At 40.0% G+C, this 144179-nt stretch overlaps 1 protein-coding gene across 1 annotated transcript; it reads left to right on the top strand.

Moving 5' to 3' along the window:
* The first annotated feature begins 4729 nt into the window (after window positions 1-4729).
* Window positions 4730-61896, top strand: GNAI2 (G protein subunit alpha i2). Its single transcript, XM_063426572.1, has 9 exons — window positions 4730-5075; window positions 42318-42360; window positions 42782-42923; window positions 45808-45968; window positions 54673-54801; window positions 56591-56720; window positions 57592-57745; window positions 58533-58730; window positions 60625-61896. The coding sequence occupies exons 1-8, from the start codon at window positions 4958-4960 to the stop codon at window positions 58721-58723; spliced, it is 1068 nt and encodes a 355-aa protein (XP_063282642.1). The 5' UTR covers window positions 4730-4957; the 3' UTR covers window positions 58724-58730; window positions 60625-61896.
* Window positions 61897-144179: the final 82283 nt, after the last annotated feature.

The raw sequence follows: 144179 nt of genomic DNA on the forward strand, positions 1-144179 counted from the left end.
TGTAGTGATTCCCATTCTCTCTCAGTGTAGTGATTCCAATTGAGTGTAGTGATTCCCATTCTCTCTCAGTGTAGTAATTCCCATTGAGTGTAGTGATTCCTATTCTTTCTCTGTGTGGTGATTCCTATTCTCTGTCATTGTAGTGATTCCCATTCTCTCTCAGTGTAGTGATTCCCATTCTCTCTCTGTGTAGTGATTCCCATTCTTACTCAGTTTAATGATTCCCATTCTCTCTCAGTGTAGTGATTCCTATTATTTCTCTGTGTAGTGATTCCTATTCTCTCTCATTGTAGTGATTCCTATTCTCTCTCAGTAAAGTGATTCCCATTCTCTCTCTGTGTAGTGATTCCTATTCTCTCTCATTGTAGTGATTCCTATTCTCTCTCAGTAAAGTGATTCCCATTCTCTCTCTGTGTAGTGATTCCTATTCTCTCTCATTGTAGTCATTCCTATTCTCTCTCAGTGTAATGATTCCCATTCTCTCTCAGTGTAGTGATTCCCACTCTCTCTCAGTGTAGTGATTCCTATTTTCTCTCAGTGTAGTGATTCCTATTCTCTCTCAGTGTAGTGATTCCCATTCCGATTCAGTGTAGTGATTCCCATTCTCTCTCAGTATAGTGATTCCTATTCTCTCTCAGTGTAGTGATTCCCATTCTCTCTCAGTGTAGTGATTCCCATTCTCTCTCAGTGTAGTGATTCCCATTCTCTCTCAGTATAGTGATTCCCATTCTCTCTCAGTGTAGTGATTTCCATTCTCTCTCAGTGTAGTGAAACCGATTATCTCTCATTGTAGTGATTTCCATTCTCTCTCAGTGTAGTGATTCCCATTCTCTCTCAGTGTAGTGATTCCCATTGAGTGTAGTGATTCCCATTCTCTCTCAGTGTAGTGATTTCCATTGAGTGTAGTGATTCCCATTCTCTCTCAGTGTAGTGATTCCCATTGAGTGTAGTGATTCCCATTCTCTCCTGTGTAGTGATTCCCATTGAGTGTACTGATTCCCATTCTCTCTCAGTGTAGTAATTCCCATTGAGTGTAGTGATTCCCATTCTCTCTCAGTGTAGTGATTCCCATTCTCTCTCAGTGTAGTGATTTCCATTTTCTCTCAGTGTAGTGATACCGATTATCTCTCGTTGTAGTGATTTCCATTCTCTCTCAGTGTAGTGATTCCCATTCTCTCTCAGTGTAGTGATTCCCATTGAGTGTAGTGATTCCCATTCTCTCTCAGTGTAGTGATTCCCATTGAGTGTAGTGATTCCCATTCTCTCTCAGTGTAGTGATTCCAATTGAGTGTAGTGATTCCCATTCTCTCTCAGTGTAGTAATTCCCATTGAGTGTAGTGATTCCTATTCTTTCTCTGTGTGGTGATTCCTATTCTCTGTCATTGTAGTGATTCCTATTCTCTCTCAGTAAAGTGATTCTCATTCTCTCTCTGTGTAGTGATTCCTATTCTCTCTCATTGTAGTGATTCCTATTCTCTCTCAGGGTAGTGATTCCCATTCTCTCTCAGTGTAGTGATTCCCATGCTCTCTCTGTGTAGTGATTCCTATTCTCTCTCAGTGTAGTGACTCCTATTCTTTCTCTGTGTAGTGATTCATATTCTCTCTCATTGTAGTGATTCCTATTCTCTATCAGTAAAGTGATTCCCATTCTCTCTCTGTGTAGTGATTCCTATTCTCTCTCATTGTCGTGATTCCTATTCTCTCTCATTGTCGTGATTCCTATTCTCTCTCAGTGTAGTGATTCCCATTCTCTCTCAGTGTAGTGATTCCCATTCTCTCTCTGTGTAGTGATTCCCATTCTTACTCAGTTTAATGATTCTCATTCTCTCTCAGTGTAGTGATTCCTATTATTTCTCTGTGTAGTGATTCCTATTCTCTCTCATTGTAGTGATTCCTATTCTCTCTCAGTAAAGTGATTCCCATTCTCTCTCTGTGTAGTGATTCCTATTCTCTCTCATTGTAGTCATTCCTATTCTCTCTCAGTGTAATGATTCCCATTCTCTCTCAGTGTAGTGATTCCCACTCTCTCTCAGTGTAGTGATTCCTATTCTCTCTCAGTGTAGTGATTCCTATTCTCTCTCAGTGTAGTGATTCCCATTCCGATTCAGTGTAGTGATTCCCATTCTCTCTCAGTATAGTGATTCCTATTCTCTCTCAGTGTAGTGATTCCCATTCTCTCTCAGTGTAGTGATTCCCATTCTCTCTCTGTGTAGTGATTCCCATTCTCTCTCAGTGTAGTGATTTCCATTCTCTCTCAGTGTAGTGAAACCGATTATCTCTCATTGTAGTGATTTCCATTCTCTCTCAGTGTAGTGATTCCCATTCTCTCTCAGTGTAGTGATTCCCATTGAGTGTAGTGATTCCCATTCTCTCTCAGTGTAGTGATTTCCATTGAGTGTAGTGATACCGATTATCTCTCATTGTAGTGATTTCCATTGAGTGTAGTGATTCCCATTCTCTCTCAGTGTAGTGATTCCCATTGAGTGTAGTGATTCCCATTCTCTCTCAGTGTAGTGATTCCCATTCTCTCTCAGTGTAGTGATTTCCATTTTCTCTCAGTGTAGTGATACCGATTATCTCTCATTGTAGTGATTTCCATTCTCTCTCAGTGTAGTGATTCCCATTCTCTCTCAGTGAAGTGATTCCAATTGAGTGTAGTGATTCCCATTCTCTCTCAGTGTAGTGATTCCCATTGAGTGTAGTGATTCCCATTCTCTCTCAGTGTAGTGATTCCAATTGAGTGTAGTGATTCCCATTCTCTCTCAGTGTAGTAATTCCCATTGAGTGTAGTGATTCCCATTCTCTCCTGTGTAGTGATTTCCATTCTTTCCTGTGTAGTGATTCCCATTGAGTGTACTGATTCCCATTCTCTCTCAGTGTAGTAATTCCCATTGAGTGTAGTGATTCCCATTCTCTCTCTCAGTGTAGTGATTCCCATTCTCTCTCAGCGTAGTGATTCCCATTCTCTCTCAGTGTAGTAATTCCCATTGAGTGTAGTGATTCCCATTCTCTCTCAGTGTAGTGATTTCCATTCTCTCCTGTGTAGTGATTTCCATTCTCTCCTGTGTAGTGATTCCCATTGAGTGTAGTGATTCCCATTCTCTCTCTGTGTAGTGATTCCCATTGAGTGTAGTGATTCCCATTCTCTCTCTGTGTAGTGATTTCCATTCTCTCCTGTGTAGTGATTCCCATTGAGTGTAGTGATTTCTATTCTCTCTCTGTGTAGTGATTCCCATTCTCTCTCAGTGTAGTGATTCCCATTGAGTGTAGTGATTCCCATTCTCTGTCTGTGTAGTGATTCCAATTGAGTGTAGTGATTCCCATTCTCTCTCAGTGTAGTAATTCCCATTGAGTGTAGTGATTCCCATTCTCTCCTGTGTAGTGATTTCCATTCTTTCCTGTGTAGTGATTCCCATTGAGTGTACTGATTCCCATTCTCTCTCAGTGTAGTAATTCCCATTGAGTGTAGTGATTCCCATTCTCTCTCTCAGTGTAGTGATTCCCATTCTCTCTCAGCGTAGTGATTCCCATTCTCTCTCAGTGTAGTAATTCCCATTGAGTGTAGTGATTCCCATTCTCTCTCAGTGTAGTGATTTCCATTCTCTCTTGTGTAGTGATTTCCATTCTCTCCTGTGTAGGGATTCCCATTGAGTGTAGTGATTCCCATTCTCTCTCTGTGTAGTGATTCCCATTGAGTGTAGTGATTCCCATTCTCTCTCTGTGTAGTGATTTCCATTCTCTCCTGTGTAGTGATTCCCATTGAGTGTAGTGATTCCCATTCTCTCTCTGTGTAGTGATTCCCATTCTCTCTCAGTGTAGTGATTCCCATTCTCTGTCTGTGTAGTGATTCCCATTCTCTCTCTGTGTAGTGATTCCCATTCTCTCTCAGTGTAGTGATTCCCATTAAGTGTAGTGATTCCCATTCTCTGTCTGTGTAGTGATTCCCATTCTCTCTCAGTGTAGTGATTCCCATTCTCTCTCAGCGTAGTGATTCCCATTCTCTCTCAGTGTAGTAATTCCCATTGAGTGTAGTGATTCCCATTCTCTCTCAGTGTAGTGATTTACATTCTCTCCTGTGTAGTGATTTCCATTCTCTCCTGTGTAGTGATTCCCATTGAGTGTAGTGATTCCCATTCTCTCTCTGTGTAGTGATTTCCATTCTCTCCTGTGTAGTGATTCCCATTGAGTGTAGTGATTCCCATTCTCTCTCTGTGTAGTGATTCCCATTCTCTCTCAGTGTAGTGATTCCCATTGAGTGTAGTGATTCCCATTCTCTGTCTGTGTAGTGATTCCCATTCTCTCTCTGTGTAGTGATTCCCATTCTCTCTCAGTGTAGTGATTCCCATTGAGTGTAGTGATTCCCATTCTCTGTCTGTGTAGTGATTCCCATTCTCTCTCTGTGTAGTGATTCCCATTCTCTCTCTGTGTAGTGATTCCCATTCTCTCTCAGTGTAGTGATTCCCATTGAGTGTAGTGATTCCCATTCTCTGTCTGTGTAGTGATTCCCATTCTCTCTCTGTGTAGTGATTCCCATTCTCTCTCTGTGTAGTGATTCCCATTGAGTGTAGTGATTCCCATTCTCTCTCTGTGTAGTGATTCCCATTGAGTGTAGTGATTCCCATTCTCTCTCTGTGTAGTGATTCCCATTCTCAGCACATCCCTGGTCCCCAGCCCTGTCTCAGTAGGAGGCCCAGAGGAGAGGGAGTGGGCGTGGTCTGTGTCAGTGGGCGTGGTCTGGTCTCAGTGCTCACAGGGCGTCGTTCGGCTGTGTGTCTGTGTGTGCGGTGTACTCGGCTGTCTGCGGCCGGACTCTCTGTGTGTCTCAGTGCTGTGTACTCGGCTGTCGGAGCCCGGCTGTGTCGGCCGTACCGCTGTGGTGGAGTTGTCCGGGAATCGCGGCGGAGCCCGGGGCTCTCGGTCTAGCGCACTCTCGGCTCGGTTCGCACATATCGCCGCCATGGGCTGCACGGTGAGCGCCGAGGACAAAGCGGCGGCCGAGAGATCCAAGATCATCGACAAGAACCTGCGGGAGGACGGCGAGAAGGCGGCCAGGGAGGTCAAACTGCTCCTGCTCGGTAATATCCCTATACTGTATATACTGCTCTGTGTGTGTACACTGTATATACTGCTCTCTGTATAGTGTGTGTGTACACTGTATATACTGCTCTCTGTATAGTGTGTGTACACTGTATATACTGCTCTCTGTATAGTGTGTGTGTGTGTACACTGTATATACTGCTCTCTGTATAGTGTGTGTACACTGTATATACTGCTCTCTGTATATTGTGTGTGTACACTGTATATACTGCTCTCTGTATAGTGTGTGTGTACACTGTATATACTGCTCTCTGTATAGTGTGTGTACACTGTATATACTGCTCTCTGTATAGTGTGTGTACACTGTATATACTGCTCTCTGTATAGTGTGTGTACACTGTATATACTGCTCTCTGTATAGTGTGTGTACACTGTATATACTGCTCTCTGTATAGTGTGTGTACACTGCATATCCTGCTCTCTGTATAGTGTGTGTACACTGTATATACTGCTCTCTGTATAGTGTGTGTACACTGTATATACTGCTCTCTGTATAGTGTGTGTGTACACTGTATATACTGCTCTCTGTATAGTGTGTGTGTCCACTGTATATACTGCTCTCTGTATAGTGTGTGTGTACACTGTATATACTGCTCTCTGTATAGTGTGTACACTGTATATACTGCTCTCTGTATAGTGTGTGTACACTGTATATACTGGTCTCTGTATAGTGTGTGTGTGTGTATATACTGGTCTCTGTATAGTGTGTGTGTGTGTGTGTGTATATACTGGTCTCTGTATAGTGTGTGTGTGTGTGTGTATATACTGGTCTCTGTATAGTGTGTGTGTGTGTGTGTATATACTGGTCTCTGTATAGTGTGTGTGTGTGTGTGTATATACTGGTCTCTGTATAGTGTGTGTGTGTGTGTATATACTGGTCTCTGTATAGTGTGTGTGTGTGTGTGTATATACTGGTCTCTGTATAGTGTGTGTGTGTGTGTGTGTGTATATACTGGTCTCTGTATAGTGTGTGTGTGTGTGTGTGTATATACTGGTCTCTGTATAGTGTGTGTGTGTGTGTGTATATACTGGTCTCTGTATAGTGTGTGTGTGTGTGTGTATATACTGGTCTCTGTATAGTGTGTGTGTGTGTGTATATATACTGGTCTCTGTATAGTGTGTGTGTGTATATACTGGTCTCTGTATAGTGTGTGTGTGTGTGTATATACTGGTCTCTGTATAGTGTGTGTGTGTGTGTGTATATACTGGTCTCTGTATAGTGTGTGTGTGTGTGTGTATATACTGGTCTCTGTATAGTGTGTGTGTGTGTGTATATACTGGTCTCTGTATAGTGTGTGTGTGTGTGTATATACTGGTCTCTGTATAGTGTGTGTGTGTGTGTGTGTGTGTATATACTGGTCTCTGTATAGTGTGTGTGTGTGTATATACTGGTCTCTGTATAGTGTGTGTGTGTGTGTATATACTGGTCTCTGTATAGTGTGTGTGTGTGTGTGTGTGTGTATATACTGGTCTCTGTATAGTGTGTGTGTGTGTATATACTGGTCTCTGTATAGTGTGTGTGTGTGTGTGTGTGTGTGTGTGTATATACTGGTCTCTGTATAGTGTGTGTGTGTGTGTATATATACTGGTCTCTGTATAGTGTGTGTGTGTGTGTGTGTGTGTGTGTATATACTGGTCTCTGTATAGTGTGTGTGTGTGTATATACTGGTCTCTGTATAGTGTGTGTGTGTGTGTATATACTGGTCTCTGTATAGTGTGTGTGTGTGTATATACTGGTCTCTGTATAGTGTGTGTGTGTGTATATACTGGTCTCTGTATAGTGTGTGTGTGTGTGTGTGTATATACTGGTCTCTGTATAGTGTGTGTATATATTGCTCTCTACATACTGTCATGTGTATATGCTGCTCTCTGTATAGTGTGCTCTGCCCTTTATATACTGTATATAGTGGCCTCAGTATATTGTGTGTGTGTGTGTATATACCACCATCTGTATACTGCCCTCTTTGTTCTCTGTATATTGTACATACATTGCGTACTACCCTCTGTATTCTGTACATACAGCCTTCTGCATACTGCTCCCCTCTATATTCTATGTATATTGCACTCCATATACTTTGTCTTTTGCCCTGTTTATCCCCTCTGTTCTATATGCTGACCTCTGTATAGTCTATATACTGTGCTGAATATAGTCCCTAGCACTATCTACACCCATGCAGTATGTGCTTCCATGTACATACTGTATATCCTTGATAACGTCTATATATCGTGTAAACTACGCATGCCCTGGTAAGTGACATGAACTCCCCATGATTGCAGTGGTGAGTAACTTTTAAGGCCTGACTAGTTGTGTAGGACTTTAAATTTTAATCTATCTATACACTATAATATTCTGTATATTATTCATTATAAAATTCAATCTTTTTATATACTGGATTTGCAAAAAAATAATAATAATAAAAAAAAATAATATATATATATATATATATATATATATATATATATATATATATATTAGTATACGCAATCCTCTATGCTGCCAAAACAACCTCAACTGCAGTCCTTAGCCCATAATATTGCCTGATCTACATACTGTATACACCGCCATATGCTTTGCATAGCTCTCTATATTCATTGTGTAACTATATTGTCCGTAGCCTTTACTATGCTTGATCTAGCCCTTTTATCTAATGTATACATCTAGAATGATAGAGAATATACAGTGTGTACAAATCTATATGCACACTATATAAAGAGTACCAAACATTCTACTCTCCTATATACAGAGCATACTCCTCTGTATTTTGTATACTCTCCTGTGTATCACCTACTAATGTGTATCAAAGCTAGCCTCTCATACGGTACATTGTGAGTACTACTGCGTGTACTACTGCAAGCTCTCTATGTTCACAATGTAACCATCTATACAATGTATGCCAGTAATAAGTCAGCAACCTGCCACAATAGGAAACACGGTACACAAACTTCTGGTGTACCAAAGTTAGACATCAATGCTGTATACAATGTTATAGATACACTGTGTTGTATATGGTTTATTTATCTCACAGGGAATTTCGGAGTATTGAAATGAGAAAATATCTCCAGCTCCTTCAATTTCCTTTCTCTGCTATTTTGACCTAAATGATGTTACTGTCACGATTCTTCAGATTCATGGTGGTGAATGAGCCTATATGTGTAATTATATTTCACACTCACACATGCAATGCAGTTCTGTATCTGTACTGTGTCTTTCTAATCTGTAGTGAGTGTACCCATCTGTGTATTTTATATATTGTGCATCTTTGTGTGTATTCATATACCATATACACCTTTCTATTATGTGTCTACTAGCCTGTGTGCTATATCCTTATTTATACATGTACACCGTGTAAGCTATGGGCATATGTGTACTACCTGATATCTATATTTTTATCTGCACTTTTTTTTTGTACTCCACAATATAGGAACCCTTAAGTTCTGCAGGATCACTGTACCGTGTACCTGCCTGTTAACACAGTGCCTCTGTATTATGTACACACATGTTCTGAGTGATTTTGTATATTGTATACATATGTAAACTACATGTAGATATAAGCAAATTGTTGCAGAGATTATTTGTTTTCTCCAAAGTATGCATATGCTGTGACTTGCACGTATGCTATATTTAAATAAGCTATATACATTTGTATACTTTGTTTCTACAGTTATTTATAGGTTGTGTATGTAATGTTCTCCAGATATGTACGTCTCTTTAGGCCTCGATGATGATGTTCATTTATACTACTGTTCATACAAAATAAATGTAAGTGTATGTTCTCTGCTTTTTCAGTACATCACATTCCAACCTAAACTTGTAGGAGATGGCTATTACAATGCTTACTGTATATCTATCAGATTCAGCTCTGGAGGTGAGCAGGGAAGAATGGCAAAATATACTTTAAAAAAAACAAACCAAAAAACCCCAATATGGTCTGGACTATAGAATATATAGTAAGCATTATAATCGCTATCTCCTACAAGTTTAGGTTGGAATGTGATGTACTGAAAAAGCAGAGAACATACACTTACAATAATATTGTATGAACAGTTGTAGAACTGAACATAATCATTGAGGGCTAAAGAGAGATATTCTAATATTGTTTATTGAAGAATATATATATATATATATATATTTTGATTTTTTCTTTTTCTTCTTCAATAAACCTGGAAGACAAAAGGCCATATTAGCAAAGCAATGAAAGTATAATTCTGGAGAAGATTATTGAATAAAGACAATAACTAGGGAAACAAACAGACTTTTTTTCTTTTAGCACTCTGCTTTTTTGAGCCTTGGTACATTTAGCCCAAATCACTGCTGTACCCTTATTTGTTGGTCAAGATAAAAAAAATAAACAGAACAAAATAATTTACTAGCCGCTGTAGGATGTTACACAGCTAGATGTTTTCTGTGTATTTAAACGAAGACATACTTCTGTGTATAATTTGAATCCAAAACCCTAACTATATGTAAATGTTTTTTGTTTTGTTTAGAAAGTGATTGATGTTTGTTTTATGGTGATCTGACAGCACTTCCAGCAGGCTTAGGGTTAAATTGCAGATGACTTTATTGTAGCTGCCTTACCTGGGTTAGGGACATATATTAATCATCATGTAGATCATGTTATATCCGTGCAGCTAGGACTCAAATCTTATTATGGCTGATTTATTGTAGGTGCCTGGTTTAAATTTTAGTGTGTGAAATAGACGTGTCTGGTGACCAGCCCTGCTGGTTTGATTCTAGAGAGTTGTATATTATACTGTTATTGGATCCTGAAGTGCTGGAAACCTTTTCAGCCTTTGCAAGTTAGGGACTGGCTTGGAAAAAGTTAATAATACACAGTAGCGCTATGGCGTAATTGTCTCCTTTGCGACGACTTGTGTTGAAATCAGTGGTAGATGGGTAAGTATCTTCTTTAAAGCTTTAGCTGACAGCCACTGTCTCCCCCCCCCCCCCCCCCCCCCACCACTTCCTCTTGTCAAATACTCATTCACATCCCCTCCTCCTTTTAAACTGCTCCTTGAGCTTTTAAAGAAGGGTGCAGGAAGTGGCTGATGGACACTGTCAAGCCTACATTGTGTGTTTGTAGGGAAAAACTCTCCGTCTCATTTTAATTTTGGGTCCAGCAGTTCTAGTCTGCTGTGGTTTTGCCTGCTTTGGGAGCGTGTCACCGTGCTTGCTGGACTTTGAAACTGTTCCAAGCCCCAAATAAAGAGTGGGGATGGGCCTTCTATAAGTGTGCTATGAAGAGGCAATTTTAGCCTTGTTTCCACATCGAGCAAATAAAAGAAATTCCATCAAAATTTTCAATAGAGGAATACATTTGAATGCACGCCCATTTCCCATTGGATTTTTAATTCCTCTGCTATGCCGAGGGAGAAGTAGGTCCTGTAACTTCTGTATCTGCTTCCCCTCACCCACGGTATTGTAAACGTCAACATTTTTTTTTCACACTTCTCCTTTTTTCAGGCCTTAACCCCTTCCCTGCTTGCGTGCAGTAATCTGCCTTTTGGAATCTTTTACTGCTAAGCAGCTTCATTTTGAGACACACTGACAGAAACAAATCTGTTGCCTCTTTTAGATGTTATGTGCCCATCTTTAGCGGTCACCACTCGGCATAATTTGTTGACAAGCTGTTTGTAAATTGTAATAACATTATATGCCACATTCAGAGTTCTACCATATGTACACCTGCAAAGCAAGCAACGTGCTATACAGATAATGTGTACATTCCAATGACTATTCTCACAGGGCCAAATGTGATTTTTGTTTTAGCCCATTTCTGGCCTGACATCAAGTTAGAACACTCTATATCCAGCAGAGCATTGTGGGAAGTGTGTCTCGATAGCTATTCGGAAATAAGTTGTCATATTGCCCTGGATTATAGAAACAGTGATAGCTCTGTTCATACCCTATATAAATACAGGATAACGCTAGGGTTTCGTACTTACGCAAGCAACTTATAGAATTTGGTCATCTTTTATAAATTAAATATTGTGACGACCTAGTTCTGGGGCTGCGTCGGTATTCCCAAAGGGTTAAAACATTTGTTATGGTAACATACCATTTGAGTGCTTTTGAAAAGGCAATGCTTGGTGCTTCCTGTTTTTACTTAATTGTGTGGCCCCATTTGAGGATAATATTTACATAAAAAATAATGCCTGTTTATGCACTGCTTTGCCCGCCGCCAGAACTCCTCACTGTATTCTGTGATATGACAAAAAATGTGTAAACAGGCTTATACGTCTGTTACCACTGTAAGATGCCGTGGTTTAAAAAAAAAAAAAAAGACACTGAATTCTGGCTATGTGTGCTTAATTATGCTCTATAAAATTATTTAAACAATATAACCAAGACCGTGCTAAACCTTGCTTAAATTCTGTGGCACCAGCGTAAGATCAGATATGTTTTCATGGCACCTCTTTCTACGTTGACCCTTTTTATCCTCATGCCATAGTCAAATAAAATGTAATACAATTACAGTGATTTATATAGTGGCAACATAATCAGCACTGCTGTACAATAGATAAACCAAGACACCTAATGCTAACAAGACACGTTTGACATGCGAGAAACGTTGGTTGAAGAGGTCCCTGTCCTTATGAGTTTTTAGAATTTAACTAAAACTAAACAAAAATCTAACTGCTCTGAAACAGAAACCCATGGGATGTTGCCAGTAGACTGATGTATCGTTGTAGGCCTCCTCTGCATCTTCCTCTTGCTTCGTGGTTATTTGTCTGCCATATCCTGCACTGTTGCACAATATAACTGCTGCCTCCGACTTCTTTCTGTTGCTTTCATTGTTCCTTAATCTCTTCCTAACAGAGCATTACTGCCACAGGATGGTCTGCAGGTAATTAAACATAATGCCACACGTTTGTTCAACAAATAGCCAAATACTTAAGTTTACCACAAAGTACCCTCCAGTTTTGTAATGAAGCACCTCATGGGCACTAGTAACAACAGATCAACATACCACCCCCTACCCCAAAGAGCTTCAAAGCGTCCAGCACACACTCAAGACACTGATTAATGTTGCCATTATCATTTCTAATGGTGATATTAGCTGAGCCGGCCCTGCCAGGAATATAACCTGCCGGTTAAGGCTTGAACACATTGTGCAGTTTGTGTCTCACTGACTGCAGGAAGAGGAAATTGTACCCTATTAAGCACTTCTAGTGTGTCCTGTTTTTGTTCCCCTTTATCCCTTCTTTGTGCCCCATACACATATTTTTAAATTCTTCAAACTGAGCTGCTTCAAGACATCTTATGTTTCATAATAGTGCTGCATTTTTTGTTTGTTTGGCAAACATGACCAATGCAGGCCTTGGTGACTGTACTCCTGCCTGAATTTTAGAAATTATTTAATATAATTAAAGGGACACTCTAGACAGCATTATAACGGTCATTTGATTTATCCAACCTGGGCGATATTGAGTGTCTGAAAGTGACATGTACAAGGGTCCGTTCTGCATTATAAATGTGTTTTGAGGAATGGTCTGTTTTTTAAAAAAAATTTTTAATAATTCTTTATTTTTGCTGTGCCATATTATACAAACAAGCTCAGCATGACACATCTTCAAGTTGTGAGAAAATGTAACAGCGGTAATACAGGACACATCAGAAATGGTGCACATTTTATAAAAAGGTAAATAGTTGGTGCTAACTTGTGCCTCTAATAAGTGAACCTTGCTCCTGTGGAGCTAGTGCCATCTAAAAAGGTAAACAGAAAAAAAAGAGAGAACCAAAATAAGCGTACAAGGAGTATTCTGCTAATGGGATTCCCTGGAGAGTCTGTGCCCTCCATGTACCGGACAGTGGTCTATCCTTAATTCTGTTAAGGTTCTGCGTTAGATGTTACCCACTAGGGAAGGGAATCAACCCTGGGAGGTTTAATAAGCTCCAGAACACTGGAGAAAAAGGGGCTATAGGCTCTGAGGGTCATTCATGCTTCTGATTAAACAATTGGAAATACAATTTGAGAGCGATAAGGGCACAAAAATAAACCCTCACATGGACACCGCAATTGCTGAGAAAAGAAGAAAAACGTAAACAGAAAACAAGCAATCACATAAAGGTACATTCAGATATCCATCAAATGAATTGCAGTAACATGTAACTGGACTGGCAGTAGGTGCAACGAGGTGTAACTTTCATTACGCACGATGGTATCAGTCCGGTACTGAGGGGTGAGAGGGGGGAACACTGCGACATTCGCCACATCCCATTGATGGGCTGGTTTGGCCGAATTGCCAGAGGCTACAGGAATGCGTCCGCTTCCGACACGGACGTCAATCTGTAGCGTCGGCCATCTTTGGGTATCCCCTTTTTTAGGTAATGGAACAGCCTGTAATTGTGAGGTCACTCCTTTCAGCGATGCCCGCCATTGCAACGTTGGGCGACTAAGGTCTTGGTATATGGCCAATGATTGCTCTTCAAATAAATACGTTGTTGAAATCAGTGGTAGAAGACATCTGTGTCGCTGCGCAACTGAAAGCACAGGATAACCTCTCTAGGCAGCCTGGATTTTGGTTGCCCTGGTAGGCAATATATTCCATCTAGAGAGAGTCCCTTCGCCTGTTTGGGTGTTGGAGTAGCAGTGAGCAGCCTCCTGAGAAATTGTGGTAGCTCAGCGAGATCAATGGCGTCGGAGATCCCCTGTATCTTCAGGTTGGCTGTCTCACATTATCCTCCAGCTGCCCGACCTTGGCACTGAGTTGTGGACAAGTGTTGATAAGGGCTGCAATTTGTGATGTAGTCAAATCTTGTTTGATTTGCAGATCATGGGTGTCCCATTCCGTGACTTTAATCTGACCTGTCTCTGTGCACAGGTCCTCTCACAGCACCACCAGTTCGGAGGCAAAGAGTTCTGAGACCATCGGAGTTAGGTCAGATTTGGAAGCCAATGGAGGTTTGGGCTGCTGCTAAGGCTGCACTCGGTTTCTGCGAGGTGGAGGTAGAGCCTCCAGAAGATCTTGGTCCTCGTCATCCAAGGTAAATCGAGCCGGGGGTGGAGGGGGAAATAAAGCCCAAGGTCCGCCATTTTGGGCCTACTCGACTGGGATTAAAGTAGGCCAGGATCTCTGGTGCGGGCCTCACTGGGCCCCCTGGATTTACAGGAGTGTTTGCACATGTTGTTCTGTAGCTGCAGGTTATTTAGTAAACGAAACTGCCCCAAAACAGCAATAAAGCGTTTTTCAGCAGGAACTGAGGCGTCATGCATCTGATCCTTGTTGGTTAACTCTGCCGGATGGTCCCTGGTTTATGCCAAGCCAGTATTAAATGGTTGGCCACAGACTGGAGGAAGGCACCTGGACAATGTAGGCAACATAACCATTACAGCAAACAGTAGTGATTATGTTGCTTAAGATATCACTTTTCACTTTAATGGTAATTTGGCTCAGGTGCAAAGTCTTTTACATATGTTGGCATTTGACTTGTGATGTAGTTGAAGAAATCTAGTTGAGCATCTTCAACTAAAATTGAATGTACTTGTTGTTGAACTTGCTTAAATCGAGTGCTGCCATGAGCGGCAGGCCTCTCCCCCACCCCATTTGATAAAGGGTGAAGTTTGTTTGGTCATTAAATGGAGAAAATGTTAGCTGGTTATAACTCTAGCCATCTTGGCCGGATGTGAAAACACTAAGTTTTGTATAACCTGTAACCCATTTAATCAGAAAAGTTTTCTGGCCTTCAGCATCTGTTTTTTCATGTTTTGGGAAGGCGTTGTTTAAATTTTTCATCTTAATCACTAGTAGACTTTTTACTCTCTTCTGTAGTCTGCAAAATCCCATTACTAAGTGTGCTATTTTTATTCACTGTTTCTTCCCACGCTGCCCAGTCAACATCCCCCCTCATTTAGAGATGAGCATAAGGGGTCGGGTTAACTATTCAGAATTTTTCAAGTACTGTATTGAATGCCACTGGGTCTTAATATTTTACATATGCTGTGATGATGGCCAACATGCCTTACCCCTTGACTGCCAGTGCATCTATCAGACGAATGAATGCAGTGACGTTTTTTTCTTTATAGGCTGTAACGTTGTTTTTAGAGGGCCTTGGTCACCTCATTTCTGTTTGGCAAAATGTGATTGTCTTAGTTTCTGGTTTGTTTGTTTGTTTATGTTGTACATTGCTGGGGGATATGTTTGCACATAATATAATGGTAATTTGGGTAAATGTACATTTAACTATGGCGGGCTGTATTCATTTTATTGTGTGTCTTGCAATGATTGTGATTTAGATTAACAGAAATCAGACTCTAGAGAGGATTCCTAAAATAAATGCCTCCTATTGTTTGCTCATAAATATATATTTATTTCTTTTGGGGGGGGGGGGGGGGGGGGGAGAGGAAAGGGCTAAAAGTAGAACATTCTATTGGTTTCCATGGTGATTGCAATACTTTACTTTATGCATAATCTCTCCAGTGTTCGAATATCCAGGGCTGGAACAGATACGCTATAACATGATCATGTGTTTGGTCACTTGCCACCCCAGCTGTCCACTCATTTGTATGCCTTTAGGGGTGAGGAAAAAGAGCAATATCTCAGGCTTTAGGTGCTGACAAAGCTCTGTTGTTTTTTTTGTGTCCAGTGCACATTTACACATTTACACACACAATCCATTACCCCCCCCCCCCCCCCCCCCCCCCCAGTACCTGGATATTCAAGTCTCTGTTCAATACTTGCTTCATTTTGCAAGTCTATAGCATTGTAGCTAGCATAAATTACTTGGAGGAACACATCAAGCTTCATAGCCACTTTGTAGTAGTTATGGTGCAAGGAATGCCAGGGCACCTTTCCACTCGAAGTAGTGAGACCATTTAGGGACAATGGGGCAACTGAACTGGGCCCTGCGCCTTTAACTTCAATCCTTGCTTCTGGTCTTCTCGTTTTTCTTCAGATACAGGACCATGCTGATAACGCACCTCTTTGATTAAATAAAAGCACAATTATATCCCGAATTGCCCAGTGTTGAGGTGTTCCTGTTTTCTATTAGTTTGTGTAGCTTGTTATATTAACAGATTTATTATACAGGTCAGTTTGCATGGACACAAGCCGTTTTAGGAAATTTCATGTTTGTTTCCATCGCTGCTGCGTAATTTTTGGTGCAGATACTGTATGTATGTATGTATGCGCACTGCTTGTTGTGTAAGGCACTCCTATGGTAACACAAGTCCTGGAGTGAAGTGTTTACAGTTCTGGAAGCAGGTTTCTCTCTTCTCCACATTGCACTAGGCAACCAGGGGATGGTACTTACTTAGGGCAAAGTCCATACATACTCCTGCATGCAATGCACTGAAGCTTGTACCATGTAGAAGGGGGTATGTGTTTGTGCTCTCTGCAGCCCTAAATATTGCATCTATTATTGGGCACGCTAACATTTTATGCTAGAATCCACAATGTTTTAATGTTTTGACAAATGCTCCCCCACCCCGCCAAAAATAACCATATGTACATACTAAACAATTGTATTAATGTGATTGTACCTAACAAGCCACTGTTGAGACTATGCTACAAAATCATGCTCTGTTTCTTTGTGTGGTGTTAATATATGGACGGTAAATCCCCTACTTTTAGTTTATAGTGCTCCTTGAAGTGGTACTAAGAAGCGATTGCGGCTTGTGAGGCCCTGTAAGACTCTTCATGTTTATGCGACCCCTCCCGCTTCCGTGCTGACTATCTAGTGCCTGATCCCATTGTTCGAGCTTTGTGTCTGAGCCTAGCCCTGTCCCTTATGTTTTTACGGGATTTCACATGAAAGTTTGGCTGTTTTTTGTAGTGCAACTGTCTGTTTTTTATGTGACACTCACTGCGTGTGAAATGTTACTGTAACAGGCTTTGGCCTGCGCAGCCTTTTTATTGCTGTGGCATTACCAATCTTTCCCTGCGTAGACCTGTATATTTCAGTTAATAGTGTGAATGGGACGTGTGCCTCCGGTGTTTGTACATATGCTGCAAAGTCTCTCTTTTTTGGTATTCTAAACAAGGGACATGAATGAAATGTGATGGAGATTCTGTCATGCCAGTGTCTGCCAGCGTCGGTCTCTTCTTGGCAGAGGCCTACAGGATACCCAATATTGGGTATTGGAGAAGTTAGAGAGACAGGTCAGCAGGAGCTGAAACATGCAGGAATAAACTCAGCAGATGTGTTCTGTGGAGTTCTTCTGTTTTATAAACTAAGCCAGACTCCCCCCTCGCACAAGCAGTGATGGTGCCAGCCTTTTCGCATTAATGAATGCATTGCTCATTCAGTCGCAGTACCAGCCTCCCTTTTCACAAAGATGCAAAGACAGGACAGTGACTGTAACAGCCTTCATGTTACACAGCCCCAACACAAGGAAAGCAATTTTGTCCTTCCACCCTGCACAGCAAGAGAAATGATAGATTTAGATTAACGCTTTATCTTGCTCTTTGATATCTGCTTAAATGTGTTTTTTGCCGGACTCTAATTTAGACATGTAAGGGTGGCACCTACATCATAGCCCTGGGTCATGCAAAATGTGCTCCCTTTGGGGTCATTCATTAAACATTGAATTATAAGGAATATAGGAGGACATGTTTTTATTTAAAATGTTATTTTGGTCTAAAATTGGCGATTCCTGTGTCGTGTCTACAGTTATCTGTTAAGTAGATAATTCTAATTGCTTATGGGCAGCCCATGTTCCTCGACAGCCATTGTATTTCTACATCTCATGCATAGTGTTACCCATGATTCTTCAGTCATTCATGCTGCAAGGTTTAGTGTTCAGAGATTGTTTGCTTGTGTAAAATGATCATTATAAACCCCCACTGCAGCACACTGATAATCGGTTACGTCACTTTTTTAGTTGTCACTGCTCCTTCATACAATGGCAGTCTTTACTTTGCAGCTCTTGCAAATCTAGAATGAATAGGTTCATCTTGCTTGCATTGCACGCAAATCACATTGACAACACAGGGAGTGAAAATGGGCACAGGAAAAGGGGCGGTTGTAATGCAGCACTGCTAGTCACAGGCCTTTTTGATGCTGGGTTAAGTGTCGGAAGAGAATAGAAATATTCAAAATATCTGATGTCACAAAGAAGATTTGTGGAACACAAGATGTGTGGGTGATGGTGGGAGAAAGGGAACAGCAGAAGGAATTGAGTGTGTGATGGAGGAAGGGGGAGTTGTGTGTACATCTTTAGATAGACCTGCTTCTACACAACCCTTCCTATCGGTTGAGTGGCCAGATGTCCCTTTAATTAGAGATACATAGAAATTATATACAAACACCGCCTGTATACATTTTCTATTATGCATCGGACATTATTTGTAATTTTTTCATACCACCCGGGAAAACCTAAGTTCCCCCACACCCCCACTATATATATATATATATATATATATATATATTACAGCGTACTCGCTTATTAAATAAACAATGATTTCAAATCTTAGATTTGTAATCGTTTAAAAAATAATGGGGGTTTAGTTACATTATATTATCATATATTGCATAAGCCTGTCAGTGTACCCGATTCATGGCAGGTCCTACTCTATATATAGTTCTATATAGTTGCAGTAGTAACATCACTGCAGATTTGTGTTTTCTGTGGGAAAAGCAAGTCGTATGGCTTGACTGGTGTGCAGATTTTTGTTTAACATTGTGTGTGTGTGTGTATAAATATATGTGTGTATATATATATATATATATATGTATGTGTGTAAAGCATCTAGCATGACCTCATCTGCAGACGAACGGATCAACCACTGTGGAACGCATGACGCCACCACGTAGGAGCGTCCTGACGTCCAAAAAGGCAGAACCAGGAAGTAAAATCGCACTACACTGAAAACAGCTGATCAAAACTGGAGGACCTATCAGAAGAAGCTTGGAGCCGGGAAATGGGTGTTTAAGCATGGAGGAAGGGAGGTGGTTTATATGCCATTGGTATTTTGTTGGAACAACATTGATTTGTCACTGGATGGGACGAAATGCGTAGGACTCATCTCTTTACGCTGATGTTTACATCTACTTATTCCAACTTCGATATAAGTTAATAAATCTGCATTGTGCACTTTATTTTGGTTTCCTTACAATTGGAGTGCACCTTGTCTCTCCTTACTCTGAGATATTTAAAGCTCAAGACTGCAAACAGACCTACATCCGCAGATAACATATTGAAAGCCTTTTTTTTTTATCTCTTACAAATTGTGAGTGGCCATGTGATACAAATTCTAAATAATTTAAACCTACAGTTTTGCACTATGTTGTGCCATTTCGTTCCTTACAGGATATCCTCTATTTGTGTACATTGATAAAACACATTAGGACAGGAACCATTGATGTCATAGTACTCCGTTATTTACCGAACTAAAGCGATCTTTAGTTAATTGATTTAACTTAGAATTTGAATTCAATTCACAGTAGGCATTACCTGTTGCAAGTTCTCATTTTCTTACTTCTATTTATGTATTTTCTTTGTTCAAGCTCATCATCACTTTCACTCCTACGAAGATGCCAGGACACATTTATTTCTATAGAAAGGGTTTTAGAAACCAATGTGGAGGTATAAATATTTTCATTTAATTATTTAAAGGAACACTATAGCATTTGGAATACAAACTTATTAGAGGAGAATTGTGGACACAAAGCGCATATGAGGCCTGCGCTCTGTTCCTCTAATCAACTGGAGGTAAACTGTGAGAACCAAGTTTGACTCTTCTCACAGCGGCTGAACCTCTAGTGGCTGTTATGAGGACAGCCACTTGGAGGCGTTTTTAACGCTGCAATGTAAGCATGGCTGTATCAATGGCAATTTTTTACACTGCAGAGTTAAAACTAATGGGCCACTATATCCAGACTGCTCCACTGAGATACCTTTAGTGGTCCTTTAACAAGAAATGATGGGTACATAAATAATTTAGAAAGGTCCATTTTTATGGAACATTGTGTATTATAAAGTTCCATAATGCTTTGATTAAAGGTAACTAAGTACCATCACAATTGTTAACATTGAGGTGCATAGAGCTTCCTATACCTACTTTGTGCTTTGAGATTCGGTTACAACTACAGCGAATTGTAAATATCCTGTTAGCGGCAGTCAGGCTGCCCTAAAATCTCAGTTCTGGGTTTTCTGTTTTCATTTTATCCAAATTACACTGAGATTGCTGTCCTCCCAGGAGAGACACCTATGCCATCCCATTTCATGATTAACCACGAGTCTGACGTTAAGTGCAGAGTGTTATGGCTGCTATCATTTTACAGAGCAGCTTCCAATGTGATGAGGGAAACTTCTCTTCGTTTTTTGTTTTTTTTCTATAAATTGTCTATTATCATGCATAGAAAATGGTTATCATCCCTCCAAAGTTTCCTTTCAAGTTTGGGAAAGGATCAGAAGATCCTTTTGGCCACCACTTCTTAAATGGAAAGAGTTGAAGAAGGGAATGGCGTAACGGTGACTAGCGTTTCTGTCCACACCTTTTTCTAACTGATGTTATGTGGATGAGCTGCAGTAGGTATGTGAGTAGAAACTTTGAATGTGACAGGTGGGCGATGCTGTTAAGGAAGTGGTTAGCTGTATCTGCTTGTGAGAGGATGGTGCAATCCGTCCTCTGTCTTATCTATAATTCAGTCTGTAGCAATTTGGTACCTGCTGTGAATGAATTCTTTGTGTTCACACAATAGCTCAGCGTTACCATCTTTTATCATTTTGCCAGCACTCTGTCCAAGATGCTGTCATTGCTTAGAGTTAAATGACCCCTATGTATTACATTTTTTTTCCCTCCCCAAACTCATGCATGTGGTTTTTACCTGTGGGCCCTCTGTATGATCTGGGTATTTCTATTACTAACACTTTACAGAGTTAAACACTTAACTCTTAGAGAACCTGTGTGTCTTTCTTGGTGGCAATTGAGGAGGTTAGGGCCTAAGGAAGGGGCTGGGGTATTTCTTGAAATTAAGCACTCAATATATCTAGTCCTCATTGATGGCATGAATATATTTACCTTTTACAAAGGAATGCACATCAAACTCTAGTTTCTGAAGGCCACATACATCATTTTCAGATTATAAACCGTGAATGATGTACTTATAGGCTATGTGCAAAAAGTTTAATTTTCAAAATTAATGTTGGTCTTCAAGGACTGACACCCAACGGCAGCTGCTCTAGTCATCAAATAACTGTCACCTGAGTTGCTGTCTAAGCATCACTAGAACTGTAATCTTCAACAGGTAGAGTGCCAGAGGTTAAACTTCAATGGTTTGAGATGTGATTATAAATGCACAATAGCTTGTTGCCTATTTTTATTTATGCTCTATCTGACCATGAATGAAACCCCTAAGGCCAATGTTCTTTGGCTCGCTTTTTAGTCAAGTATGTTGTGGCTATATTCTGTTATAGTTTAGTAGTAAATTAACCCTTAATTGCAACAGGAATGAGCAATTGCTTACTCTCATGACCCCTCGCACCTCTTTTTATTTTTTTCCTTTCCTTTCCTTTTTTTAACACAATGGTGCAAGAATCTACATGTGGCTTTTAAAGAGTCCTCGGTAACCTGATTGATATCCCCTCTAAGGATCAGGGAGATAATTTGTGCAATCAACACAATCTCGGTAACTGTATAGAATGGTCTACGTATGTTCTAGATTTAGAGTCCAATTAATACTGTATGAATAGGAGATCCATGTTACATTAGGATCTCTAAGGACCAGATTGTAATGATATGGGTAGGCATATCTGTCCTTAATGGATTAACCTTTTCAATGTTAGAGCAGTACGTAACGCCTGTCACATGTTTCACAATTTTTATTTATTTATTTTTTTTAGTTACATGGGTTAATCCTCTCTCTCCTCCCCCCTTCCAACTATGAAGCTATCACTAAATGTGCTTTTAAAGAGGAAGTCACGTTTTTGTGGTCAGGGACTTTGTAACAGAAAAATTTGTACATGCAAAGCCTATAGATCCTTGGCAGCACATGGGTTAATTGCCCTATGCCCTCCCTTTGCTTCTTCGCTCTCCTCCAATGCTACACTATATTTATGGTTTGCTGTAATTATGCAGTGCCTTGGCGTCTTGTTTCTTCCAGACTAATATGCCACTGTGCACAGGCTGGGTGTCTTTTTGCAGCCCTGTATCCATTTTCTGTCAGAGAGGGGTTTAATACCAATGTATGCAATCATCTAGATGAGGCAGGGTGGTCTTGCTGCAGGCCTTCGTCTGTATACCAAGGACACACAATATGTTAAAGTTCAAATTGACTCTTTAATTAATTCTTTGTCTAGAAGGTATTTGTGTTTGTTTGAAAATCCTTTCAATGACGTTTATGAAGAAACAAAAAGTTCATGCAGTCTTCAGTACAGGGCAGTACCAAATATCTGATGAGCTCTGTCTGTGAAGCTGAATTGTTGAGATGTATGCATTCTCTTTAACGCCTTGTGTCCTTCTAGTATTGGAATACAACTTCTATATCACTCTGTTAAATTGTGTATGGCTGTAGCTCAGTAACTGACACTAAGGCTTTATGAAATTAGACTGTTTTGAGATTCCTGTGCTGGTTTAGTAGGTCCACGTTTGTTTTGAATTCTTTAGGTCCCATGCAGCACACTGCTACAGTTAATTGCAGTTACCCTGTCAATCTCAGTACATTACAAAGCACCTTGGCACTTGGATGAGCCTAGTGAGTATTTAGCAAAATATATTTGATTACATAATGTATAATCGTCGAGGGATGGTTAAACAAACAAATGCTATGTATATTTAGATTCCTGTCAAACATTGTCATGAACCCGATAAAAAAAAAAAAAAAACTAAACAAAAACCCCAAGACACTTCATAGGACAAACTGCCTTCTTCAATACATTTTTGTAAAATTTGGTTTACTTCAACTCCCATCATGCCAGATACGATGGCAAATATGGATTAAATGCACATTGAGTACCATTGTTTCTGCTCTGTAATTGGAGCTCAAGTTACTTTAGGACGTTTTCTCAGTTTGTTTGTATTTGTGTTGAACAGCACTGTAGAATACAGTACCCTGTTGAATCTAGATATTAATAACCGTTAAGAGACGTCATGTGTCTGTTTGACAGTCTGTGTTGCCATTGCCCTTGTTAGGGGTAATGTAGACATGAGGTTAATGTGCCAGTGTCACCCTGAATGGATGGGAGGAGAGAGCGCAAAGCTTTTAGGTCAATTGACAGGGAAGCTGACAGATTCTTTGGGCTCTAGTAGGTCCCTTAAGTCTGTCATTGAGTCACCCTGTGGTTAGGGACAGGCTGTGCTCAATCTGGGCTTTATTCTTGACAGATGGGTGGATGTTAGTGCGTGTGACTTGTTCTCTGGGTATCACTGTTTGCATCTGGTCTCCCCCCTCCACCCCCCCCCCCCTTTCCTGTCCGGAGAAGCTAATCAGGTTAGAAGGCTGTGAGAGGAGTTTACAAGGTGGCAGCCAGTCTGTGGGGCGCTCCCCTTCCTGCACCAGCGCTCACTTCCTTTTTATGAGTTTCAGAGCAGAATAGCAGGAAATGGAGATTCGACCAATGCAGTTACAATCTTGAGTTTACAGCAAAGGATGGGGCAAGAGTTCTGGGTAGCTGTGTGTCTCAGACCTCTTTATCAGTTCTCTTACTATCTGTATGGAGATTACATCCATGTTGGTGTGCACTCTTCATTCTCTTCTATATTTTTCTGTACAATATATACAGTTGTATAACTACTTTCTTCTTCCTGTGAATAGGTGTGTCAGGACCGTTGTAAAGTGATGGAGACGGGGGTGGAAGAAGTATAGCATATCAAGGGGGTGAGAACACTAGGAAACGTCCTCAACTGGACTGTCAATACTTTCCTGCAGGGGGTACTAAAATAGGTCTCTTGGGGGGAGGTGAATATATCAAAGCTGTCTCTCAGTGTTACTTAACCCCTTAAGGACACATGACATGTGGGACATGTCATGATTCCCTTTTATTCCTGAAGTTTGGTCCTTAAGGGGTTAAAGGAAACCTATAGTAATCATTATTTCAGGACTGTAGGTTCTGTCTACCCCATTTGCTTTTAAACAATTGGGTATATCTGCTGATGTCTTTGCAGTCTACTCATATCCATTGCTTCTCATAGCAGTTAAATGCTGCTCTCCTCCAATTAAATGCTGCTATCACTAGCATTTGATTCCCAGTCTGATTTTTAACTTGGTCTAGAGTACGACGCGGCTCTAGTGGCTGACAGTATGACAGACGCTAGAGGTAGATGTAAACGTTGTGCTTTCTGAAACCAAAACGGATTTAAAAGGACCAGACTACTGCACCAAGACCGCTTCAATTAAGTGTTCCTGACCAAAACTTTGAATTTTAGCTATATGTCTGTTCAATCATAATTTATCACTTTCATAATAAGTGCTCCCACACTTATTATATATCATTTTGTTAAGTAGAAATAATTGTTATACAAAACCTGCACTTTCACTGATATCATTCAGACGTTGTGTCAGCAAAGAGGACCACATTCCTTCTTTTTCTTCTGAGGTTTTTTATTATTTTTTTTACCTCAAAAGATTTCAACGTTTTGCAGCTTATCGAAGGTGTACTCCATCTGAAAAACAGTGTTTTCATAAAAGACTGGTCTTTAGTTAGAGTAACCTTTTCTGGTCCCCTCAACGTGAATAAAAGCAATTGCTTACATGGAGGCCTTGTTCTCCCTGCTAATTGACATGAAGGGGTTTTAATGTCTGGGGGGCTTATTGTTGAATATGACGTGAGCTGTTCACTTGAATACTAAACTGCAAAAAGCTGAAAATGTTTTATATATTTACCGTATGTGTTTGTGCAGACATTTAATCATTTTCTCGTTTCACAAATAAATGCATGCTCTATAACCATGATCTGGATGTCTTCATTGCAATATGGGGAAATTTGGACGTTTCTCTGTAGTTTCATCAGAATTCTTTAAAAAAAAAAAAAAAAGTTTTAAAAGCATCTCTCCAAAAAAAAACAAAAACACAATTATAAGAAAGGGGAAAAAACCTTAAGAGATAACAAGAGGTAATGTTTGCTTTTTATTTTATATATTTCTATCTGTTTTGTTTGGCAAACTTTCTTTTTAGTCTTGTTCTTTGTCTAAACATTTTTAATCTTATTGCTGAGATCCATTCCCCCTAATGTTCTCATTTTGTGCTCATCAAATCTCTAGTATGTGGTTAGAAGCAGCCTCAAGTTTGATATTCTCTTTATTTTCTTCTGCTACCCACCCAAAGCCAAATTGTATTCCGTGCCAAGAAAAAGTATGCTGTAGAAATTGCAGTCTCTCATAGTATCACAGATTAAATATTTTTTGTGCGCATGTGTATTTGCCGTTTAATTTTGCTAAATGAAGGCTACAGTGGGCCCAGTAACACATCTCAAGAAGCAAGTATTGCGTGTCATCATTATTTCAGTAATGCATTAATTGTAAGCACAGATATAAATGGCATATAAAACCAGTGTTTCTCAACTGCAAGCTACCAGCATTCACAGGGCTTGGTGTGGCCTATAGTGAAAACCACTATTTAGTAGATATAACCAAAATGAAAACAAGCATGCATTTAATTATGCATTTTCATTGGAATTATATCTAAACGGCTTGCACTGCAGATCTCTTGTCTGCTGCCTTTGCAAGCCCTCCTCTTCTAACCCCTCCTAGATGTTCTGTAGCTGGACAGTCACAGACTTCCCAAATGCAGCTCAGTGATCTGGGCAATTGCTGTCTTGAGTTCCGTGCAAAAAAAAAAAAAAAAAGCTAACAGACCTGTTGTCTGATTGAAAAGCCCCCCATGTAAATTTATAAAAGTGTAAATTTCTATTTAAATCTGTGCTATTTCCAAAATTAGAAAAATAACTGTTTACACACAAACTCCTACCTTACACCAACCCCCATAACAACTTTATGTCAAATCCTGTCTTACCATCAGGTGTTTTCGAATGGTTTAAATGGACACCAAAACAACTTTTGCTGAAGCAGTTGTTGTCTGTAAATCATGCATCTGAACGTTCACTGCTCAATTATCTGCCATTTTGGAGTTAAATCACTTTGTGTCTGTTTATACAGCCCTAGCCACACCTCCCATGGCTGTGACTGACACAGGCTGCATTAAAACAAGATGGATTCATTTTCAATCAGTTGTTACTTACGTTTTTTTTTGTTTTTTTTTGTAAGGGACACTATAGTCACCAGAACAACTACAGCTTATTGAATTTGAGTAGAATCATTACCTTCAGGCTTTTTGCTGTAAGCCCTGTCTTTTCAGAGAAAATGCAGTGTTTACATTACAGCCTAGTGATAACTTTCACTGGCCACTCCTCAGATGGCTGTTAGAGATCCTTCCTGTGTCATGGCTGCCTAAAATGCATCCAAACATTCAGTGTCTCCACCCTCTGCATCCAGACACTGAACTTTCCTCATAGAGATTCATTGATTCAGTTCATCTCTATGAGGAGATGCTGATTGACCAGGGCTGTGTTTGAATCATGCTGGCTCTGCCCCTGATCTGCCTCTTTGTCAGTCTCAGCCAATCCTATGGGGCAATCCTATGATGTCAGCAGGCAGTGGACAGGTCAAAAGAAAACCGTGACAAACCTGCAGCTTCAGGCTTTAATACAAGTAAGATTTTACTATTTGTAGGGAGGCATGAAGGACCAGGGGGGCTAGATGGTGGTTTTCACCCTATAGGGTCAGGAATACATGTTTGTGTTCCTGACCCTATAGTGATCCTTTAATATCTCCTGCTCTGTAAATGTAACTTTAATTACACACAGGAAGCTGCTCACACTGCAGGGTTTAGCAAGCTATTAACAGTGCAGAAGATAAGAAATTCTAAATTAAACAGGATTTGCAATAAAGGAAGTATAAACATTAGATAACTCTTTTACAGGAAGGGTTTTGGAAGGCTGTGTAAGTCCTATGCAGGGATGTTTGACTACCACTGCATAAATAAAGTGACTGAACTCCTAAAATGGCAGAGAAATGAGCAGTGAGACTGCAGGGGCATGATCCATTTACCAAAACTGTGTAATTAAGCTAAAGTTGTTTTGGTGCCTATAGTGTCCCTTTAACTTTAAAGTCTACCCCTGTTTCTTAGTCTGGCTGCCGTACAGTTAAGGTAGTTTTGACTTGGTGTTTGGAGATAGGCTCTCTTACTTACAACGGCAGCAAGTTGTAGTCTAAGAGAATCCGCTGGGCAAACCATCCAAGTGTCTATGGTGGCTAGAAGAGGCAGTGTCGATAAGAGAACAAACTTCGGGGTTAAAGGGACACTCCAGGCACCCAGACCACTTCTGCCCAATGGAGTGGTCTGGGTGCCAACTCCCACTACTTTTAACCCTGCCAACTCCCACTACTCTTAACCTTGCAGGGTTAACTCCACCTCTAGAGGCTGTCTACTAGACAGCCACTAGAGGGCACTTCCTAGATAATAGCACAGATTATCTGTGCTAGAGCGATGCTGGACGTCGTCACGCTGTGTGAGGACCTACAGCGTCGCTCATTTTCCCATAGGAAAGCATTGAAATGCATTTTCAATGCTTTCTTATGGAGAGCGCTAATGCACATGCGCGGCATTTCCGCGCATGCACACTAGGCCCCCCCCCGGCCGGTGGGCGGGATCAGTCTCACCCACCGGCCGACGCAATGCAGAGGAGGAGGAGGAGCGGCGGCGGAGGAAGCAGCGACGTGGGACATTGTCGCTGCCTCAGGTACGTTACCCCTTCAGCAACCGGGGATTAGGGGGTGGGAGGGAGAGAGGACCTGCAGTGCCAGTGTTTTCCTGGCATAGAAACATAGAATGTGACGGCAGATAAGAACCATTCGGCCCATCTAGTCTGCCCAATTTTCTAAATACTTTCATTAGTCCCTGGCCTTATCTTATAGTTAGGATAGCCTTATGCCTATCCCACGCATGCTTAAACTCCTTTACTGTGTTAACCTATACCACTTCAGCTGAAAGGCTATTCCATGTATCCACTACCCTCTCAGTAAAGTAATACTTCCTGATATTATTTTTAAACCTTTTGTCCCTCTAATTTAAGACTATGTCCTCTTGTTGTGGTAGTTTTTCTTCTTTTAAATATAGTCTCCTCCTTTACTCTGTTGATTCCCTTTATGTATTTAAATGTTTCTATCATATCCCCCCTGTCTCGTCTTTCCTCCAAGCTATACATGTTAAGATCCTTTAATCTTTCCTGGTAAGTTTTACCCTGCAATCCATGAACCAGTTTAGTAGCCCTTCTCTGAACTCTCTCTAAGGTATCACTATCCTTCTGAAGATACGGTCTCCAGTACTGCGTACAATACTCCAAGTGAGGTCTCACCAGTGTTCTGTTCAATGGCATGAGCACTTCCCTCTTTCTACTGTTAATACCGCTCTCCCTATACAACCAAGCATTCTGCTAGCATTTCCTGCTGCTCTATTACATTGTCTGCCTAGCTTTAAAGGGACACTATAGTCACTTGAACAACTTTAGCTTAATGAAGCAGTTTTGGTGTATAGAACATGCCCCTGCAGCCTCACTGCTCAATCCTCTGCCATTTAGGAGTTAAATCCCTTTGTTTATGAACCCTAGTCACACCTCCCTGCATGTGACTTGCACAGCCTTCCATAAACACTTCCTGTAAAGAGAGCCCTATTTAGGCTTTATTTATTGTAAGTTCTGTTTAATTTAGATTTTATTATCCCCTGCTATGTTAATAGCTTGCTATACCCTGCAAGATGCTTCTGTATGTGATTAAAGTTCAATTTAGAGATTGAGATACAATTATTTAAGGTAAATTACATCTGTTTGAAAGTGAAACCAGTTTTTTTTTTTCATGCAGGCTCTGTCAATCATAGCCAGGGGAGGTGTGGCTAGGGCTGCATAAACAGAAACAAAGTGATTTAACGCCTAAATGACAGTGAAATTGCAGGGGAATGATCTCTATACACTAAAACGGCTTTATTTAGCTAAAGTAATTTAGGTGACTATAGTGTTCCTTTAACCCCTTAAGGACACATGACATGTGTGACATGTCAGGATTCCATTTTATTCCAGAAGTTTGGTCGTTAAGGGGTTAAGTTATAATTTTTAAAATGGCAGCTTGTTGGAAATCTCTTCAGCAGACTTTTAGTACACCAAACTGTGGAGTAATCTCTCCCTTTAACCCTGTACATCTGACACTATGTTGTGTTTTCTGTGGTTCTTGCAGAATAATCAATGCTAACACTCACTTAATATGAACAGCTTTACTTCCATAGGTCACAAAATATAACTTGCAGAGTCACTGCTAAACTCACATCATGAAGTGCTCTCCTAAGCCTTCCTACTCAGGGAATCTCCCTCTTAAAGCAACACAGTGGTTCTCGCTGTGACATCCAGACATGGTCATCCCAGAAGTGCCCAACAGGGGATTTGAACCGTGGTTCCTCTGTGCCATAGTCCTGCAGTTTTGCCTCAAAGCCACTCTCCAGTTTCCCTTTAAGGAGTTAAAACCAGGTTAAACCCCTGAAAAGTAAGATGGTACCAAGGCTCAGGTTCCTTGAAGGTAATGTGCTCTGTCTTCAAGGCAGCACACTTCACTATTTAGTAAAGCAATAACAACTAACATAATTCTTTACTAGCAAATTAATAATATCCAAATTAGATATTTTTTCCAGCTCTTTACACTTTCAATTCATGAAGTATAAATTACCCCTACACTTTTCCATGTCCTAATTAGAACCCGAACGTTTTTCCAGGTGTTATTCAGTGTAGCCTGTTTTAGTGGGAGACTAGGGATGGACTCTAATAGGCTGAAATGCCTTGTCATCTGACCAACAGAAAATACTTGCTGAAGTTTGTGTTTATTATTGAAAATTGCAGGAAGAATGAAACGAGGGCTGCTTATTTTTGCTTTATGTGACTGAGTAATCCGTTATGGAACAGCAACTTGGGATAAGTCAATTGTGGCCAGGATTTATTCTCTCTGCAGTTGGCATGGTAACGTAAATGGCTTCTTGAAGCTTGCTTTGGTGAATTCAGTTTCTCGTTTCTGACTGCTTTGCCTTGGTAACTGTACAGGAAAGGACTGGCAGATGTTTGTGAACTAACCATGATTTTTGAGTTGGGAAATGCGTTAAAAAAAAAAAAAAAAAAAAAAAAGAATTATATTAAAAATTCTTTCCTAATTCCTGCATGTTTCTTTGATGTTTGGGAGCACCCAGAGGTCTGGTGTGTCAAAAGAATGAACTAATCGATGTGTTTGTGCACACACACAGTTAACACGCCTTTGTCTCTTTATACTAAGCTCCCTAAATCCTGCAGTTTGTCTGTAAGACAATAACTCACATTTTTCTGAACTATGGCATTGGTAGTCCATTAACATCTTAAAAAATGGCCACCAGTTCCTAAAGTCCAATGTCCTTCATTCTTTGCCTCACTTGAAGGAACTATCAATGAGCCATGTGTAACTGGAATTTGTATTTGTAATAAATCTGGATAATGCAAACAAACCTGGCCGGCTTGGGGCATCTTTCACTTTCTAAAATGTGTATGTATTCTGGAGATATATGCCAGAGCTGTATGTAAACAGGACTGCTCCAAGCTTTGCTGGATTGGTAAGCAGTAACGGTTTGTCTTGTCAGGGTGGGTTGCAGTGTGGGACTGATTTATTTATTTTTTAACTAATTTTGTTGGACAGCTTTAAATTGATTTTATTTTGTTTTTTACATAAACTCAAAGTACTTGTTTTTTCAACTAAACTGTTGAGTATGGAAAATTGACAGGGAATTGCAACTTTTAGACCCAAATAAAACAGGAGAGATACAAATATGGAAGTATTGCAGAATGTTTCTGTCTTAAAATGTAAAATCACTGTTCGATTTACGAGAAATCTTTTAGTGCAAATATACAAAATGAGTTTGCATTCTGTAAGCTGTGAATGTAACTTGTTACATTTTAACATAGATTATAATTGTTTTTGTTAGTTGGACGGTTTATTCGTAGGAAATGTTTTTGATCAGTACCCGTGGTGCATTTGTGTAAATCCATCTCAAAAATAAAATGTATGTATATTCTGAGAATTAAAGAAAAAAAAAAATATTGATTTCTATTTTTTTAATTAAATTATACGAAGATTAACTAATGTAATCCTCACAAGGTCTGATGAGCTGGTTTTAATATTTTATTACTAGCTTATTGTTGAAGTGGCCATGTTGTATAGTATCGCTGTTGGATCTTGTAGGCTTCTACAGGCAGTGCACCCGTGGCTGTTTAGAATCCCCATCTGGTTTAATGTATATATTTGTCAGTGGACCCTGCCCTGTCTGGCTCTTTCATCTGTGTCTTTCATCATGTATAGACATTAGTTTATAAATGTAGTGTGTGTATCCTGTTATAGCAGTGTTCTCTTGTCTAGGACTACCCACATAGGTCATATTTTGTCCACACGGCTGGTAGCTATGGAAGATTGCTAACTGGCCTTTAGATTTCCCCATTTGCCCCCTATTTAGAAACCTGAGCCTTCTTTATGTTGTCCCTTGAAAAAGGTGCAGGACTGTGGCCACGGAGTCTCCTTGTGAGAATGGAGTAGTAAGCTCATTTGAGCAGGGTGCTATCAACCTGTTGTTTTTTGTAATGGTGTCATTTATTGTAAAATGTCCTCCTTTATAATATTGAAAAGCGTTGCAGAATAAGTTGGCTGTATATAAATGCCAATACTACTACTAATAATGTTGTCTTGGTTACATGTGGCATCCTTAAGTGCATGTGCTATATGCAATGTTTCAATAAAGATTTGTTATTTTATAATGGGTGTCCAGTTCCACATTTCTTGATTTAAATATTATGTTTCTGTACTTAGGGCAGTGCAGTGGAATGTGCACCTGCTTGTTCTGTATTTATGTACAAGAGTGTGTGCATCTTTAATTTGTGTTGAATTATTTAGTACAAATAGATGCTTTGGATTGAACAGTTGTATACAAAGCATTTTCTGGGTTGTCAGCATGGAATACTTATGTAATACACGATGGAAATCAATATAAGGCAATGAATGTTACCTGTCCACCGCTGCCTAGTCTGAGCTTTTAACATAATCTAATGATGTACATATTCACGTTGCCGTTTGGGAGCATGCATTTTATTTATAATACAGGTTAAAGGAGGCCCCTTGATATTGGTAATGAAGATGAGGGGTGATCTATACAGGTTATACTGTTTCTGTTGGTAGTAGATTTCAAGAATTCGTAGAATTATAGCAGTCACCCTGGTTTATTTAGAAATCATGGTGAAAATCTATAACTGTTTCTTATGAATTGTCGGAATATTAATCTTTAGGCTAAAAAGCCAAATTGAAGTATCGCCCAAATCAACTTTATTGACCAAAAAAATGGAATTTACTCTCGACATTTGCACTTTTGTGAATAACACTTTCAAGCTTCAGACTTTACATGGGACTCAAATATTAACCAGTTCCATGTAAAGTTTAGAATCAAACCTGTTTCTAAAGTGAATGGAAATGTTTTTTCGCTTCCTTAAATTAGGGGAGAAAGAGACATGATGCTCCCACTTCATTCTCCACTCTTTCTTGGATGAGTGATGGAACTGAATACACAGACGTTCAATGTAGAATGGGCCAGGATTAATGGTGGTATGCAGTGAGTAGTCCTGAAAGGTAGGCACCACTCTTCTGTGCAGACGTTAATGCTGCCTTGTTGGCTTTGCAATGGCTGCAAATCTGGTATGATTACTAGGGGCAAAAGCCCCCTTCGGCAGACTGTGTGTTTAGTTCAGACAGCTCATGGCAATGACTCTGTTAGATCTCCCACCAAGTTCTGGCTTGCTTCTTATGCAGTGATTTCATCATCCAGATGTTTCAGCCAACCCCAGTCCACTCATGGCTTTTTTGGGGGGAGAACTAGGTACAGTTCTGGAATACATACTGGGCATTTAAAGATACTCTGTCTTATTCTTTAGAAAGAAAATAGGGGTGGGGGGGATATCTAAAGTGTGTATTTAGGATTAACCATGGACAACTCTGAGATCATTGCCCTTGTATAATATGGAAGCTAAGCAGACACATTTCTGAATAATTTTTTTTTCTTTAATTTTTTTTGGAGCCTGCAATGGGAGATCTGTTGGTATCTGTACATTAGGCCTTCCTTCCCTATAGAAAAGCATTGACTGAATACTTTCCTATGGAGATTTAGAAGACTCTGGACATCTACGTGCAAAGTGTGAGTATGTCCAGCGCGTTTCACAGAGTTAAACTCTGTGAAACAGCAGGAAGCTCCTCTAGTGGCTGTCTGGTAGACAGCCCCTGCAGGCAGTCATAGTAGTGCAATGTAAGCATTGCAGTTTCTCTAACACTGCACCCAGACCACTGTAATGAGCTAAAGTTTTCTGGGTGCCTATAGTGTCCCTTTAAATAGTCCAGCTGGCGAGGAGTAGTGTAATGAAAACAATCCAGTCTTGAATAATGAGGTAGTCACCTCAACACATGTTCACTTACCATGGCTGCCATGTGCCATCAGGGGCTTTATGTGCTGGGTTGCTTTGCACTGGTTTTAGCTTTGTTTCAATTATCCATTGTTCTAGGGCTTAGTTTGTATGAATTACAGGAACCTTGTAATGCAAGGATCTCCCTATACTGATTTCTGTTTGCCTTACTTTGCTTCTAGCTGTACTCTCCAAGGTGTGGCTCAGGAAGGACCTTCACTTCCTGCCCGTGCGTTTTTATTCTCTGCCTTAAACCCGAGAGGAGGCTGTCTGCTGACTGGAGTGTAAACCTTACGACAACGTAATAGTCGCCAGTGTTTAAACCCCTCTAATAGTTAATGTGAATGATGCAAAGTATGCATGGATTTTAAAAATAAAGGTAAAACGGATTTACAGAACAGTCTCATACTACAGTTTTGAGAGGCACCACTTGTCTGGGTAAGATGTCTAAAGAAAACTTCAAGAAGGAATGTAAATCCACATCTATCTGCTTTATGGTTGGTCTATAATTCACTAAATATTTTATTAATACCCCTCCACTTATTACCCTCTTGTGCCGCTGTCCTGTGCAAGATAGGGGTAGGCTATGTTGTCCTTCCCTTTACATACTACAGAAAAAGTCTGTTCTCTGTCTCCTGAATTAGTGTGACTTTGGGAAGAGGTTTTTGAAAGCCTAAAACTGACTGAAATCATTTCTCAAAACTTGTATCTCATCTGCTTATTGCTGCTAAAGAAACTGCAACAGTGTGTGTGTGTGATGGGTATACATAGCTATGTATGTGTGTTTAATATTATAATTTACTTTATGCTTATCATATAGAGGTTCCAATCCCCAGCATCGAGATACTATGACACCTATTCTTTTGAAATCAATGGTAGCTCACAGTGGTACCATAGGTGTTTAGGAACTGATTTCCAGTTGTTTTTCTGCATTCACTACAGTTGGTTTCAGAATTAAATAATGGAGCTGCTATGACTATTGATCATTAAAGTTGAGCCTTTGGTCAATGTTGTCCATTCTGATATTTTGCAAATAAACATGGACTAGTTGATTACTCTGCTAAGGTTGTTATAGGCCATAAAACCCCTTTATAATTCTGGCTCCATGGTTTTTGTGCCTATTCTATATTTATTGTGTTCTACAAGTGGCATTAGTAGATCCATATATGCTTGACATCCATATCTAAACATTACAATCGAAGCAGGTTTTCTCATAGAGTTTTAGACGCATGTGATTTGTGTACTAAAATCTGTGTTTCTGCTAGCTAAAAGGAAATTAAATCATACTGTAGAGTTTTTGTTTTGATTTCCTTTTTATGCCATAAAGATATGAGGAATTGTAAGGGAAGAATAGCCTTTCTGTGGAGTTTTATGCAGTATTTATACATATTGCGGGGTCAATGAACTTTAAGAGCTTACTCAGTCCTCTTCCTGAAGCAAAAAGTCCCCGTTGGAAAAAAGGCCTTGGGCCAACTAAGAACGATGGCTGATCTTTATGCAAGGTGTTCCGGATTACCTCTGTAATTACTGCTTGAAGTTAAAGGCCACTTCCCAGACCTGCAGCAGAGGTGTGACTCCGAGCCCTTGGCCATACTTGGCAGGTTTCTGCACATATCATTTAAATCTAGCCTGACCATTATTGGTGATAATGAGTAGCAGGAAGATTTGCTTTTACAGGCACTTGTGCAGAATACTGATCTCTGATTTAAAAAAACAAAAACAAAGGTATAGTCCTTATGATCCATTTTCTGACAAGATGAATATCGTCTAAAATGTCACCTGCTCACCTCAGCGTGAACGTGAAGGCCTGCACGCATTGTTTAGTAATGTTATCTAGTAGGTGGAGTCTGTGGTACTGCTACAAAATTGTCTTCACCATGGGGATATTCATTGTATGATATAGCATTATATGCCACATTCCTGTATGTACCAACTGTAGAATATACACAGTGCCTACTACAAAGAGAGTCACACTTTCTGTGAAATGTACAGAGGGTATCTCCCCTGTGTGCATGCACTCACATAGCTTGCTGGTATCTTTATTCAGTGAGATTTACCAAGATTTCCCTTAAAGTTGCCTCTAAAATAGGCGTGGACATCCAAGACCTGATTACTGTGGGTCATCAACAAAGAGAGGAAGAGACGATGACTAGCTGCGGAGGAACAATTAGATAGACGATGTGAGCCAAGTGCGAGCTGTATTCTGAATACCAATGGATTAAAGCACGCTGAATCAAGATTCTCAAAGTAGAACGTTCCCACAGAATTAGAAGGGAGATATAACCCTTTGATTAGGCAGATATCAAGTCATTGCCAGTCTTTTTAATAGGGCCATCTCAAAGTGTTCTGCTTGCGAAACAAACCGTTCTGTACACATTGTTAATCTCATTTTAAATTGTAACTTGGTTGCATCTGACTTACTCATGTTCTTAGGCAAAAGAAGCAAATGTGGAGCATTCAGTAGATGCATTCCAACTGTTTCCATGGAGACTTCTCCATTTTACAACATTGCCCCTAATAACTATTCGCATAAATATAACACGCAAACCAATGCAAAGATGCACAATTTTAAAGGGTTAAAAGAACAGAATAACCAGATATCATGGCATCTGAGTGTAACATTTACATTCTATCCCATCAAAGAGATATTGGTATAGTTGCGAGAAGACCCTTGGTGGAAGGATAGGGGGGAATAAAGGACGGGATTAATAGTGGGATGGGGAAAGATATATGTAAAATAAGTCGGGTACAGTTAAGCAAGAAACGTGGTTAGGGGGACCTGGTAAAGAGACTCGCAAGCTAAACTGTTATTTAACTAACTCTCTGCAATTTCTAGTCCTAGAAGTCAAGTGATCAGTCCAAACAAACACAGAATTGTTCTTAAACAATCTAAAAACTACATTTATTAGGAGCTCTTTGCAACACTGTATACTTGAACCAGTGTGACAGTTGGACGCTGCTTTCAGATTTGCAATCTAGGAGAATCACTCTGATTTGTGTCAGCAAGAACCAATAATGGCCCCTTAGGTTTATAAGCACTTTTACATTTGAGTTTTGAATGGCCTTTTCCTGATCCAGTGTCGATAAATCACATATTAATCATTTTAACCCTCTGTTTTAAAATTTTATAACACACACAACACCCATATAGTGGTTTGTGTATGTGTATTTTATGATTTTTGGATCCCCTTTCATGCTAAGCCGATGTATAGATAGGGTTGGTAGTGAAGAAGTTAATGATAATTAATTTGCTACATTTCATGCCACCTTTTTCATATTCAAATATCTAACTTTTTCCTCTCTCCTGTAAAAACAAGGGAGAACAATTCAAGCATTAATTCTTCTGGAGTGATTTGTATTCGTTTCTCCCGTTTGCTGTGTTGTCATCTCTAGGACAGGAAATTTCCATTAGTCTGTGTCTAGTTTACCATAAAAAAAACAAGCAGCGGATGAGCGAAAGAATTGCGATGTTCTGTATTTATAACTCTGGGTGTTCTAGTAATCCCTTCTCCTCTCCATTCCCTTCTGACTTGTGGACCACAGGGATTATTTTTTCCCATCTCTGTCTATATTTGTTCCCTGCTGAAATTCATATTGTAAACCACTTAAGTTGCTATAAATTGAAGAGTTTTTAACAGGCCGTGTTGCAGAATGGTGCCTTTCACAATACATTGGGTCTACCCTTCACAAGTATGCAGAGCATATATCCCAGGTATATCAGGGGCAGACTTCATTCAGCATTGGTTTTCAATCAGGAATGGTTATAAAGATAATTTCTCGCCTGGAACTGTAACAATAAAAACACTGTCTTTTATGTCTGATATATCTGCCATATAGACTCCTTTTTTAGGGAATAATTGCTTTTCTGTTAGCGAGTCTTAAAGGGGAAACCCCAAATATTATGATCACCAACTTCATACAGAAAACTCCACTTCCTCTGAGGCTCTAAGAAAAGTATAGCGCCAAGTCACTTTGTATACACATAAACTGTTGCTTGCACAATTTAGGCATTGCACACGTAATTCAGCATCCCATTGCCTCATTCTTTGAAGAAAATGAATGAGACCAACTTGTGTTTCTTGGGATCATGTTCATGTACCCCCTTCTGTAACCTCTATTGTTATGGTGTTTCCAGGATTGGCTGAGGAACCTCCTCTATTTCCTGGATGCTGTCAGATCAGTAGACCCCATATCTTTCTCTCAGAATAAGCACATTTGTTTTGGGTGGCAGATTCACCTTGGGTATATCTTTAAACAGGCTCTTTAAAAATACAGGATCCTCAATAATAGCTGATTTGGTACATAACTTATCCTGTTTTATTTTTATGTTGACCTGCTAATTAAACCTGTGACTATGAACGTTCCCTCTGGAAGAAATCTGTGTTAGTGAGCACTTCTCCTTTGCCGAGATAATCCATCTACCTCACAGGTGTGGCATATCAAGATGCTGATTAGACAGCATGATTATTGCACATGTGTGCCTTAGGTTGACCATAATAAAAGGCCACTCTAAATGTGCAGTTTTATCACACAGCACAATGCCACAGATGTCGCAAGTTTTGAGGGAGCATGCAACTGGCCTGCTGACTGCAGAAATGTCCACCACAGCTGTTGCCCGTGAATTGAATGCTCATTTCTCTACTGCAGACTACGTGCAACCACACCACATCCAGCATTTTCACCTCCAAGATCGTCTGAGACCAGCCACCCGGACAGCTGCTGCAACAATCGGTTTGCATAACCAAAGAATTTCTGCACAAACCGTCAGAAACCATCTCTGGGAAGCTCATCTGCATGCTCGTCATCCTCATCCGGGTCTCGACCTGTCTACAGTTCGTCGTTATAACCGACTTGAGTGGGCAAATGCTCACATTCGATGGTGTCTGGCACTTTGGAGAGATGTTCTCTTCACGGTTGAATCCCGGTTTTCACTGTACAGGGCAGATAGTAGACAGCGTGTTCGGCGTTGTGTGGGTGAGCGGTGTGCTGATGTCAATGTTGGGGATAGAGTGGCCCATGGTGCCGGTGGGGTTATGGTATGGGCAGGCGTATGTTATGGACAACTAACACAGCTGAATTGTATTGATGGCATTTTGAATGCACAGAGATACCACGACTAGATCCTGAGGCCCATTGTTGTGCCATTCATCCATGACCATCACCTCATGTTGCAGCATGATAAAGCACGGCCCCATGTTGCAGGGATCCGTACACAATTCCTGGAAGCGAAAGACATCCCAGTTCTTGCATGGCCAGCATACTCACCGCACATGTCACCCATTGAGCATGTTTGGGATGCTCTGGATCGGCATATATGACCGCACGTTCCAGGTCCTGCCATTATCCAGCAACTTTGCACAGCCATTGAAGAGGAGTGGGCCATCATTCCACAGGCCACAATTAACAACTTGATCAACTCTATGCAAAGGAGATGTGTTGCACTGCATGAGGCAAATGATCACAACACATACTGACTGGTTTTCGGACCCCTCTCCCCCCTTGACCTTTTATTGTGGCAGCCTAAGGCACACCTGTGCAATAATCATGCTGTCTAATCAGCATCTTGATATGCCACACCTGTGAGGTGGATGGATTATCTCGGCCAAGGAGAAGTGCTCACTAACACAGATTTAGACAGATTTGTGAACAATATTTGAGAGAAATAGGCCTTTTGTGTACATAGAAAAAGTCTTAGATCTTTGAGTTCAGCTCATGAAAAATGGAGGCAAAAAGAAGTGTTTATAATTTTGTTCAGTATGTGTATATATCACACACACACACACACCATCCTGAAAGAAAATCAATGTTCGTACAATGGCTTTATTTTTTATAAACAAACATTTAGGCCATTGTTGCTTATAGAAAAGCATTAAACACAAACACTGTGTCAATATATTTTGCATATTGACATTGTACGTAAAACAGCTTTTTGATTGACAGCCACTACTAGGCATGGGCAATGTAAAATGTAAACATTGCCATTTCTCAGAAATGGAGAGATAACATTAATTTTGATGTACCTGCTGTCACTTGTGGGGGACATGTACCGGTCTATATTGGCTCCCAAGAACACAGGGAAAGTATTGTTACATTAGATGTACATATTTGAGCCTTTCTCGACCCAGCACTGCCATCTCCCTCTTAACCTCCTCGTGGTTTCATTATCCAGGAGCTCCATGCTTTATCAGCTTACACAGACATGGCAGCCATTGTGTATTGGAACCAGAGAGAGATACCTATAAAATTACAGAGTTATTCACTGAAGTGAGAATTTAAAGTGGATTTCAAAATCATAGTTAAAATAGTTGAACTGGAAACATTTTCGAAGTCCGCTAACCTTCCCGTTCGGCTACTTTGGCATCAAATTTGAAATTCACTTCAAATTCACTGTACGTTCTTACTTTAATGAATAAACCCAAAAGCATTTTATTTTTAAAATGTCTTGTGCATTCTTTTTATTTATAGTGCCCATAATTTAATTTTATCCCCCCCATATATTCGTTTCTTATTATTAAGATCTGCAGTATTTACATAACATTGTCAGAAAACACTTTGCACTTTCTTACATCTTGACATCATTTTTGGCATATTTTAATGTATCTTTACATACATACAAACAGACAGACACCTGCTGTCATTTTCTTCTTCTTGGTGTTCAGAGCTATCTGGCAAGTTAGACTTCGCTACCTTCTTATGTTTGGTTCTGACAGAGCTTGTAATACACATTTCAAAATGGGTAATGTCCTGATCAATGCCCTTCAGTTCAGCAGATAAGGGGTAAAACTTGGCACCGTGAGCGAGTCTTATCTGGCACTGCCCCCAGTGGTTATAAAAAGATTGGCTCATTAGAGTGTCGGTGAGATAATGCTGCAGGGATAAAGAGTTTATCTCTGAATAGGAGATCAGATTAACACCTCTTATCAGCTAACCACTGGCTAATCTTTCCCAGGTATGTTGTCTTGCCGCTCATACATTGTTTATATGTTTTTAGAAAAGCAGTATAACAGAAGGTTTAGGCCTTGGCTAAATTTTTGCAATGACATTATTCACAAACCAAATTTTGGCTAGCTCAGTTTCCTGGGAAGCGCCATGACTGCCTATACCATGGTATAATGTGATCACAGATTTGTCAGCTTATTATTCCTGGAACGCTATTGTTTTTAATTACCGTAATTTCCTGCCTACAACTACGCACTGAGGTTCAGCCTATCTGTTACATGAAGGTTACACAGTGAAACACCTGCATATCTGTTGATCAGACTTGGTTTTATTATATTTAAGCAAAGGATAGTATGAGTTGTCTTTAGCTCTAACTGGCACCAGGACTATTAGAGCGTCTGTGAAGACATTTGCAACATACAAAGACTTTATTGTACTGTGAGCACGACTCTTTCTTAGATCAACTCTTGCAGCTGCCCTAGTGTGTGCGAGAGAAACAGGCAGCGCTGAATTAATGGGGTACAGTGCTTGGGAAAGGGGGCAGGGGGGGTGGAATCTGGCAATCAATAGCAAAGTATACTCATGGCTGGATTCACTGCTTTGTTCAATTATATTTTATTGTATTAAAACACAAATAGTTTTATTAAAAAAAATAAAAAGTGATAGAAACCCTACTGCTCATTACTGTTTTCTTGATTAAATAACCTTCCGATTTTGAATCTTATTTGTTTTTTTGGGTCAGTCAGCTGGTTTGAATTAACGCAGTGCCCCCTCATCTTTGTTTGCCATGAGATGATCATGGGAAGACCTTCGCTCTGTCTGCCCGATCACATCTTTCTCCCCGTTCCTTTGATTTCATTACACTTGGCTTCTCTCCCCTCCCGACTCTCACTCCGCCTGCACGTACCTACTCGTAATGAGGCCCCAGGAAAAATCCACAGGTGGAAGAGAGAAGTGTGGCATTGAGACTGTTAACCCTTTCATTGCCTCTGTGTTTAATTGGGAGGTCTCCATTGCACACCATTTGGTGCATGCATGATGGAGTAGTCCTGTGTATATTCATTAACTTTACAGTTTACAAATATCTTATGGTAAGAATGCAGTTGATGTATATCATGGTGCATGTTTTTTTCTGGATGCAAACCATACATTCACTAATATTTGTTCTATATTTCCATTTACCTTGCCCTCTTTTCCGTAATAAAAGGTTTCTGAATGATCTTTTTTGGGGATGTTTGTGTATTCCACTTAAGAAAAAAAAATCCTTGCACTTCAGATACATGTCTGGCAGCTTCATATCTAAACCACTGGCCACAAAATCGTTTAATATGTGCGTGTATGCAGTGTGCAACAAACCTGTATGGTGGTTATCGGTTCGGTGAAGTCATATTTCACTCACCTCTTGCCTGCACTGTCTTCCTGTTCAAATATGAAATGTTTAACCCATAAGGGACCAAAAACAAGCTCTCGGGGATGGAAGGGAGTTATGAGTGCGTTACACAGAGGTGGAATGTATCTGGATCAATAGAAATGAGTGAGAGGTTCTGGCAGATCTTGGTACTCTGCTCAGAGGGAGAACCGCTAATCGCCTATAGCCAGTAAAGTACATGTAGTGCATTCAGGACAGTTACAGTGAGGATATTTAAATTACCTTGGACCTATAGGGTTACAGCTGTCTTTATTTCCTTGCCTAATCTGCTGTTAATCCAGTATTTAGTGACTGGTTTTGGGTAATAGCTACTGGATGGTGACCCTACCCATATTTTATATGTGATTACTGTAGAGCAGATGAAAAGTGGAGAATGATATGCAAAATATTCACTTTACCCTTTATTTTTCCTTTCTCTTCAGGTGCGGGAGAATCTGGAAAGAGTACCATCGTCAAACAGATGAAGTAAGAACTCTTTATATACTGAATTTTTTTTAAACGTTTTGAGGACACTTGGAAGAGGCTTATTAACCATATCTGGAGTTGTAGGGAATTGACTAAAAAATATTTTTTAGGCCAAAACATAGGCTAAAAATGTTTCCCTATTCGGTAAATAATTCTCAAAAACAAACCTTTTTGCACCTCTGGTTGAAAGTCTGATGCAGAGATTAATGCCTTGTGGGCAAATTACTATAGGACCTGTTAGCTCGTCGTCTTTGAATCCAGTATTTGGTCACTGGTTTGGGGTCAACAGTCCGTATACTACTTACTATAGTATTTACAGGTCACACCCGCCTATTTCATCTCATATGTCTATATCCTGTGTTACTGATTGATCTGTCACATCATCTGACTGTTTTAATAACAAGACTGTGTTCCTCAACAGAATTATCCATGAAGATGGTTATTCAGAGGAGGAGTGTCGACAGTACCGTGCCGTGGTCTACAGCAACACCATTCAGTCTATCATGGCGATTATTAAGGCCATGGGAAACCTCAAGATAGATTTTGGAGATACTGCCCGAGCGGTATGTGTCTTGTTCCTCTGAATATAGTGTGTGTGGAAAGGCCCAAATGTCATCCTCTACAGATACATTATGAAACATACACAGTGTAGACACCGTGCACACTCACATGGAAACATGTTGTCGCAACATACATTGTGCAATTATGGTTTGCCAGTCTGAATCCCACCAGCTATTTGCTCACTTCATTCACCCTTGGTTAATTTCTGGCTGCATGTTATTAATGGCAAACCACTAATACTATAATTGTAGCCCACTCCATTACTCAAAATGCTCAACCAACCACTCATATTCCCAAACAGCTGTACAGTCAATGGTAAATGGTCACTGGTATTAAGGGTTCTGAAGGACTGCAGGCTCTCAAAACCTACATAAAGGTAGTTAGATTCCCTTTCACCCACAGGGCCAATTCTTATACAATTACAATCAAATATGCTAACACTCTCTACAGGATGGTGCCGGTATTAGAGGTTACTCCCAAGTGAACCTCGAGAAAAATCATACAATATAAAAAGTATTAATACCGCACTCTGACAGAATAAATGTGTCTAGTAAAGACAAAAAGTAAGAGCATATATCGAAATGTATTTAGTATAACTTTGTTGAAAAATGCAGATAAACAAAAAATGCTAATTTACTTACAGAATGGTGCAAAAACCACAAAGAGAACTTGATATGTAATATAACATTTGTTCCTGACACGATTAAATTCATCTAATATACACATCTCCTATGTACATATCTACAGCAGTATGAGTAATTAAAATAAGTCCGGTGGATCCACCAAGTATTAATGCAGGGCCAATTCTTAGTCTATCTGCATTGGGGAAAGAGAATTATCTGTGACTGTATCTGCCTCCCACTTGAATACATGCTATGCCAGAAGAGGAAGCAGCAATGCCCCACCTTCTTCTCCCTCCTCTCTGTACTAGCAAGCTGTCATAGAAAAAACGCTGCTGTGAGTGGTTTGCATATCATTGCGATAATTAGCAGGTGGAACATGAGTCACAGAGGAGCTGTGTAATCTAATTAGCTCGGGATCCTGGCAGTCTGGGACCTTGTTAGACCCTTCCCCCGTGGGGTACATCTCCTCTTCTGATCTCCCCTGATACGAAGGCTCTTAAGCATTGCTAAGGCTCATGAATATTTGAATTAGATCCAACAGCACTGTTGTGATTTTTTTTTGAAACAAGGCTCCCTTAAAGGAACCGTTAAACCCTTCTAATATACAAAAATGATCCTAGAATTTGCATGACCTGGTATTTTGTAGCTTGTAAAATTATAAATAGATCACATTTTAGTAATAGGATTTGTCCCATAGAAGAAAAATATAACAAGAAAACACATCTAAGGCATAGATTATGAAGATTGAAAAAACAAATCATGGTGGTGCTTTAGGTACAAATGGCCTTTTATCAGGTTAAGCCTGGAAACATGTTAGTGAAATGTATAATACCTCTGTCAGCAATTTTCCAGTTACAGTCTGGATTTCGGTCTGCATAAAGCCAAATTACTCATTCCAACAATAGTCAATAGTCCATAAACCTTTCACACAAACACACATTCCTATCCACCATAAAGGCAATGGTGATGGTGTATGCACTATTACTTGCAGCTAGTAAAATATATACTTAACTGAGAATATCAGTGCAAACATTTTGTCTGGAAAATGATAATGTTCTCCTATACACCCATCCATTGTCCTTTTGTGGGTGCTCTGAAATCCCAGGATACTGAATCTTTCCTTTCAGTGTTCTCATCAATGACGCCCTCTTTACATATCATTTATAGGCACAAATCCCAGAGTTACGTGGGAATCACTTTACATTAATGAGTGTTTGTTTAAAGTGCACGTACCATGCATAGTATGACTTATCACTTTATAGGGAATCACATTTCATCACCACATGCCACACAAATTGCTTGGGCAATTTTATGGACCTGTCTTTCCCACTGTGATTATGTCAGAGTGGTAAAATACCAAAAATGTAGAGTCTCAAGTTGACGTGGCAGCATTCCACAACGCTCTCCACGTTATCCACTTGTATCCTTTGGGACTATGAACTATAATCACTGCATCACATCCAGATGCAGTGTTGGCATTTATTCTTGCAGTTGTAGATTTTCTGGAGGTTTTTGCTAGCACAAAAAAAAAACAGTTAAACTAAATTATAGTTTATTGTGCAAAACAACCAATTCAGTTACATAAAATTGAATTGATAATAACATTTTTTTAGTCACAGTAGTGCCATTTTTCTTTGCTGCTTCTCCAGACACTCACTTAAAACCAGTTCCCATCTTTTCCATGAGAAAGTAGAGCAGACATTATAGAAAAGTTCAGTGGTTAATGTCTTAATTGCATCACAGATAATGGCTTTTATACCTTTGCCATTATGTTCATCAGGGGACATATTTAATTACTGTCCTTTCCCGTTGGGTCTACATTTTACATTAAAACAGCACAAACCATACGGTTCGCTGAACAGCTGTAGAAATACACCGAAAACACTGCAGCTTGGAGGGAGTAAAACTTACAAATACCAAACAAAATCATCTATGTGTATATTTGTGTATATGCTTTCTAATGTAACATATATTTATGCTATGTTATAGCACAAGTAAATTATTGTTGATCCCCTTTAACGCTTGCACTTTTGTGTCTGTGTGTACTGGGAGTGGAAATGCACATACAACTGCTGAAAGTAATCTTTGTCTATTCTTCTATCACTATTCTCCGGTAGAATCTCATATTCTCCTCTCGCACCCAATTGCTTCAACTGCTGCTCCAGCCCTACTCCCCGTCACTGTGCTCCTCTCCATTATGCAGACTCCTTAGATCTAGTCACTGACCCCCTGCCTCCTCATCCTTCCCCGTTTTCCCCTACAGGATGATGCAAGGCAGCTTTTTGCACTGTCCTGCACAGCAGAGGAGCAGGGTATCCTGCCGGACGACTTGGCTGGAGTGATTCGCAGGCTGTGGGCAGACCAGGGAGTGCAGGCCTGTTTCAACCGCTCCAGGGAGTACCAGCTCAATGATTCTGCAGCATAGTAAGTGACTACCAGAGCTTCTTCGTTATACAGGACTTTCCATGCCCAGTTCTGCAAGTCTATCACCAATGTGCTGTAAATATATTCCTGGTTGCAGGTTTGGAGGTTGATAAATGACATTCACAACTGTATGTTGTGCAGGCAGGTCATTGGTGCGTAACTAAATGGATTACCTGCTGCTGGTGATATAACAAGGTTTGAGCCCACATCTAGCACTCTCAGCAGTAGTTTCAATCATATCTCCACGTGAATGCAGCTAGGTCAATAAGCAGACCTGCACTCACTAGTGTTATCCAGCATATAATACATTTACTGCAAGACTGCATCGCCATCTAGTGGCATCTCTGTTGAATAGCGTTGTAACTTTTTTGTGTACTTATGACTGACCATTAATTGACTGCATTATTTATGTGTGTTGTGCTGCAGGTTAGCTATTAATGGATTTGGCAGTAAAGGCATTTTATTTCTAACCCACAAGATCTTTTTAAAGACTTACCGTATATACTCGAGTATAAGCCGACCCGAATATAAGCCGAGGCCCCTAATTTTACCCCAAAAAACTGGGAAAACTTATTGACTCGAGTATAAGACTAGGGTGGAAAATGCAGCAGCTACTGGTAAATTTCTAAATAAAATTAGATCCTAAAAAAATTATATTAATTTAATATTTATTTACAGTGTGTGTATATAATGAATGCAGTGTGTGTGTGTGTATGAATGCAGTGTGTATATGAATGCTGTGTGTGTATGCAGTGTGTATATAATGAATGGAGTGCAGTGCGTGTATATGAGTGCAGTGTGTGTATGAGTGCAGTGTATGTATAATGAATGCAGTGCAGTGTGTGTATGAGTGCAGTGTGTGTGCAGTGTGTATATAATGAATGCAGTGCAGTGTGTGTATGAGTGCAGTGTGTATATAATGAATGCAGTGTGTATGTATGAGTGCAGTGTGTATGTATGAGTGCAGTGTGTATATAATGAATGGAGTGCCGTGTGTGTATATGAGTGCCGTGTGTGTATATGAGTGCAGTGTGTGTGTATGAGTGCAGTGTGTGTGTATGAGTGCAGTGTGTATGCAGTGTGTATATAATGAGTGCAGTGTGTGTATATGAGTGCAGTGTGTATATAATGAATGCAGTGCGTGTATGAGTGTGTGTATGTGTGTATGTATGAATGCAGTGTGTGTATATAATGAATGCAGTGCAGTGTGTGTGTATGAGTGCAGTGTGAATGCAGTGTGTGTGTGTATGAGTGCAGTGTGAATGCAGTGTGTGTGTGTATGAGTGCAGTGTGAATGCAGTGTGTGTATATAATGAATGCAGTGTGTATGCAGTGTGTGTATATAATGAATGCAGTGCAGTGTGTGTGTGAGTGCAGTGTGTGTGAGTGCAGTGTGTGTGTGTGTGTGAGTGCAGAGCATTGGTGGGGGTGGGCATTTTATTTATTATTATTTTATTATTATTGTGATATATATTTTTTTTAATGTTATTATTTTTTGTATTATTATTTTTTTTTTGTATTATTATTTTTTTTTATTATTATTTTTTTTATTTATTTTTTCGTCCCCCCTCCCTGCTTGTTAGCTGGCCAGGGAGGGGGGCTCTCACTCCCTGGTGGTCCAGTGGATGGGCTGTAGGAGGGGGGCTGTCAGGAAGCTGTAACTTACCTTCACCGCAGCTCCTGTCAGCTCCCTTCTCTCTCCTCCGTCCGTGCAGCTCCCAGGTCAGCTCCCTCTGCAACTCTCGCGGCCGCGCGGAGCGTTGCCACGGTAACCCGTGGCAACGCTCTGACCCCGCGGCTCTCGCAAGAGTTGCAGAGGGAGCTGACCTGGGAGCTGCACGGACGGAGGAGAGAGAAGGGAGCTGACAGGAGCTGCGGTGAAGGTAAGTTACAGCTTCCTGACAGCCCCCGGTCCATGTCTGTATTATGGCAATGAAAATTGCCATAATACAGACAACTGACTCGAGTATAAGACGAGTGGGGGTTTTTCAGCACAAAAAATGTGCTGAAAAACTCGTCTTATACTCGAGTATATACGGTATCTACTATAACTCAAACCTTCTAGGCTGTCATTGCCCAGCCAGTTCCATATCCGTAAAACTTCCAACAGCCAGCCCTGTCCTAGAGCTTTATTTGTTAATGTTCCTCTTTACTGCAAGAAAGACAGATCCGTATAATCGTGTGATAGTTTGTTATGCTGTCTCTCACTGGTTGCTGGGTTATACTTGCTAAGCGACTACAAGTCTGTTGCAAGACTTCTGTAAGACACCACAAACGTCAACGGCGTAACTGTATAGATACTGCAAGCAGGCCCTGGCTCGACCTCCCACTGCCAACAAGATTTCTTTAACCGCAGCTAAACTAAAATCTAAAACGGGGGGAAAAGACAATCTGCTTTGAGTCTGGCAGTGTTGGAACAGTAAATCCAGTATTTGCTGATAATTAAAATAGTTCTATATATTCTGTATTCCGAGTAATAATATTAGTTGTCGTTTTGTGTTTTTATTTTTTTGCAGAAAATGTTAAAGGACAACTATAGATAGGGTTACCATATCCACCATTTTTTTGTGGGACACACATAACAGATACACTAGATGGGCAGCACATGAAAAGGGTTGCCCTGTAGTATGTAAAACTCAGGAGAAGGTGTATAAGATTAAAGGGACACTCCAGGCACCCAGACCACTTCTGCTCACAGTTTTTTTTTAAACTGCAATAATTACCTTGCAGGGTTAAGTCCTCCCCTAGTGGCTGTCTATTAGACAGCCACTAGAGGACACTTCCTGCTCTATAGCACAGGTTTTCTGTGCTAGAGCGTCGCTGGACGTCCTCACGCTGTGTGAGGACCTCCAGCGTCGCTCTATTCCCCATAGGGAAACATTGAAATTCATTTTCAATGCTTTCCTATGGGGTGCGCTAATGCGCATGCGCGGCATTGGCGTGCATGCGCATTAGGTCTCCTCGGCTGGCGGGCGAGATCAGTCTCGCCCACCGGCCGACGTAAGCAGAAGGAGGAGCGGCGGGGGAGGAGGAAGCAGCGACGTGGGACCTGTCGCTGCCTCTGGTAAGTCACTGAAGGGGTTTTCACCCCTTCAGCAACTGGGGATTGGGGGGTGGGAGGGAGAGGGACCCTCCAGTGCCATGAAAACGGATAGTTTTCCTGGCACTGGAGTTTCCCTTTTAAGTAATTAGGCAATGAAGAATCCACAGAATATGCTTTATACATACTGCAGGGCAACCCTTTTCATGCATTTTAATTGATATAAATATGTCATACGTCCCAGAAAACATGGTGGATCTGGTAATATTAACTATATTCACTGCAACCACCACGACTTAAAGGGAGACTAGGCACACAGACCATTACAGCCCATTAAAGTGGTCTGGGTACAGTGTGCATATTGCAGTTAGTGAGGAACTGCAATGTTTACATTGCAGCACTAAGAACGCTCTGCATGAGGACCTCCAGCGTCGGAATTGATTTAATACTTTCTTATGGGGAAGGCATAATGTGCATTAGCGCCTCCTTGACGGAGGATGCGGAGCCGCAACCCACCTCCAAGGGACATCGGTGCTAGGATCAAGTAAGTAAATAAAGTTGTTGTTTTTTACCATTTATTTACCGCAGCAGGAGGGAGGGAGGGGGGAGGCAGAGGGGTGCCAGGAAAACCGCTTTGTATTACTGGCACTATCATATCCCTTTAATAATTAAAATTGTTATTTGCATAGCCTTCTACCCTCTCCGTTCCCAGGTGTAATTTATCTCTTCAGTCCACTATCCCTGATTTGTGTGCACAGGTGTACGTGTGATGCCTGGCAGAAACCAGCCTGGGTGATTGAATATAAATTTGCATGTAATCTATTCCCAGATGCAAATTTGCAAGAAGAGCTTTCCCTATCACCGCACGCTTCCCTTTAACCCACTAGTAGTTATTACAGCTAAAGGAGCATAATCCTACCAAGAAACAAAATATAAATGAAGGGTACTCTAGACTGGGGCCCCACACACCCATTGTGCACTTGTTTAAACATTCTCGTGAAACGGCATTGATTTTTAAGATGCATGTTATTTCCAAAATTTAAACGGAAATCAAATTATTCCTGGCCATTGTCTTTCAATACTAAAATTTCCCTTTTCTTTTAATGTATTTTGGATTATGTATATAGTAGCCGTGCCGTTACAAGTTTAGTGCAACAACTGCTTTACAGTCATAGGTGCAGCCCTTAATCAAAAGCCAACTAAAATGAGCCTTAATAATAAGCTGGCCTATTTTTATGAACAATACATCTGAAAGCAAGAAACATTTTTGGATTTTTTTTGTTTGTTAATTCCACTTGAACTATTGCTAATAAATACTCCACGACGCACTCCAGTCCCCTGGTGCAGAGGCCAAGCCAGCCATTCTGGTGGTAGAAGCAGATGGTCTCCTACCTGCTACGATTGCTTTTTTTCTTTTGGGCTCAAAGTGCATGCTTTTCCGGACCAGTAGGTGTTAATCCCGGTCTCTTCTGCCAATGCCGTCTTAAGAGGTCTATTTATTCGGTCAGCACAGGTCACCCAAGATGTTTATTTTCTGTTTCCTTATGTGCTTTGGTGGAGGTTCTTCTTGCACTTTGAATTACTGTAAAGGGATTGATTTCCCTTATCGTAATATCTAAAAAAAACAAACACAAAAAACTGTGCAGCATACTCAGTGTTGCTATCACAACGGATATTGTCTTGCTTTTGATGCGATGCCTCTGCATGTATTACTTTTATAGATATTGTTTTTCTCCCAAGATGTCTATATCCCTGAATGTATAACTATAATAAGCTGCTACACTCGTTTCTTTTTATCTGTTCAGTGATTCCTAGGTCAGGGAATTGGCGTCTTATGAGCTGTATATTTGTCCGAGCTTCCGAATGGCAGACAGTCTGATGCCAGCTTTGTATTACAGGCAAAGTAGCTGTCAAACTGCAAGTTGTGCCCAAGTTGTTATGTGATACAATCATGGGAGTGCTATCATACAATCCCAGGAGTAATAATGGTTGTCCTCTACAGTAGCTTTTAGTACGCTTTTAATATCAATGTGTCAGAAGCGCCCATCCCTGCAAATAATTTCAATTATTTTGTATCTAATTTCCATCGTGGAATATCTAGCCACTCATTTATACAGAGTATTGTGTCTTGCATGGAATGGTTCATGCAAAGCTCTGCTTTACATAGAAATTGTGTTGAATTAACAGCTGTTTTCAGAGATCCTGCAGTTGCTTGTGTCTCTAAACCGTTCCAAAACAAAATCTCAAGTAAAACATGTAAATTCCCTCTTCAAACTCCCCGGCCACTCTACACCCTTTCCATAGTCCTCTTCCCCCAGTGAGCATGCATTTGGTAATACTCTCCATGTCCCTCTTTAAAGTTTAAAACTATGTATGAACGTGTGTGTGTGATTGTGTGTATGTTTAATGCATAGCTCCCTAAATTGCTCTCTATAATCTTGCAATCCTACCGAATGATATCAAATTATGGGTTTATCTGAAAGAGCTGAAAGAAAGAAAATAGCTTTCCTTTATTTTGATATTCTAGGTATTTAGTAGATAATTTGCTATCCTTATGTAGGATTGGCAGATTTAAGGATACCAAATTAGGGATCTGTTTAGCAGGTGGCTCCCTTGTTTTGTATCCTTAAAGGGACACCAGAACCACTACAATTTAATGTCCCTGCAGGCTTCTCAATGTAAACGCTGCCTTTTCAGAGAAAAGCCTGTATTTACACTGCTGCCTACGCACACCTCTAGTGTCTCCGTTCTACAGTGTGCAGCACCTGCGCTCCCCATAGAGATGCATTGATTCAACGCATCTCTATGGGAAAGCATTAGATTGGCTGAGATAATTAAGATTGATCTCAGCCATGGAGGCGTGGCCAACAACAGTGAGACCAGCGTAGCGATGGAGAAAGTCAGTAAAACTACATTTTCCATGTGATCTGAGAGGCCAGTAACCTAAACAGTTTAACACTATAGTGATAGGAATAAAGGTTTCTATTTCTGACACTATAATGTACCTTTAAATATGGCAGTCCCGCATGAGGATACCAAATAAGAGAGCCATCCACTATTATCTCCCTTTGTAGCTATATAAATTAATGACCCTCCATCCATTGCAGATATGGCATTCGGCACTCGTGTTTGCTGCTCTCTGCTTTAGAGTGTTTTTGATCAGCATGTCTGTCATACTGAATGCCACATGTATACTGGGATATGTGCAGTCATCTTATTGAAATAAATGGAAGTACCAGGATCAACGGAGAGATCACAACCATTTGCTGCTGGTCACTGCAGAAGCTGCAGATTTTTTGTGTGTGCAATAACATACTACGGTATACAAAAAACAGACATGGCCCTGGCATTCTGAGGTGCAAAGGTTCACAATGCCCACAAGCTTTGGTGGATGATATTTGTTAAGTATGGGCTCAGTCCTCCAAAGCTAGATGAGTCTGGGACAAAGTGTGGCCCAAAAAGACTCTGGCCGTTATTGTAATCAAAGTGGTGCAGAGACTTGTCTGGGTAAAATATGTTGAGTATACATACAGCGTATCCATTCTATTGATTGTGAAGGTTATTGCACAAATAATTTAAAGTTTGTTCACATACAAACTCGGATTTACTGTCTCTACTGGTGTTCTTGTCATCGTCATAAGGGACTGTGGAGTGAAAACTTGCTGATTAAATTCTGCTTATGGACTTGGATCTGAGTAAGACTTTGAAAGTGATTTATACAGGGTTGAGTGGAGTGCTGTGCATTAGGTGTTTGTTTTGGCATACATTTTTAAACCTTGAGGGTGTTTATAGGAAATTTGTGGATGGGAACCATTGTATTGTATCTGGATATGGCGGGTGAGCATGTGAAGACTGTTTCTTCCCTTAAGGAACATACACGAAGAGCTGCAGAAGGCTCTAGGTAGCTTGTTTAAAGTTCCTCCCCAAGGGCCTAGTGTGCTAAGTAGCTGCATAACATAATAAATCTATTTTCCTCTTACCGTGGCATAATTCCTACCACAATTGCATAATTGGCTCATTAGAGTTCCAAACTAGGGTAATTCGAAATTAATTATCAGGGTAGTTTGTGACAGTCTCCATGGGGGTTTAATTGTTCAGCTGTATGCAATACCTGCAGGAGTACAGAACATGTTAGGACCAAGACTCCCCAAGCCTTTCTCCTACATAAACACTATTTACACCGTGATGAGGTCTTGTTAGTAAGTAATGAGCTGGTGTACATCACTTATATTGTTTATGTTAAGATTTTAACCCCTGTGGATGAAGCCATTTGTCATTCTCTGGAACTGTACGAAGTCAGATTCACACACTGGAATAGAGAATGTCCTCATCACAAATACACAGAAATTAAGTCACTGTCCCATCTCTCTTCCTAAGCTTCTTGACTAAAAGCATTGGCGTAAAAGAACAGTTATTAATGCAGTGAATAAACATGCAAAAAGGAAAATAAGTATGCAAAATAAAACACTCATAAACTCCTCAAGCTTTTAGTACCCCAAATTATCTCTGGAAACCAGGAAGTGACTGAAGCTTAATCTTACTGTAGTGGTTTTGGTGCATAGATGCTGTCCCTTTTATCGAACAACGTAAAACTTAATAGAAAGATGTTAAGATGTTAAAATGTAGAGTAGTACAGCAATTTAAGTAACAAAATAGGCAGTGTCCTATTACTATAAGGACGAGGTTATAGGATGGAGGAAGAAAAGTGGAGGAAGGAGTTGGAATGGGGAGGTGTGCATGATCATCTGATCCTATCTAATTAATCTATGCTGGAAGTATCTCCTATGGATTAAGGCAATATGTCTGACCTGTGCATGTGTGCCCACCATCTTGGTTTGAATTTTTTTAAATTTTTTTTTTTTACTGAATGGAAAATGTGTGTAAATGATGGGAGGACAGAACCCTTGCTGGAAAACATTGCTGGAAAACTTCCTGGTTTCTTTGAACATCTGTCTTATGCATCCCATTGATGCTATTTCTGTTGACACCTGTAGCGTGCAATGCATGCCTACTGCTGCTTGAGTCAAATGGAAACTGTAGAAACCATATTGGCATGCTTTCGAGAAACCTATGCTTTGCTTGTAGCAATGTTCACTTCATTTATGTAGCATCTACATTTGTCAGTGCTGTGTAAAGAACTGCTGATTTAAAATGATCCAAAATATGTAACCAGTCTGCAGTTGATAAAACCCATCCCATAATCCAATTGCTGTGAAAGCAGTAGAAATGGATATAAATGTTTTTTTGCTGATTTGTTTTAATTTTATTTATTTTTTGGTGTTCGTTTAGACAATGTACATTAACTCCGTACAATTACTGATTTGATAGGTTTGTTTTAGGTAATGTTTCCCAGAGGCTTGTGCAGGCTATATGCCTCCTGGGCATCATGGGTAATGTTATATGCAAATTTCTACAGTTTTAAAGGGCATCAAACCTTTCTCTCTTCTTTATTATGTCTACTGGTATCTATTTGGGAGTTAGAGTTGCTTGAGCGATCAAGTTTTACATAATGCATTTCTTTTGCTTGTTTCTTTCCTTAAACTCACAAAATGTAAACTAAAATGCTGTCTAGTTTAAAATCTGTTTCAGTACATAATCTTGCACAGCCCATTGACATTGTGTGTGCATTTATGAGTGGTAATATTAATTTCATTAACTCCTCAGCTATCTCAATGATCTGGAGCGGATCGCCAGGTCAGATTATGTGCCTACTCAGCAGGATGTTCTCCGGACGAGAGTGAAAACTACTGGCATCGTCGAGACACATTTCACCTTCAAAGATCTTCACTTCAAGTAGGTGTATGCAAATAATGCATTATTGCACAACAAAATGTCCCTCTCTAATAGCAAAACATTGGGCTCTGTTCCATCTCAAGTGATACCTTTCAACCAGGTAATGGCTCTGTTGCATTTGTCCCTGACAGATCTCATTCATTTGGTGTTTCCACATTTAATTTTGGACAGGGGCTTCCTGTTTTAAGCCTTGGACAAAAAAAAAAGTTCAGAGGCAGAGCTGACAGGTGCAGGACTAAAGATGATGGGGTTAAACTGTATTTATACTATACATTAAATGCAAGGCAGTTCAGGTGTCTGATGCAAATTTCTCTGAGCATGGCTGGCTCTTTTGCAATCAGGGAATTAAAGAAGAGCTTACTTGTACTGTGGAAGTACATTTTCCTTTATCACCGGGGTGAGTAAAAGTTGGGCTGTAGCAAGAAGAAAACTGAATGTTCCTCTTTAGATATTTTTATCCTACACAATACTTCACTGCACTGGTATATTGTACCAGTTGGACAGTACGTGTTAAACAGCTGTGATCGCTAATCCTGACCGAGTATCATGGCAATATAGCTCACAAATTTAGGGTGGCAAGCATGCTGTAGGTGTTACACAGCCTGATTTCTAATCCAGAGTGAAGTGTTAAATGACAGTTAACCGAGTATAGAGTGCTCCTTAAATATGCTGTCCTCAAAATGTGTTGACAATCATGCCAGAGGCTAAAGAATCCGAATAGTAAGAGAATTTGGATTGCTCAGTTGGTTTTTATTTTGGTAACTGATGGAATAGGATTTTGATGTACGTTCAAACCACATATTGCAGAGTTGGCAAGTGTGCTCTGCTACAGTGATGTCAGTAACGAGTATACAGATTTTGATACACAAGTCAAAACAGTCTAAAAATGAAATCTGTCCGCAGTTACAGATCTGATTTCTTCCACGGATGTGCATCTGTTGTCAATTAAATCGACCACTCCACCATATATGTTCAGCAGGCATTGAAGTGCTGCACGGTGCATTTTTTATGAGATCAGGGACTAACTTTACAGCATTGGTTAAGTCTTGCAAGTCTGTTCAAAGACAGCAGTAAAACAGCCATCTAGCTTTCATTATGGCTGATTGAGCTCACATAGAGAGTTTCTAGGAGGAAACTGAGTTGTTGGATAGAAGGAAAAGCTTCTGTATTGATGAAGTAATGAGCTGTAACTCAGGATACAATGAACGGGTATTTATGTATGTGGTATCCATAAATCAGTAATAGATTTGCATGTCACAAGAGGAATAATTAGGGGAAAAGCTTTGTGAGGGTAATCTATAGCTGCCTAGTTGTGTTTCGGAATGGTCCTTCATTCAGAGTGACTGGATCGGCCCTTTAATCTTGTTCTCGTTTCTTATTAAAGTATGAGGCATTACCGAATGCTTGAGAACCAAAGAGGAACATAGAATTTGGCTCCCCGTTGTCGGCATTGTTGCTCAGCAATTTCTAATGAAAATGGTAATAAGGAACTGAGCATGTATTGGGCATTCTGTGAACTTAAAAGGGAATATTGTGAAAAGGTCAGTTTTGATATGTTGTAGCATAAATATCTGCTACTTTGCAAAGCTTCAAAATGCCTTCAATTTAAAAGATATTGGTATTTGTGACTACAGCATTTTTTGATGATACATTGTTTTGTCAATGTAGGCTAAATAGTATTGCAGTGTAAATATTGCCAATGTGCATGACTGGAGGGGGGTTGAGTTTTTCTTTCTTTTATATAGATTGGTTGATGACGGATTCTTATATGTTAATCTGTTTCTTGCAGAATGTTTGATGTTGGCGGTCAGCGATCTGAAAGAAAGAAGTGGATTCATTGTTTCGAAGGGGTTACAGCCATCATCTTCTGTGTGGCACTCAGTGCCTATGACCTGGTCCTGGCAGAAGATGAGGAGATGGTGAGTACAATAGATGCATGTGTTTAGGCTTATTTTTGGTTGATGTGTGTGCACATTTAAGTCCTCTTTGATTAGAAGCACAGCTTATCTGGTCTCCATCATGGAGCATGGATAAGCCAGGAGATGCACCAAGTAGAGGTATTGAAGGAACACTATTGGATCAGGAATACAAACGTGTATTCCTGGCCCTATAGTGTTAAAAACACTATTTAGGTCCCCGCCCCCTTAAACATTGTTAAAACTCACCTTTATTTCAGCTGAAGTGCTTTATGGGTAAGGAGTATCCTCATTTAACCACAGTTATAAAAGTGCTGATTTCTAGGAGAAGCCTCAGATTGGTTATTTCCCTGTGAAGAGACTGAAAGTCTCTACTGGGAAAAAATGAGAGTTTACAAATGCTGCTGTCATAAGAACTGCAGCTTTTGTAGTCTCTTTTAGACTTTACTCCCAAATGAATACATGCATGTATTTATTGGGGGTATATCTACTAAACTGTTTTTTTTTTTGAGTGGGGAGTTTGGACCTGTGGAGTGGTCCTTTTAAGGGTTACCAGTGTTTTTTTCAATCAAGAGCGGGTCTTGTCTCATATTCCCTAGATATAGAAACCTATGGGGGCATTAAATTATTCTTGATGGATCCAAAGGGGCAGGCCTATGACGAAGTACTGAAAAGCACAAACCGTAAGGCAGGTGTTTTTTATAGCAATGTACTGCTACAACCCTCATGTTAAGAGGAGCGTTAACGGTTTCATGTGACATCTCCCTATAATGTTCAGTGAAGCGTAATGGTTTATGTGCTGAAAGGGGCAGCGTTACAGTTTGGGTGTTGCACACATGCTTCTCATTAATTCTGTTGTTCTCAATCTCTCCAGAATCGGATGCATGAGAGTATGAAGCTGTTTGATAGTATCTGTAACAACAAGTGGTTCACAGAGACGTCCATCATCTTGTTTCTTAACAAAAAGGATCTGTTTGAGGAGAAGATCACACACAGTCCACTCACCATTTGCTTCCCAGAATACACAGGTCAGTTGTTATGATGCTGTAATGTAATCTTATTCTATATCATGCTGCTGTAATGTATTATCATATTATGTATACATTCAGCCCTGCTATTCTGAAACACTACTTGCTTACATGTCCCCTTCCTGTGTTACTTCCCACTGACCCCTATTGGTCAACCAATCTTGTATCAACCTTTCTCCAGGAGGAAGTAGTAAAGGAAACCTAGAGGGGAACTATCCTCCTTTTTGAGATTAATATATACTGTAAAGCAGAAATGGCTCTGTCCCTTTAGTTTATGCAATACTGAGGTTTCATCCCTTCTTCTGGCCTGTCTTGATGACATCACTCTCCTCTCCGCAGTCCATGATCACGTTGCTGACACCATTACATAAAGTAACACAAGCTGACTCCTGTCTGTAGAATAATCATGAATCACAGCAGCCCTCCGTGAGAAGAGGGGAATTAACCAGCAAGAAAAACAAACTATGAACTATAACTATAGATATTCATAAAACATTGAATACAAGCGTGGGGGTTTCTCTTTAATTTGCTAGCGTTTCTTGTGAGGTTCCCCTGCCCCCCCCCCCTTTCTGAAAGCTCCCCTAATCACCGAGCCACAGTTGCCTTTCCTCTTCTTTAATTTCTTAGCTGCGAGTACCCTCTTTAATTTTTCTTTTCAGCTAGATCACTCATGTCTTTTCTTATCCTGCCATGTGTTTGTCCTGTTCATAGAATAGCAGCTTCCTCTCTCCCATCTCTTTAACTTTCATTCCTGCTAACGCCTGGTTGATATGTCTCCCTTTCCCAGGTGCAAATCAGTATGATGAAGCTGCCAGTTACATCCAGAGCAAATTTGAGGATCTGAACAAGAGGCGTGACACAAAAGAGATATACACACATTTCACATGTGCAACCGACACAAAGAACGTACAGTTTGTGTTTGACGCGGTGACAGATGTGATCATTAAAAACAACTTAAAAGACTGTGGCCTGTTCTAAGTCAAAGGTGAGTAAAAAAAGTGATGAAAACAACATTATTTCACAGCACCCAGCTCAGTAAATATATCCCTATATGTCTGAACAATCTCCCAAAGGGCTAGTGGCTCAATGTAGGCCAAAGTAGGAAAATAATATGCAATTAAGCCAAGTTGGAGAGGTTTCCTAAGTCTTTTTCAGACTAAATGTTTGCCAAGTCTCAAGCCATCATTTAGTGCATGTTCTCCAAGGACAATCTAGGTTCTATAACTGCTTTGGCTTATTGAAGTAGTTATGGTGCAACGATAACATCCACATGGTCTCTTCTAATTTCTCAAACTAGCAAAATATGGCTTTTTAGTTAGCTCCACCTACAAGCCTTGTCAATCAGAGAAGATATACTTATCCATCCCAGCTTACATACCAACTTATATCAATGATTGCTGTGTCACTGCTGATATGGAGGGACTGGCAGGAGATGCTTCCCATGAGTGAGCTTGTGTAAGTTTATCCCCTTAAGGACACATGACATGTCATGATTCCCTTTTATTTCAGAAGTTTGGTCCTTAAGGGGTTAAAGATAGTGTCTGTGATGACTGGGGCTGTGTGTGGCCATGCACCCGGTGCCAATCATCCGAGATAGGGACATGCTTTTGATTCGCTATGCGTGCTAAGAGGTGTTATTTTTGTCAGAGCTTTATTTTACACTGTGATTCCTGCACAAAAGATTAATACAACTCTCCTTTTATTAAGTCATCATGCAGTTTATATAGGATTGCAATGAACTAACTAAAGCATATTATTAATGGGTTTATACATTGCATAATAAAGAACAGTCAGAATTATTATATTTTATGTATTCCTGCTTTCTTTAAGGTGGAACAAAATTAATATATGCACTGTCCTACAATAAATTAAAATAGTTAGTGTCATTTGTATGTAGGAGGTTGTTGCTGCAACGATTTGCCAATGAAATGTAGGGACAGTGTAGGCACTATATCTGCTTTATCTCATTTAACTGGTTACAGTGTCTGGAGTTCACTGGTGCCGTCATTTTATTCAGTATTAAGCAGTTTTTCATGTTTTAATGCTAAACGAGAGTCCACAGCAGCCCCATCCCCTCTGTTTTGCTTGGGCTAATGAGTAAGTATTAGCCTGAGCAGCAATGGGCAGCTGTGATTGGCTGAATGTGTCAGCTGACTGCTTTAAGCCTATCAGAACTCCAACTAACTGTGGGTGGCCAGGGACCTTTTAAACAGCTCTAAACTAGTTTAACTCTGAATGGATAGACGGCGCCAGGAAACTCCATGCACTATAACCAATCCAAAGTGATGAAATGGTCATAGTGACTACAGTCGTAGCATTTTCACCCAAATATTTGTGATTTCATCAGGGCTTACTATTTCCAATCCTACATTACTTCTCATACCGAAGTTGCAGAAGGCACATGATACTCACCAATGGCTAGTGGTGAGTGGAAAAGCCCTGATCTACATATCCCAGGATGTCTCCATGTCTTTTCTGAGCATTATATAAAGCGGCTATCTAAAGTATAGGAGATCGTTTGCAAATGTGGAAGTTCAAGTTTCAATAGAAAGTTTAGTGTGTCGCACATGCAGCGTTCAGCTGGGAACTGATATTTTCTGACATCAAAAACCTAGATACTAATGTGTTTCTCTATGGGAATTGATTTGTAGATGTTAAGGTTGTTCATTAACCAGAGAATTGACAAGCAAATTCCAAATACTAAGCAAAAACTCCCAAATTGTGAAAGTTCTCAAACTCAATATTTTTCCCATCAACTATTAATTACTCGTATAAGAAAATCAGTGAAAGCATAATTTTAATGTTGTGCGATTTCTGTAATTGACTGTCATTAAGCCTAAGATGTTCATTGATTTGCTGCTTTCTCTATTTCTCTACAGGGTGGGGTCCGTGCTGGCTGCAGATTGGGGGCTTCACCCCTTTTTGGATTTTACAGTTTTTATCCTGAGTTTGTTGCATTTTGTAATTAACCTTTCCTCTGCTGGATCGAAGTCTGCCAAGTAGAGCAATACACTATGCAAGGCTGTGCAGTGCAGCCCGAGCATGGCAGCGTTTGGTTATAAACCCTTCCCTCTTTTTCCACCTTAAAGCTTTCTCGTCTCTTGATTTTTTTATTTTATTTTTTAAACCCTTGACACTAGGGAGGGCTTTTTGAGAAGTGAGCTAGCATGGCACTTCTGGATCGCAAGTCACCTTAAAGCACTCCTTCGTAGTCTTGGGTGGGGAATTGTGTGAATCCCTGGATATGAAGCCGTCTCCTATTCCAAAGCCATCTCTGCGATTTAAATACCGTACATCTTGAAGCACTAAAGCCACTGATCCGGAAGTGAACCTATCTGCGTGCAAGGGTCTTTAAATGATAAATATTAGCTCACTTTGATTCCAAGGACTTACACAAGACCGCCAGATACTGCAGAAATGCCAAAATGATGGCGGTTTTCCTTCCAGTGGAAAGGAATGGGTTATCTTTTTGGCTGTAGCACAAGCCTACAGTAGTGCTCTTTTTTTGGCAGTAAAAGGCTAAATAAAATCCATCTAATTTCGCCTTCAAAAACATTCATGGTAACCATTTTATGCCAGAAAAAAAATCATTCTGCATCCTTTTGCAGTGGAAGCTTTTATCTACATTCCACCACCACTGCAATATTATATATTGTATACCGCAGGGTTCATTCATTAGACAATGAATTGAATACCAAACTGCAAAATCCAGGCTAAAATAGCCAAGCTATAGCCAGTTTGGATATTGTTTCCCCTAAATTAAATGTTGGCCTAAATATTGAAATTAGGTTTTCAATTCTCTACAAATTGCTGTTTATTAAGTGAACCCCCATGTGCACTTCCAGCCAAGAAGGGGTTAACCCATCTAAGCATACACACATTCCTTATTAAATCGTTATTTAAAAAAAAAAAAAAAAAAGTTGAAAAAGTCTAAAATGTTTGGCTGGGGTGGAAAAACCTCTAATGTGGGAGGTGGGGTTGATTTATTTACATGCCCTCCCCCCCAACCCCAAAGAAGGAATACTAGTAGCTTTTTGTGCCTTCAGCTGTTATGAGCGTTGTTTTTTGTTTTTTCTTAATATTTTATTTTATTAAATATTGTAACTTTAGCTCAGCACACAACAGGATAATATAAAGAGCTGCCTCTCTTATTAATTTGTCTCTCTCCTATTAGTCCTTGCAGTCTTACTACGAGCAGGTTTCTTCACTTAAGTCCCTATACAAGCTCTCTCTCTCTCTATCCTACCTGTATCCTCTGGAGTTTTTTGGTCCTTCTGGTCTCTTCTTGTATTTGTAGCCTCTCCATCTTTCCTTGGAACAGGGATGTTGGATTCCATCCCTCATAGGTTAATAGACAGAAATTCACAGGGACCATGTCACATATTTAATGTCAATGTCAAAAAAATAAAACTTTACACATTGCCCTAGCAAGTTTTGATCAGTAGAAAAAAACCCACCAAAAGCATTGAATCATTACTTCATGACATTACCCTGAATGCAGAACCATGCAGTCGTTGTTGGTTTGCATTTGGTGCCTTTTAAGTCACCAATGGGGAGGGAGGGGGGTCACACGTAACATTGAAAGCACATTTCACTTGATCTCTATAATTTATTGCAGGTCTCCTAGCACAATGTGTGGGTAGGTGTGTATATGTGTGTGTATGTGTATATATATAACCACCCAGTATATTCACATTGTAAACCTATATTTTAAGGATATCTCTACTTATGACTGCAGTTTTTGGTTGTCATACTTTTCTATCAGCATATCCTTAGACCATAGCCTGGTGAGACCTGGGGTTGCCTCTGCTTAACGAGGAACTGACAACTTGTAGGGATGGGCAACTTCTCATTCAAGGTACTGTGGACTACAATTCCCAGAAATCTGAGAGCCTTTTACGTGCTAAATCTTGCCTATGCCTAGTATTGCCAGAAAAGGTTTTTGTTTGGCAGGAACCCATGTTGACCAAAACTTTCAAACCATCTCCTATACCGAAGGAGTTGGTATGGCTTAAGAATTTGATGTGAACAAAAAAATTAATAATAAAAAAAATATATCTATATCTATATATAGATATAGATATATATTTTTTAATTATTTTTTTAATATAGTTTGCCAGTTGGTGGTTTCCTTCTGCTCACACAGGTGTTTGTAATTGCTAATTTTAATAAGCAAACTTTATTTATGGGAGAGGATGGGGAATGAGCACTTGGGGTTGGTAAGAGAAAAAAAAAGTCTATGGTTAGGTTTGGGGATGATGGAAAAAGCATTGTGAGTTGATGAAGAAAGGTGTTGGCATTACATGAAATCTCTCTCTAAACTGCATTCCAGGTGATAAACACAGACAGCCATAAGTAACAGTCCACCCACTGAGTTGCAGTAACAGGGAGGACCTTGTGCAATTAACACTTTATTGTAGAACGTGTTAATGCAGCTTGCATTGGTCTTGTAATTTGTATTCTGGTCCATCTTCCCACTCCACATTGTACTACCCATTAAAGGCAAGTGAAAGGGAGTCCGTAATTGCCACCAGCGTAAATGATATACACAAGGCAGAGGGCATAGCAAGAAAGAATGTCGATATGGAAGGGGAAGGGGAAGGAGACAGGCAGTGTCCTGGTATCTGTTCACTCCCAACAATGGGCAACCACTGGCATTTGTTTATACAGTAACGGTTTGTGGCTATGGGGCAAGAATTGACTCTGATGTACATTGCTTTTATTCCCTGCAGGAATCACCTGTGTTTAGTTCTTTACTGTTTTTTGTTTTTTTTTTGCCCTTCCTTTTTTCTTTTATTTTCTGAAATTGTTCACAGAGTTTTTAAATAATAAAATGTAGAAAGTGACTCCTGCGTCATTTGTTTATGGTGTCCTCATTCTGTTTGAATGTTAATAACAATGTAAAGTGAAAAGGAACCAGGACTTTCAATATTCTTATTTCCTCTATTTAACAAATTGCTGAGGTCTAAAAATGAAATGAGAAACCAGCATTGCTGTATTTGCTTCTGTCTTGGAACTGTCGCCATCCTGACCCAAAGGACTGAACTGGGGTGGGGAGGGGGGGGTGTAAGAATTGTTAACAACGTTACAGGTAATTTTCACTGCATTATGTAATGGTACAATTTATAGAAAAGTAATGGTTCCTGTTTAAATCAGCAACAAAGACTATTTATAGAGCTTTGTACAAATTATACAAAACTACTTCTGCTCCTGTAATCACCAATTGTAGCAGGACTGCGGCTGCAATTTTGGCTTGTCCAGTAGCCAAAGCTTCATACAACGATTTAATGCATGTTCCATTCAATAAAGGGGAACAGTCACCTCATAAGATTATTCATGTTTGTTCATCCCTATAATTTTAAAACCTGCATTTGTGGAGTGTGAAAAATGAAATTTTTTTTTATTTTTTTATTATTAATTCTTTATTTTTGTTGTGCGGGTAGGTACAAGCATATATTCAGGCGCCACAACGGCGTATAGCAAGAGTAATATACATTAAGTAGTGGCATTAAAATTCGCACATTTTTATAGGTTTAACAAGCTTACTTAGACAATTATGCTTTCAGTGTACTAGTGAGTAAAACAATTGAGTAAAACCAATGCTCAACAAGTTTAGTTTAACTACGTTTTGTCTAGGAGAGTTGGCTTATCATGAAAGGTATGGTACAGGTTTAGATATAATAAAACAGTGTAAGATTAGACGTACTGTGTTTGCTGTAGTATGGTTCAGGCTAATACAAGCCGTTTAGATAACACAATATGCTAGAGTAACTAAGCGTGTTCAGAGTGAAACGTATGTTTGATAAGACATGCTAAACTAGCTATGGGCTGAGTTAGCAATGCGTAACAGATTATTAACTTTGCAACTACAAAATAAGAGTAAAACAAAATTTGCACATAAAATCGTAAATCAAAGGAGAGACATGTCGCTTCAGCTGGAAATTAGGCCCGGGGGGGGGGGGGGGACCAAAGCAAAGTCTCTTGTACGACTTTCAGCATATGCCTGCCATGGGCAAAATGCAGCCCCTTCCCATGGCGCAATTCAGTGGACCGGTAGTCAGACGAGGCAGTGAGGTAGTACCTGGGTGATATGGTAGGCCCTTTGCCGCTTGTGGTTTTCCAGCTGTAGACCTCCCAGGAGACCTCTGTCTTGGTTGGCACTGGTGTATAGCCTTATGCACTGCTTTGGTTGCTGCCGTTGCCGTCCACATCTCTTGAGGCAGGTCATCTTGGGGTCTGTGGCCATGCGTGGCATTCTTGGGACTGCTGGAGGGGCATGGGGAGGTGCGGGGTGTGTAGCGAGGCTGGAACTCCATGTAAGTTCGGGTCAGTGCACGTCAGGCCTGTAGATCGGTCGCCTCTCCCCGTCACAACGCCCACTAGGTCTCGTTCCCAAGCCTTTAATTTCCCCCCTGTGTGAGGTGCTTCGCATGCCTGTCCGGCAGGGATCAGCGGTCTCCGTGATTTGACGCCTTAACACGCTGCCTCCGCCATCTTGGATGCAGGCTTCGGGCCCTCTGGGTACAGCGTGGTCTCAGAGTGCGGCCTTAAGGTGGGGGCCGGGATCACCCCCCCGGCCCACAGGGAGGGACCGAGGCCGGGTCCGCACCAGTATAGCGTATCATTCAGGCATCGGAAAGCGGGATAGCGGAGTGGCGGCCGTCCACTCCACTCACCGCCAAGAGAGTTCCCTCCGGGGGACTAAAACTCAGGGAGCAAGCCTCTCCCCGGTTCCGAAAGCCTTCTGCCTTCGAGGGTCGCAGTTATGGGTAAGTTAGGTGGGCAAATCTTATTTTGGCAGGCTTACAGGATCGTTGATCGGCGGCCCGGCCCCGCTACCCGAAAAATGAAATTTAAATGTGGAAATCCGTTTCTATCTATCCTGAAATTGGGCTCTTTCATTTAAATATCTGTCAATAATTGCTTTGAACCCAAATCATTAAACAAAGCTGTGATCCTCAGGGTAGGAGAGAGAGAGAGAAGCCTATGTGGTGTGTAAGATGTGTGCATGCACAACCTGGACAACTCACAACAGCGTGAGAACAACATTGCAGCAAGGGTCCTTAGAACTACTTTTTAATATTGGTTTATTTTCATTTTCTGCTTGATGAGAATTTTTGAGTATTGTGAGATGTACAACTATAGCAGGGCTACAAAAATACCACGCGCCAGTAGCAAGTGAAAGTTTAGTCCTGGCCAACTCACCCCTGTTGAGAATGCTTTGGCTTGCTGTGGAGAATATATTTAGGGCCTGGCTAGTAACATAGGACTTCCACTTTTAGGCCCTGACTATAGCATGCTTAAATATATAGAAATAAATACATGGTTACACAATTTAACCGATTAAGGCACAGTTCCTCATTGTTTGGCTCACTGAGCCTTCAATAGTAGCTCACAAAAATCTCTGGATTAAGCACACATTGCACTGACCTAACTGAACTAAAACGGCTGTCGAAGTGGTTATTCAGGTGCTTTACTGTTAGCCCAGGAGTCACTTCTCTTAGATCAGCACACAGACAGAAGTGATCTCTGCACCAAAAGCGTGTGATAAATGATGTCATATATACCTACCCCCACAACAAAGTAAGGTGTGTTGACTCCTTAATGTGCCAGCATGCCTGGGTAGCTAATTGAAGTAGTCTGGGTGCTGTGACCCTTTTGCACCTAGTGCTGCAATGTTAAACATTACAGTGCCAGAGAACTGCAATGTTTACATTGCAGCTCTAAGTCTGCCCTCTGTGGCTGTCTAACAGACAGCCAATAGAGGGCTTCCAGAATCGAAACGGACTTTTGGTCCATTATCTAACGCTGGACGTCTTCATGCATTGAACAGTGCTTTCCTATGGGAGGTCTAGAGCACACGCGGCCATTTCCGCACATGCGCATTAGGTCTCCCCCACCGGCTGACGGCAGGGGAGGAATGTGGGCGGAGCCTGACCCAGCGGGAGGGGGGCACTCCAGGAGCCTATAGTGCCAAAAAAACTGGTTTGTTTTCCTGGCACTATAGAATCCTTTTAAGGGGATATGGGGAGGGGCACAAGTAAGGGAGATTGGAATATAGGGACATCTGTGATTTCTGTAGTAAGAAGTTGGCTAAACTGTTATATATCTCTCCTACTGGCTGTCTTGTGGCTCGGGTGCAAAAGAAAAGGAAAAAAAAGAACAAACTTGGCATACGGCTTCACAATATATTTTATAGCTACACCATACGTGTGCAGCACACATAACCCCTTAAGGACCAAACTTCTGGAATAAAAGGGAATCATGACATGTCGCACATGTCATGTGTCCTTAAGGAAATTAATCCATAGGCACTAAACGTGGTATAAAGGGAAAGTCAACTCCATCTCCTCCCACCTCTCAAATTGTAACATTCTGATCCTGTACTTAGGTATTTATACCCATTCTCATATGAGTATCATAGGTTGTCTCTGTATTTGTGATGCTGCATGGGTTGGATCGATGCTAGATTTGTAAATTTGGTTTGTCCAAAGAGATTCACGGGAAAGGGAGGAGAAATGATTTAGACAAACTGATTTTCGATCATGTGGCATTTCAGTTTGGATGAATTTTGCCTGTGCGTGTTACTGTATGCAGACACTCTGCCCAGTCACTAGTAAAATACCTGGGTCCTGTCACTGTATTTCTGCCCGCACACAGAGGACATGGGAAGAACCAGTGACGTTTTACTATTCACCCTGCCCATTGTTTTTGTTTGATACATCAATATAGAGGGTCAGAATTTGGACAAATCGCAACTAGTTTGCAACTGAATGCACAAATTTAGTCGATACTAAACTCAGTGGTCAGGTATTGTACTGGTCTGGATATATTTCTCTGAAGCAGTGCCCTATGGTTTTGAGCCAGGCACAGGCTTGGGTAGTCTGGTCATAGAAATTAACAAAGCCCTCAATTGTAGACTATATTTTTCTGTCATATGGTGGCAGTCACATATGGGTTTTGCTCCTCCCTGTGGACAAGACTTTTAACAAGTTATTAAAAAGGATCCTCCCCCTTTGGGTATAAAGGCTCAGACCGCAAAACCTACCCCAGTCTTCTTTCTTGTCCCGATAGGGATGGACAGGACTTCGTCGTTTGGTGAGACACACAGGATGCTGTCTGGGGGATCCGGTCCGAGAGCTGCCCGGGTGGTAAGCTGAGTGGCCCATGCTCCGTTTTCTTAATCGTTACGGAGCATACTCAGGTCTGTAATTTATGCCGAGAAGGTTTCCGGCAAATACTTCCGGGAGGCGGAGCTCGCTCTGAGCAAGCACACAGCGGTGGAACGCACGCCCGGGTGGTGTTTGCGTTCCACCTAAGCTTCCGGGTGCGCAAAACGCATGCGCAAACGGAAGCTTAAAGAGATATTTTAAAAAAAAAAAAAAAACGCGAAAATTTCAATTTAAAAGCTGTGCTAGTACCCACTGACAGCATGATGCAGATCAGAAGAGGTACGCCGTGTCACCTGCCCCCCCACACGGCTCAGAGGTATTTTGAGGTAAGATTTACAGAAAATAGATCTTTACTTTGAAATACTTTCTGAAGGAGAAAATACATTCTAAGGAGTATCCATTTAATTTTTACAGATATGTCTAGTCCACCTGAGATGGATAAAGAGAAACTAACTCCCACGCCTAGAAAGGCTACGGTGAAGTCCAAACATACTGTTTGCAGCGAATGTGCAACTCCCCTCCCAGACGGGTCTAGGAAGAAAATATGCAGTCTGTGTACTGCAAACTCGTTGGAAAGAGAGAAGCAAAAGGATATGCAATCTTTCCTATCCTGGTTCCAGGAGAGTTTGTCCCAGACCTTGGACACGATTAAGGAATCTAAGAGGGTAGAAGCCCCCAGTCAACAAAAGATCAATAAAAGAAAAAGAGATTCCTCATCTGGATCATCTTCAGTGAACCAGTGGGGTTTCCCTCAGAGGCAATCCGTAAATTTGTTAAAGAAGTGAATCTGACCATCCTACCTCAGGGATCAGAAAATCCTAAGAGAGGTTTTTTTGTACAACAGAGCCTAGTTGATTCTATTTTTAGGGAATGGAAAAACCCGGAAAAACGTGCCTTTATTTCCAGACACTTCAAGGACATCTTTAGGCTGGCTAGCGACGTTATGTGGGAAGATCTCCCAAAAGTTGATGTTCAGGTGGCACAGATTGCCAAGAGAACCACGATCCCTATTGGAGAAACTGCAGCATTAAAAAAATCCCATGGATAAGAGAGCCGAAACCTCGTGTAGGCGAGCTTATCAGACAGCCGGTTTCCAATGTAAAGCCCTACTGGCAGGGGCAGCAGCAGCCAGAGCGAATGAAGTTTGGCTAAATCTAGTACAAGAAAATTTTTCATCTGGCCAGGTTGTTGATCTTAGTCACATGTTTCAGAACATGCATTTAGCGAATGAATTCCTTTTGGATATGTCAGTAGAAGTGATGAAATTGGCCTCCAGGATCATGGGTTTGACTTCGGTGGCAAGACGTGCCCTATGGTTGAGGTCTTGGTCGGCAGATACAGCGTCCAAGGCAGTCCTTTGTGAACTTCCTCTGGAAAAAGCTAAATTGTTCGGCGCTCCCTTAGAGGAAATCATACGTCAGATGTCTGAAACCAAGAAGGCACTTCCTCAAGATCGAAAATTTTCCTGGAGAGCAGGCTACAGGAATTATCAATCCAGGGGTAGGCGACCCTTTCAGGAAAGACCACACTATTTTCAAAGAAAGGAAAAGAACCGGAAATTTGAACAGAGTAATGAAGTCAAGAGAAGCTTCAGAGACAAAGGGAAGCATTTTTGACGCCAGAGGTGTAGGAGGACGACTCCAATATTTTTTACCAGTGTGGGAACAGACCACAAAGGATCCTTGGGTTCTAAAGATTATCCGAAAGGGACACAAGATTGTTTTTCTGGAAAAGCCAAGATCAAGGTTTCTACTATCATCCTACCAGTCCACAAAGAAATCTCGAGCTCTGGATTGTCAGACCAGGCTGCTTCTTCACAAAGGGGTAATAGAAAGAGTGCCACAGAAACAGGAATTTCGAGGAGTCTATTCAAGACTGTTTCTCGTTCCAAAACCGGACCACTCATTTCGGCCCATTCTGGATCTGAAAGGGATAAATCAGTTTATCCCTTATCACAGATTCCGTATGGAATCAATCGCATCAATTTTTCCCCTATTGCAAAAAGGAGACGTTATGGTAAAAATCGACTTAAAGGATGCCTATCTACATGTTCCGATAGCCACCACTTCAAGGAAATATCTAAGATTTGCAATAAGAAGAAGAAGTCACACCGTTCATTTCCAGTTCAGGGCTCTACCTTTTGGTCTGTCCTCCGCTCCAAGGATCTTTACCAAAATCCTGTCTCCTCTTACTGCTCATTTAAGGGAAAAGGGTGTTTTCAATTGTCCCATATTTAGACGACTGGCTTCTGGTGGCACATACCGAAGGTCAACTACATGAGGATCTGCGGATCACTATAAAGTTTCTTCAGGACCATGGTTGGATTTTGAATCTAAAAAAATCAGTTTGCATTCCAACAAGAGTAATAGAGTTTCTCGGTTTCAAGATCGATTCAACCACCAGGTCAATATTTCTGCCCAGACAGAAGAGAATAAAGATCCGAAGATCGATTTCCAACCTCCAGAGAATGAAAAGTTGTTCATTCAGAGAAGCCATGAGTGTGTTAGGGCTTCTTACGGCCACTTTTCCGGCAGTCAAATGGGCAAGATCAAAGGTCAGACCTTTACAGTGGAACATCCTGACGTCTTGGTCAAAGAAGGAGGAAGATCTAGACGAAAGATTCCTACTGTCCCCTCAGGTGAAAACACAGCTAGATTGGTGGATAACCTCAGAGTGCCTGTTAAAAGGCTTGTCCTTTCTACCAAAGGTCTGGCTGATAGTCACCACAGACGCTTCAAACTCAGGTTGGGGAGCCCACTTAGGCTCCACCATGTTCCAAGGAAAATGGTCTTCCAAAGAAGCAGAGGAATCTACAAATTTCAAAGAATTGTTGGCGGTTCTGTATGCTCTTCATCACCTCAGACCTTGGTTACTTCAAAGAGCGGTCAAGATACAGTCAGACAATCGCACGGTAGTCTCTTATATCAATCGACAGGGGGGAACCAGAGCAAGAAGGCTTTACAGTCTTTGTACAGTCGTTATGGAATGGGCGCAGAGAAATCTGGAAGACATTACGGCGGTCTACATAAGAGGCAGCGACAATGTTATAGCCGACGATTTGAGCAGGGGAAAGTGGGACCAAAGGGAATGGTCTCTAAACCCGGACGTATTCAGAATCCTAACTGGGAAATTCGGCGTACCAGAAGTAGATTTGATGGCAAGAAGATCAAACAAGAAGGTTTACCACTTCGCCTCCTTATTCAAAACAGATCAACCCAGTTGGATAGACGCTCTATCAATAAGGTGGGATTTTCAGCTGGCTTACATCTTCCCACCTCTGCCCCTGATCCCAAAGGTTCTCCTCAAGATACGAACGGACAGGGCAAGGATATTGGCAATAATCCCTTATTGGTCAAACAGAGTATGGTTTGCCGCCCTAAAAGAGATGACCATCAGCTATTGGGAACTTCCCAGGTCAGCTTATCTCATTGTGAACAGGAACCTACCCTTGAAAGTACTAGAGATGTTCAGATTGACGGCTTGGCTACTGCAAGCCTGATCCTTCGAAACAGGGGATTGCAGGATGAGAGAATAACTGTCTTACTCCGCGCCACTAGAGTATCGACTTCTAGGATATACTTTAGAATTTGGTCCAAGTTTCTGCACTGGTGTAGAGATCACCGGTTCCCGATATTACAACCATCAATTGATAACATTCTTCAGTTTTTGCAATAAGGCTTTGACGCTGGCCTGGGAGTCTCAACTCTCAAGGTCCAAATATCAGCCTTGAATTTTTTTCTTCTAAAGGATTTGGCAGCAAATGTTTTTGTCAGAAGGTTTTTTAGGTCTATCAGCCTCAAGAGGCCTCCTAAACGATCAGTGTTTCCATCATGGGACTTAGCCCTAGTCCTTCAAGCCCTTAGTGCTACCCCGTTTGAACCTTTGGAGGAAGTTCCTTTAAAGATTTTATCTCTTAAGGTTTTGTTTTTGGTGGCCATCACCTCAGCCAAAAGAGTGGGAGAACTTCACGCCCTATCCTCCTCAGACGAATTCACTATTTTCCATGAGGACAAGGTGGTTCTTTACCCAAGACCATCATTTCTTCCTAAGGTTTTATCTTCAAAGAATGTGAATCAACCTATTATTTTACCTTCTTTTTTTAGTGCGCCCTCATCCCTTCAAGAACACAGATGGCAAGAGTTGGACGTCAGAAGAGCGTTACGTATATATTTAAACAGAACAAAGGAATTCAGAGTTTCGGATCACCTGTTTGTTAATTTTCAGGGTCACTTAAAGGGTAAGGTAGCTTCCCGTGGTACTTTATCTCGTTGGCTTATTCAGGCTATCAATTTGGCATATTCTTCCTCAGGTCTTCAGTCTCCTGCTGCTATCAAGGCCCATTCTACTCGAGCTATGGCTACCTCATGGGCTGAAAGAGCACTTGCATCTCCAGAAATCATTTGCAAGGCAGCATGCTGGTCATCTTACAACACCTTTATCAAGCACTACCGGCTAGACATTTTCTCTGCCTCTGAAGCTGCCTTTGGGCGTAAGGTGTTACAAGCCGTCGTGGCATAGGTCCCGCCCAGAGGGATTCTTGCTATATCCCATATGTGACTGCCACCATATGACAGAAAAAACTGAAATTTTTACTTACCGTAAATTATTTTTTTCTTAATATGGTGGCAGTATTATAACCCTCCCTCTTTATTAAAGTAATTTTGCATTGGATATTTGATTTGTCTGGTTTCTTTACTTGTCACGTACTAGGGTAGGTTTTGCGGTCTGAGCCTTTATACCCAAAGGGGGAGGATCCTTTTTAATAACTTGTTAAAAGTCTTGTCCACAGGGAGGAGCAAAACCCATATGTGACTGCCACCATATTAAGAAAAAAAGAATTTACGGTAAGTAAAAATTTGTTTTCGAGGGGGGCGGAGCCGGCGCCCAAACGAGCTAGACGCGTCTCGGAGCTGCTCCGCTACTCAGCCCGAGAAAAAGACAGCAAACCCTGAGTATACCCCGCAACTAGACCTCCACTGGAAGCAGACTGGTGTCCGACAACATGGGGAAAAAAAGCAAGAAGCTGCGTCCGGACCCGGGCTCGGGTTCTCAGGATATCGGCACTTACATGCTGACTGCAGCGAGGCCGACACACACCAAGATGGCACCCGCAGCGGCCCACACGCATCTGTCCTCGGACGAGGACAGCAACACGGCTGATGACCTCTCCCCTCCGCCGAGGAGACGAACGGAGCCGAGGGCGACCACAGCACTGGGGGACTCTGCTCCGGCCACGAGGGCAGATATCAAAGCCCTGGTAGCAGAGATCCAAGCCATGTTCAAGGCGGACTTGGCGCCGATACGGGAGGAGGTATCCATGCTCACCACCCGCATGCACAAGATGGAGGAAGGTATGGAAGGCCACGCGCTCGCTCAGACAGCCACAGATGCTGCCATTGAAGCACTGCAGAAACAAAGCGCTGCTCAGCAAGCCCAATTGGCTAACCTAGAGGACAAGGCCAGGGCACGCAACCTACGTATAAAAGGCATCCCAGAGACTGTAACTGACACAGAACTCCCCCACTACTGCAGGAGACTCCTTGCCACCCTCCTAATGCCCAAGCACTCTAAACAGATAATAGTGGACTCTTGCTACAGGCTTAATAGACCTGCCGCTGCACCCCAGGAGACGCCTAAGGAAGTACTGCTTAAACTGGTACGTGACGTGGACCGTGGCATCATTATGGGGGCTGTACGAGGTACTCCCACGGTGCCCTTTGAGGGCGACCAGCTGGCATTTTATCGGGACTTCTCCAGATATACCCTGTCCTGGCGGCGCTCTCTCAAGCCCATAACCCAAGTGCTTCAGGAGAAATCCATTACCTACAAGTGGGGCCCCCGCAGACTACTTGCTCATAAGGCAGGGAAAACACACGCTATCTCACACCCGGCCGAAGCCTCTACTTTCCTGCATGCCCTCGGCCTACCGACAGCACAGCCACAGGTCACAACCCACCCAGCCTGGAATGTGGCGGACATTACTCCATTCGTGCCAAGAGGGGGAGCACCCACGACAGCAGCACAGCCACCCTGAACCTAGGGACTGAGTTTTGCCTTTCACAAAACCCTATACCTGTTGCCTTCTTCCTTCTCTAACTTAACAGGGAAAGGAAGTGGTCTATGTTTATGTTACTTTTTGTTTATGTTATGTTTTATATCTGTTATTTAATGTTGCCGGCTCCGAAAGCCTTAGACCTAGCTCAACCCCATAGCACCCCCCAAGCGACACCATGCGACATACTAGCTTAAAAATAGTAGCCCTCCGGGCGCCCAGAGCATAACTCCCACCCTCAGATATAGCAAAACAAAATGGGAACCCACACCCGGACCCAAGGGCTCCCCTACCCAATAAAACCATAACGTGCCTCCAGCTGGCCTTGGAATCAAGGCGTACGGTACACTAGCCATAAGGCACATACGGCCCAAGTTTATCGCCCCACCCTGCTGCAATCTCCAGGAACGCCGATAGGGCCACCTGGGTGAACCCGCATATACCAAAAATAAAACTGAGTAGACTACGCTAAGTGGCAAAGCAGATTTTAGTACTGTAAAACTGTTTTACCTGCTGATCACAAAATATGTTGTATTGTTTGCCGATACTCACAAAAATAAAGAATTAAAAAAAAAAAAAAAAAAAATTTGTTTTCCTGGCCATTCATGGCAGCATCACTAATGGGTTAGCTCCGCCCCTAACAGGAACAGGACAGGAAACAATTAATCAATTAATCACCCAGACTATAGGTATAAAAGGTCCCTCCTCCTTCCAACCCACAGTCTTTTTTTCTGGAATTATACCTTTAAATTTTATTTTTGAGGCCACCTTCCCATGTTTACCATGGGTTCCTTCCAGATAAAGTTCAGCCTCTCTTTATCTGAAGAACTCAGTCCTGCTCTTGCAGGCTGATTACTAACTGAGTTAGGGTACATTTTAGTATATGTACCTCTTTAAATGGAAAGGGCTGTATAAAAGATTAAATGATGTGGGGTCGGTGTATCCTTAAAAATTCCCCTTTAAGCATCAATAACCCCCCCTCAGAATTGTGGCAGAAGAGAAGCTGGGTAAGTAATTGATTTGATCTTACCCTAAAATACTGGGGATTTTCAGTGTAGTGTTTTGTCTGTTAAACTTCATCTCTTGTCTCAGGCGGGTGTCTGGGATTAAATTCATGGTGTTGGCTTGTGTTCACCTGGAGTAGAGAGTTCGCATCTATGACTGTTCGCTCATCTGAAGCCACTTCCGGGTTCGGAAGACGGGGCATGCGCAGTAGCACCGGCGTCGGGAAATCACTATTGCGCATGCGCGAACCGCCGGGGCTCTTAAAGCGATATCGCGCCAAAAAAAAACAAAAAACGGGAAACCATAAATAAGCGGTTTTTGGACGTTCCCAGTACCCTGGCTGATGTTTGGGAACTGTTTTGGTGTGTTTAAGGCTGCCCTAGACTGAATTCTGCTGAAGTAAGGTAAAGATTCTTCTTCTTGATAAATGTAAAAGTTTTTTCTTGGTGGCTTAGTTGTCTAGTGTATTAGGATAACAAAAAATATTTTTTTTTTGTTTAAATAGATGGCTTCTCACTCTGCCTCAAGATCTGTGTCTAGAAAACATAGGTGAGCCTCATATATATAGTTATCCCGTATGGGAGGGGGTTAAAAGAGTGCCACTATGGGCCAAAAATATACGATTATAAATATGGCTCTTGTTTTTACAGCCCGAGCAATCCACAAGAGGATTCACCTAGAAAACATAAAGAGAAAACGAATAGGTGTGTGAACTGCAATCAAATTGCACCTAGTGGACGTAACTTATGTCTAGATTGTCTGACAGAAGCCGCAGAAGGAAGGGAGAGAAGAAAGTCTCCACAGACAGAATTGAAAAAATGGATTGGAGAGGCAATCGCAGAAGGGTTCAAAACCACAAGCAAGATGTCCTCATCTAAACGCCTGAGAAGAGAAGAAATCTCCTCGGAGTCTAGTGATAATATGGAGATGGAGGATATGTCAGACGAGGAGGGTGAAGCTGAATATGTTTCAAAAAGTCTGGATTCTAGATCAGTTGACAAATTGATCAACATAATCAGAGAGACACTGAGATTCCCAGAGGAAGAAACTGAAATAAAGGAATCGGATAGATATTTTGAGGATTTGAGAGCCAATAGGCCTACTTTCCCAGTACACTCTACCATAAAAGAGATAATTTCTCAAGAATGGCAAAAACCAGAAAGAAAAGCGACACTGAAAAGTAAGGTGTACAAATTATATCCTTACGCTAAGGAAGACTGCAAAACCTGGAATTCTGTTCCCAAGATTGATGCCGCAGTCATTCATATGGCAAAAAAGACAGCCCTTCCCATTGACTCCATGGCTTATTTGAAAGAACCTATGGAGAAAAGGCTAGATGCCAGCCTGATAAAGTCGTACCTGGCTTTAGGATCAGCACTTCATCCGGCAGTAGCATTAACAACATTAACAAGAGCTTTTAAGGTATGGCTAGACAACTTAGAAGAAGATATCACTAAAGGAGTTCGCAGAGAGCATCTACTGGAAGGAATGAGAGATCTGAAGCTGGCAACTGAATTTTGCTCAGAAGCATCTCTGGATGTAACCAGAATGGTGGCGAAAAGCATGGGCCTCTCTATAGCAGCAAGAAGAGCTTTATGGCTACACTCTTGGGGGGCAGACTACGCTTCAAAAGCATCCCTGTGCGCACTTCCTTTTCAAGGTGATCTCCTGTTTGGGAAGGTGTTGGATGAAGCGATACATAAGGCTGCAGATGGGAAGAAAGCGTTTCTTCCTCAGGTCAGAAAATACGGCTCTACAACTTGGAAAGATAGGCGATATAAAGACCGGGCCTTTCGAGAAAGTAGAGCATATAAACCGGGGAAAGAATATTCCAGACCAACCTGGAGAAACAACCAGCAAAAATCTTCCAGAGGAAGGGGAGCTAGACAAGGTAAAAATTTCTGAACGTGTGCCGGCCCAGCCAGGAATTACAGGGGGAAGACTACATCTTTTCTATCCTGTCTGGGTCAGAAGTGTGACAGACGCCTGGGTCCTTTCAATTTTGGAAGAAGGATACAGGTTAGAGTTTGAGACAATGCCAACAAAAAGTGTTTACCCAGTCTCGGGTAGCAAAAGGAGAAAAGGAGAAAGCCATGAAAGATTGCATCTCAAAACTCCTGAAAGATCAAGTAATAGAATGCGTTCCAAAAAGAGAAAAGAAGAAGGGTCACTATTCTACTGTTTTTCTAGCCCCAAAACCTCAAAGGAAGTGGAGGCTTATCCTGGACTTGAAGAAGCTGAATTTAAAACTAAAAAGAAAATCATTCAAGATGGAATCTATTTCAACAATTATTCCAAACATCAGTGCGGGGGATTGGATGACATCAATCGACCTAAAAGATGCGTGCCACCAGATCCCAATCAACATGGGGCATCGGAAGTTCCTCAGGTTTTGTGTTTTTGGAAGTCACTACCAGTTCCGGGGACTCCCATTCGGATTAAGCCCGGCGCCAAGAACATTCTCAAAGGTACTTATCGCATTAGTCGCAGTAATCAGAAAGAAAGGGATAGAGATATACCATTACTTGGACAATTTTCGGATTATAGGACCATCCAGCCAGACGGTAGCACTCCACACCAAGTGGGTCGTGAATATACTCGTGAAACATGGGTGGAAACTAAACTTGGAGAAGAGTATGATGGTTCCCTCTCAGAAGATTATATTCCTGGGGGCTACCATAGATACAGTAATCGGGCAAGTGAATCTATCAGTGGAAAGAATAGAGAGGATTCAGACAAAGATAAGGAATCTTCACTACAAGAGTTGCATTACGGCACGGGAATTTATGAGCCTTATAGGTTCCCTTACGTCAACTATAGGCCTGGTGAAATGGGCACAGTGGAAGATGCGCCCGATCCAGTTGCAGTTTCTGCGAGAATTCAAGACGCAAGAAGAAAACTGGGATTGAAACATTCCTATTTCTCGAAGAACAATAGACGACCTGACTTGGTGGGAGAATACCAAAAACCTTTCCGTGGGGTTTCCCCTGGAGGATCCAACTTGGATCACGGTAATGACAGACGCAAGTATATGTGGTTGGGGTGCACACTTAGAAAGGGATTGGATTCAAGGATCCTGGACTCAGAGAGAGAGCAAGCTGCACTCAAACCTAAGGGAACTGAGAGCAATATTATATGCCCTACAAGGGTTTCAACACGCAATATCGAATTCTTGGGTGAGAGTCCAGACGGACAACAGAGCAGTGGCCTCATATGTAAACAGACAAGGCGGAACCAAAAGCAAGGCTCTGTTACGAGAAATATCTCCATTGATGGAATTTGCTCAAGACAAACTGCAGGGCCTGAAAGCAGTATATCTACCTGGGAAAGAAAATGTTCTGGCAGACTATTTGAGCAGAACAAAAATTCTATCGGGAGAATGGCAATTAAACCCAGAGGTTTTTCAACAGATAGTATCAAGGTGGGGCACACCCCAGGTCGATTTGATGGCTTCGTATCGGAATGCTCAAGTCCCGAAGTTTTTTTCTGTGAAGGCAGAATATCAGTCAGCAGGACAAGATGCCTTTTCCCATCCTTGGGACTTCGATCTGGGGTATGCATTCCCTCCCCTGCCTATGATTCACAGGTTGTTGAGGAAGATTCGGAAGGAAAAGAAGACAGTGATTGCTATACTTCCGAGTTGGCCGAGAAGACCATGGTTCCCCCTCCTGAACAAGATGTGCGTGGGTCCTCCATGGCCTCTTCCTCTAAGAATGGACCTGTTGATACAAGGTCCAGCGGTGCATCCCAATCCGAAACAATGGAAATTGACTTTTAGAACAAGGAGTACCAGAGCCGGTGGTGAATACTTTGCTGAAATCCAGAAAAAGTTCCACATCTGCATGTTACCACAGGATATGGGATGTGTTTCGTGTATGGGCGAATAATAAGTCCAAGAATTTCCTACAGCCTTCGAATTTAGATGTTCTGGAGTTCCTAAACTAAGGTCTAGAAAAGGGCTTAAGCTTAAGCACTCTGAAGGTGCAGTCATCAGCTCTATCAGCCCTGTGTAACACCTCCTGGGCATTAGACCCCATCATTGCGAGGTTCTTTAAGGCAGCTATACGCATAAGACCTCCTTCTAGAAACTATGCTCCTCCTTGGGATCTTCCTTTGGTACTGGATGTGTTGTCAGAAACCTCCTTTGCTCCATTGGATGAGTTGGGTATTATTAATCTGACGTACTTTGTTCTTGGTGGCAATCACGACCGCAAAAAGAATGTCGGAGATTCAAGCCTTCTCCAGTGATCCTGACCACGTTCAGGTCTTTCATGATAGAATTATCCTAAGACCTAGAATGGAATTCCTACCTAAGGTGGTTTCTAGTTTTCATTTGGCTCAACAAGTGGTTCTACCTTCATTTTTACCAGAACCCCTCTTCTGCGGAAGAATCTAAGCTCCATCAGTTGGATGTGAGGGAGTGTGTCATGAAATATATTGAGATCTCAAACAAGTTTAGAAAATCGGAGCAATTGTTTATTATCCCGTCAGGATACAGACAAGGGGAGGTGGCATCTACAGCTACTTTAAGGCGTTGTGTTTCTAATACCATCAATATGGCATATAAACTAAAGAAAATATCTCCTCCGGAAAAGATAAAGTCGCACTCTACGAGAGCATTGGCCACCTCCTGGGCTAATTGGGCAGAGGTTCCTTCTGATGACATATGCAGGGCAGCCACCTGGTCGTCATCTATAACCTTCATCAAACATTACAAACTGGATGTGGTCTCTTCCTCATCATCCTTCGGTAGAGGGGTTTTGTCCTCAGTGAATCTCTCGTGAATAAATTCTCCTTTGCAGCATGATATTGGAGTCTCGTTTTTATTCACCCTCCCTTGATTACGGAGCTTGGGTATTACCCATTAGTGATGCTGCCATGAATGGCCAGGAATATAGAACCGTAATTTTCTTTTCCTGGCATAATTCATGGCAGCATCAGCAACCCTCCCAATATTTTTTTTTTTTTTTTAAGCTTTATACTAGACTGTGGGTTGGAAGGAGGAGGGACCTTTTATACCTATAGTCTGGTTGATTAATTGATTAATTGTTTCCTGTCCTGTTCCTGCTAGGGGCGGAGCTAACCCATTAGTGATGCTGCCATGAATTATGCCAGGAAAAGAAAATTGCGGTAAGTATGGAGAAAATTTTCTATATTTGTCTCATCCAAGCCGACAAAAGTTGGATTAAGTGTTTGTTTGGCCCATTAATTTCTTTAATTTATCATTACATGCCACTCTCCTAAGCGTGGTATTGTGTAAAATACACATACATAGCAAAACTTCACATTCCTATCTGTGTGCGTATTTAAATAGAGAATCCTCCTTTACACTTTTTAGATACTAGGTCTGTTCAATATGAGAAAATACTTTATGTATAGAAAACACCTTAAAACATGCACACACAAAAAATAACTGATACAACGTTGCTGTAAATCCCTAACCTTTTTGGCTTCTGTGTTCCTCTCTGCCCAGATCTTTTTATTTTTTTTTGGTAGCGATGCTGATCATGTCCTATAGATTCCTGCACAACAATCTGGTTCTAAGCCTTGTGCTATAAAAATCCAGTAGATGAACTGCAAATTCCAGAATCCTAAGTGATGACATGTACATATTATCGAAAAAAAAAGGTGTACATACTGCAGGTAGGGAGGGATGGCAGATATGGTGTGCTTGTAGACCACTATTCTTATATTAAAACAAACAGCCAACCATATACAACGGTGTCCAGTGCGAGAAGTGTCTAGTGTGCCCCTTTAAGATATGGGAGGGGATGCATGATAACAACAAACAAATACTTTTTTTTGCTCACAAAATTCACAGATCTCATTGTGGATGGTCCCACTCAGAGAGTATGTGGTAGGGTATATATGGTTTTGACCGACTTCTAGAGTCACAAGATGTGAAATAAAATATAAAAAATATAACTAATCTCAGTAAGACTTGCGCAGAATGTCTAAAAGAAGCAGACTCTGTTACTAAGACCGTTAGTGTGCATTATGAATATCATGAGCACTGTCTCATCTCATTGTATGGGTTCCCTTGTAAACACATAGAATGTGACGGCAGATAAGAACCATTCGGCCCATATTATAGTTAGGATAGCCTTATGCCTATCCCACGCATGCTCAAACTCCTTTACTGTGTTAACCTCTACCACTTTAGCTGGAAGGCTATTCCATGCATCCACTACCCTCTCAGTAAAGTAATACTTCCTGATATTATTTTTAAACCTTTGTCCCTCTAATTTAAGACTATGTCCTCTTGTTGTGGTAGTTTTTCTTCTTTTAAATATAGTCTCCTGTTTACTGTTTACTGTTTACTGTGAAATATAACTTGCAGAGTCACTGCTAAACTCACATCATGAAGTGCTCTCCTAAGCCTTCCTACTCAGGGAATCTCCCTCTTAAAACAACAGTGTCATGGTTCTCGCCGTGACATCCAGACATGGTCACCCAACAGGGGATTTGAACTGTGGTTCCTCTGTGCCATAGTCCTGCAGTTTTGCCTCAAAGCCACTCTCCAGAAGTATCAAATATACTCCTCATACTCTGGCAGGCGCATTGCTAAATATCCCAGTGGCCAGCCCAGCCTTAAACAACATTGGGATTATGGGGTATCAAACATATGCAAACTAATACAATGCCAGGATAGCAAAGGCCCTGCATTATTCCTTGCTAGCACTGCATTCCTATAATACAGTACAGCAGACCTCTCTATTTTAATCTGCAGAAGAATGCTGTCAGGCTAAGTAGTAAGCAAATATTGGAGCACCTGACATAGATCATCTGTAAATAACAAAAACCACAGCAACCTTTATATTAATGAGAGAAAGATATGGGATTATAACCTTTGTTGGTGCTTGGGAAAATATCGAAAGGGCTTCACGTCTGAACATGGACTGGGAATTTGTTACACATGTGTCAATGCCTGGGAGTGGGCCCTGTTCATTGAGAAAGCGTGTACAGTACAATTATTGTGAAGTATACCTCCAAACCTGCCAGCAGGCACCTGTATATGTATTAAGAGTTTTCATCTCTGTTGAAGTTAGTTCACTTAAGTCCAAATTCTAGAGACCTGAAAAATGAATGGAAAAATTTAGACAAACATTTGCTGAATTTTGAAGCTCAGTCAGCAAACCACACAGAGTAATAATCACCTATGGACAGACCACGTTTAACACGTATCCTTCGATGAATTGCCTATATTGACAAAATACATGTGGAAATTAAACAGATACTTCACATTAAACATTATAGGAAATAAAAAAGATTTTATATGAACCAACTGTACATAAATGTGTGACCCTTTAACAGGATGTATCTGTGTTAGCTCTGATCTGGCACCATCTAGTGGTAAAAATAAGTGGTTGCAACAGGAAAGAAAATAGTTATTCACTAAAGTAGGACGTTGGTGAATTCAAAGGGAATTTCAGCTTTTAGACCAGAATAGCTGCATTAAAGTCAACTGAGAATTTTTCCAACTCAAATTTTTTGGCTTAATATATTTTTTAAATCATCTTCCATTTCCTGACCATTCACACTTTAGTGAGTAACCTCGAGGGGGGTTTGGGCCCTAAAGACAGAAATGTTTGCATAAATACTGGAAACTAAAATACTGTCTGTTTTCAACATACATGAAAATGTTTGGAAAAGGCTCTCCCCAGCATCCGTTCCTACAGCATTGTGTGCACCAAAAATAAATGCACATGTAAAACGCCCAATAAGCACACCTGGATTGTGTGTAGGGAGAGAGGTGAACATTGCAGTGAAGACAAACCTATCTAGGATGAAGAATATGTAACTATAACACAATTCTATTTTGTGTTAAAGACATTATCTAACATATTATGTTTTTTTGAATTCTATCATCTTTTCAAAATTTGTAATATTTCACGTTTAGGTGTCCAAAGTACATCCATCTCAACTGCTGCAATATACAACCAAAACAATATGCAATTGTGGCCACAAAAATAAATGTTTGAGGTAAAGGTTACTTCAGTACACCTTCAGAAAAATCTTAAATACAATTTTCCCTGTTACAAAATTAAACTCTGCGCTCAAACTCCCACTACACCACAGCGATGACTGTAGTGCACATCAGCCCCAATATACACAATAAAAACCAAAGAAAATAGTTATTTTTCGCACTATACAAAATCCTTATTATACACAGATAACAGGAGTTTTTTTCATGTTCCGTTACAATGGCCACTTAAGTGTAAGCTCACCTGCCATGTCAATTCAAACCTCTTAGGTGAGTCTAACACTAACAATTTACCATCTACTGTGCTTCCTCCAGCTTCAGGTAAAAAATAAAAATCTCTAAAAAGACTGAGAGGTGTATTTTTCTAAACCCCTACATATTTATTAACCTTTAATTTCTTCTGTGCTGCAGGCACCTCTCACTTTAACTCAATCAGTGTGTAGTCCTCAAGTAAATAAAAAAATAAAAATAAAAAAGGACTGTGAAAACAAATGCTGTGTGCACCAAACCGGCTACAACTATTTATTGAAAGGCATACAATTTAAATAACTCCTCATTTTCACACACCAAAAATAAAGAAATTAATAAAATAATACAACTAGCGTTAATTTACTAATTTTGTTAGCAAAGGAATGAGGTAAAATGTCACCAGGCAACCAGACTGGACACCGGAGGTAGCGGAAAATGGCAGAGAAACGCAGGGGGCACTATATATGGGTGGCATACACATACATCTTTAGTTGGAGTCAGGGGGGCCATACTGGACTTTATGGACTGTCTGTTTTCATTCACTGTATATACAATGCGGAGTGTTACTACTATGTTATCTTAAGTAAATGATACATTGACGAAGACGTTGCTTATCTATGTATGTCCTTCAATAAACTGAAGAGTAGCTAAAATGTTGACCTGTATGTATGTATTTTTTATATCTATATGTGTTTGTATCTGTGCATCTGCTGCAGTGTTTGTATCTGAATGTGTGTCCATATGTGTGTATCTACAAGTTTGTGCATTTACATGTGTGGCAGGGCTTGTGTCTGTGTGTCTGTGAGTCTGTGTATGTGTGGCAGTGTATCTGTATGTGTCAATGTGTGTGCCTATGTATCGGTACTGTACATTTGTAATCAAAATTATTCAACCTCCATTGATAATCAGGTTTATTGTCAAAATTTACAGACTCTTAGCTGTTTGCAATGAACAATTCAAGCAAAAGATATTGAAATAGCTCAACACAACAAATGCGTGGTTTCCCTAAATTTAACTGAATATGTACCTTATCATGACTTCTCCAGTCTCAACATTGTTAGACCTCTTCGTGTCAAGCAACTTTAGTACTTAGTATGACCTGCTGCAAACGAGAAGAATAGCCAGACACCATCTTCTGGCAGCGTTCCTGAGGAATCTTCGCATATTGCTCATTAGCAATGGCCTCTAGTTAGTAATATTCTTGGGTTTTGCATGCTGCAACTACCTTCTTCAAATCCCACTAGAGATTGTCTATGGGGTTCAAGTCAGGTGACTGACTTGAACCCCAAAGAAAAAAGGTAGGTAAAAGGTGATGACTGTAGAATTTTCCCATACTTCTTCTCCAACCAAGCCTTGGTGGAATTTGAGGTATGCTTGGGATCATTGTCTTCTTGGAAGCTTCAGCTTCCTCACAGATGGCATGACTTTTTCTCCTAGGATTTCTTGATACTTAAGTGAATCCATTTTGCCTTCCACACACTGCAGGTTTCCAGTGCGAGATGATGCAATGCAGCCCCAGAGCATCACCGAGCCACCACCATGCTTAACGGTTGGCCGAGTGCTCTTTTCAGCGTATGGCTCATTCTTCTTTTGGCTCGAAAAGTTCAATTTTTTTTTTTTATCGCTCCACAGAACAGAATCCCAAAACGTCTGTGGCTTATTTATATGATTTTGAGCATATACTGGAGCAGACTTTTCTTGTTTGTGTTTAAACAGCAATTGGATACATACTTACAAAACCATAACATACAGGGATATAATTTCTAATTAGTGAAGTAATAGCTGTTTGATCCAAGGTGATATCTGACTGCTATTTTGGGTCAAGATGGAATTCTTTCCTAGTTTGTTGCAAAATTGGAAGCGCTTCAGACTGGGTTTTTTTTTTTTTGCCTTCTTTTGGATCAACATCAAAAACATATGTGAGGAAGGCTGAACTTGATGGACGCAAGTCTCTTTTCATGTAACTATATATATGTGCTTTTGTGTCAGTAGTCGTGTATGTCTTGGAGTTCTGGCATGGAAACCATGCGCGTACCATTTATTACCCTCCTTACTGTGCTCACTGAATCCAAAGTGCCTGTTGCCACCAAGTCTTGCTGCAGGTCTCCTGCAGTCACTCAAGGGTTTTCCACAACCTGCCTTGTCAGATATCTGGTTGCAGCTATTGATAGCTTCATTTTTCTGCCCCATCCAAGTAGTGTAACTACTGCTCCTTAAACTTTGAACTTGCGAACTATGCTTCCAATGTTGTCTCTAGTTAGTGCTTATCATTTTGTATCCTGTTCCTTGTTTGTAAAGGGAGACGATCTCTTCTCTTAACTTTCTAGACCAGGCATAGGCAAACTTTTGTCACTGCAGATGTTTTGGACTACACCTCCCCATGATGCTTTGCCAGCATTATGGGCGATGTAGTCCACAACATCTGGAGTGCCGAAGGTTGCCTATCCTTGTTCTAGACCATTCTCTTGACTTCGCCATATTTCTAACATGCAGTCAAACACGACGCTCAACATATCTCTAACCAGTTCAGGTTTTTCAAGTGTTCTATCTCAAGTACACCTGTTGCAATTAATAATGACCTTGATTAGATGGATTGAGACAACACCTGTTTGTGCTGTTGTGAGAGATTCTATTCAGGGGGTTGAATACATTTGAGACTGGAAAAGTCACTATAAGTTGTATTTTCAATTGAATTTGTGGACACCACTTGAAGCATTCATTGTGTTGAGTTATTCCAATTCCTTATGTTTGGTTTGTTCATTGTAAACAGGTGAAAATCTGTAAATTGTTTACAATAAACCTGATTTTCAGTGGGGATTGAATAATAATGTAATCAACTGTAAATACAAGAGAAGCAGAGGGAGCCTGGGAGGAGAAAAATTGGAGTTGAGACAGAAAAGTATACATTTAAAATAACAGCAATTATATTAATTACAAACATTTTGCTAATATGAGGGGTACAATTTATGGAAATGGGATGCCAAGGGTACACAAGTAAATAAAGATTGGGAACCACTGCTTTAAATAGATACTGTAGGCACCATAACAAGCTTAAAGGAACACTATAGTGTCAATTATACAAATGTGTATTCCTGACGCTATAGATTTAAAAACACTGTTTAGGTGACCGCCCCCCCTGCAAAAGCATTTGGAGGCTATTACACATGAACAGAAAAATGCTGTGCTGCGCCAAAGAGCATCTCCTCATAGAGGTTGAGTGTGGAGACGCTGAACATCAGTGCTGCATATTGTACAGCATTCGCCCAGGAACCACCTCTAGTGGTCATCTGAGTGACTGCCACTAGAGGTGGTTCCTGGGCCAATGCTGTAGAGGTGTTCCTAGACAGTAACGTAAACACTGCATTTTCTCTGAAAAACAAGTTTTTACATTCAAAGGCCTGCAGAGACAGGAAGTAGATACCTGAACAACTGGATTAGGCTGTAGTTGTTCTGGTGACTATAAGCAGATTTAATGTATAGATCATGCCCCTGCCATGTCACTGCTCATGGTTTAACTCCTAAATGACAGAGAATTGAGCAGTGAGACTTCAGAAGTATGATCTATACCAGTGGTTCCCAAACTTTTTAGGTTCAAGGCGCCCTTGATATTTTAATATTTTTCCAAGGCGCCCCAAGTCAAAACAATTTTCTGGGTTGTATATATGTACAGCGCAGCGGCATATACTGGGCCCCTGTTCGGCAGAAATGCTTGCCATTCAGCGCAGATCCAGAACCTAATCTCGGGAGGGGCACTGTTAGATTATTTAAAGAAACAATCCAGGCACAATTACTACTACAGCACTTTCTAGTGGTTATGGTGCCAGTAGTGCCCTCCTAGAGTAAGTAATCAAACTGTTTAAGAACAATTTGACAACTTACCTGGGATCTGCTGGGATAGGGGCAGTAGTGTGTCTGAGGGGTGCAAAGTGTGTGTGATTAGTGGAGTGTGTGTGTGTGAAGGATTGCAGTGTGTGGGGTGCAGTGAATGTTTGTGTTTGTGAAGGATGTAGTGTGTGTGTATGTGTGGCAGTTTTTGCATGAGAGGTACAGTGTGTGTGTGTGAGGGGAACAGTGTGTGGTGAAAGGCAGGTTGTGTGAGTGGTATAGTGTGTGTGTGTGTGTGTGTGTGTGTGTGAAGGGTACAGTTTGTGTGTATGGAGGGGCAGTGTGTATGTGTATCAGGGGAGTTATTGTGTCTCTGTGGGGGTAGGAGGGCAAATTCCTAAATACATATATATTTTTTTCAATTAAAAATAATTATTTTCATATCCCCCCTCCCTGCTTACCTTTGCCTGGGAGGGGGGGCAGTAATATCCCTGGTGATCCAGTGGGGAAACTCTGGTGGTCCTAGTGGTGAGAGTGAACTCTAGCCTGCAGCTCAGGCTATAGTTCACTCTCGTGAGATTCTGAGCGTTGCCATGGTAACCGTAGCAACGCTCCAAGCTTGCGAGAGGAGTATCCAGCAGAGCTGCAGGTTAGAGCTCCCCGGGTCCTCTCTCTCTCCCTCCCCTGCCAGCTACCAGCATTACACTGCTAGCGGGCCGGTGATGGAGATCTGTGATCTCCCCAGGCAGGGGAGTGGTAGGCACAGTTCCCAGTGCTATGATCATAGCACCGGGAAAATATCTTGCAGCGCCCCTGTGTTCCCGTCAGTTTTGGAACCGCTGATCTATACACCAAAACTGCTTCATTAAGCTAAGTTTGTTTTGATAGTAACTCTTTAACTGTTAATTTGTGCTGTATGGGCGGACAAAATGTGAATCATCAGATCTTGTATATCGAACACTCCCAAGATGTCTTATTTCTTTGTAAGTCACAAAGATTCTCATAATAAAGTATTATAGTAACAATCTATATCTACACTTGGAAACTTGCCAGGTTTCACCCTGCGCCTAAGGGTTTGGCAGTCTGTTGCCATGACTTTGGGTGATACCACTTTTTCAGGTCTCTATGTCAGTGGAATTAAGAGTTCCCAGGTAAATGAATAACCTGATCAAAATACAGACTGTTTTTTTGGGTTGTGTTTAGTAATACAGTACACTAACCATATCACTCATTGAAATAGCTTAAGGCAGGCATGGGTAAAAAGAAGATCCGTGATTTTAAATTTCCCATTCATTTTCTTAAGTCAGGAGCCGAGATATTGCAGAATGAATCCTGATAAGGTGATGTGGTGTTTACTTAAGAGCTTCTTAGAGATAAGACTGCTAAGCACATATTGAAGAATGCAGCACTTAAACACTGTGTACAGAAAAAAAACTGCTGCTCATTCAGTACTGCAGACCAGGGATCCCTCTTCTGTGTTCTAGACTGTTTACACCGATCAGCCACAACATTAAAACCACTGACCAGTAAAGTGAATAACATGGATTATATCAGTACAATGACATCTGTCAAAGGGTTGGATAATTTAGGCAGCAAGTGAACAGTCTGTTCTTACATTTCATGTTTTGGAAGCAGGAAAAATGGACAGGCAAAAAGATGAAAAGATTGGAGTGATCTCGACAAGGGCCAAATAGTGAAAGTCCTGTGGGATGTTTCCAGGGCCGGTGTGAAAGCTCGGCGTATTAGGTGGCCGCCTAGTGCAAGCCATCCTGGGGGTGCAATCTCTGGGTAAGCAGCAGGAGGGGCACACACACACAGAGGGGTGGGTGGGGAGGGAGAGGCACACGGGGCTGCTGGTAAAGCGAGGCATATAGAGGGCTGAGACAAAGAGGTGCACACGGCTGGGGGGACAAACACACCCACAAAGGTGCCGGGGGAGAAAGAGACATACAAAAGGGCTGGGAGAAGAAATAGACACACAAAGTGGGTTAAAAATGTGGGGTGAAGGTGAAGCGCTATATATTGAATAAAATATAAGAAATGGAAATATTGGAGATAAGTGAATATACCTGAAAATCACTTCTTTCTTGCAACCTTAACCTTGATCTAAGATTCCTTAAAAGTATAAACACAAAAAATATCTCATAGTGTAAAACTGTAGTGTACACAATAAAATATATACATAAAGTCTTTCTCACTCACACTTTTTAGAGCCAAAAGATTTTAGCTCAGTTCAAGCGTCTGTAGGGTCCGTAAAGGCGACCCTCTCCCTTCTTGGGAACCTTTGTTCTTCTTTTTCCAATCTAAGATATAGAGTATATATAGTGCAGTACCTTTAGTAAAATTTTCTAAAATGTGAAAAATATAAGGAGGGGTACTCACAAACCTAGAGCCTTCAATCTAGGCTCAATGGGACAGCATATGTGGTTAAGGACCACAATCCTTCTTTCTTGTAGCAGGAATAAATTTTGCCAAATAGTGTCTTAGTAAAAATATATATTTATTGACTATCACTTTAAAAAAGTATATAAAAGTATAAAACAATTTCTATACAAATATCACTATATAGGCAAAATCCAAAAAAAGTCCAATAGTTACAGTCTTTTCATATTCCAGGACGCGTTTCGCCAAATAGGCTTCCTCAGCTGGATCGAAAAAAGTCTTTGTGAAGATCCTTGGACCAGTTCCTGCTTTTATATCCCTTCTTCTTATCCTAATTATTGCTGTTTGGGCTTTTCTATTTCGCGGGCTATTACCATGGTAACCGTAATGCCCTGCGTGTCAAGCCTCTCTTGTGTGTTTGCTTCCGTGTTCGTCACTTCCGGTATGACGTCTTTCCGGTTTTTCGTGCGTTTCAACTTGCGGTTCATTCACGGGTATTTCCGGATCGGCATGATTATGAAAGGAGAGAGGGAGAATGCATCCCGTAAACGTTCAAACATATTTTCTATTTTCTTTCTATGACCCATAAGGGTCTTTAGATCTATACATTAAAGTCTAAAGCCACAAGTTAAAAGCGTACAGTTTAAAATAAACCACTAGAACTCCTCCATATTTATATTTCTTCAAAGTGGGTACTAGAAGTGGGTAAATATTATACATAAGAGAAATTGACAGTAAGTTGGAATGAACCACTATAGGTGCTAAAATTTCGTTTCCTAAAAATAATATAGCTCTAAAACCTTACAAATAAGATGGGCACAAATACATATATATTAAAACAAACCACTTAAGGTGCTTAGGATTTAGTTAAAATTATATAATACTAAAACTACCCAAACTAAATCCCTTAAAATGCTCTGCATGGATAAGGGTAAAACAGAGAATAAAATCAATCGTGGGCGAGAGGTTCTTAATTACAAAGGATTTATGTTATTTGAAGAGTTACCTTAACATATGGCCTGCTAAAAGACTTAGTGGATTTTTAAGGGCTGGTAATGTATATGTATACATACAAATCCGTCTATAACAGCGTCCATAAAAATGTCCATTTTTTAATAATAACGGAAGGGGCAAAGATTGAGTCTATTTAAGAAAATGGCACATCTCAAAATCTGCGTTCAGCCCGTTTGGAATGAGGGTATCTAGTTTAAAAATCCACTCCATTTCTTGTTTGCTCATTTTTGCATCAAAATTGCCTCCTCTCCAGTCTTTCTCTACTTTTTTTATACCTAGGAATCTAGTGTTTTTGAACTCACAGTTGTGAACAGATTTGTAATGTAAAGAGACGCTGTGATTTTCAAATCCTTTTGTAATATTACGGCCGTGTTCCTCTATTCTGATATGTAAGGCTCTGGTGGTTTTGCCCACATAAAATAAGCCACACGGACATATTAGTGCATAAATCACGTTATTTGAGTGGCAAGTTAAAAAGTCTTTAATAGAATATTCTGTACCATCTTTGTTTATGAAGGATTTTATGTGTCTCTTTTTGTTCGTAGATCTTTTACAAGCCAGGCATTGGCCACAGCCGAAGAATCCTTTTTCAGAATTTAAAAAAGAATTCTCTATTCTTTTTTTCTTTTTAATAAAGCTTGATGTTAATGTGGTGCGTAGATTATTAACTCCTCTATGTATGAACTTAGGTTTATCTGGAAGAAATGTTTTTGCAATGGGGTCCTGTAGTAAGATTGGCCAGAATTTGGAGATTATCTTTCTTACTTTAAAATTGTCACTACTGTAATTGCATATGAAGGGTATATCTTTTGTTGTATTTTCTTTTTTCTCCTTATATTTTAAAAGGCTGCTTCTTTCTACTCCCTTCACTTCTTCTCTGGCTTTTTCTAGTTTCTGTTCTTCGTATCCCTTCTCTAAAAAGTCACATTTAATTTTATCTGATTGGACTTTAAAAACATTAAGATCAGTGCAATTCCGCCGAATTCTTAAAAACTGGCCTTTCGGGGCATTTTCCAGCCACGGTGAAAAATGACAACTTTCTCTTTCTATATAGCTGTTGGCTTCTACAGTTTTAAAATGATTCTTAGTTTTGATGGTATTTTCCTCTATATATATTGAAAGATCCAAAAATATAACTTCTGTTCTACTCCAATTACTTGTGAGTTTAATCCCCCATGAGTTTGAGTTTAAAAAGTTTAAAAATTCCCCAAGGTCTTTTTCTTCTCCCTTCCAAATGAAGAAGATGTCGTCGATGTAACGGCCATAGGTGACCAAATTGTCCCTCCAGCTATGTGGGCCGTAAATGAATGTGTCCTCCCAATGGGCCATGAACAAATTTGCATAGCTGGGGGCAAACTTGGTCCCCATGGCCGTTCCATTGATCTGTAAGTAGAATTCCTCACCGTACCAGAAAAAATTATTATTTAAAATTAATTCAATCCCTTCTAAAATAAAATCCATTTTCGTCTCGGTTAAATCTGAAAAATTGTTTAGGTGATGTTTTACTGCATTGTATCCATATTTATGGGGAATGTTGCTATAAAGTGCTGCTACGTCACTTGTAACTAAAATATAATTACTCTTCCAAATACATTTATTTAAAAGATTTAAAACCGTAATTGTGTCCTTTATATAGGAGATTGTATTCTTTACTAGAGGTTGGAGATGTAGATCCACATAATGGGACAGTCGGCTAGATATGGAGTCTATCCCCGCCACTATGGGTCTACCTGGGGGATTGCTGACATCTTTGTGGATTTTCGGGAGAAAATAAAACACAGGAGTTTTGGGGTGCTTAATATTTAAGAAATTAAATTCTTTTTCATTCAATATATTCATTTCTAAACCTTTCTTTAAAAACTCTTGAAACTTTAAAATCATCTCATCTCCAGGATTAAAATTTAACTTTTTATAGGTAGTGTTATCTGCGAGTATTCTGCCAGCTTCCTTCTCATAGAATTCTTTAGACATAAGGACTGTTCCCCCTCCCTTGTCTGCGGGTTTAATCACTAGGTTTAAATCTGTTTTTAAATCTTTTAGAGCCTTTCTTTCTTGTGAGGTCAGGTTATGATTGAAATTGTCTTTTTTGTCCAGTTTTTTGATTTCCGTCATAACCATCGTTTCAAATGCCACCATTTTTTCTGAGATCATTTGTTTAGGGTAAAATTGGGATTTCTCTTTTAGACTTGTATGCCTTGTTTTATCTTCATCATTTAATTGGAGCTCTATAGGGTTTTTTACAAAATATTTTTTTAAACATAAGTTTCTTTTAAATTTATTTAGATCAATATAAAATTCGAATTGATTCAGTGGTTTATTCGGGGCGAATTTAAGTCCTTTAGTTAATACCTTTTTATGATGTTCTGTTAATACTTTTTGGCTTAAGTTATAGATACCTCTCATTTCTGCTAATTTCTCAGTGGTTTCTCCCTTTTTCCTTTTTTGGACATATTTTCCTCCTCTAGTGCCTCTATGCTTGAATCTCTCCTTCTCTTGTATGGAGTCATAGTGTTTAAATCCTCTCTTTTGTGTCTGTCTTTTCCCCTGCTTCTCCAAAAATCCTGGTCTTCAAATTCATCCAGAATTTGGAAGCGATTCCTAGTAGCCAGAGGTTCTTCTTTCCTGTATTCTGTAGGTAGGTTATACGGCGTTTTTTCTCTTACTTCATTCCTGTATTCAGTTTTTCTTTCTTGTCTCTCTCTCTCATATCTAGGTCTTCTTTCATATCTCTCTCTTTCATAATAGGTATTGTTTTCTTGGTATCTATCTTTATATCTATATTGTGGATATTTCGGTTTGGGTTTATAATTCCAGTTCCTATATGGACGTTGTTCATAGTGATTTCTCTGGTAAAAATGGTATGGTTTATTTTCTCTTTGTCTTCCAATGTTATTATCTCTTTGGTTTTCTAGATCAGGATTTCTTTTGTGAGTTATAGGTTTAAGTGTCTCTCCTCTAATTTCTAAATGTGTCTCTTGTTGGTTATGTTTGGAAAAGGACCTGACTTGTTTGAGCTTGTAATCTCTAGTATCCCTGAGATATTTACTTTTTTTAATTTCTATGACTTCTCTTTCTATTTTGTCTAGATTTTCTTTAATGTCTCTTGTTGTGATATCAAACTCCTCTTGATTTAGGGAATTTAAAATCTCATTTTGACATTTGTTAATTTCCAGGTCTAATTCTTTCAGGTTTTCTCTCCTTCTCTTGATAATTAAATGCATGGTGGTAATAGTGAAATTTTCTAACATTGTATTCCACTCATCCATAAAGTGTGTTACTTCTTTATCGAATGTGGGAGTTTTAAAATATCTTAGACCTCTTGGGGTAATTCCTTCTTTTAAATATTTCTCAAAGGTGGCTATCTCCCACTTAATTTTTAATTCTCTTTGTAATAGTTTTTCTAATTGTTCACTCGTATTATTCTGTTCGCTTTTTCTCTTATAAAGTGGCTGGTCAGTCCAGTTTGCAAACTCTGTTTCCATTTCTACATATGTATTTTTTCTTTTGTCAAATAGTGACATCTTATTCACAGCTGCTAGGTACGAAGGTATGAAGATAAGAACAAATACCGAAGAAATAGATTATCGAAATAGGGGATGTACCAGCGCTAATGTGAAACACCGAAAATTATATATCCCAATTGGGTGTAATAAAATATATTTCAAGCTGCTATAACACCAAAATCTTATCTTTAACAAACGGATAAAAATGTGGGGTGAAGGTGAAGCGCTATATATTGAATAAAATATAAGAAATGGAAATATTGGAGATAAGTGAATATACCTGAAAATCACTTCTTTCTTGCAACCTTAACCTTGATCTAAGATTCCTTAAAAGTATAAACACAAAAAATATCTCATAGTGTAAAACTGTAGTGTACACAATAAAATATATACATAAAGTCTTTCTCACTCACACTTTTTAGAGCCAAAAGATTTTAGCTCAGTTCAAGCGTCTGTAGGGTCCGTAAAGGCGACCCTCTCCCTTCTTGGGAACCTTTGTTCTTCTTTTTCCAATCTAAGATATAGAGTATATATAGTGCAGTACCTTTAGTAAAATTTTCTAAAATGTGAAAAATATAAGGAGGGGTACTCACAAACCTAGAGCCTTCAATCTAGGCTCAATGGGACAGCATATGTGGTTAAGGACCACAATCCTTCTTTCTTGTAGCAGGAATAAATTTTGCCAAATAGTGTCTTAGTAAAAATATATATTTATTGACTATCACTTTAAAAAAGTATATAAAAGTATAAAACAATTTCTATACAAATATCACTATATAGGCAAAATCCAAAAAAAGTCCAATAGTTACAGTCTTTTCATATTCCAGGACGCGTTTCGCCAAATAGGCTTCCTCAGCTGGATCGAAAAAAGTCTTTGTGAAGATCCTTGGACCAGTTCCTGCTTTTATATCCCTTCTTCTTATCCTAATTATTGCTGTTTGGGCTTTTCTATTTCGCGGGCTATTACCATGGTAACCGTAATGCCCTGCGTGTCAAGCCTCTCTTGTGTGTTTGCTTCCGTGTTCGTCACTTCCGGTATGACGTCTTTCCGGTTTTTCGTGCGTTTCAACTTGCGGTTCATTCACGGGTATTTCCGGATCGGCATGATTATGAAAGGAGAGAGGGAGAATGCATCCCGTAAACGTTCAAACATATTTTCTATTTTCTTTCTATGACCCATAAGGGTCTTTAGATCTATACATTAAAGTCTAAAGCCACAAGTTAAAAGCGTACAGTTTAAAATAAACCACTAGAACTCCTCCATATTTATATTTCTTCAAAGTGGGTACTAGAAGTGGGTAAATATTATACATAAGAGAAATTGACAGTAAGTTGGAATGAACCACTATAGGTGCTAAAATTTCGTTTCCTAAAAATAATATAGCTCTAAAACCTTACAAATAAGATGGGCACAAATACATATATATTAAAACAAACCACTTAAGGTGCTTAGGATTTAGTTAAAATTATATAATACTAAAACTACCCAAACTAAATCCCTTAAAATGCTCTGCATGGATAAGGGTAAAACAGAGAATAAAATCAATCGTGGGCGAGAGGTTCTTAATTACAAAGGATTTATGTTATTTGAAGAGTTACCTTAACATATGGCCTGCTAAAAGACTTAGTGGATTTTTAAGGGCTGGTAATGTATATGTATACATACAAATCCGTCTATAACAGCGTCCATAAAAATGTCCATTTTTTAATAATAACGGAAGGGGCAAAGATTGAGTCTATTTAAGAAAATGGCACATCTCAAAATCTGCGTTCAGCCCGTTTGGAATGAGGGTATCTAGTTTAAAAATCCACTCCATTTCTTGTTTGCTCATTTTTGCATCAAAATTGCCTCCTCTCCAGTCTTTCTCTACTTTTTTTATACCTAGGAATCTAGTGTTTTTGAACTCACAGTTGTGAACAGATTTGTAATGTAAAGAGACGCTGTGATTTTCAAATCCTTTTGTAATATTACGGCCGTGTTCCTCTATTCTGATATGTAAGGCTCTGGTGGTTTTGCCCACATAAAATAAGCCACACGGACATATTAGTGCATAAATCACGTTATTTGAGTGGCAAGTTAAAAAGTCTTTAATAGAATATTCTGTACCATCTTTGTTTATGAAGGATTTTATGTGTCTCTTTTTGTTCGTAGATCTTTTACAAGCCAGGCATTGGCCACAGCCGAAGAATCCTTTTTCAGAATTTAAAAAAGAATTCTCTATTCTTTTTTTCTTTTTAATAAAGCTTGATGTTAATGTGGTGCGTAGATTATTAACTCCTCTATGTATGAACTTAGGTTTATCTGGAAGAAATGTTTTTGCAATGGGGTCCTGTAGTAAGATTGGCCAGAATTTGGAGATTATCTTTCTTACTTTAAAATTGTCACTACTGTAATTGCATATGAAGGGGATATCTTTTGTTGTATTTTCTTTTTTCTCCTTATATTTTAAAAGGCTGCTTCTTTCTACTCCCTTCACTTCTTCTCTGGCTTTTTCTAGTTTCTGTTCTTCGTATCCCTTCTCTAAAAAGTCACATTTAATTTTATCTGATTGGACTTTAAAAACATTAAGATCAGTGCAATTCCGCCGAATTCTTAAAAACTGGCCTTTCGGGGCATTTTCCAGCCACGGTGAAAAATGACAACTTTCTCTTTCTATATAGCTGTTGGCTTCTACAGTTTTGAAATGATTCTTAGTTTTGATGGTATTTTCCTCTATATATATTGAAAGATCCAAAAATATAACTTCTGTTCTACTCCAATTACTTGTGAGTTTAATCCCCCATGAGTTTGAGTTTAAAAAGTTTAAAAATTCCCCAAGGTCTTTTTCTTCTCCCTTCCAAATGAAGAAGATGTCGTCGATGTAACGGCCATAGGTGACCAAATTGTCCCTCCAGCTATGTGGGCCGTAAATGAATGTGTCCTCCCAATGGGCCATGAACAAATTTGCATAGCTGGGGGCAAACTTGGTCCCCATGGCCGTTCCATTGATCTGTAAGTAGAATTCCTCACCGTACCAGAAAAAATTATTATTTAAAATTAATTCAATCCCTTCTAAAATAAAATCCATTTTCGTCTCGGTTAAATCTGAAAAATTGTTTAGGTGATGTTTTACTGCATTGTATCCATATTTATGGGGAATGTTGCTATAAAGTGCTGCTACGTCACTTGTAACTAAAATATAATTACTCTTCCAAATACATTTATTTAAAAGATTTAAAACCGTAATTGTGTCCTTTATATAGGAGATTGTATTCTTTACTAGAGGTTGGAGATGTAGATCCACATAATGGGACAGTCGGCTAGATATGGAGTCTATCCCCGCCACTATGGGTCTACCTGGGGGATTGCTGACATCTTTGTGGATTTTCGGGAGAAAATAAAACACAGGAGTTTTGGGGTGCTTAATATTTAAGAAATTAAATTCTTTTTCATTCAATATATTCATTTCTAAACCTTTCTTTAAAAACTCTTGAAACTTTAAAATCATCTCATCTCCAGGATTAAAATTTAACTTTTTATAGGTAGTGTTATCTGCGAGTATTCTGCCAGCTTCCTTCTCATAGAATTCTTTAGACATAAGGACTGTTCCCCCTCCCTTGTCTGCGGGTTTAATCACTAGGTTTAAATCTGTTTTTAAATCTTTTAGAGCCTTTCTTTCTTGTGAGGTCAGGTTATGATTGAAATTGTCTTTTTTGTCCAGTTTTTTGATTTCCGTCATAACCATCGTTTCAAATGCCACCATTTTTTCTGAGATCATTTGTTTAGGGTAAAATTGGGATTTCTCTTTTAGACTTGTATGCCTTGTTTTATCTTCATCATTTAATTGGAGCTCTATAGGGTTTTTTACAAAATATTTTTTTAAACATAAGTTTCTTTTAAATTTATTTAGATCAATATAAAATTCGAATTGATTCAGTGGTTTATTCGGGGCGAATTTAAGTCCTTTAGTTAATACCTTTTTATGATGTTCTGTTAATACTTTTTGGCTTAAGTTATAGATACCTCTCATTTCTGCTAATTTCTCAGTGGTTTCTCCCTTTTTCCTTTTTTGGACATATTTTCCTCCTCTAGTGCCTCTATGCTTGAATCTCTCCTTCTCTTGTATGGAGTCATAGTGTTTAAATCCTCTCTTTTGTGTCTGTCTTTTCCCCTGCTTCTCCAAAAATCCTGGTCTTCAAATTCATCCAGAATTTGGAAGCGATTCCTAGTAGCCAGAGGTTCTTCTTTCCTGTATTCTGTAGGTAGGTTATACGGCGTTTTTTCTCTTACTTCATTCCTGTATTCAGTTTTTCTTTCTTGTCTCTCTCTCTCATATCTAGGTCTTCTTTCATATCTCTCTCTTTCATAATAGGTATTGTTTTCTTGGTATCTATCTTTATATCTATATTGTGGATATTTCGGTTTGGGTTTATAATTCCAGTTCCTATATGGACGTTGTTCATAGTGATTTCTCTGGTAAAAATGGTATGGTTTATTTTCTCTTTGTCTTCCAATGTTATTATCTCTTTGGTTTTCTAGATCAGGATTTCTTTTGTGAGTTATAGGTTTAAGTGTCTCTCCTCTAATTTCTAAATGTGTCTCTTGTTGGTTATGTTTGGAAAAGGACCTGACTTGTTTGAGCTTGTAATCTCTAGTATCCCTGAGATATTTACTTTTTTTAATTTCTATGACTTCTCTTTCTATTTTGTCTAGATTTTCTTTAATGTCTCTTGTTGTGATATCAAACTCCTCTTGATTTAGGGAATTTAAAATCTCATTTTGACATTTGTTAATTTCCAGGTCTAATTCTTTCAGGTTTTCTCTCCTTCTCTTGATAATTAAATGCATGGTGGTAATAGTGAAATTTTCTAACATTGTATTCCACTCATCCATAAAGTGTGTTACTTCTTTATCGAATGTGGGAGTTTTAAAATATCTTAGACCTCTTGGGGTAATTCCTTCTTTTAAATATTTCTCAAAGGTGGCTATCTCCCACTTAATTTTTAATTCTCTTTGTAATAGTTTTTCTAATTGTTCACTCGTATTATTCTGTTCGCTTTTTCTCTTATAAAGTGGCTGGTCAGTCCAGTTTGCAAACTCTGTTTCCATTTCTACATATGTATTTTTTCTTTTGTCAAATAGTGACATCTTATTCACAGCTGCTAGGTACGAAGGTATGAAGATAAGAACAAATACCGAAGAAATAGATTATCGAAATAGGGGATGTACCAGCGCTAATGTGAAACACCGAAAATTATATATCCCAATTGGGTGTAATAAAATATATTTCAAGCTGCTATAACACCAAAATCTTATCTTTAACAAACGGATAAAAATGTGGGGTGAAGGTGAAGCGCTATATATTGAATAAAATATAAGAAATGGAAATATTGGAGATAAGTGAATATACCTGAAAATCACTTCTTTCTTGCAACCTTAACCTTGATCTAAGATTCCTTAAAAGTATAAACACAAAAAATATCTCATAGTGTAAAACTGTAGTGTACACAATAAAATATATACATAAAGTCTTTCTCACTCACACTTTTTAGAGCCAAAAGATTTTAGCTCAGTTCAAGCGTCTGTAGGGTCCGTAAAGGCGACCCTCTCCCTTCTTGGGAACCTTTGTTCTTCTTTTTCCAATCTAAGATATAGAGTATATATAGTGCAGTACCTTTAGTAAAATTTTCTAAAATGTGAAAAATATAAGGAGGGGTACTCACAAACCTAGAGCCTTCAATCTAGGCTCAATGGGACAGCATATGTGGTTAAGGACCACAATCCTTCTTTCTTGTAGCAGGAATAAATTTTGCCAAATAGTGTCTTAGTAAAAATATATATTTATTGACTATCACTTTAAAAAAGTATATAAAAGTATAAAACAATTTCTATACAAATATCACTATATAGGCAAAATCCAAAAAAAGTCCAATAGTTACAGTCTTTTCATATTCCAGGACGCGTTTCGCCAAATAGGCTTCCTCAGCTGGATCGAAAAAAGTCTTTGTGAAGATCCTTGGACCAGTTCCTGCTTTTATATCCCTTCTTCTTATCCTAATTATTGCTGTTTGGGCTTTTCTATTTCGCGGGCTATTACCATGGTAACCGTAATGCCCTGCGTGTCAAGCCTCTCTTGTGTGTTTGCTTCCGTGTTCGTCACTTCCGGTATGACGTCTTTCCGGTTTTTCGTGCGTTTCAACTTGCGGTTCATTCACGGGTATTTCCGGATCGGCATGATTATGAAAGGAGAGAGGGAGAATGCATCCCGTAAACGTTCAAACATATTTTCTATTTTCTTTCTATGACCCATAAGGGTCTTTAGATCTATACATTAAAGTCTAAAGCCACAAGTTAAAAGCGTACAGTTTAAAATAAACCACTAGAACTCCTCCATATTTATATTTCTTCAAAGTGGGTACTAGAAGTGGGTAAATATTATACATAAGAGAAATTGACAGTAAGTTGGAATGAACCACTATAGGTGCTAAAATTTCGTTTCCTAAAAATAATATAGCTCTAAAACCTTACAAATAAGATGGGCACAAATACATATATATTAAAACAAACCACTTAAGGTGCTTAGGATTTAGTTAAAATTATATAATACTAAAACTACCCAAACTAAATCCCTTAAAATGCTCTGCATGGATAAGGGTAAAACAGAGAATAAAATCAATCGTGGGCGAGAGGTTCTTAATTACAAAGGATTTATGTTATTTGAAGAGTTACCTTAACATATGGCCTGCTAAAAGACTTAGTGGATTTTTAAGGGCTGGTAATGTATATGTATACATACAAATCCGTCTATAACAGCGTCCATAAAAATGTCCATTTTTTAATAATAACGGAAGGGGCAAAGATTGAGTCTATTTAAGAAAATGGCACATCTCAAAATCTGCGTTCAGCCCGTTTGGAATGAGGGTATCTAGTTTAAAAATCCACTCCATTTCTTGTTTGCTCATTTTTGCATCAAAATTGCCTCCTCTCCAGTCTTTCTCTACTTTTTTTATACCTAGGAATCTAGTGTTTTTGAACTCACAGTTGTGAACAGATTTGTAATGTAAAGAGACGCTGTGATTTTCAAATCCTTTTGTAATATTACGGCCGTGTTCCTCTATTCTGATATGTAAGGCTCTGGTGGTTTTGCCCACATAAAATAAGCCACACGGACATATTAGTGCATAAATCACGTTATTTGAGTGGCAAGTTAAAAAGTCTTTAATAGAATATTCTGTACCATCTTTGTTTATGAAGGATTTTATGTGTCTCTTTTTGTTCGTAGATCTTTTACAAGCCAGGCATTGGCCACAGCCGAAGAATCCTTTTTCAGAATTTAAAAAAGAATTCTCTATTCTTTTTTTCTTTTTAATAAAGCTTGATGTTAATGTGGTGCGTAGATTATTAACTCCTCTATGTATGAACTTAGGTTTATCTGGAAGAAATGTTTTTGCAATGGGGTCCTGTAGTAAGATTGGCCAGAATTTGGAGATTATCTTTCTTACTTTAAAATTGTCACTACTGTAATTGCATATGAAGGGGATATCTTTTGTTGTATTTTCTTTTTTCTCCTTATATTTTAAAAGGCTGCTTCTTTCTACTCCCTTCACTTCTTCTCTGGCTTTTTCTAGTTTCTGTTCTTCGTATCCCTTCTCTAAAAAGTCACATTTAATTTTATCTGATTGGACTTTAAAAACATTAAGATCAGTGCAATTCCGCCGAATTCTTAAAAACTGGCCTTTCGGGGCATTTTCCAGCCACGGTGAAAAATGACAACTTTCTCTTTCTATATAGCTGTTGGCTTCTACAGTTTTGAAATGATTCTTAGTTTTGATGGTATTTTCCTCTATATATATTGAAAGATCCAAAAATATAACTTCTGTTCTACTCCAATTACTTGTGAGTTTAATCCCCCATGAGTTTGAGTTTAAAAAGTTTAAAAATTCCCCAAGGTCTTTTTCTTCTCCCTTCCAAATGAAGAAGATGTCGTCGATGTAACGGCCATAGGTGACCAAATTGTCCCTCCAGCTATGTGGGCCGTAAATGAATGTGTCCTCCCAATGGGCCATGAACAAATTTGCATAGCTGGGGGCAAACTTGGTCCCCATGGCCGTTCCATTGATCTGTAAGTAGAATTCCTCACCGTACCAGAAAAAATTATTATTTAAAATTAATTCAATCCCTTCTAAAATAAAATCCATTTTCGTCTCGGTTAAATCTGAAAAATTGTTTAGGTGATGTTTTACTGCATTGTATCCATATTTATGGGGAATGTTGCTATAAAGTGCTGCTACGTCACTTGTAACTAAAATATAATTACTCTTCCAAATACATTTATTTAAAAGATTTAAAACCGTAATTGTGTCCTTTATATAGGAGATTGTATTCTTTACTAGAGGTTGGAGATGTAGATCCACATAATGGGACAGTCGGCTAGATATGGAGTCTATCCCCGCCACTATGGGTCTACCTGGGGGATTGCTGACATCTTTGTGGATTTTCGGGAGAAAATAAAACACAGGAGTTTTGGGGTGCTTAATATTTAAGAAATTAAATTCTTTTTCATTCAATATATTCATTTCTAAACCTTTCTTTAAAAACTCTTGAAACTTTAAAATCATCTCATCTCCAGGAGTACCCCTCCTTATATTTTTCACATTTTAGAAAATTTTACTAAAGGTACTGCACTATATATACTCTATATCTTAGATTGGAAAAAGAAGAACAAAGGTTCCCAAGAAGGGAGAGGGTCGCCTTTACGGACCCTACAGACGCTTGAACTGAGCTAAAATCTTTTGGCTCTAAAAAGTGTGAGTGAGAAAGACTTTATGTATATATTTTATTGTGTACACTACAGTTTTACACTATGAGATATTTTTTGTGTTTATACTTTTAAGGAATCTTAGATCAAGGTTAAGGTTGCAAGAAAGAAGTGATTTTCAGGTATATTCACTTATCTCCAATATTTCCATTTCTTATATTTTATTCAATATATAGCGCTTCACCTTCACCCCACATTTTTATCCGTTTGTTAAAGATAAGATTTTGGTGTTATAGCAGCTTGAAATATATTTTATTACACCCAATTGGGATATATAATTTTCGGTGTTTCACATTAGCGCTGGTACATCCCCTATTTCGATAATCTATTTCTTCGGTATTTGTTCTTATCTTCATACCTTCGTACCTAGCAGCTGTGAATAAGATGTCACTATTTGACAAAAGAAAAAATACATATGTAGAAATGGAAACAGAGTTTGCAAACTGGACTGACCAGCCACTTTATAAGAGAAAAAGCGAACAGAATAATACGAGTGAACAATTAGAAAAACTATTACAAAGAGAATTAAAAATTAAGTGGGAGATAGCCACCTTTGAGAAATATTTAAAAGAAGGAATTACCCCAAGAGGTCTAAGATATTTTAAAACTCCCACATTCGATAAAGAAGTAACACACTTTATGGATGAGTGGAATACAATGTTAGAAAATTTCACTATTACCACCATGCATTTAATTATCAAGAGAAGGAGAGAAAACCTGAAAGAATTAGACCTGGAAATTAACAAATGTCAAAATGAGATTTTAAATTCCCTAAATCAAGAGGAGTTTGATATCACAACAAGAGACATTAAAGAAAATCTAGACAAAATAGAAAGAGAAGTCATAGAAATTAAAAAAAGTAAATATCTCAGGGATACTAGAGATTACAAGCTCAAACAAGTCAGGTCCTTTTCCAAACATAACCAACAAGAGACACATTTAGAAATTAGAGGAGAGACACTTAAACCTATAACTCACAAAAGAAATCCTGATCTAGAAAACCAAAGAGATAATAACATTGGAAGACAAAGAGAAAATAAACCATACCATTTTTACCAGAGAAATCACTATGAACAACGTCCATATAGGAACTGGAATTATAAACCCAAACCGAAATATCCACAATATAGATATAAAGATAGATACCAAGAAAACAATACCTATTATGAAAGAGAGAGATATGAAAGAAGACCTAGATATGAGAGAGAGAGACAAGAAAGAAAAACTGAATACAGGAATGAAGTAAGAGAAAAAACGCCGTATAACCTACCTACAGAATACAGGAAAGAAGAACCTCTGGCTACTAGGAATCGCTTCCAAATTCTGGATGAATTTGAAGACCAGGATTTTTGGAGAAGCAGGGGAAAAGACAGACACAAAAGAGAGGATTTAAACACTATGACTCCATACAAGAGAAGGAGAGATTCAAGCATAGAGGCACTAGAGGAGGAAAATATGTCCAAAAAAGGAAAAAGGGAGAAACCACTGAGAAATTAGCAGAAATGAGAGGTATCTATAACTTAAGCCAAAAAGTATTAACAGAACATCATAAAAAGGTATTAACTAAAGGACTTAAATTCGCCCCGAATAAACCACTGAATCAATTCGAATTTTATATTGATCTAAATAAATTTAAAAGAAACTTATGTTTAAAAAAATATTTTGTAAAAAACCCTATAGAGCTCCAATTAAATGATGAAGATAAAACAAGGCATACAAGTCTAAAAGAGAAATCCCAATTTTACCCTAAACAAATGATCTCAGAAAAAATGGTGGCATTTGAAACGATGGTTATGACGGAAATCAAAAAACTGGACAAAAAAGACAATTTCAATCATAACCTGACCTCACAAGAAAGAAAGGCTCTAAAAGATTTAAAAACAGATTTAAACCTAGTGATTAAACCCGCAGACAAGGGAGGGGGAACAGTCCTTATGTCTAAAGAATTCTATGAGAAGGAAGCTGGCAGAATACTCGCAGATAACACTACCTATAAAAAGTTAAATTTTAATCCTGGAGATGAGATGATTTTAAAGTTTCAAGAGTTTTTAAAGAAAGGTTTAGAAATGAATATATTGAATGAAAAAGAATTTAATTTCTTAAATATTAAGCACCCCAAAACTCCTGTGTTTTATTTTCTCCCGAAAATCCACAAAGATGTCAGCAATCCCCCAGGTAGACCCATAGTGGCGGGGATAGACTCCATATCTAGCCGACTGTCCCATTATGTGGATCTACATCTCCAACCTCTAGTAAAGAATACAATCTCCTATATAAAGGACACAATTACGGTTTTAAATCTTTTAAATAAATGTATTTGGAAGAGTAATTATATTTTAGTTACAAGTGACGTAGCAGCACTTTATAGCAACATTCCCCATAAATATGGATACAATGCAGTAAAACATCACCTAAACAATTTTTCAGATTTAACCGAGACGAAAATGGATTTTATTTTAGAAGGGATTGAATTAATTTTAAATAATAATTTTTTCTGGTACGGTGAGGAATTCTACTTACAGATCAATGGAACGGCCATGGGGACCAAGTTTGCCCCCAGCTATGCAAATTTGTTCATGGCCCATTGGGAGGACACATTCATTTACGGCCCACATAGCTGGAGGGACAATTTGGTCACCTATGGCCGTTACATCGACGACATCTTCTTCATTTGGAAGGGAGAAGAAAAAGACCTTGGGGAATTTTTAAACTTTTTAAACTCAAACTCATGGGGGATTAAACTCACAAGTAATTGGAGTAGAACAGAAGTTATATTTTTGGATCTTTCAATATATATAGAGGAAAATACCATCAAAACTAAGAATCATTTCAAAACTGTAGAAGCCAACAGCTATATAGAAAGAGAAAGTTGTCATTTTTCACCGTGGCTGGAAAATGCCCCGAAAGGCCAGTTTTTAAGAATTCGGCGGAATTGCACTGATCTTAATGTTTTTAAAGTCCAATCAGATAAAATTAAATGTGACTTTTTAGAGAAGGGATACGAAGAACAGAAACTAGAAAAAGCCAGAGAAGAAGTGAAGGGAGTAGAAAGAAGCAGCCTTTTAAAATATAAGGAGAAAAAAGAAAATACAACAAAAGATATCCCCTTCATATGCAATTACAGTAGTGACAATTTTAAAGTAAGAAAGATAATCTCCAAATTCTGGCCAATCTTACTACAGGACCCCATTGCAAAAACATTTCTTCCAGATAAACCTAAGTTCATACATAGAGGAGTTAATAATCTACGCACCACATTAACATCAAGCTTTATTAAAAAGAAAAAAAGAATAGAGAATTCTTTTTTAAATTCTGAAAAAGGATTCTTCGGCTGTGGCCAATGCCTGGCTTGTAAAAGATCTACGAACAAAAAGAGACACATAAAATCCTTCATAAACAAAGATGGTACAGAATATTCTATTAAAGACTTTTTAACTTGCCACTCAAATAACGTGATTTATGCACTAATATGTCCGTGTGGCTTATTTTATGTGGGCAAAACCACCAGAGCCTTACATATCAGAATAGAGGAACACGGCCGTAATATTACAAAAGGATTTGAAAATCACAGCGTCTCTTTACATTACAAATCTGTTCACAACTGTGAGTTCAAAAACACTAGATTCCTAGGTATAAAAAAAGTAGAGAAAGACTGGAGAGGAGGCAATTTTGATGCAAAAATGAGCAAACAAGAAATGGAGTGGATTTTTAAACTAGATACCCTCATTCCAAACGGGCTGAACGCAGATTTTGAGATGTGCCATTTTCTTAAATAGACTCAATCTTTGCCCCTTCCGTTATTATTAAAAAATGGACATTTTTATGGACGCTGTTATAGACGGATTTGTATGTATACATATACATTACCAGCCCTTAAAAATCCACTAAGTCTTTTAGCAGGCCATATGTTAAGGTAACTCTTCAAATAACATAAATCCTTTGTAATTAAGAACCTCTCGCCCACGATTGATTTTATTCTCTGTTTTACCCTTATCCATGCAGAGCATTTTAAGGGATTTAGTTTGGGTAGTTTTAGTATTATATAATTTTAACTAAATCCTAAGCACCTTAAGTGGTTTGTTTTAATATATATGTATTTGTGCCCATCTTATTTGTAAGGTTTTAGAGCTATATTATTTTTAGGAAACGAAATTTTAGCACCTATAGTGGTTCATTCCAACTTACTGTCAATTTCTCTTATGTATAATATTTACCCACTTCTAGTACCCACTTTGAAGAAATATAAATATGGAGGAGTTCTAGTGGTTTATTTTAAACTGTACGCTTTTAACTTGTGGCTTTAGACTTTAATGTATAGATCTAAAGACCCTTATGGGTCATAGAAAGAAAATAGAAAATATGTTTGAACGTTTACGGGATGCATTCTCCCTCTCTCCTTTCATAATCATGCCGATCCGGAAATACCCGTGAATGAACCGCAAGTTGAAACGCACGAAAAACCGGAAAGACGTCATACCGGAAGTGACGAACACGGAAGCAAACACACAAGAGAGGCTTGACACGCAGGGCATTACGGTTACCATGGTAATAGCCCGCGAAATAGAAAAGCCCAAACAGCAATAATTAGGATAAGAAGAAGGGATATAAAAGCAGGAACTGGTCCAAGGATCTTCACAAAGACTTTTTTCGATCCAGCTGAGGAAGCCTATTTGGCGAAACGCGTCCTGGAATATGAAAAGACTGTAACTATTGGACTTTTTTTGGATTTTGCCTATATAGTGATATTTGTATAGAAATTGTTTTATACTTTTATATACTTTTTTAAAGTGATAGTCAATAAATATATATTTTTACTAAGACACTATTTGGCAAAATTTATTCCTGCTACAAGAAAGAAGGATTGTGGTCCTTAACCACATATGCTGTCCCATTGAGCCTAGATTGAAGGCTCTAGGTTTGTGAGTACCCCTCCTTATATTTTTCACATTTTAGAAAATTTTACTAAAGGTACTGCACTATATATACTCTATATCTTAGATTGGAAAAAGAAGAACAAAGGTTCCCAAGAAGGGAGAGGGTCGCCTTTACGGACCCTACAGACGCTTGAACTGAGCTAAAATCTTTTGGCTCTAAAAAGTGTGAGTGAGAAAGACTTTATGTATATATTTTATTGTGTACACTACAGTTTTACACTATGAGATATTTTTTGTGTTTATACTTTTAAGGAATCTTAGATCAAGGTTAAGGTTGCAAGAAAGAAGTGATTTTCAGGTATATTCACTTATCTCCAATATTTCCATTTCTTATATTTTATTCAATATATAGCGCTTCACCTTCACCCCACATTTTTATCCGTTTGTTAAAGATAAGATTTTGGTGTTATAGCAGCTTGAAATATATTTTATTACACCCAATTGGGATATATAATTTTCGGTGTTTCACATTAGCGCTGGTACATCCCCTATTTCGATAATCTATTTCTTCGGTATTTGTTCTTATCTTCATACCTTCGTACCTAGCAGCTGTGAATAAGATGTCACTATTTGACAAAAGAAAAAATACATATGTAGAAATGGAAACAGAGTTTGCAAACTGGACTGACCAGCCACTTTATAAGAGAAAAAGCGAACAGAATAATACGAGTGAACAATTAGAAAAACTATTACAAAGAGAATTAAAAATTAAGTGGGAGATAGCCACCTTTGAGAAATATTTAAAAGAAGGAATTACCCCAAGAGGTCTAAGATATTTTAAAACTCCCACATTCGATAAAGAAGTAACACACTTTATGGATGAGTGGAATACAATGTTAGAAAATTTCACTATTACCACCATGCATTTAATTATCAAGAGAAGGAGAGAAAACCTGAAAGAATTAGACCTGGAAATTAACAAATGTCAAAATGAGATTTTAAATTCCCTAAATCAAGAGGAGTTTGATATCACAACAAGAGACATTAAAGAAAATCTAGACAAAATAGAAAGAGAAGTCATAGAAATTAAAAAAAGTAAATATCTCAGGGATACTAGAGATTACAAGCTCAAACAAGTCAGGTCCTTTTCCAAACATAACCAACAAGAGACACATTTAGAAATTAGAGGAGAGACACTTAAACCTATAACTCACAAAAGAAATCCTGATCTAGAAAACCAAAGAGATAATAACATTGGAAGACAAAGAGAAAATAAACCATACCATTTTTACCAGAGAAATCACTATGAACAACGTCCATATAGGAACTGGAATTATAAACCCAAACCGAAATATCCACAATATAGATATAAAGATAGATACCAAGAAAACAATACCTATTATGAAAGAGAGAGATATGAAAGAAGACCTAGATATGAGAGAGAGAGACAAGAAAGAAAAACTGAATACAGGAATGAAGTAAGAGAAAAAACGCCGTATAACCTACCTACAGAATACAGGAAAGAAGAACCTCTGGCTACTAGGAATCGCTTCCAAATTCTGGATGAATTTGAAGACCAGGATTTTTGGAGAAGCAGGGGAAAAGACAGACACAAAAGAGAGGATTTAAACACTATGACTCCATACAAGAGAAGGAGAGATTCAAGCATAGAGGCACTAGAGGAGGAAAATATGTCCAAAAAAGGAAAAAGGGAGAAACCACTGAGAAATTAGCAGAAATGAGAGGTATCTATAACTTAAGCCAAAAAGTATTAACAGAACATCATAAAAAGGTATTAACTAAAGGACTTAAATTCGCCCCGAATAAACCACTGAATCAATTCGAATTTTATATTGATCTAAATAAATTTAAAAGAAACTTATGTTTAAAAAAATATTTTGTAAAAAACCCTATAGAGCTCCAATTAAATGATGAAGATAAAACAAGGCATACAAGTCTAAAAGAGAAATCCCAATTTTACCCTAAACAAATGATCTCAGAAAAAATGGTGGCATTTGAAACGATGGTTATGACGGAAATCAAAAAACTGGACAAAAAAGACAATTTCAATCATAACCTGACCTCACAAGAAAGAAAGGCTCTAAAAGATTTAAAAACAGATTTAAACCTAGTGATTAAACCCGCAGACAAGGGAGGGGGAACAGTCCTTATGTCTAAAGAATTCTATGAGAAGGAAGCTGGCAGAATACTCGCAGATAACACTACCTATAAAAAGTTAAATTTTAATCCTGGAGATGAGATGATTTTAAAGTTTCAAGAGTTTTTAAAGAAAGGTTTAGAAATGAATATATTGAATGAAAAAGAATTTAATTTCTTAAATATTAAGCACCCCAAAACTCCTGTGTTTTATTTTCTCCCGAAAATCCACAAAGATGTCAGCAATCCCCCAGGTAGACCCATAGTGGCGGGGATAGACTCCATATCTAGCCGACTGTCCCATTATGTGGATCTACATCTCCAACCTCTAGTAAAGAATACAATCTCCTATATAAAGGACACAATTACGGTTTTAAATCTTTTAAATAAATGTATTTGGAAGAGTAATTATATTTTAGTTACAAGTGACGTAGCAGCACTTTATAGCAACATTCCCCATAAATATGGATACAATGCAGTAAAACATCACCTAAACAATTTTTCAGATTTAACCGAGACGAAAATGGATTTTATTTTAGAAGGGATTGAATTAATTTTAAATAATAATTTTTTCTGGTACGGTGAGGAATTCTACTTACAGATCAATGGAACGGCCATGGGGACCAAGTTTGCCCCCAGCTATGCAAATTTGTTCATGGCCCATTGGGAGGACACATTCATTTACGGCCCACATAGCTGGAGGGACAATTTGGTCACCTATGGCCGTTACATCGACGACATCTTCTTCATTTGGAAGGGAGAAGAAAAAGACCTTGGGGAATTTTTAAACTTTTTAAACTCAAACTCATGGGGGATTAAACTCACAAGTAATTGGAGTAGAACAGAAGTTATATTTTTGGATCTTTCAATATATATAGAGGAAAATACCATCAAAACTAAGAATCATTTCAAAACTGTAGAAGCCAACAGCTATATAGAAAGAGAAAGTTGTCATTTTTCACCGTGGCTGGAAAATGCCCCGAAAGGCCAGTTTTTAAGAATTCGGCGGAATTGCACTGATCTTAATGTTTTTAAAGTCCAATCAGATAAAATTAAATGTGACTTTTTAGAGAAGGGATACGAAGAACAGAAACTAGAAAAAGCCAGAGAAGAAGTGAAGGGAGTAGAAAGAAGCAGCCTTTTAAAATATAAGGAGAAAAAAGAAAATACAACAAAAGATATCCCCTTCATATGCAATTACAGTAGTGACAATTTTAAAGTAAGAAAGATAATCTCCAAATTCTGGCCAATCTTACTACAGGACCCCATTGCAAAAACATTTCTTCCAGATAAACCTAAGTTCATACATAGAGGAGTTAATAATCTACGCACCACATTAACATCAAGCTTTATTAAAAAGAAAAAAAGAATAGAGAATTCTTTTTTAAATTCTGAAAAAGGATTCTTCGGCTGTGGCCAATGCCTGGCTTGTAAAAGATCTACGAACAAAAAGAGACACATAAAATCCTTCATAAACAAAGATGGTACAGAATATTCTATTAAAGACTTTTTAACTTGCCACTCAAATAACGTGATTTATGCACTAATATGTCCGTGTGGCTTATTTTATGTGGGCAAAACCACCAGAGCCTTACATATCAGAATAGAGGAACACGGCCGTAATATTACAAAAGGATTTGAAAATCACAGCGTCTCTTTACATTACAAATCTGTTCACAACTGTGAGTTCAAAAACACTAGATTCCTAGGTATAAAAAAAGTAGAGAAAGACTGGAGAGGAGGCAATTTTGATGCAAAAATGAGCAAACAAGAAATGGAGTGGATTTTTAAACTAGATACCCTCATTCCAAACGGGCTGAACGCAGATTTTGAGATGTGCCATTTTCTTAAATAGACTCAATCTTTGCCCCTTCCGTTATTATTAAAAAATGGACATTTTTATGGACGCTGTTATAGACGGATTTGTATGTATACATATACATTACCAGCCCTTAAAAATCCACTAAGTCTTTTAGCAGGCCATATGTTAAGGTAACTCTTCAAATAACATAAATCCTTTGTAATTAAGAACCTCTCGCCCACGATTGATTTTATTCTCTGTTTTACCCTTATCCATGCAGAGCATTTTAAGGGATTTAGTTTGGGTAGTTTTAGTATTATATAATTTTAACTAAATCCTAAGCACCTTAAGTGGTTTGTTTTAATATATATGTATTTGTGCCCATCTTATTTGTAAGGTTTTAGAGCTATATTATTTTTAGGAAACGAAATTTTAGCACCTATAGTGGTTCATTCCAACTTACTGTCAATTTCTCTTATGTATAATATTTACCCACTTCTAGTACCCACTTTGAAGAAATATAAATATGGAGGAGTTCTAGTGGTTTATTTTAAACTGTACGCTTTTAACTTGTGGCTTTAGACTTTAATGTATAGATCTAAAGACCCTTATGGGTCATAGAAAGAAAATAGAAAATATGTTTGAACGTTTACGGGATGCATTCTCCCTCTCTCCTTTCATAATCATGCCGATCCGGAAATACCCGTGAATGAACCGCAAGTTGAAACGCACGAAAAACCGGAAAGACGTCATACCGGAAGTGACGAACACGGAAGCAAACACACAAGAGAGGCTTGACACGCAGGGCATTACGGTTACCATGGTAATAGCCCGCGAAATAGAAAAGCCCAAACAGCAATAATTAGGATAAGAAGAAGGGATATAAAAGCAGGAACTGGTCCAAGGATCTTCACAAAGACTTTTTTCGATCCAGCTGAGGAAGCCTATTTGGCGAAACGCGTCCTGGAATATGAAAAGACTGTAACTATTGGACTTTTTTTGGATTTTGCCTATATAGTGATATTTGTATAGAAATTGTTTTATACTTTTATATACTTTTTTAAAGTGATAGTCAATAAATATATATTTTTACTAAGACACTATTTGGCAAAATTTATTCCTGCTACAAGAAAGAAGGATTGTGGTCCTTAACCACATATGCTGTCCCATTGAGCCTAGATTGAAGGCTCTAGGTTTGTGAGTACCCCTCCTTATATTTTTCACATTTTAGAAAATTTTACTAAAGGTACTGCACTATATATACTCTATATCTTAGATTGGAAAAAGAAGAACAAAGGTTCCCAAGAAGGGAGAGGGTCGCCTTTACGGACCCTACAGACGCTTGAACTGAGCTAAAATCTTTTGGCTCTAAAAAGTGTGAGTGAGAAAGACTTTATGTATATATTTTATTGTGTACACTACAGTTTTACACTATGAGATATTTTTTGTGTTTATACTTTTAAGGAATCTTAGATCAAGGTTAAGGTTGCAAGAAAGAAGTGATTTTCAGGTATATTCACTTATCTCCAATATTTCCATTTCTTATATTTTATTCAATATATAGCGCTTCACCTTCACCCCACATTTTTATCCGTTTGTTAAAGATAAGATTTTGGTGTTATAGCAGCTTGAAATATATTTTATTACACCCAATTGGGATATATAATTTTCGGTGTTTCACATTAGCGCTGGTACATCCCCTATTTCGATAACACAAAGTGGGTTAGCAATTTTTTAAAACATTTTTTGGGGTGGTGGGGGGGCGGAGGGGATGCTCTTCTATTTAACATATGTGTGGCGAAACCGACCTCGCCACTGGGCATTGGAGAAGACTGATTGCCAGCCTCCTGCCATGTGACTTTGAAACACCTTTTCTGCCCCTTTGAATACATGAGAAGGTGTGCCCCTCCCCTGTTTCCTGTCTGTTGTTCTCCAGCAGGGTGTTGTCCCAGGGACACTGCCAGACCAGTTGGAACTTGTTGCTATGGTTTAACCCCATGGCGATTTGACTGTGTTTGTGGTATCTGAGCGCTGTTCGGATATAGTGAGCGCTCAGATCCAAGCTATCTGGGGATAGGTTGAATGTGGGGGTTCTGTTAAGTATAATAGGAATTATATATTTTTATGTGTTTTTACTGTTGTTTTGAATAGAGCTATTTTCTGTATAGCTTGCAGGCGGTCACAAAGGGATTCCAACTAACTTTTGACCCATTGGACCAATTTGTATGATTTTGACGTATGTTTGTATGCGGATTCTGAAAATTTAACTTTTATGTGAATGTGATGTATACTTTTAGAGTTATGAATATTGTGTAAAACTGTGTATTTTCCTGCCTGTGATAATTACATTAGCCCATTGTGTTCAGTAATTATATCACAGGCAGAGGGGAGGATTTTGTGTGGGAGTGTCTGAGTGTATTGTACGTATTGATTGGTTGTTCTGCAAAACCCTGTGGGCAGTACTATGTGTGTTTGATTAAAAGCTTGAGTTCTACTTCACCCTCAATTTTGAGTGCCGTCTCTTATTGGGGGAATCTGCTACAAGGGATTGCTATGCTCTGCATACTCTCTTGCTATATTCACTGCTAAGCTCTTGTAAGAGCTTGTTCCTGTCTTGCTCTCTGAAGGAGTCTACGGTGGTTATGGTGTCGGCTGGAGTGCTTGGAGCCCTCAGGAAGCGCTAGGAGCATCCTTCAACGGAGGTACCCAGTCGGGGTGCCAGGTGATCCGTTACAATATGTATTACTAGTAAGACCTGTGTTGGGTACCTGTTCTAAAGAAGAATGTGGTACAAAATTAATTAAAGGAATGGAACACTTTAGTTATGAAGAAAGGTTTGCAAATTTAAATCTGTTTAGTTTACAAAAACTGCACCTTAGAGGGAATAGGATTGCATAATACAGATATAATTTGTGTCAATAGAAACCATTTTCTGAAAATCAATCCATATACATAGGACATGAGGTCACACATTTAGACTGGAAGAAAGAAGGAGATTTAGTTTAAGGCAAAGTGAAGATTTCTCTCTTTTTTTTTATTTTTATAAGAATTATTTTTTTTGCCTGAAGAGGCGGTTTTATCAAAGACTGTACAGATGTTTAAACTATTGCAAAAACATAATATAAAGGAATATACTATTTAATTTGTGGGTTAATAGCTTCTTGATCCAAAAAGAGGTCTGACTGCCATTCTGGGGAGAAGGATTTTTTTCCTAGTTTTGCGGTTGATCCAAAAGAATGAAAAAAAAAAAAAAAAAAAACAGGTTGAAGCGCTACACACGTCTCTTTTCAGCCTATGTAACTATGTACACAATGACCTACGTTTTCTTTTTAGGAAATTCCCAGAAGCTTAAGACCTTTACATTTCCTTGAAATGTATCTTCACCTTAAAGGACCACTCTAGGCACCCAGACCACTTCAGCTTAATGAAGTGGTCTGGGTGCCTGGTCCAGCTAGGGTTAACCCATTTTTTTTTTATAAACATAGCAGTTTCAGAGAAACTGCTATGTTTATTAATGGGTTAAGCCTTCCCCCAAATCCTCTAGTGGCTGTCTCATTGACAGCCGCTAGAGGCGCTTGCGTGATTCTCATAGGAAAGCATTGTAAATGCTTTCTCATAGTAAATGCTTTCCTATGTAAATGCTTTCCTATGCGACCGGCTGAATGCGCGCGCAGCTCTTGCCGCGCTTGCGCATTCAGCCGACGGGGCGGAACGGAGGCAGAGATCTCCCCGCCCAGCGCTGGAAAAAGGTAAGTTTTACCCCTTTTCCCCTTTCCAGAGCCGGGCGGGAGGGGGACCCTGAGGGTGGGGGCACCCTCAGGGCACTATAGTGCCAGGAAAACGAGTATGTTTTCCTGGCACTAGAGTGGTCCTTTAATACCTAAGCTGTAACACAATGTCCACAGGCATCATATGGGTAGACCAAAAAGAGAGGGTGATAAGTGGGCACAAGAAAAAAATAAATATATTACCTCTAATACAGAGAGGGCATCTTAACTTATGTAATTATTTATAATTTATACCTATATATAAATGCTCAATTTCAGAAGTACTTTATCAGCACCTGAGGAAGACCCAGTTGTAGGGTTGAAACGCGTTGTGCACTCTTTTTTTGTTTATGACCTTATATTTAAATAAATTTGGTTTTAAATATATACAGCTCTATTTGGAGTTCCTGATTCCAGAGAACCTGTATGCCTTGGGACCCCAATTAACAAGATTACATCCATTGTATGTCTATTTAGAGACATATATGCTCTATAAGTCCAGAGCCAACTTTAATGGGCTCAGAAAATTGTGAGTGTTCTACTTTCAAACATCTACTCATTTAATTTATTTACAGATTACTATGTTGTGTTCTGTTTTTACCTTTATATAGGACTACCACATGTATTTAAAAGCTAAGAAGCCGTCTCTGTATTAGAGGTAATATATTTCATTTTTTCTTGTGTGCGCTTATCACCCTCTCTTTTTGGTTTCTACTTTGTATCCCTAAGTATACTTGAGTTACTATATACTTGGGTGAATTGGCTGCACCACATTATCTATATTCCTGCGCGCCACCTATATTTTACTTTGTTTAATCATATGGGTAAGCCTAGCTTTCCCATTTAGTCATCAAAATATTTCTATACAGGGAGCACACACAACCTCCTTTAGCTATGCAAGTCAGTCCCTAGACTGGTGGAATGCATTTCGGAATTAATTTCCACAACAGTAAAATGAAACTGAATAGCAAATTAGGGAGTTAGCTACTAAACAACTGAAAGAGCAACATTAAGAAAAGGGCTTTTATTTTTTACTTTGTAGATAGCTCCCTAATTTGGTATGCTTAAATATGGCAATCCCACATATGGATAGCAAATTAAAGAGTTATCTACTATTTAGCTGAAAGATCAAATTTAAGAAAAGTGATTTTATTCTTTCAGTAGTTTATCAGATAACGCCTTATATTAGTACCCTGATCAAGGACGGACTGGTCCAACGGGATGCCCAGCAATTACGTGGTGTTCCGGTATACCCTTGGACTGGTGCCATGGACTCCTAGTGCGCATCGGCCTGGGAGGCATAATAACTGGTAGAAGCGGAAGCACTCCCCTCTGGCCCTTCTTGTAGCATGGCCGAGCATACAGCGGGTAGAGGAGCTCTGTATCTTTTACCCGGACTGATGGGAAGTGCTCTCAGTGAGCACTTTCTATCAAGCCAGGTAGAGGAAACAGAAGCTCATCCAGGCTACAAGCAGGTCACCTGTGTAGGAACACCTCTATTGGCAGTCACACAGCCACTAGAGGTGCTTCCTAGTCCAGTGCTGCACAGTATGCAGCACCTACGTCCAGCCTCTCAATGCTTTGCATGGAGGTGCTGAATGCTCCTTATAGAGATAATAATAATAACAAAGTATTTAACCAGGAAAGGTACATTCAGATTACTCTGGTTTTCAAGTACGTTCTGGGGATGTTACCATAGCCCAAAATCCAGGGGTTGTTACTATCACCCAATTTAATGGTACTCAATGTCCTCTTCAACCTATTGTTCCTGTAAGTTTTCTTGTAATTGTCCTATCTATAGTTAAATCCCCCCTCTCATTATATTGTAAAGCGCTACAGAATCTATTGGTGCGATATAAATGGCAATAATAATAATAATAATAATTATTATTATGTCTGTGTTTGTATGACAGTGTACCTGTATGGCTTTGACTGTGTGCCTTTTATGATTGTGTGGCTGAAAAATGATGCCTGTGGCTTGGGAGGAAAGACATACAAAAGGATCTGGAGGGAAGGGACACACAAAACGGACTGAGGGGGGAAAAGAGCCACACAGAGGGACTGTGGTCAAGAAGGAGACAAAGAAAGGGGCTGGGTTAAGAAAGAGACCCAGAAAGAGTCTGGGAGTAAGAATGAGACACAGTAAGGGCCTGGAGGTAAGAGACACACAAAGGACCTGGGGGGGTTCCAACAAGACACACAGGACTATGGGCCCTGCAATATACCTTGCCCAATGCACTTTAAAAGACTCTGTTCATGTGAAGTATGTACTTTTGTACTCCAGACAGAGAGACCGACCGTTAGCCCTAATTCTCTGGAACTCTTTAGGCATGGGACCATGTGCACGGTGGGTCAAAAATAAGACTTCCAGGAAATTCCTGAACTGATCTGGGTGATTTTTGGATATGTTGGTCACCCAGATCAGGGCTATCAGGTGATGTAACATTTGTGGGGCTTTATTTTTTTAGGGTACTTTTATGGTGTATTTAAAAAAAAAAAAAAAAGTGTTTTTTCTGTGCTTGGAGATAATTGGATTAGAATTAGTACAGCTACTGATCCATTTATCTCCCAAGCAGAGGGGAGGGATTGTGTGCCACGTGTGGCAGTGTCGTGCATTATAACTCTGTTGTTATTGGTTTACAAGTTTGTGTCACAGTCCCCAACAAGGTCCGTGTGGGTGTCACCCTTGCATGGGGACTTGCATAAAAGGCCAGCTGTGACTTCCATTAAAGAGAATGCCTTACCCCTTCATGAAGTCTTAGCTCATATTTGGGGGATTGGAGAACTACATACACTCTGGGAATTGCTATATCACAATACTCCCCTGAGTATAATCACTAGCTCTTCTAAGAGCTGTTCGTGCTACGCTCTCTGGACTAGGAGAGGTCTACCAACTGGAAGCTGGATCCTGGTCTTGGTGGAGGACGGCGAGACCCCAACAACCTGCGGCAGTTCATGGGGTTTACGGTGGTTATGGTGTCTGGTGCGGTGCTTATGGTACTCAAGGATTACTAGGAAGCAGCGATTGATGGAGGTACCCGGTCGGGGTGCAGGTGGTCCGTCACAATGAGTAAGTTAGTTTCTTTTGGAACTGTTTGGACTTTTTGCCTCTAGCCGGGTGCAAAAAGAGAGCTGGGCCTGAGAAGTGTCTTTATAAATACAAGAGCTCTCACATTGCTGCCAGAGAGAGGAAGACTGCAGAGGAACAGGCAGAGGGGACGATATCTGCTTGGAATGAAATGAAAGAGCTGAAGCGTTCCAGGGTCCCAGGAAGTGGCTAGGAAGTGGACTGGGCGGAGGTATTTGGTTGGAGTACAGGAGCTCCGTCCGTCACAGCTAGTTTTAATGTTGTGCCTGATCAGTGTATAACCACATTTTGACCAAAGTTTGTATAACATACAACATACATGTGTGTATATAAAGAGGGGTGGACAAAATAGTGAAAAAAATTAAATGAAAAGGATGTTTAGCATTGAAGTAACTAAATCACAATAACAAATGCAGCCATGAAGATAGATCGTATTAGGATGATTGCCAGTACATAGTATGTGTCAGCTGTAAGATGACGCCAGTGAATTACAGGTACCATAACCCCTTCAGTAAGATTAGGGTATTTATGGTGCCCGGTAGAACCTACAGGTGGCCAAATTTAGTGAGGCCGAATCAATTCATATGAGATAAAAAAAAATAAAACAAAACACGATTGTCCACGTAATCCAAAATTAGTCGCTTAGGTGATTTTCGTGTATGCAAATAATTTGGGTAAATAGGACAATCAGTGTACTGCATATTATAAACATTATGGATAGGCTGATTTTCACGCCATTTGGTTCACCGAATAAGAAAAAGTAACCAATAGATTTAAAAAGAACAGGAGCAGTGCACACACACACACACACACACACACACTATGTCTCTCTTTATATATATATACATATTTTATTTTTTTATTAATTCTTTTTTTACTGCTCTTCCTATGTCTTCTTCCTAATGATCACTTCTCACTTGATCTTTCTATAAAATCAACATTTAGTAGCTGGCCCTAACCATCAATTATCTCTTGGATGAAACTTCGAATCACAAGACAAACAAACATCCATTGGTTGTTCAAGATATGTGGAATTCGGACAATCCATCGATTGCTCAAAAGTTGGATGAATCCAAGATAATTTAAAACTGAATGCACAAGTCTAGTGCCCACAGAGTTCCATCAATGAATAGTTTAACCCTAAAGTTTTCAGTCTGATGCCTGTCAGCTCTGCCCAGCTACTTTTGTTTGAGTCTGAGACTCAGCTTCAAATCAACTGACACTCTCTACCTATCAGTAGCTCCCCATTCACAATACAGAGTAAAAAAGTGTGAAAAACTTCAGATGTCAGAACATCTCTTTAAGTGAAATATTGGGTGCATAGATAGCACATAAACATAGGAAAAAATAGCAATTTAATGCATCAGTTCCTCCTTAGTGGCTACAATATAATTAATGCTTTGTGAACTTACACAATTTTACATTTATTTTTTTTTGTTTATCCTTTACAGAAATATGGGGGTTATTCTGCACAGCACCTTCTATGCTAAAATATTAAAGGAACGCTATAGCATTAGGAATACAAAAATGTATTCATAACATTATAGTATCCTCCTCCCTATTTAGATTCATGGGCTCCTGTAAATTAAAAAATAAATAAATAAAAGGGGGTGGGAGAGGTTTTCAATTACCTTTTTTTTCCCACTTGGTGCCCACATCTGTTCCACCTCCAGTGCATCATCATATTGGTGTCACTTCCTTGGCTCTTGTCCAGTCACATGATTCTAAAAGAGAAGCATTGAGGACAAAACGAGCATGGCACCCGTGACATCAAATGCCTCTCATAAGGAAACATTGCAGCTAATACTTCTCTGTATTCAGCATTTGCTGATGTTTGACCTTGAATGTCACATAACCAAGTGAGACTTTGTTACGCCTATGGAAGCACCCTCTTCTGGAGTTCGTCAGAAATATAGCCAATAAAGTTGTGTTTAGCCCTGCAATGAAATCATTGCCATATCTACTAAAAAGCAATGTTTTAGATTGCAGGACTAAAACAACAGAGGCACTGCATCCACTTCATTGAGATAAAAAGATCTGGCTGTTTTTAGTGTCCTCTTTAACATAGAAACAAAAGAAAATAATTTAATTTAGTGTAAATTGAGGTTTAATTTTAAACAGAACAAGAATTACAAATTGGCCATTAGGTGGCGACCTTTCTGTTTGCATACGACTTTTGCAAACAATACATGACTTATTCACAAACTTGAAATTGTGGAGAATTGACAAGTGAATTAGGACAAACTGTAAAAATGAAAGCTGATCAAAATAGTAAAAATGTTCAATTTGATCGGTTTGACCTGAATATGCAGTTGCATGTCACTGCTCCACAATTTTCCAATTTAGAAACTAACCTCCTATATGTCTATTATATATTGGAGAATTATTTTTTTTTTTTATTGTTACGGTTTCAATAAGAATTATCTTCACAGGGCAATAGGGAGCCGCAGCCTAGACAAGAAGGACAACATAATTGTAGTGAGGTCAGAGCTAGCTGTCTATTTATGAGGCCAACATTTAGCTGCAGTATGAAATTCACAGTCTACTGACATTATGAGCAAACAAAAGGTTAAATCCATGACCTGCTCCAGGTCAAGATATCTGTGACATAGTGTTTGGGCAACTTAAAATGGTGTCTACTCCAGAGTAACATTCTACCTGTTTGGGGGACACTATTATGCAGGTAGTGGATCACCTCCCATTCCAAATTAATCTCAATCAGTTTTACTTTAACCCCTTAAGGACCAAACTTCTGGAATAAAAGGGAATCATGACATGTCACACACGTCATGTGTCCTTAAGGGGTTAAAGGACAAATACACAGTGGAGTTAAGGAAACTCCAAGATGATGATGGTTAGGGAGAACATGGCAATCCCTACAGGCTGCAGCGTGGCCAAATATGAAGATTTCAGAGGACTACACAACAGTCAAGGAAAGTTAAGACTTTACATTTGAAAGGAGGTTCCAGCATTTAAAAATCTGCAGAGGCCACACGGGAGATGCTAGGATAAGAGGCTGATCTGACTTCATAAAGATGCGGATAAAGTAACATTTAGCAAAGTGATTTGGAATCACCCAACTTATCAATTTAAGGCAAACTCTTCACATAAGGATATAATGTAATTGTGGCACTCTCTTCTCTTGGTAACTATCCATTTAAAAGAAAAAGTACTTGTCAATGTATGAACCCCCAATGTGCCCCTGGCGTAGTTAAAGATGGTAAGGTAGAGAGCTCTAAATTCATGTTCCATGAAAGATTGTGCAGGCATTATATTTCCAACTTTGTAACTTGAGCAATTGAAATAATCTCTGACTCTTCTACTTCCCATCTTGGCTATTTTGGTTTGCTCATTTTCAATTTTATTTCTAACCAACATATTCTGCCATTTTGTACAATGGCTGTAGGAAGTCTACAAACACAAGATGGCAAATACAGGTGACAACAAGAAAAGCATCTACATTTACTAGAATTCAATGATTAATGAATAACCTCCTTGGCAACACTACGCCAATGTGGGAGAAAGCATTCTTTTAAAGATTTAGTCATTATTACTCATCCTAGTGTATATTATCTACTTAAGCACACCTTTCATAAATCAATAGAACATAAATAAATGACTAGTACATTTTAGTGTAATCTATGAGGAGGGGCAGAACTTGAATTTTAGTGTTTTAAATAAAAATAAAAAAAACGCAACATTAATAGAAAACATACCTTTCACTACAAAACTTTCTCTCTTTAGACACTGTGCTTGTTTTGGTTTTATGGTTAGGAATAGAAAAATGTATTCCAAACACTATAGCAGGAGTAGGCAATTTTCGGCACCCCAGAGGTTACATAATACATCTACCATAGTGATCGTACAGTCATAATACTGGCCAAGCATCAAGGGAAATGTAGTTCACAACATATAGAATGTTGAAGTATACTTACCCTTGCACTATAATGTTAACCTCACTGTTTAGATTTACCCCACCTCTTCCCCCCCACTTAATTTTATTTAAAACAAACGAGGAAAAATGAAAAAAGATTTTACATTTTTAACCTTTTTTCCCCAGCACCGCTAGAGACCTGATGCAGCCACTCACTTCTACACCAATGATATCATCAGGCAGGCGAGAGTTCTTCATCTTCTCCTCCAATCCAATGTACCTCATTGAGATGAAGTAGTCTGGGTGCCTATAGTGTTCCTTAAATGACACTGCAGAATTGTCACATTTAAATTGTCGTGTCATTAAAATACAAATTTATCACTTAGTGAATACAGTGTGCTTGCTTACTACTATCCCCTCTAAAAAATCTTTAGAAAATACAAACACTCAATCCATAGCACTTGGAGATCTCCTTTTTTTTGGAAGTCTTCTTTGTGCATGCCTTACAACAGGTTTGATTTTCCCACTTTTGGGGACACCAGGAAACTGTCCTCAACAATCATAGAGGGAGAGGCGCTTCATAAGAAATGCTTGCGCTATGTTCAAGGCAGGGAGAACTGAAACAGTGATCCCTGCAGGGTCTGTGTTGAATAGGCTGGCCTTGCAGTAACACCAGGCTGGCCTGCCAGTAACATATGTGCAGAGGTAGAGCTGAGTAGAAATGTAGTGTCTTGTATGGATTGTGAAATTGGGCCTATACTGCATAACATGGCACTCACCAGGCATGATTCCCTGGCCTAGTCAGATGATTCCAGCTCTGGGGAGGACATAGTCTGATATGGTGCTTGTCTGGGAGGGTCGTCTTGTCTTGTGTTAGTGAAGAAGGATCTGGTGGGGTCTTTGTGGCACAGACTAATGCAGCTATGGTGGAGTTCCAGAAAGGATATATGGCTTTGGTGTCCTGGATGACTGGGCTAAAACATGTAATGTTTGAGTTCGGGGAAAGCACATCACTCTGGATGAGGAACTTTCACACTATACATAAACGTTTCTTGCTAACCTAGTATTTCCTAAGCAAAATAAATCCATGGTTGTGGAGGAATGCCTGCGAATAGTTCAAACGTCTAAAGCACCCCGAGAGATGCGATTCCAAAGAGTGAGACATGAACACATTTATGGTGCAATACAAAATCTGCTGTCTGTCACCTTAGAATGGTCACAAATTAAATGTATCCCTACATTCTGTGCAATGGAGATCTACAGAAAGTATCATACAGGTGGTGGCACTTGATGGACACTCCATTATGGGTACCAAGTTGTGTGGGGCACCAACCTTCCTGAAATTTTGGGGATTGCCCAGTGATTGTCTACCACCTACTCTTCTGCACCAGTGGAACATAGTGACTGCGTCAACATTTGTAAAACAGAGCAGTAGCAGCCATCATCATCTGCCTGAGAAGGTCTCTGCCACTATTACCCCAGATTTATTCACCTAGGACTGGCTCTGCAAGCTTCAGACATCGATTCTGTAAAAAGATTATTTACAATTTTGTACTTTTTTTTTTCTTTCACGCAATGTAATGGTTCATTTTACCTAAAGTGTTCACCTGTACTAATAATGTGAAGCTTTTAAAAAAATAAAAAAAACATTTTAATACAGATTCTTACTAACGTAATGCTAGATATATATTTTGCTTAATTCCAGCAAATTTCTTACATGTAGCAATTATACTATTTTGAAGCCAAGCCTCTCAAGGAAAGCTGCATTTTCTCCTTTTTATTGTTTTATATATTGTGTAACCACTTACCTACAACAAGATTCCACTTTTTTTGTGATTATATCTATCTACGTATGTGTTGTACTTGTAATTAAGACCAAAAATAAAGAAGAAAATAAATAAATCATTTATTTGAATATCAATTACCGGTATTAAAACAGCCTTCCAAAACTGAGCCTAGTACCCAAATTCCCTCTCCATCCCTGAGTAACCACTGCCATGAGAACAACATTAGCATAGAGGAAAGTGTCACGTATTCATCTGCTTATAAAAATCTGGTTAATGACATTTACTGTCCACACAGGAAAAGTTGTGCCGAGCAGCAACCTAATCCACAGGAGGGTTAATGCTGAGCAGCAATTATGCAAATGGTAACCTGGTAACTGACTTTGGGGTCAAAGGCCGGTTACAGCCTATCAGAACTAAAGGAGGGGTATTTAGGCCCAGTTCTCATCCTGCTCAGTGCCCTGTCGTGGTTTCCCTTGTGGTTGTCCGAGAGCGCGTTCCTGTTTATAGTTTTCTACCTGTTTTTTTATTTTTATTTTTTTATTATTCTTTATTTTTTCTGTGCATGAAAGTAACAGGCATTTGTAATGTGCCACAACAGCACGCATAGTTTATCCATCAAGATTTGCAGGTTGGCACAAAAAAGACTGCACATTTTTCTTTTTTGTCATCGTTGTTACAAGCTATTAACAGTTTTAAACATATGTAGATTGACATCAATGGCATTATATCGTAGGTGTATTACACTTAGGGAGCACAACAAGTTATAAGAGTAACAACTGTACAAAGCGTAACATGTATAAGGCATTTTAGTGTACTGCACAATTTTTTAGAAGTGGTATAAGGTACAAGCTGGTCCTATCATGTCTAGTGAGAATATTTATAGTACGCATCTATGTCATACAGGCAAGTTCCTAGACATGTGGTTAATAAACAATAGAGTTAGTTATAAAACAAGCTTATGGTAATGAGGCGCCTCACTAGGAGACAGGCTTATTGGACATGCAAACTATCAGCAAGATAGGGACTCCTGACCTGTGCTGCATACTGACATTTGTATTATAGGTTATGGAACTCACATCAAGTTAATCTAGTCAGACCTGCTCGATCTAAGCACTGGAGTAATACTAGATATACTGCACTTACGTTTAGGGTAGCAGAGCTGTATGTTAAAAATAAACGTTAAACATGAGAAATAAGGTCGTTGCCTAGAGATCTGTTTAGTAAACTAGTCATTTAGGGGTTGCAGGCTGTCAGCCCATTTTTTCAGCTTATCTTCAGTCAATTCAGCGGCTCTCAGGTACAAGAGTGCCAGGAGCCAAATCCATCTTGGTGCATTTCTGTGGCGGTCCGATGCGCTCGGTATCTCTGGGGATCTGTATCTCCGTTTCCCGGGTCTCAGATCTAAGCTGAGCCGCTTTGTTGTCCGGTTGTGGTCGGCTCCTGTCACCCATCGCTAATATGTTGCTTCATGGTGTGTAGTCTGGGCGTTACCCCGCCGCCGGTCCTCTTTGGCTATGTTTTGTCAGCAAAGGGAGTCTTGGGGGAGGTGGAGTGTCCAGTTGTAGGGCTGTGTTGTGAGGTATTACCTCTGAGGAAGGTAGATGTGGGTGCCCGCTCCGGTCTGTGAGTCAGTGGGCAGTTGCATCCACAGGGTTCTGTCCAAGACAGTAAATTGATGCAGGCTTAGGTGACCCTATCTGCGTTGGTCGTTTGCCGCCATTTTGTTGCTCAGGCACGACGTGCACCGTGCGGTGTTAGCCTGGTTTGGGGGCCAGTGGTAGGTGGTGATTCTCCACATTGTGGACCGGGATAACCCCCCCCGTCCCAGAGGGGGGGAAACGGGGCCCGGGAGGCACGTCCCTAGGTCGCCACACGGCAGCCGGGCTCTCAAACAGGACAGCGGCCGTCTGTCCCGCTCTTCACCCACGCAGGCCCCGAAGTCTCGCATCGCCCCTTAGGGCTCCGAAACTCCCGATCTCGGGGACTGTAATGCCGCCGGCAGCCCCCCGGACACTTGGGGCTTCTCCTGGGCTCCAGTGCAGGTAGTAAGCTTCAATAGGGCGCCCAAGAAGAACAAGATTTGCCGGAGCCTCTCAAACCTGCAACCGGACAGCATGGCGGTCAGGCCCCGCCCCCCTTCTACCTGGTTTTTAACTTTGGCTTTGTTTATTGACTTCTCTATATTCTGGTATCCTGACTCCTGGCTTTCCTCATCGCTGCGTCCCTTTCTGTGTTCCCTGACCTCGGCTAATAGTCTGACTATTCTATGTACGTTAAATCCGGCCATTCTAAGGACCGGTAATACGTTACTTATTTGTCATCCGTGCTATACATTTCTACGTGCTGGATCATACAGTAATCCTGACAGAAAGAACGCAAGGATGAACCTATTTATGTGAACATTTGGGATGAGGTTAACACAGGCCTATAGACATGCCTTTACTGTTTCCCTTGGCATATTCTTCTCTTGCAGGTAATCTATAAAACACAGCACCAAGCCGCAAGCAGTCCTTTACCTGGAAATTTCACCCAACATATAGGTAGGACCCAAAGCAGTGATTATTAACATGGACATGTTCAGGTGGGTGGCAACCGGGCCTTGTCCAGAAAAAGGGTTCCCAGATATCACTTGGATGTCCTTTTGATGACATAACTTGCAAGTTTGAATACATTACAAATGTCTCTTCATAACGATAGTAGACTCATAGACTTTCTGTTAAATTCAGCAGTTTATCAAGCAATCGAGACGAGGTCAGAGGCCAAGTTCGGATAAGAGAAGACAACCTTTAATAATTAGTGATTCAATAACTATTGTTAACGGTGACACTCATTGACCACAGACAGACCCTATCTCCCATGTATCTGATTACAGGCATTCCCCCACACTGTCTCCAGAAGACAAGTACGCAAGCTATCATTCCCAGACAGTACAGGGAGAGCACAAAGCCTTCAATATCTGCCGGGAATACAATCATAGCATTGAGACAAATATCAAAACAGCAAGCAGGGGATTACTGAAAGTGCTGAAGTGGAAGTGATTTAAAGGCATGCAAAAGGCTTTGCATGATTACAAATAATTTTAACCCCTTAAGGACACATGGCATGTGTGACATGTCATGATTCCCTTTTATTCCAGAAGTTTGGTCCTTAAGGGGTTAAAAAGGCATGCACTCCGCACCAGCAAAATAAAGCATGGAAAGTGTACCTTTTGTTAGTCAACATTTAAAAATAAAAATTACGGTAGCTTTCTAGTGACACAAGGTTGGTTATCACAGAAAAGAAAAAATATTTTATTTAAAGGAACACTCCCATCACCTTAACCACTTAAGCTCATCAATAGGCACCCATCAAGAAAAATTGTGTGTAACATAAAATAAGCTAAAGGTGTTATGAGGGGTGAAAGTGTTCCTTTAATTGTGTGTGTGCAGTGAGGATGAGTGACTCTGCCAATCAAGACTCGATCCTATAATTTAGGTCTGGCTCCTTGATAAAAACAATCAAGTTTGCCAACAGGGCAAAAGCTCTGATATCTGTGACAAGCACCCTATAGCATTTTTTGCAATTATATCATGGAATAAATCTAATTTTCCACTATTAAATCAGGAAATAATAAATAAAAAAAATCTACAGGGCTATTTACAAAATATAAACTGTCAGAATTTCAAATTTTAGGCCAAAATAGTTGAACTGAAAGCAGAGCTAACTAAAAATGTGTTTCCAATTCAGCTTTTTCAGCCCCAAATCTTGACATTTCACACTTTAGAGAGTAGCCCCAATAGAGAGCCAGGCTCTTTTTGAAAGGAAGTATCAATCAATAAATAATAATGAATATATGTACATTCTATTCAATATATTACATTTAGTTAAAGTCTGTATGAAGTGGAAACCTGCCGAGCTAAGACACTTAGTGCTGGTCAAAATAAAGATAAATGCGACCTTGGAATATTCAGTATCAACAATTACTCTCTGGGATCTCTACTAAGCGAGATAAGAAATGGATTGTTTCTCTCTACAATAAACAATGGATGCTTCTTCAACAAAAGAGCACACACTGGCCTTTAGAAAAACTGCCAAAGACGAAGAGAAAACACAGACGTAAACAATTAAAAGTCCTAGTTTATGGGACTGGGTTGCAAAAAGGCAATCTATAACTACATATTGCTTACCATTTACTTTTACAAGTAAAATAAAACAGCAATATTCATTTCCTATCCTGATTGACCATGAAATAAAATTAAAAAAATAAAAAATGTGTAGATCCCCTTTAACATACCTCCCAAGCAAGGCAGCCATCAAAAAGTTTGGGGATTCTTACACAGCTCAGGGTCTGGGCCCACCACTGTTTTCACCGACGACAGGGCCCAACTCCAAGTCCGCCCAGGACTCAATGTGTGCGTATATTGGATGCAAAGTGTGTGTGTGTAGTGGATGGAGAGTGTGTGTAGTGGATTCACAGTGTGCATATTACTAAAGTGGACCCCCAAGGTGTCTTTCCATCCATCTTATGTTTTGTCTGGCCTCCCACCCCTCACATATACAGTATATACATATACCCCCTCACAAGTACTGGTGGCCTTTTATTTTTGCATTTAATGCCATTTTTATGTTATAGAACAGGGGTAGGCAACCTTTTAGCAGCACTATGCCGGTATAGGATTGTGATGTACCGTAGCGTGCCGGTCCTATTTTTTTTTTTAAATGAGGTGTGTATGCTGCCGTATCCTGCTTGTGTTATTTTTACTGTAATTGCTTTGTATCGTTGTATTTGTGCATATATGCAGGGCCGTCTTTAATATTGACTGGACCCTGGGCAAAGCATTTTTTTGGGGCCCCCTGGACCCTGTCCCCCCTCCCCAGGCGTGCAATCACGTCCTCCACCTCAACGCAGTGGCGGACCTAAAGTAGAGAGGTGCAAGAATTTTTTTGGGCCTACCTGTTGCACGAGTGATTAAAAGGTAGATCCCCATCTGTCGTGCAACTCCAGTAATGCATTGACAGCTGGGGCTCTACCATTTACCCATGTTTCCAGGTCTTAGCACTAAGCGTTTTTTGTGTGTTCGAATGTAAACAGGTTTTTGTATGGAATATGTTTGTATGTGGTGTTGGCGTGACTGCAAGCATGTATTTGTGTAGTGTTGGTTTTTGAATTCAAGGGTGTATTTACATATAATTTTGGTGTGTAACACAGACATGTGTTTGTACGTAGTGTTGAAATTTGAATGTAGGGGTGTATTTGTGTGTAGTGTTAGTGTGTGAATGCTGAGATGTATGCACATATACACGCACACAGAGATATATACACACTGAAACACACACATACTGACATACTGACACACACACACACACACACAGACATGCTGACACACACACACAGATATACTGACACACAAACATACTGACACACACACAGATATACTGGCACACAGATATACTGACACACACACAGACAGACATACTGACACAGACATGCTGACACACACACACACTGACATACTGACACACACAGATATACCGACACACACATACTGACACACACAGACATACTAACACACACACTGACAGACATACTGACACAGACATACACACACACAGATATACACACACACAGATATACTGACACACACAAAAATTACACTTTTAAACCCACCCTCCAGTTTCCTACCTTTCCTGCTGGTGGCTGAAGGTGTTGGGAGTTGGGGTCTGGCTCTCTCGGCCAGCCCCCCTCCACTCTGCCTACTCTTCTTTCCTGCGCGCTCCTCTCTTTGTGGGAGGAAGTGATGCACAGCCGTCACTTCCTCCCAGCCTGTTGCCAAAAAGAAAGGGGCCTGCTCGAGCTGTTAAAGCGCCTCAGTGCGCCACCGGGACCCTGCTGACAGAAGCCCATCGGGTGGCCCTTTGTGCACGGGCCACCCAGTGGGCCTCCTTAGTGTGCGGATTACCGGCCGGGGGTTAGAAATAGTTGAGGCCAGCGGGGCTCACGGTGCAGCTGCCCAGTTTGCCCCACGTTAAAGACGGCCCTGCGTATATTAGCTATTATATTGTATATGTCCATGAGTAGTTTATGGTATTGTGTATGATACATATGAATGTGAGTTGTGTATGGGGGCTGCTTGTGGAATTGTGTGAATGGATATGTCACATTGTGTGTTTGGTAGTGTGTGGGGGCTGTTTGAGGTATTGCATATGAGAGACTGCTTGTGGGGTTGTGTGCATGTATGTGGATTGTTAGGGGTGTTGCGTTATGTGTATGTTTGTGTGTGGGCTGTCCGTACTATTTCTATGAGGGATTACACAGGAATGCAGGATTCTGCATTCCTGTGTATATCTAGCAGTGTGGGTGGCTTCCCTGGGTTCCAGTGGGGACCAGACCGGCCAGGTACATGTCAAGGACAGGAGCTGCAACAGCAACTGCGAGCTGCTCTACTACAGTGTGGATTCCTATTCACAAGTGCTGTGAGGAAGTGATCTGAGATCACTTCCTCTACGTGCTGCAATGCATAAATTGAGGATTGTCCTTCCCCACCTTTTCGGATTAGCAGATATCTGAAGTTTTACTGGGACTCCTGATAGGCCAGAGCCTATTTGTCTCTAGCAGCCTTGAGTGCCGTGCAAAGACACCTTGAGTGCCGTGCATGGCACTAGTGCCGTAGGTTGCCTACCTCTGTTATAGAATATACCTGACTTACGTTTACAATGTGAGGTCTGGGAGATGATTTTGTCTACTATATGTTGCATTATACAAACAAATACAGAATTCAGGGATTGAGATGATATCTCAAAACTAGATAAAGAAGACAAAACAAAGTGCAATATTGTTTGGACATCAAATAAGACACTTCTTGGTTTCACTCACAAATTAGATTGGTTATGGGGGGGTTGTGGTCCCAATCTGGAAGCCAAATTCAGGAACTCCAATAATGCTAAAATCCAGAGATATAATGAAAGATATAAAATTGCTTTATTAGCATACATAATAAAACCAAATTTAAAAGAACTATTGTTGAAAAACAAAAGCCATGTTGGTCCTGCACGTTGCGTTCTCCGTAGAATATTTCCTCAGGGAACAATTTGTAAAACAAATAAAATGCTTAAAACAGCCTAATTTCACCCTTCCACGGGTATAATGGGCGTTGTTCTGCTCTTCCACGATATTGGGTACCTGGCAGGTCTCCAGACCTATCATTCCGCTAGATCCATTGACTCCCCTTTTCATAGCCGTTACCATTTGCCGTTAATTCGATTCCCACTAGGTAGAATAGGCATCTGCCAGGTGCCTGTCTTGTAAGGGCACCTGTTTACAGCACTTATAATTTGCCTGTTTGGAGGTTAGGGGGGCTGATGATGGGAAACAAGTACCAGGAGCCTTTGCCAGTGTTCTCTGTGTCTAGTCAGCCTCCTCTATTTGATAGAATAATTGCAGGAACAGTTAAAGAAGGTGTAAAATTCAATGAAGCTCCAGCCCATCCAGTGTCTGGACAGGTATAGGACGAGATCACTTCCCATCTGCCTACTAACAGCCTCTCACGCAGGAAATACCTTAAAAGAGGAGCAGGGACAGCACTGAGTGATACACACTGTGTAACAGTTCTACTATCAATCATAGCAGGATGAACACTCTGCAAATATCATTCAAACACTAACTGCTTGTACCATAAACACCCCTTTTTCCCTAACCCTAAATTTAACCCCTCCATGGATGAAGATGAATTAATTTTTTTAGCGTTGGGTTTTTTCTTTTTCGTCACGATTTATTTTTGCGCTCGGGTTTTTTATTTTATTTTAAGTTCGACGGGTATGATGGCTTTTTATTTGGCCTTTTTTGGGGCTGAAAAATGAAGATTTTAGAAAAAGAAGACGTCAAATGGTAAGTTTATATTTTGTTTACAGGTTAGTTATTTTATTCCCCCCTCACTATTTTTAGGGTGAGGGGGGTAGGTAGGGGATAGTTTTATTTGAGGGGGGGGGGGTATGAGGGGGAGGGGGTGACTAGGGGCTTGGGACCCCTAGTCACCTTGAAGGGGGTGGTGAATTTTTATTTAGGGCCCCCACAGTTAGCCCCCCCCTTTTTGTTTTTTAGGGACCCCACCCACCGCTCAGGGGTGGGGGCCAGGGGGGGAGGACAGTAGGTCCCCCCCACCATTCAGGGGGGGGAGGACAGTAGGTCCCCCCCTTATTGTTTTTAGGGCCTCCATCCACCGCTCAGGGGTTGGGGCCAGGGGGGAGGACAGTAGGCCCCCGCCTTATTGTTTTTTAGGGCCCCCACCCACCGCTCAGGGGTGGGGGCCAGGGGGGGAGGACAGTAGGTAGCAAATAGGGGCATTGGGGAGATTTTAATCTCCCTTACGCTATTATGGGGGTCATATTGACCCCCATAGAGTGAGGGAGGACATTGGGGGCTTAGGAAGTGGTGGGGAGCACTGCTCCCTGCCGCTTCTATCTTTACATATTACAAGGAGGGAGCTGCGTGCCGGTAGCTCCTTCCTTGTAATAAACTGAACGAACAAACGAACACTGATACACAGTGTTAGTTTGTTCGTCTGATTTTTCTATTCATTCATTCGTCTTTCTGATTCGTGTTTCACTGGGCATGTGCGGGAATCTCACAGTCTGTCTAGTGTGGGCAGATGACGTGTCCCACAAGGACTTCATCTACCCACACAAAGATGGCGGCGCCCTGAATATAGATCGGGGCAGAAAATAAAGATGACAAAATAGGCAATATGGGGGGCTTAGGGGATTTGGGGTAAATTAGAGATAGTGGAGGCGGGAGGGGGGGTTAAAAAAAACGGGAATCGGCTATGACAGTGCTGTTTTAATGAAGCTTTTTTTTTTGCTTGAGTGGTAGACAGTGACATATACAGTGATATTCAAATATTAACAGTAGTATGACAATAGTAATATCAGCGTTGGCAACATTAGTGAGACATAGGTTCCGCTGGGTACTCTGTGAATATACAGTTATTCAAGGTGGAGGAAGTACATGAGTAGAGTGTTGCGGTGGGTGTGAGCCTGTTTGGAGCCAAGTGCATGGTGGTTGCTAGCCATTAAATGCGGCTGGGGAGCCCCAATCCACCGGGAGTCCTCAGTTCCATGTGTAATGAAGCATTTTTGATGTAAAGATCATAAGTATTCAGTCTTGCTGTTTACTCTTCTCTGCCATCTAGAAGTTAAATCACTTTGTTTATGCAGCTCTAGTTACACCTCCCTGCATGCGACTTGCACAGCCTAAACACTGCCTTTACAGAGAGATCTAATGTTTAAACTTTATTGCACATTCTGTTTATTGAAAACTGGTGTATCCCCTACTCTACCTTACCTTCTCCATCCTTAAGCCTCCTGTGTGTAGTTCAAGTTGAATTTACAGAACTTTAGATTTTAAAAAAACTACTTCTAAAGCAAGCTAACATCTGATTGAAAAATGAAAAAAAATTCATGCAGGCTGTGTGAGTCACAGCTAGGGTAGGTGTGACTAGGGTGCCTAAATAGAAACAAAAATCATGTAACCCTTTAAGGACACATGGCATGTGTGACATGTCATGATTCCCTTTTATTCCAGAAGTTTGGTCCTTAAGGGGTTAAAGGGACACTATAGTCACCAGAACAACTACAGCATATTTTATTCTGGTTGTTCTGGCGAGTAGAATCATTCCCTTCAGGCTTTTTGCAATAAACCCTATCTTTTCAGATAAAATTAAGTGTTTACATTATAGCCTAGTTATAACTCCACTAGCCAGTCCTTAGATGGCTACTAGAGGTGCTTCCTGAGCCAGTGCTGCACACTGTGCAGTACTGCCATTCAGTGTATCCTCCCTCTGCATGCACACACTGAACTTTCCTCTTAGAGATGCGTTGATTCAACGTATCTCTATGAGGAGATGCTTATTGGTCAGGGCTGTGTTTGACTTGTGCTGGCTCTGCCTCCTTGACAGTCTCAGCCAATCCTATGGGAAAGCATTGTGATTGGCTCAGACCATCACTTGTAATGATGTCAGCAGTCAGCAGGCTGGTCAGGGGCAGCGGCATATTTGAATAAAAGTAAGATTTTACTATATCTAGGGAGGTTAGAGGGGGCCAGATTGTGGTTTTAACACTGTAGGATCAGGAATACATGTTTGTGTTCCTGACACTATAGTGTTCCTTTAACTAAATTGCTGCGAATTGACCAGTGAAATTGTAGGGGCATAATACATACACAAGTACTGCTTCATTAAGCTAAAGTTGTTTTAATGCCAACAGTGTCCCTTTAAAGGAGCACTATAGGCACCTAGACCAGTGTTTCCCAACCCAGTCCTCAAGGCACACCTACCAGTCCAGGATTTAGGGGTGACCCAGTTGTGTCTAAGGTGTTTTTTTTCTAAAAACACCTTAGACAAAACTGGGTAATCCTTAAATCCTTGACTGGTAGGTGTGCCTTGAGGACTGGGTTGGGAAACACTGACCTAGACCACTTCATCTCAATGGAGTGGTCTAGGTGCCATGAACCTGTCGTTTCAACCCTGCAACTGAAAACACTGCAGGGTTAAAAAGCCTCCAGTGACTGTCACACTGACAGGCACTAGGGGTGCTTCTGCCAAAATAGCCTAGTAAAACGCTGCTATTTAAAACAGATGGTCTCATAGTGACCATTTAATTGGGACAGCGCTGCATTTTGCCAACAGGTAAGCATTGGATTGACTGAGGTCATCAAGATTGATGAGGTCAGACACGGAGGCGCAGCTTCAGCATTAAGACACGAATTGTAAGGCAAGTATATTCACCTTTTAAATGTTCACAGCGGGGGTGGTCAACTATAGGTACAGAAACACTATAGCATTATTAATACTTTTGTATTCCTAATGCCAGTGGTGTACCTACCATGGTCGCAGGGGTCACGGCTGCAGCCTGGCCCCTGCGACTGCGGGCCGCCTAGATGCCGCCCCCTCCGTGTTCCACCTGTCATAGGGGGGCCCAAGAGGTGGGGCGACAGAGTTCCTGTCAGACGCAGCAAGGGAGCTGTGTTCTCTCTGCTCTGCTCCCTCGCAGTTTGCTGATGCCGTGAGAGGGGCATTATATTCCAGATCCCAGCCTCTGTAGACAGCCCACGAGGGAGCAGAGAGAACACAGCTCCCTCGCCACGTCTGACAGGAACTCTGTCGCCTGTCGAACTGAAGCCCCACTGGACCCCAAGGACAGATCCAAGCCAGCTCTTTAGGTAGGGAGGCTGGGTGGACATTAATTATTAATAAATTGTGTGTGTGTGTGTGTCTGAATGTGTATGTGTCTGTAAGTGTATGTGTGTCTAAGTGTGTGTATGTGTGTTTCTGAATGTATATGTGTGAGTGTATGTGTCTAAGTGTATGTGTCTCTCAGTGTGTCTGTGAGTGTATGTGTGTCTCAGTGTGTGACTGTGAGTTTATGAATGTATGTGTGTCTCGACATGTGTCTGTATGTATGGGTCTCTGTGTGTATGTATGTGTGTGTGTGTGTGTGTCTGTATGTGTATCTGTTTGGCTACATGTGGGGTGGGGGAACGTCTGGGGTAGGCGATAGATGTATGGGGGAGCCCCAGGGCAATTTTCACACCAGGGCCCCATGGTTTCTAGTTACGCCTCTGCCTAATGCTATAGTGTTCCTTTAACACTCAAATGACAAAAGTCTAAAACTTTTCTTGGAATTCTGCCATGAGAACCAATTAAAAGATTCTGGATAACACTTCAGCAAATTAGTGGAAAATGTATAAAGCATGCACTCTCAAAATCCTGTTAATGAAGGACAAACACCATATTTCAAAGTACTGAAAATAACAAGGACCGATATTTCAAGAGGCTGATAGTGTATAAACCTATTGACATATAAGTGCACTTTAATGGACAAATTAAAATCACACAGGCCACTTCATCTTAATAAAGTGGCCTGTGTGCAGTGGTTCATAGGATTAAACCCTGCAATGTAAAACATTGCAGATTTTTAGAAACTGCAATGCTTAATTTCCAGGGTTAAGTCCACCTCTGTTGACAGTCATACTGACAACCACTAGATGCACTTCCGCTGCACTGAGTAAAACTCTGTGACATGGAGCAGAAGCCCCCATTGAAAAGCATTTATTGATCGTTGTCTTCTCCATGACGTCAGTTGAGGAGAAGAGGTGAGCAGCGATGAGGGATCCTCCGCACTGAGGCTAATAAAAAATAATATATTTATATTTTTTATTTTACTTTTTAAAATCACAAACGGGGAGGGGGGGGAGGGGGTCTGCATTTTACTAGGGACGGGTTTGTATTTCTAACACTTTCCTTTAAACAATAACTGAAGAATCCACATACAAATTACCATCCAGGTGGTACAAAGCCCTGCAGAAATTACACCAGTTTTTAACAAAGGAAGTTACAAATTCTAGAAATGACATAAAGTCATAGTAACATTTAGTCATATATGACTTGACTGCACTTGCCTGAAGAAATACTGGGAGAATATCAACGAAAAGGTTAATTTAATAAACAGCTAAAATGTGAACTGCCTGGAATTCAAGCTTGAATTTGGGCAAAATAATTCAATTACTTCGACCTATAATATGAAATTGCTTTGTATTCATACTGATTAAAGTTCCCACTTTAGTGAATAACCCTGAGTAAATTGGTAAACTGAAAAAATTAACAAACACTTGCATTTGCACAATATAGCCGCTTTCCCAACCTGATTTTGCAGGTCTAAATTTTAAGGTAGGTTTATAGGTTTTCAATTTTCCACAATTTGCCAGTAACTTAATCAACAAATACAGAAAAATTAAAGCTGTGATTTAAGCATCTTAAAAAAATGTCAGTGGCTCGTGGTTTGGGAATTGAGTAGAAATTCTAGTTGCTAAGCAATGACTGCTATTATTATTATGATATTTATATAGCACCATCAAATTCCGCAGCACTTTACAGTAGGTGGACGTTACAGACATGTAGTTGTAACCAGACTAGTTGGACACACAGCAACAGAGGGTTTGAGGGCCCTGCTCAATGAGCTTACATGCTAGAGGGAGTGGGGTAAAATGACACAAAAAGGTAAGGAAAGTATTAGACTAGTGACAGTTGCAGAATGGGAATCAGTCAGGAGCTATTAACAGTTTAATTGATACGCTTTTATGAAGAAGTGGGTTTTTAATGATTTTTTTGAAGGAGTGGAGACTGGGTGAGCATCTAACGGAGGAGGGAAGCGAGTTCCACAGGAACAGTGCAGCCCTTGAGAAATCTTGAAGGCGAGCATCAGAGGTGGGAGTACGGACAGAAGATAGATGTAAGTCTTCAGCAGATCGTAAGGGCCTAGACGGGACATACTTGTGTATAAGGGAGGATAGATAGGTGGGAGCAGCATTATGTAGCAATTTCAAAGCAAGAACCAGAATTTTAAATTGAGCTCTATATTTTATAGGAAGCCAATGTAGGGACCGACAGAAGGGTGAGGCATGGGAGGTGCGGGCGGACAGGAAGATGAGCCTCGCTGCCGCATTCATTATGGACTGTAACGGCGCAAGTTGGAAGCACGTAAGACCACTGAGAAGCGTATTACAGTAGTCAAGGCGAGAAAGGACAGTGGAATGGACCAACACCTTAGTCGCATCTGGCGTTAAGTAGGGGCGGATGCGCGCAATGTTTTTGAGATGGAAATGACAGGATTTGGCGATAGATTGAACATGAGGCTTGAAGGAGAGGTCGGAGTTAGAGAGAACACCTAGGCAGCGAACCTGCGTGGTGGAGCTGATGGTAGCACCGTTGACTTGGAGGGAGACAGACACAGGAGTAACAACACTTGAGGGAGGAAAGACCAGAATTTCAGTTTTCATCAAGTTTAGTTTAAGGAAGTGGGCAGCCATCCAATTAGAAACAGCAGAGAGGCAGTCAGAGACACTAGTCAAGATGGACAGGGAGAGTTCAGGAGAGGACAGGTAGATTTGCGTGTCATCTGCATAGAAATGATATTGGAAGCCAAAGGAGCTAATTAGTTTACCGAGGGAGGCAGTATAGATGGAGAACAGGAGGTGACCAAGGACTGAACCTTGGGGGACACCAACAGAGAGGAGTTGGGGAGAAGAAGCAGAGCCAGAGAAAGAAACACTGAAAGAGAGCTGGGAGAGGTAGGAGGAGCACCAGGAGAGAGCAATATCTTGTAGACCGATATTGCGGAGGATGAGAAGAAGCTGTTTATGATCAACAGTGTCAAAAGCCGCAGACAGGTCAAAAAGAATTAGGCTAGAGTAGTGACCACGAGATTTTGCAGCGAGTAGATCATTGGATACTTTGGCCAGTGCCGTGTCCACAGAGTGCTTATCGCGGAAACCAGACTGAAGCGGGTCTAGCAGGGAGTTGGACTCGAGGAAGTCTGTCAATCTCGCATACACAATTCTTTCAAGGATCTTGGATAAAAAAGGCAGTAGCGAGATAGGACAATAGTTGGATGGGGAGTTAGGGTCAAGATTGGGCTTCTTTAGAATTGGGGTTACAGTTGCATGTTTGAAGGGCGATGGAAATATACCAGAGGAGAGAGAGAGATTGAGAATTTTAGTGAGAGGTGGAGAAAGAGAAGAAGACAGAGCACGGATGAGATGCAAGAGAATTGGATCTAGGGAGCAGGTGGTGGGGCGAGAGGACTGGAGCAGAGCAGAAACCTCTTCCAATGTAGCGGGTGAGAATGAACATAGAACAGCAGAGGGAGTGAAGTTAGGGGAAATATTGTAAGGGGAAGAAGAAATATGAGAGATCTCTTCTCTGATTGTAGAGATCTTGTCAGTCAAGTGAGTTGCAAAGTCTGAGGCGGTCAAGTTAGTAGGTGGAGGAGGAACAGCAGGGCAAAGAAGAGAGTTAAATGTGTGAAATAGTCGTTTGGGTACGCGGGAGAGTGTGGTTATGAGGGTATTGAAGTAATTAACTTTTGCAGAGGAAAGAGCCAAGCTGTATAAGCTCAGCATAAATTTATAGTGGAGAAAGTCAGATGCACAGTGAGACTTTCTCCAACAGCGTTCAGCAGTTCTGGAGCATTTTTGGAGGTATTGAGTGAGCTTGGTGTGCCAGAGTTGTTGTTGGGGGCGCCTGCGGCGTTTAAATGTAGAAGGTGCCATGATGTCTCGTTGAGCTATTCCCTCTGCGGGTAATTGGACAAACACAGACCTTGACTATGAAATCTTCACCCAAGAAGTCAAAACATAAGGAGTCCTCTGTGGCTACCATGCTCACTGCGGCTGTCATGCCGCAAGGCCTCTCAGGTCGCCGTTTCAGTCCAGACGGAATTTTATCAAGATCTTGGACCGTCGGGACTGAAACATCGACTTTACATGCATTTATTTGCTTAAATAAATCACTTACTTGAATTTAAAAGCCCTACGAGTGCACTCTTTGTGGATTACATTGAGTGCGGGGAACTCTGATGAGAGAGAGAGAGAGAGAGAGAGAGAGAGAGGCACACACAGACACAGGGATAGAAAGTTACAGCATGCACTGCATCACTCTGATCCAAGGAGGAGCAGCTACACAGCACAGAAAGACCAGACAGCAGCTCCCAGCCTGCAGAGACAGCCTACAGTTCTTGGAAGTGTGGGGTAAAGGCTGCAGAAAGACATGGGGACACTGAGACACTGTGAGACATGGAGACACTTAAGGACACGGGGACATAGACACAAATGGGGACACAGACACACATGGGGACACAGACATGGGGAAACAGACACACTTGGGGACACTAGGAGACATGGGGACACTGAGACACTAGGGACACAATGTCCCCAAGTGTCTCGGTGTCTTAGTGTTTCCATGTCTCCCAGTGTTCCTAGTGTCTCAGTGTCCCAATTTATCCCAGGGTCCCCATGTCTCCCAGTGTCCCCAAGTGTCATGGGGACATTTGGAGACATGGGGAAACAGACACTAGGGGACACTGTGCAACATGGGGACACAGGGAGACATGGGGCAGAGACACTAGAGGAAATTGGGTGACATGGGGACACTGGGCAACATGGGAACACAATAGTTATGCAAATTAATAAGGCCTGTATTTTTTTAAGAAAGGTGGCAACCCTAACTACTCTTCACATACTCTTGCTTAAGTATGGAAACTTAAGAGGGATATATGGAAACAAAACATGTGTGGACTAGCTGAAATGAAATTAGTTAAGGTAATGCTGACTTTGGTCTCTAACACTGTAGCATGTTCCTTTTCTTCTACACTCACTACATACACCATTTCTCTGTCTAAGACAGTATACCAGGAGCTTCTGCTTGCTAGTAAGAAGGTAAGGAGACAAGTGGACATGTGAGTTCTAGGGGACAGGACATCATTAGACGCCGGCAGGCAGGCTAGCCTTCAAATTCTTTGGGCAGACAGCCTCCTTTTTCGACATGTTCGTCCCTTTCCGAAGTTCTGGTTACATGATCCGCGTCAGTGGCCTACCCTTTTACAGCTCCCATAGACTTCCTGCATCACTGGAGACTGCTGTTAGGGGGTATGGATTAGCATATTTTAAGACAATCTGAGTTTTCTTATAGCTGCATCCTATGCGTTTCCCTCCAGCACCACCTCCACCAGATACATAACGCTTAAAAGGTATGACTGTTTTAGTGTTTTTGGTCGATAAGATTCTGTACTTCGGCCCCTCATAATTGTCAGAACCAGGCCCACTGGGCTCTTAATCTGGCCCTGGTTGTGCAATCATATTTCAGTGCTTTGTAAATTTAACGGCTCTCCTTTTTGCAAACCTATTTACACTCTACAATCTCCTTTAACCCCCTTAAAGACACATGACATGTCATGATTCCCTTTTATTCCAGAAGTTTGGTCCTTAAGGGGTTAAAAATGTTTTAAAAAAAACAGGGGATAGAGTATAGAGAGAAAATCTGGAGCAAAGATTTAAAAGTGGAGCAATAATCATGAATACCAAAGAAACGATTGGTCAATTTTTTAACATTGCTTATACAATGCCCTTTTTTTTTATAAACTCCAAATATGAGCAAAACAAGGGCGGGTGGGTTTACAATCCTCTTGTGGCTTTCTAAGTAGTCTTAAGAGACGACACGTCTGTCCCTGATTAATTATACAACTTATTTGTATTCACTTTGGGCCTATAAAATCATAGCACATGACCCAGTGCTGCATTTCAGCTTGCTCGTAATGCACCTCTAATTCTAAATCTCTGAATTCTTTCCAAGAATTCTCTAAAGCACTGTTGGCAAGTTGTAGCAAGGTTTGGCAGTATACGTGCAGTGAAGTTAAAGTTCCACGTTTAATGGTTTTGTAACAAATTACTCTTCCAGTTAAGTAATTTCTGCTTGCAGGGTGGCAGACAAGTTACATCAAAAATGTCCGAATTTCATACAGAATAAAAAAAACAAAAAAAACTCACAATCAAACCCGAGGAATCCAGCCACTCCTCCTTTCAGGATTTTGTTTATCTGTAGGCTAGATACAGAATCCGCACGAGATGGTGAAGAAGAATGCTGTCCCCCATATACTTAACTGTAAATAAGTCTAAGTGTGTGCATGTGAGGGCTGGAACCGCAGTGTTTAACATTTTGCATCAGCTCCTTTGTTGACACACTGCTTCTCTTTCGCTATAATTCTGTATCTATCTACAGATCGGACAAGTTATTCTTACCCTGTCTTCTCTGAGTTGCAAAGATTCCAACATGGTGGAACTACACTCAACTTTAATGTAATTAGATATTTATTGTAATTAAATGTAGTATTCCCAGCGGAAGGTGCAGGGTAGACTGCCTTGCAACCTATATGAACTTCCATCTAAAGAGTGTTGCCCATATGCGGAGTGGTGAACACTATTGAGTCACATGCCCAATTGTGACAAAGGACAGCTCTGTCACCAACCAATAAGAGAGGTCACTCTTTGCCCTTGGACCAAAGCCACCTGAGGAAACAAAGAAAGTATTGTCATAAAACACACCCCTTCCCAAGGATTTGAGACAGGGAATATACAGAATAAGAAACACAAGACTTTGTATGAACTCACTGTGTGTACTATTGTGTGTGTGATACTCGGTCTCTTTGTTCTATATATTTTTTTTACACTTGACCTTGCCATATACATTAGGCTGTCTTTATGTGAACAATGCTATGTGATATCATGCAAGTACTGAGCTGAGTGATCTGATCTTCATTGCATATTTTGCGTTGTATGGCTTGGGCGAAGGTCACTAACAGCAAGTCAGAATGATCTCACAATCTGGGTTATTAATATAAAAAAAACGGAAAGAAAGAATATGACGCATCCAAATCTGACATCATTTACCATTAATGAAGTAATACAACGTGTGGTTTACGCAGAGAAGGTCTCTTTTACCTATATGTTACACAATGTCTATTTGTTTAGATTCAGTTTACCGCTAAGTCATATTTGCCTGTTTAATTACTACAATTTAAAACTGTGCTTATTTTGCAAATGCCAAGCTGTTTTTATATTGATAAAGAATTGCTTGTCTCTGCTGTTATGGCATTACGGGCAACACTGTAATAATCTGCACAACAAAAATAAAGAATAAAAAAAAAAAAAAAAAAGGTCTCTTTAAGATGATGTACCTGTGTTAGAGCTATCTGCAAAATAAGTATTGCGGTTTCTTGTAAAACCTTTTTTGTTGGACAAACAGAAATTTGTAGTGACGAGCTTTCAGGAGTTCCTCCCTAATTAAGTCTAAAAGAAGAAACTCCAGAAAGCTCATCGTTTTAGATTTCTGTTAGTCCGATAAAAAAAGGTATTACAAAAAAACTGCAATACTTAATGATTTTGTATCTACATTACTGGACTAAAAAGGTAACACAAATATCATAACTACTTAGAGCTATTGATGCAGAAAGGATAACAGGGATGATACAAATTCGTTAATGGCAGCCTCATAGTCAGAGATAGGCTGGATGCTTTAAATTACAAGGATACTTTGAGTCCTACTGAACTATACTGCGGCATATTCTTCATGCAAACACTCTCAGAATTCCGACCAGCCTTGCTTATCATTACCATTAGCATTCACTATAGTGAACTCGACCGCATAGGTTAGACACAGATTGAAATCCGGTAATACACGTAGCCTCCACGCATAGTGGGCCCAAGTCTGTATTACCCTTTTGACTTAAGGAGACTATGTATGGGGATTGCAGAAAAACGGAGAATATGAGAATGGGCAAAAGCTCAGAGAGATCTTAGTAGCTTGCCCTTTGGTTAGTCCCTGCTCAAGTATCAAAAAAGTTGTTGCTCACTTATATGGCAAACAGAGACAATCTACAGCGCTATGGAATCTGATGGCGCTATATAATTAATAAAATAATAATAACATATATACATATTTCAAGCAGACCATATTTCAAAAGACTCACCATAAAAAAAAAAAAAAAAAAACTTGATTTGGGAAAAGGTAAAACTTAAAAAAGTTCCAGAAGATAAATAGTACAATGCAATAATGATGTTGCCATCTTATGAAATGAGCAATAGAAAAACAAAGGGGACACAATAGGTGCTATTTTGGGTTCAAATGTGTTGACAGACATTCTTTTAGTTTCCATAATGATTGCTCCAAATTTAGGCTATTTTCTCCAGTTTCTCCAGTTTCCTCCATGGCAAAATCTTTATTTTAAAGCTTACCCCACCTCCCCTCCCAAACTATTCCCAGGTCTCTGTTTAGGGAAGTTAAAAACATGTCACCTGTAGGACAAGAGCGATAAATTGCCAGGACAGGAAATTGAAATTTGACTTATTTATTCATTCATTCACAAAACTAGGCCAAAATAACTGAATAAAATAAAAAAAAAATCAAACCTAGGGCTCGTTTACAATGTTGTCAGTAAAGGGGCACCATAACTACTCCAGAGTGCACTTACCTAGGACCCCCATGTGCCCACCATCTGGAACTTCCCCATCTCCATTAGATATATCAATATATTCCCTATTTGGACTGCATGTATTGGCTGAGAATGTCAGCTTATGTTTTCAGTGAGTGAAGTCCATCCATAAACTGGATTCCCACTTTAGTGATACCTGAAGAGGTGCCTGGGGAACCTAGTTTAGTTTCAAAACATGTGAAAACATTTTAATTATGTATTGTACGATTGCACCCTTTTACTCCATACACAATAACCACAACAGCAAGATT

Source organism: Pelobates fuscus, chromosome 7 (genome assembly GCF_036172605.1).
Source record: "Pelobates fuscus isolate aPelFus1 chromosome 7, aPelFus1.pri, whole genome shotgun sequence".
Taxonomy (NCBI): domain Eukaryota; kingdom Metazoa; phylum Chordata; class Amphibia; order Anura; family Pelobatidae; genus Pelobates; species Pelobates fuscus.

Bases quoted from the DNA above. Each gene is read 5' to 3' on its own strand.
- GNAI2 (XM_063426572.1), top strand. From the start codon at position 4,958: ATGGGCTGCACGGTGAGCGCCGAGGACAAAGCGGCGGCCGAGAGATCC. The intron at 45,969-54,672 runs GTAAGTGACTAC...TTAACTCCTCAG, and splicing joins CTCAATGATTCTGCAGCATA to CTATCTCAATGATCTGGAGC. The intron at 54,802-56,590 runs GTAGGTGTATGC...TGTTTCTTGCAG, and splicing joins TTCAAAGATCTTCACTTCAA to AATGTTTGATGTTGGCGGTC.